This window comes from Phaseolus vulgaris, chromosome 9 (genome assembly GCF_051622355.1).
Source record: "Phaseolus vulgaris cultivar YP4 chromosome 9, ASM5162235v1, whole genome shotgun sequence".
Lineage (NCBI taxonomy): Eukaryota > Viridiplantae > Streptophyta > Magnoliopsida > Fabales > Fabaceae > Phaseolus > Phaseolus vulgaris.
The window spans coordinates 31,482,027-31,626,205 of record NC_143506.1 but is presented as its reverse complement, the minus strand read 5'-3'; the positions used below and the strand labels follow the sequence as shown (position 1 = coordinate 31,626,205).

Sequence of the window (144,179 nt, the reverse complement as noted above, 5' to 3'; positions counted from 1 at the left end):
CCGTTACTGCGTCTTTCTCTCACGTCACCACCACTGCGCAACCTCATGGCTTGCGCCAGCCTTGGCCTCACTCGCCCATCCAACACCGAAACCCCCAAGGTTGAATTTCGTTTCTCTCCATTCCTTAATTTCATTTCAATTTCAATTTCAATTAATGCTGACTTGACATAGAGTGTGCAAATGGAAGGTTTCTTTCGCGTCGAAGGAGGTTGACGTGGTGCAATGGAAAGGGGACCTGCTTGCGATTGGCGTCACGGAGAAGGACTTGGCGCCAAACGCCGAGGCGAAGTTCCAAAACGCGATTCTGAATGCATTGGATTCCAAGTTGGGCGGGTTGTTGGGCCAGGCTTCCTCCGAAGAGGACTTCACCGGGAAACCGGGCCAGTCCGTAGTTCTCAGAATCGCTGATGGACTCGGATCCAAGCGCGTGGCCCTGCTCGGCCTCGGCGCTTCCGCGTCCTCCTTCGCCGCGTTTAAGTCCCTCGGTGAGGCTGTTGCCGCTGCCGCCAAGTCCGCCCAGGCTGGCCACGTCGCCGTCGCGCTTGCCTCTTCAGACGCATTTTCCGTGGAGTCTAAACTTAACGCAGCTTCTGCGATAGCATCTGGTATTTGTTTCTCTTAAGATCTGCGTGCAGCATTAAATGGCCGTGTTCTCAAGAAACTCTCTTAGAGGAAAACAAGAAGTAGAAAAAAATAAAAACCAAAACAGAAAGTTAGCTGGATTTCAGTTAGGAAATTAGGTTGCGTTGGTGAAAAAGAGTAACTCATTGATGCTTTTAGGTTTACTAGAGTTTGAGGTGAACTTTGCTTCTTAATGAATCTGAAAAAAAACCCGTCAAACATACCGATACAGTGTTCCATGGAAACTGAGATTGGTTTGGATGTTCCAACTGAAATCCAAACACATCCAAGGAATTGAGTTTTGTCGAGTTTAAATTAACTTAAGATAACATTTTTACAGCAACTTCTGCTGAAGTGTATAAATGATAGGAAACGTGTTTTTTTAGTTCTCGTTCTTTCAAATACTTTGGATTTTTCATGTAGTTATAAGCTATGCGGAGAGAATACATTCACAATATTTTTTAAGATTTTAGACCAGGATCGTCATTATGAAAGTACAATCTATGAGTACCATAGAAACACATTCTTTCCTTGAATCTTCTAGTTAACAGAAGAAGCTTTGTTTATTTTACTTTTTTATTTTTTTTCTTCTTGTAAGTACAAGTTTATCTAAATAGAGGCTATACATTAATAGAAAGGTTGTGATTTTGAAATAAGATTGAGTTGTGTTGTGTGGCAGGGACTGTGCTGGGAACTTTTGAAGATAACAGGTACAGGTCGGAGTCTAAGAAATCGGCACTTAAATCGGTGGATATTATTGGGCTTGGATCTGGGCCTGAATTAGAGAAGAAACTTAAGTTTGCAACAGATGTTTCTTCTGGAATCATTTTTGGAAGGGAGCTTGTGAATTCCCCGGCTAATGTGCTCACGCCAGGTTCATATTAAACGAATGTTTATACGTTGCAGATAGGTCAATTTCACTAATTTATTAACAAGCTCTATAAAGAAAGTAAAACAAAACAAACTTTTGACAAGATTTGAAATTAATTTATACATCTGAACTTTAGTCTTCGCTGTGGAATTTTTGCAATTAAAAAGATCTTGCAGATTGAAAGCTAATACAAGCTGGGCCTTGCACACACACACACACACACACACACACAAGGTTGCTAAATTCTACTGTTAACAGCTTACGTTTTTTATGTTCCAACTCTAACAGAGTTAATGAAATAACAATATAAGTCAATACCAGATGCAATGGCTGTGATATGTGCATTATTATGTAATTTAATAAAACATGACAAAGATATCAATGAAATTGTAAACTGAATTTCATAAAATTATTCAAGTACTCCAACAAAGTTGGAAAAATTAAGAATTTTGGGGCTAAAACCATGTGAAGATTTAGTCTTTTAAATTCAGTAGCAGAATCAAGAATTCACTCCATGTTAGTTTAGTTGAACTTGTATGAAAAATAAACTGAGTTAACTTGTTCTTATATCCTATGGTTGTAAGAATTTAAAAGTAGATTCTAGAGGTTCAACAACCATGTGTGTGGATCATATCATGTAAAAGTGTGAGAAGTTTTAACTTGACCACTTAATTTTATGTAGACAGTAAATATTTATGCTCTCATTCGACACCGTCATATGTATGCATTTTTCCTCTGTTTGAAGTAGTGAATTTGCCTTAGAGGGAGAAGCCACGAGTTGTAGCCGTTGATTTGAAAATCAGTGGTTGAGATTGTGACAAAATGCAAGAAGTGCACATGTATACAAGTTATGAGCCTATGTTTAAATATATTATCCTGATTTTCTCGTTGATGGATATGATATGACTTCTTTCTCTCTAAAGTGAATTTCTCTCTTCTAGGAACTAGAATATAGGCTAGAATATAGATGCACGCTTCCTTGGCTTTGAAGTAACAGGGCAGTTAGTTGAACATTGCACTGTTCCATTTCTACATGTGTGAGATACTTTTGCATTTCAAGGAATTGATGTGTCCTCGATGAATTATTTGGCTCAGGGGTATTGGCTGAAGAGGCTTCAAAGATTGCTGCAACATATAGTGATGTTTTTACTGCCAAAATTTTAGATGCTGAGCAGTGCAAGGAATTGAAAATGGGGTCCTATCTTGGTGTTGCTGCAGCCTCGGCAAATCCTCCTCATTTTATCCATTTGTGTTATAAACCACCAACTGGACCTGTAAATGTCAAGTTAGCATTGGTTGGAAAAGGTTTGACTTTTGATAGGTACTTGATTTAACCCATGTCTCTTTTTATTTTAGCTGCAACACAACATGAAATGAGATTTTCTTCGATGTTATCCTTTGTGTTGATTTTGGGATTATAACTCTTGTTTTTCTCTTAGCTATGAAGCCTATAATTGTAATAGAGAGAAAAAGAAAGGAAGAAAATAAAATAAAATAATAAAGCCTATAATAGTTACAAAGATAAAGAGAAAGAAAACCTAAGTGAAAAGCAAATAAAGCATGGCATCTGTATGATGCAAAATATAAAATATTATTATTATATTCAAAGAGGCAAAAAGTACTGTCCTCTTCTCCTCTGAGGAGCATCGTTCCAATCGAAGAGGCAACTGACACTTCCTTTCATTTTTTTTGGTGTGTGATGCTTTGTTTGTTGAGCAGACTTGCACACCTTATGAATCATGTGCGACAGTTGTAGAATCGTGAATTACATAATTTAGTTTTGATTCAAACTACAATTCATTGTACGATATGTATTGGGAGGAAGATTTTCTTGAATCGAACTTCAAATCATACGGCTCTTGCTATTCTAACTACAATGATTAGGACTGATAAACATGCATTTACTTTTTTTCCCCTTATTTTAGAAGTTTGATTGCTACAAATAGAGGTGATGAAAATATAATTTGTGTGTTTATGATTAATAAAATAATTCTTTATTTTCGTACCCAGTTCAAGTGCTCCCATTACAATTTGTGGATAACTTGATGATTAGAGGGCTATAACTAACCTATGAATGTGGTATATGCTGAACTTGGTAGTTTAGTGGAGGTGTTATTGGATAGACAGATAAGGGTGGACAAATGCAATTTCTCCTTTAATTTCTTATTTTGATTTAACACTATAGTAGTTACAGTTTTTCTTTGTTCTTTTCTTTTTTTGTTTTATTAGTGGTGGTTACAACATCAAGACAGGACCTGGCTGTTTGATTGAACTCATGAAATTTGATATGGGCGGTTCTGCTGCAGTTTTAGGAGCAGCAAAAGCTCTTGGTCAAATCAAACCCCTTGGAGTGGAGGTCTGACGTTTATATCATTGTTCACTTCTTTTCCTTTTCGTATGACACATTGTTTTTTATCCTGCTGACTTTCAAAGTAATGGTTAATGCCTGTGCTTGGTAACTAGTTGGTGGTGACTTCTTGTAAGAATTGAAGGAATTTTTTTTATCTCGTTTTAGATGTTCTGCAGTTAAGTAATAAATATGAATTGAGTGGCTACTTTGCTTTATGATAATGTATGCTGTTGAATCCTTTTAAAGGTTTTAGTTACAATATGGATGCGAAAATCTTGTAGGACTAGTATTGATCACTAGTAGTTTATGCAGTTGGTTTTGGTAGAATGCTTGTGTTTCTAGTGCATATCTTTAGCCCTTGCATATGTTTTTGGAATAGGATAGTGCTTATAGCTTCTTTGTATCCTTTTACACAAAAAGTACATTTTACATGTGTTTAAAAATCCTGAATGTGCAGGTTCATTTTATAGTTGCAGCTTGTGAGAATATGATAAGTGGAACAGGTATGAGGCCTGGAGACATTCTCACAGCTTCAAATGGAAAGACTATAGAGGTCAGGATTTCATATTGTTGTTTTCGATTGTACATGTTGAGAGAGAGAAAACTTGATGGAAGGTGTGGTGGAAAACTGTTATGGGCTACACAATGTCCGATTTATATAAGATGATGTGACATGCCTATAAATCATATTCTACTAAATTTGATTCTAATTAGATATTCTTATAATCATAAAAATCCTCATTAAATAAGGAAACAAAAAAAAATCATCATATAAAAGAAGAATAAATATTAAGATACTCCAAAATATTGTAAGATAATATCTCTCAAATATTAGGGTAGAATAAAATGATTTTATTGCTAAGAGTACATCAAATATATATACAAGATTGGAAAACTAATTTTGGAAATAAAATAACAACACTTAATGTAATCATATTCCTATGACTCAGGGATATAATCAGATCCCTGTTATTCAAGGATATAATTAGATCCCTATTATTTAGGAATGTAATTAGATTCCTATTTTCAGGGATATTTAAGTTATACGCTTTAATTATAATATACTAAATATGGAATAATAAAATATGATTGCTGATACTCCCCCCTAGCTGGTAAATATTCATTTTCCATGCTTGGAAACAATCCTTTCAAAGTTATTGCTATTCAGCCCTTTTGTTAGAAGGTTGCAATGTTGTCTTGAGAGGAGACCTAATTTGATCATTGTTTAATTTTTCTTTGATTGAATGCAGATCAATTTCAATGTGTTTGGTTCTATCATGTTGCACCAGATTATGGGCTAGGCTAATAGCAAATTTATTATCACAATAAAGTCTCATTGGTTCATCCCACTTTATTCTCATGTATTCCGAGATTATTTTCCGCCATAGTAGTTCAATGATCCCTTGTGCCATTGCCCTGAACTTTGCTTCAACACTGGATCATGCTAGCAAATTTTTTTTTTACTCTTCCAAGTTACAAGATTCCCACCAAGGAAAGTACGATATCCAGTAGTTGATCTCATATCCACAATTGGCTCGACATAGTCAACATCTGTATGTACTTTGAGATTTACATTCCCATTTCGTTTAAACAAAGTTCCCTTGCCTGGAGTCCCTTTCAGATATTGCACAACTCTTAGTGCAGCCCATAAGTGAATCTCCTTTGGTTGGTGCATGAACTAGCTGACTAGACTCACTGCAAAAGTAACATCAGGTCTAGTGTGGGACAAATATGAGTGTGCCAACTAATCTCTGGTATATTTCCTTGTCAACAACAATATCTTCTGCATTTCCCAACTTCATATTTGGATCAATTGGTGTACTTGCAGGCTTACATGCTATCTTACCAGTTTCCTTTAGCAAATTAGGAATGTATTTCTGCTGGGATATAAAAGTATCCCTTTTAGAATGGACTACTTCAATTCCAAAAAAAGTACTTTAATTTTCCCAAGGTCTCGATTTCAAACTTCTTGGCTAGATGTTGGCTAAATAGTTGTTGACCCTCTTCATCATCATCATGTGTCACTATAATATCATCTACATACACAGTAACATTGTTAATCCCCCCGACTCAATGTGTTTAGCAAATAGTGTGTCTCCTTGGCTTTATTTGAAGCCCAAACTTGTCATAACTTTAGTAAACCTTCCAAACCATCTATTTTTCTTAGTAAGTGTGTTTGTGCCTAACTCAACCTCACAAAAGCGGCTTTTAAGGTGAAAATTGCACCCTACTTATATATTATAATTTGACCTTATTCCTATTCGATGTGGGATCTCTAACACATTCTCTCACGCCGAAGAATGAACATCTTGAGCATGAGATGAAATATTTATGGGTGGTCTAACAGGAGTCTAATAACGGAGACATAATAGCCCCAAAGAACTTGACTATAATATGTTCTGAATGACTATGATATCATCTTAGTAAATAAGTTTATGTTTAACTCAATCTCACAAAATCGGTTTGTAAGGCGAGAATTGCATTCCACTTATATATTATAATTTGATCTTATTATTAGTCAATGTGGAATCTCCATCAATGTTATTTTCTTTTGAAATACTTAATTAATTGTTCTTAATGAATTTTTGTATATTTGTGCTGCTACTACCCATATTCACCGCAATAAATAAATACATTTAGCAAATACATCTATGAAAATCTATACTTTCAAGTTTGACAAATGAGATCTATATAATTGCACGAGAGTATGGCATTGGTTTAATTAACCTCTTTTATAGGTTAATAACACAGATGCAGAGGGTAGGCTTACCCTTGCAGATGCTCTGGTGTATGCTTGTAACCAGGGTGCTGAAAAGGTATGCTGCTGAGAATCTGAATCTACATTTACGTAAATCATAATGTATTGGCTTAAAGTTTAATATTTCCCGAGTGTTAGATTTGGCCGATAATCATTTTATTTCTAATTCAAGTTCTAGAAAATGTTGTAACTTTTCCAATTTATCCTGTTGAACTAAAGTTCAATTATTTGAATAATGCTATTTTTCATTGTTAAAATACCTGTGGCGTTCCTGTTCAGTCTGAAAAAACATTTATACAGAAAGTACTATGGAAATTGTGTTTAGAAATGGCTAGTCGGTTGTCATTGTGTTTTTGAATTTTGATTATGTAGTTTGAAACAAGCTTACCACTTGTTAGTTATATAGTCTGGTTTTAGAATTCTAACTGGTTGGTTAACTGTTCTTCAGATAGTTGACTTGGCAACATTAACTGGGGCCTGTATAATTGCTCTTGGATCCTCAATTGCAGGTAATTATAATATGATCATTTTACGAATATTTGTTAGTACAAAAGATGACCAAATATACAGCTGGCAACTTACACTTGTAATATTGTGGGAAAGAGGAGAGCTTGGCACTTAGGGTGGCAGAACCTGAAAGTGACATCTGTGACTTGTGAAAGTTGCCACACGATGTTATCTTTTCCTTCCGTTAACTACTGAACCCATGCAAGGAATTATTTATTATCAGCTGGTTATTGATGCGAACTATTGTTTTCGAAGGTGTGTTTACACCAAGTGATGACCTGGCAAAAGAAGTTTTTGAAGCTTCAGAAGCGAGTGGGGAGAAACTATGGAGGTTGCCATTAGAAGAAAGCTACTGGGAGTCAATGAAATCAGGAGTAGCTGATATGGTGAACACTGGTAGTCGTCCAGGCAGTGCTATTACTGCGGCTCTTTTCTTAAAGCAGGTATGTGCTAATGAAACATTTTATGTTTTCATTTCTCATTAAAAGTATGCTTCATTGCTACTATGGGGTAGTTATAATATTTAAAACAATCAGAATTTTTGGTATAAATGCTTGTGATTCTTATTTTGGATCATGGAGCGTTGCACTTAAAGTGAGTAGGATGATACGAGAACAGACTGGACTCTTGTTGGAGAAAAAGTTTATGTAGATAGAGACTATTTATGAAGGAACATAATGGGAAGAAAAGCAGCTGCTTATCTTAATTGGCTAGGTTTTATCTGCAATCTTCATGGAAATTTTTGTCACTGTTTTTATAGAACAATTGTGCTTTTTACAGTTCGTTGATGAGAAGGTTCAATGGATGCATATTGACATGGCTGGTCCAGTTTGGAATGAAAAGCAGCGATGTGCAACAGGATTTGGTGTTGCTACTTTAGTACAATGGGTTTTGAGGAACGCATCTTAAATTCCATCTGAATTGTTGAAATCTTGTCCAATTGTAGTTTGTTATTAATTATTAATGAGTTATCTGAAGGGATATAAAAGGTGTGGCAGTTTTTAGGTGTATTGCAGTGTATTTAAACATCTATGAATAACTGGTTAAATCGACTTTAGTCTGTTTGTTAATATTGTTTGCTTCGGTGATCCTTGTTCATGTATGTATATGGCATGAAATTCTAGCATTAAATACAAAACAATCGTGATGTAGTCTAGCCTTTATGTTTTCTCAATCTGCTTCAGGTGGTGTGGTGAACAGGGCCTGACCTAGTATGAACACCTATCTAGTGTTACGGTTTTACACCCTCTTATTTAAAAAAAAAAAAACAGTTTGCCCTTTCTATTTTTTAACAATACACTGGTTTTGGTATGATTTTTTGTGTATGATTTCTTTGTAAATAGTTTAGGCCTTCCTGAGTGTAGTTTTTATTAGTATGGTTTGGAGTTATTTTTTTAGTTTTGGTTTGGTTTTATTATGTTTTTTGTATTTTTACTTGTTTTATGTGGTGACATGTGATTAATGAAATTTTAAGGTGCTAACCTAGTTGGATGATAAAATTTCATTGTGATATTTAATATGATTATGTAAGATATTTTTTTCTAGAATTATACAATTTGAAAGTTTTTTATACTGAACAATTTAAAATAGTAATTTGAGTTCTAGTACTGTTACACGTAAAATATTCTAAAAGAGAATGTAATTTTCTAGATATTAGTTAGAACAAGATAAATTTATACAATGTGAAAAAACATTTCGTTAGAAGAATTCAGAATGATATATTTTTGTTATTTTGAAACACTTAATCTGGAATAATATTTACAAATCTTAGATATGACTTATTTATATATTTTTTTCGTTTCTTGATTGTCGAGAAAGTTTGTTTTTTAATTCTTGAATAGTATTTACCAATTCTTGCAGCTTTGCTTTATGTGCTTGTCTCTTGCATTACAGGCTTCAAAATTGGAAGACCGATTGTGAAATGGAATGAGAAACATGTATGTGAAGCCCTGAAAATCAAAACACTCTGGTCGGTAGCTTCTCGTGAAATGTGAATAGAAATTTAGCAGAGAGCAGAGACAAACGCAAATACCATCATTATGCTGCCAGAAAAAAACTAGCGACGGCTCCGATTTAAGGGAGAACACTTAAAAGGCTAATAATAATTGCACACACAAGTAAAAAGTATATATTAAAATATTCTTCGGCCATCTATGATTTCATTCTCCATTTTTTTAATCTTTCATTTATTAGTTTGTTTGAATTTGTTTAGAGGAGCCGCTATTCTTTTTCAGTCTTGCGATATGTTTATAAATGAAGATAAAGAAAATGAGTAAGATTATACAATTATAAAAAATTAATAAGAAGTATAGAAGAGAAGTATAACATGGTAGATAGGAGGAGTATGCTTATTGCCACATGACAACTTTATGGGGTCTTTCAATTGATTTTTGATGTACACACGTACTTTAACAGATTTTCTTATCAGACAAACTAAAACTTGTAAATGCGTTGCTTGTATCTTGTAAAATTTATTTGAAAAACTTTTGTCTTATAGATGAAACTTTTATTGTTATTATTGCTTCTGTGTTTCGAAAGTTAACACAAAAAATATCTTTTTAGGATGAAATTTGTTGTTTTTTATGGTTAGCATAATTTTAATTGGTTACAAATATTTTATTTCAAGTAAAATCTAAGAATTTTTAAGAATTTATAACTAAGCAAAGAGAAAAAGTCGTTTTTCCTTTTTAAATTTATCGATATTTTAACCCACTATTGTGAATAAGGAGAAGGAAAAACTTGTTAATAATAGAGAATAAGAAAAAAAAAACAAAAATCATGACAGAGAAAAGTAAAGAAGAAATTAAAAAAAGATTGCAAGGGAGATTCACAAAAGGCCAAATTGATAAAGTTCTTAATTTTTTTATAAACTCTTAGATCATAAAATATTTCTTGATTCTCTTGAAATATTCTACAATTAAGAGTCACCAAAGGACATATGTTGGAAGGTTCATATATTTGGAAAACTCACCTAAAGAGTTTCTAACCAACATGTCACTTTTCTTCATCTAATGCGCCACATGTGCCTCTTGCATATCTCTTACATATGTAATAATGACACCTTCCTTAATTTTAGGAACTACCGTGTGTTTCTCCCTAATGTCAAGGAGTTACCCATGTACAAGGATTAATTAAGAGTTAACTAAGTGTTAAACATATGATTAATTGAGTTATCTTTAGCTTAAATCGTCATATGTTATATCTTATATATGAGTTTTCTAATTTTTTTAAATACTTTATGCTTATTCTTCTTTTAGGTCGTGACATCTCTTATATAAAGGAGTCTAAGTCCTCTTATAAAATCACTTTTAAAGATAAATGAGAATACTTCTTTTTGTGAGCTATCTTTTGAAGTCTTGAGAATTCTTCTCTTTCTTATGTTCTATCTTGAATTTTTTTTTTTGAGTGATGAATCCTCATGACAATTATACTTTGAGAGTTCTCTTAAAGGTGACATGTCCTTATTTTCCTTTTCTTCGTCACTCCATTTTATATTTTCTTTTACAACTTGTTAGTGTTCTTGCTTTTTCTTTATTTTCTTATTATCAAATTGATTCTTCGTCATGGAGCATGCTTCCTCAACCAAAACTTTTTCTTCCATGGGGTTATTCTTCTCCAACGCCTTTTAAGTTGACCAAGATCTTATCATCCTTACAAAGATTACATCAAGTAGTTTCAGAGCCTAGTCGATCAACCCAAAATAAGAAGGTGTTTATTGTTGTAGGTGATGTTAATTGTAATGCTTTGCCTACTACGCTTTTAAATAAAAAGAGTTGCGACTTTATAATTAGTTATAACTTTTGGTCTAATGGTAAGCGCTTGATCCATCAATTGCTAATAGAGCAAACAAATGTTACGAGTTTGATTTCCAAAAAGAGAATTATTGAGGGAGAAATTGTTGCAAGTAATATCTCGGTAGTGGATGCTAAGTGAGTGAGGTTACAATCAAATTGTGACACTTTATTTGGTACATTTTTAAATAGAAAGACTTGTATTTTGGGTAACATCTATAACTTTTAGCCTATTAAAGCACTTAATCCAACATTTATCACATCCAAGTAAGTGTTCTTCCAAAAATGGGTCTCAAACTCATCTATCTATAGTGTTTTCCTTCTTTATTTGTTTGGCCTAAATTATATTAGTGTTGTTTATAATATGTTTTAGTTTGTTTCATTCTTTTCTCCATTAATCAAGCAACTGTATCCCTGTCTTCCACTGTTGGTTGAATTCTATCTTAAGAAATTAGAATGATTTTTTTATGTTTGGTTGATCAGTACTATTTTATTTTTGTTTGTTTTGAGTTTATGTTTTGTTTTTTAAGTTTTATAAAGTTTAAAAGGGTTAAAACTCCTTTTGAAATGAACATGTTTTGGGTAGAATTGAGACTTACCAATCTTGTGATACAAGTGTTCATTTAATATTTATAAATCGTTGGCATTTTACATCCAATAGCTAACTTTAAGTTTTTTTTTCGGTTTATAAAGCTGCACATAGGTCAAAACTAAGATAATGTTTGCACGAAATTAAGTGTAAACTAATTCCAAAATAGTAAAATTAAAAAAAATAAAATTAGTTTAAATGAATTTAGATATAAGTAAATTTGTAAAAAAAAATAATTAGCTTTTTAATTTTTATTTTTAGTTTATTCATAAGTTAATATTAATCTATATAAAAGTTATTTTTTTTTTCTTACAAACTCACCTAAATCCAAAGAGTACTTGGCGCGAAAAATAACTGGCTCAGCCAGTGCTCCCTCCATTCCTAACTAACTGAATATTTTATTATATTTTTATTAGTTGTCATTTCATAACTTTTGTGTATCACCAAAACTTTCTCTCTCTCAATTTTCACCATTTGCCGTTTTCTTCTTCCAACAGAATTTCAAAAACATCTCGCCGGGAAACTCATCTCCGACACCGACCGTTCTCCCTCCGTCCAACTCCGGTGACTGCTTTTCTCCTTCGACTTCGGCAGAAAGTAAGGTATGTATTCTCCTTCGGTCGAGTTCTTTAGATGCCGAAATTTCTTGTAGTTGAGATTTTTTTTTCTGCTTAATTTCGGTTTTCTGCTTTTACCGTCACATGATGCAAAAATTACTGAGTGTTTTGCTCTGATAATTTTTTTCCATGGTTAATTTTTTTTGTCTCAATCGGTTCGAGGTTTAGTTCTTAAATTTTAGAATCCAAGGAAACTCTGTATGCTGAATATTATTAAATGAACTAGCATTTTGTATTGTTTCTGCCAGATTCATAGCAATGAAACATTCAACGTGTTCTCTGAAATAGAGACAGGAACATGTCCGTCCATCCAGATTAAACAAAGAAATATTTAATTATTTATTTTTATTAAATAAATAAATTATTCTTTATTTATTAAACGGTAAAATGATTCAATAAAAAAATATACAAAATTGGTGTAGAGTGTAGATGTGCAAACTATAGCAATGGTGAAAAAGGAAATTACCATTTCTATTTTAGAGTAATATTATTATTTCTTTCTTGAAGGCATGCCATGCCATCTCCCATGTTTATCTGCATTTATCCACATTTATATAGGGAAAAAGAAATTTAATTTTAAAAAGTAGAATATAAATAATTTGAAAGAATGAATGGAAGAATTGCGCAGTAATTTTGAATTATTTTTTATTAGAAAGATCGTATAATTATATATTTTACGAAATACTGAAATTCTTTTAATTTAATATAAATAAAACTGTCTAGTTAAATATGATGTAAAAGATATTTTTATTTTATTGTACACAATTTTTATTATTATTAGCGAGGAAGAGGGAGGTAGTACTTCAATAAATAATATTAATAGTACAAATAATACTAAATAGTTATATTATAATTATAGAAAGATACGATAATTTGTAATATGTTGTTTGATTGAGGTGTGTATCTAGTTAACTTTATCATTTTAATAGTTTATTTTTATTTTTTAATTTTAAAGTGTCTACATATATATATATATATATATATATATATATATACTATTATACGTTATATATATGTAAATACGAAAAGCACGATATGGTAATAACGGGATTTGCATACTAATGGTGCAACTTAGCGTATAATTTAATAGATATATTTGGAAGAAATTATGTAAATGAGTAAGTGGTGCTCAAGTAGTAGGGTTTCATTTTTAAGAAGTTATCATGATCCAATACGACTTAAATTTAGTGTAAAAATTTCTACCAATGTTATTAGGATACACTACAATTTTGGTTTAGTGAAAAAAATTGAAGATGTGCTCATTAAACACAACTTTATTTGTTAAGATTTTTTTCAAAAGGTGAAGTTGTTAGGAGTTGACGACTTCAATGTAAACGAAAGCAACAGAAAATAAGGTATAAGCGGAACATAATATCGAAATTGAAAATAACTATAATTAAGTGAAAGGATTGAACTAAAACGTAAAAAATTGGAATTAAAAACTAATGACAATAAAAAACTCGAATTAAAATGACAAAAAAACAAAATTACAATAATGAAATAAAAAGCATAGCATGTTTTAGAAGTGGAAAATAAAACTATACTAAGTGAAAACAATGCAGGAATATAAAAGCGAATTGAAACTACAATTAAGATTTTAAAAGAACACATAAAACACATGAATTTATGAATCAAAAAGACTAAGTGCAACCATTAGACGGTTTAATGGATAATTGTCAAGAATTTTAGGCCTTAAATAAGGGGGAGATGAATTGTTTATAAAAGATTTTCGCAAATATTGAAGGTATAGAGAAAGCCAATGAAGAATCAAAGAGAAATAAATCAAGTTAGCCAAGAAACAAATCTGTTTTATTATGTTTCCAGAAAATCAACCAGTTGTTTATGTGATTCAACCGGTTGTTTTTATCAGTAGTTAATAAAAACAAACCAAAACAGATATAAATGAGATTAAGGATAGAAGGAACCATATAACAAATTTATACTGGTTCACTCTTATCCAAGAGTTACATTTAGTCCTCAGAAACCATTGGGTATTCCATTAAGCAATCAATAACTTTGATTACAAACCACACACCAAAGAGGTGATCTTGAACCCTTCAAGAATACACCTGATGTGAATGCAATAACAAGAATACATGATTCTTTGACATTCTTAGGAGCAACTTGGGTTGGTCATGAAATGACACTTTACTTAGAATTGGATCAATGTTCTAATTCAAGAACTCACCAAGACTTTGCACCAAACCAAAGCTCATATGGAAGTCCATATATTGTCAAATGGAATCAAAACAACAAGAATTGAAGAACAACAAATGGAAACCGAACAAAATTTGAAAAGAATGCTACTGTACCGAACAGAATTGGAAACTAAGCTAGAAAACACAAATTTAATCGGTGAAAAATGAAAGGAAACACTAAGCATTAAGCAACTACCGAATGAAATTGACAAGGAATGAAAGAAAGAACACTTATGGAGTGAAGCTTGCTGGATTTGAGACTTGGAAAAAGCAATCACGCCACTTGGAGCCTTGTTCCAAGATAAGTGAAGAAATGCCGCCACTTGAAGCTCACCATTGGCACACAAGATAAGGCAAAGGAAGAAGAAGACAACCAGACTCACAATTTCTCTCTAAATTTGAGTATAGTCTCTCTACTTCTAATTTCCAAATCTGAATTTTACAAAGGCTAAGAGGTGCTGAAAAATAGGTGGGAAAATTCAAATGAAACTCATTTGAAATTCCCACAAAAAACAAGTCACATGGGAGGTGTGACCTTTTTCTACTATGACACCTCCTAAAAACTACACCTACACCCCCCTACTAAGTCACATGGACAATGTGACTCTCTCTAATACATTCATACCTATTTATTTAATATCTACACTTCCTACAAGAGTCATTCAAATGATGCTCTTTTATTTAATGCTTGGCCTTGCCCCTCATGGTTTGGACTTGGGTTTCTTGGGCTTGGGCCTTATTGGGCTTGGGCCTCATCTTTTGCAAAGACTAATAAGAAGAACTTTAAATGCTTTGGCCCTTGTCCATTTCTTCTATTAATAACATCTTTTTGATTCTCATCAACACCTCCTGTAACAAACAACACACCACAAATCACAGAACACCATCTAGATCTGCATAGAACATGTTTACACAAAATTACAATATTCAAGAGAGAAAAGGAATGATCACACATGATACAATCACAAATTGAATTCAGAAGTTACAAAGCAATCCTATTCCACTCTTAGAAAAATCCAAAGCTTGAAGCAAATCTTGAAGAAAATTGATTTGAAAGATTTAATCTGATATCATAACTATCAGGAGCGTAAAACAAATTATTTAAACTCCAAAAGGCTGTTAAAAACATTTAATGCAAGAGTCAAATCAGTTTTGAATAAATTAAAACAGATTTACCAAAGTTAACAAATTCTATTAAGGATTTTCAAAAAACAATCGGTTGAAATGTCGAAATAACCGACTGAATTGGTTTGACAGCAAGGTCAACCAATTTCAAGCTTTGTCAAAACCTGTTTCAAAAACACTAAGTGTAAAACAATCGGTTGAAACGATGTTTTTCCACTTCTTTGGAAAACACTTTTTTTCAAAAGAATTTGATTTAAACCAACTTTGGATTGTAACTATGAGTGGATTTACAAATTCAAACTACCCAGAACTCACACACACAAGCAATAGCAAGGCCTTTAACCAATCTTCATGGATTTGGAGACATCAAAAACTATCTTCAACAATCTCCCCCTATTTGATGAAGACAAATCCCTGGTTTGCTTGTGTTGTCTTGTTTGAATTTGAAAGCACCTGCAAAAGAGCAATTGTGCATGTACTAGATAGCAATAAAATCCAGGTTTAAACAACACCAATGAACCAATTTTCATCATGTGGTTTCCAGCAAGAAAACCAACAAAATCAGTGTGAAAACCAATGAGATAGGTGTAGAATTAGAGTAAAACAACAACAAATATGCACTGAATTTAAACCAGATAATTTACAGTAGTTCAAAACATAAAACCAGATAAGTCTCCCCCTATTTGTCTTCTCAAATAGAGTGAGACAAGTTGATAAGAACAGAATTAACTAAGAATATGAGAATCAAGAATACCCAACTCATTTCTTATGAAGAAAAACCTGTCCTTAGGCAGTGGCTTGGTGAAGATATCTGCAAGTTGTCTTCCAGTTCAATAAACTGAACTTCACAATCCCCGTTGCTTACATGATCTCTTATTAAATGATGGCGAATGTCAATGTGCTTTTTCCTTGAATGCTGAATCCGATTTTTGGTGAGATTAATAGCACTTGTGTTATCACAAGCAAAGGCACCTTGTTAACCTTCAATCCAAAGTCCTCTAGTTGATGTTTAATCCAGAGAATTTGAGCACAACAGCTACTAACAACTATATATTCAGCTTCTGTAGAAAGTGCCACACAAGCTTGCTTCTTGCTATGCCAAGATATAAGACTTGAACCAAGAAGTTGGCAAGTTCCACTTGTGCTTTTGTATCTAGCTTACATCATGCAAAATCAGAATTAGAATAGCTAACCAAACGAATAGAAGAGTGAGAGGGATACCATAAGCCAATAGTGGTTGCCCTTGAGATATTTCAGAATTCGTTTTGCAGCTTTGAAGTGAGATTCTTTTGGATTAGATTGAAATCTAGCACAAAGACAAACTGCAAACATGATGTCTGACCTACTAGCAATGAGATAAGGCAGAAAACCAATAAATCCTCTGAATTTGGTTTGATCTACTGTTGTTCTAGCCAAGTCAGCATCCATATCACAACTTGTGGACATTTGTGTGAATGCTTCTTTGTAGTTTTCTATTTCAAACTTCTTGAGAATCTCTTTGCAATACTTGGTTTGACTAAGAAAGATGTCATCCTTTGATTGCTTAACCTACAACCTTAAGAAGAAGGATAATTATCCCATCATATACATTTCAAACTCCCCTTGCATTGCTGCCACAAATTCTTCACATAAACTATCATTAGTAGCGCCAAATATGATATCATCAACATAAATTTGAACTAAAATGATAGCAGATTTGAACTTTTTAATGAAAAAAGTCTTATCAATTTTTCTTCTCTGATAATGAGACAAGAGGAAATTGCTAAGTATCTCACACAACTGTCTTGGATCTTGTTTGAGCCCATACAAAGCCTTCTTCAGCTTGTAAACATGATTGGGATGTTGATGATCCTCAAAACCGGGTGGTTGTGAGACATAAACCTCCTCATTGATGAACCCATTTAAAAAGACACTTTTCACATCCATTTGGAACAGTTTGAAACCACTCATGCAGGCAAAGGCAAACAACAATCTCACAGCTTCCAATCTGGCCACAGGTGCTTGAAGTATGCGTGACTAATTCTACCATTTGGAATTGAGAGTAATCTGGTCGAACTCTTATGTATTGAGGTGATATCTTATATTAATATATTCAGTTCTTGATTGATTATTGGTATTTTTGTTTTACTTCTAAATTTCTTTAACAAATTGAGAATCTTAAATCTGACCGAGAGGTATTTTTAGGGTTCATACCTAAACAACAATACTTAACATATTTAAGTACTAAAGATAGACTTAAAATGTTAATTGTTGTTAACGTTTGAGTGTGATTCTAAGTTGTTTTTATGAGTATGCGAGAGATCGATATAGGAAACATTCTTAAGGAATTTATATTCGAGAGATCGATATAAATGAATTTTCTACGGGGATCAATTTCAATAAAAAAACTTAATATTGACATGCATATCAAAATACATGAGAGTGAGAGAGATGAAACTCAATCCCTATTTTTCCAACTTGAAGCAACTAATTAATTCTTTGTTTGTTTTCTTATTGATCAGTGCCCATACAATCACTTCAACGCTTTTTTTATTGTTCTGTTTTCTATTTAGCAATTATTGTACTTAATAATTCATTGTTCCTTGTGGGATCGATATCCGTCCTTAGGAACAATTATTACTTCTGACAAACATGGTGCACTTGCTGTAAAAAGTCATCAATGCTTCATAAGCAAAGACGTCACATTTGATGAGACTCAAATAATGCGTAGAGATCTAGAGGATGATAAGGAGAAAGCTTGAGGTGAAATATTATTTTTTAAATAAAAGAAAATAATGCAAATACTATTCCATGATTTAGAGTCAAGATGGAGAATTATAATGTATATTGTCTCTAGATCATGATTGTCTTATAAAGAACACATGAAATCGCCTACTAAAATGTGTATAATATTATTAAATTTAGTTAAATCCTCTCATGTCCCTCATCTGATTAAGTGATTTTCTGTTTATATATATATATATATATATATATATATATATATATATAAATAAAGGAGATTTTCTATTATAACCGTTTTTTGTGTACATAAATTTTTTACTATTCCATAATTTTCCTATTTTTTGTGTACATAAATTTGAAAGAAACTGTTTGAGAGACGTGCACTATATTTATTATTCCTATATTATCTAAACTAAATTATATTATCATTTCCTCATATTTTACAAAAAAGTTACTTTTAATTTGATTTTTTGGTTTTCTGTCGTTACCATTTCTCAATATTTGCTCTTCCTCTATATTTTTTTTCTTTTAGGTTTTGATTTTCGATATTACAATCATCTTAACTTTTCATAAATTTATGATTCTAAGACCACCTTCAAATTAGGTTTGCTTACTAGAGAGCATTATGTAGAGAAGGTATGTTATAATGTTCTTAACTCTACTTTTTACATGTTATACTGATATTTTGTTTGTTCTTTATTTGTTAATTTGTTAATTGTGGATAGTTAATATTCATAGCAAAATAAAGGAATAGGAGAAGGAAAAGATTCAGAACAACAAGAGTTTATCTTCTCCCCATTTTTTTCTTAGCTTATTATTACTTATTCACAAGTTTAAAACAGGGATAAACTTAAGTTAGCAAAGTGTAAAAAGAGGAAGACACTAAACTTCAAGGCCCTGTTTCGTGTCACGTCCACTTCCCCAATCGCAAGGTTCTAAAGCGAAGGAACATTGTTAAGAGCAGTGTAACCTATATTTGGTACGAAAGATAGGAACAATTTAAATGAGTCTCTATACTGTCAAAGGCGAAGAAAAGATAAACAAATTTCATTGCATTTTTTTCTTTTGTATATAATATTTTTCATAATTAAAGTTGATTCAACAATTGATGATGAATTTTTGGTTTATTGTTTAATGGTGTCACATGTGTTGTCATGCTTGTCATATATTATTGGTTGCGCATAGACCTAATGAAAAAATATTGGCTTAATTTCGATAATTGATTAAATATTAAAAATTATTAAAAAAATATGAAACTCGAATTTTATTTAATTATTTTATCGGTTGAGTTTGTAGTTTTAAATAAATTTTAACTATTACCAAATATATATTTTTACCCATAATTCATAAAATATTAAAAATTATAAAAAAAACATGAAACTCAAATTTTATTTAATTATTTTCTATCTTGAGTTTGTAGTTTTAAATAAATTTAAACCATTACATAAAGGTGTTTTTAGAAGAGGGTTATCAACATTTTTCAAATTTCATTCTTATTTAAAATTTAATCACAGTGGTTTTATTATAATCAACAAATGAAACATAAAAAAAATGTAAGTTTATCTTCTACTTAAGAAAATTTTTAGAAGTTTCTTCATACTATATGATTTTAATAATAACTACTGGAATAATGTAATTATGGTTGTTATATGGATATACAGTAGAATTTAAATAGGATTTTTAAAAAAAAAAAAAATAGTGTACATTTATTTCTATGATATACATAATATTTTTTATTTATTTTAGTCTTATTATAATTTCAAAGTAAAAAATAAACTATAAACACTAAAATTAACTTTTGAATACATCTTAAAAATATAATACATTATAAATAATATATATATATATGAGATTACTTATAAGATGTAAAAAAATAAATTTAATACTTATTTTGACAATCCTATAATCAAAATAATTTAATAAAGATATATTTTTGGAATAAAAAATTGTTGTGAATATAAATAAAGATTGTAAGAAAATTGATAACATAAGTGATGCATTGTTTGGATGATAATTAACTATTGTTTTGATGATAATTAACTAATGTAAAATTTTGTAACAACATATTGATTTTGTGGGTAACTGATATATTACCAAAAATAAAATTAATAAGAAAAAAAAACAATTGGAGAGAGGAATAAAGATTAGAAATAAATTGATAGTATGTTTTTCATGTTTTATTAATAGTTATAAATTTTTAGTTTTTATTGTGTTGTAATATGTGAGTTTTTTTTATGGACAAAAAAAATCTTATGAAATTTGTTAAAGAAAGTCTTTTATAAGGTTATTATTTGCATTTAAAATGGATGCATTTCATATTTCGGTGTTTTATCTTAATATTGTTAACAAATATGAAATTTACTTGAAATTAACGTATCAATATCCTTCTAGGTTTATCTTATTCTCTATTAACTTAGTTTCTTCATTGTAGTTTTATCAAAAAGTAGTATTAAAAAATTATATAATCTTATTTAAAAAAATTATTTAGAATTTTAAAATTGTTTAATTAAAAGTAACTTTAAAGATTTAATTTTTATAATTTTTTAAATATTTTCTTAAAATTTATTATTTTTTCATATTTTAATAGATTACATAACAAAATGAAAAATATAAGTGATAAAATATCAACATTAGAACAACAAACACAAATTTAAAAACTGGATGATGGAAATAGAAAGGAAAAATGAATGCACGAAGATGAAATGACAAACAATACTATTCATATGACAAATATTGTTTCAGAAATGTGATTGACATCTATTTGACATTTAGCTCAATCAATAAAAAATGTAAGTAACAAAAATGTTATTTGTGCTCCATACTATATTTTTATTCTTATTGATGATAATCTGCATTGTAAAATTTATTTAATTAAAATAAAACTAAATTAAATAATCAGCAAATTTATTATATATTACGAATATGTTAATTATATTTTAATAAAATTTATACGTCGTTTTCATACATGTATTTCGTCTTCTTACATGTATTCGTATTTGTAATCGTATTTTTAAAATGTTATGTTTCTACTTATATATATAAATAAGAGATGAAACTCTAAATATGTAATATTGTCTTAATGCACATATTTTCTTTATATTATTTTCTTTGGTTATAATTGAAATTATATAATTAAAATTTATACTGAAAGGAGTTACAAATATAGAAGGGTAGACATGGATGAGTTTATTTGTACAAGGGAATCTAGTTAGTTTTATAGGGATGGACAACGATCCCACTTGCACGTGGACATGCATGTCTTTACCCATCTCCCGCGAACGTTAACACCTGCGATTCCTGCCTTCTATTAAATTAAGAAAATTATAATAATTGCGCGCAACCTACAAACAAACAAAGAGCTGTAATTTATAGGAAAATCATGGATGAAACAGTTAGTATTTTTGTTTGTTTTTCAGGGAAAGTGTGTTAACGGAAACGCAGTGGTTTGTTGAAGGAGCAGAGAATGGTGCGTTTTTATGTGGAGTGAACCCATTTGCCAGCACACACAACACCATGCCACTCTCGTGAGATAAACCAAAGGGGAAATTTTTTTATAGCCTGTACCTTACCCTATGCACTTCTTCTCTCGTATCCATTATCTTAGTCCACCCACCACTATCCCCAATCTCCAAGGGGACCCCCTTCCATTGCAGTTTCAATCCTCCTTTAGTGCAGTTTAACTATAACAAACCTCTAATGATAATAATAAGCGTTAAATGCACGTCCACGCAGTTTCTGCAACTTTCTCTCACCCATTACCCCAAATGTTGTTTTCCTTCTCTGTGTTTTACTTGCCGTGTCCCGATCTGCCTGGATTTGGGCTTCATCTGATGAGAAAAGCATACCCACTTCCGTTTCTTGGGCGTGATTCTCAAATTGCTTCTCCAACAGATCTGGGTTTCTGTAAAGATGTGCGCTTTGTGCATTTCTCTTTTCCTTTTTTGACGGTTAAATTATTCTCCTTTTGTGTCTGACTTTCAAGCTGTGTGCATTTGTGGCAGATTTACAGCACCGCAAAGGATCTCCTTTGATTGGCAAGGCTGTTGAATCTGGTTAGCTTGATGAAATTTTCGATCAATGTGGTCCAATAGGGAAAGTTAGTTAGGGTGAATGGATGAATGTGAATCAGGGCAAGCATCAAGGAAGAGCAAAGCCGCGGAGAGCCCAAGAGTAAGAACACCGTTGGTTCTGGCAGAAAAGAACAATGCAGCCACCACCAGGCGCTCAACAACAAGGGAAGTTAGTTCTAGATATAAGTCACCTACCCCTGTTAGTCCATCTAGTACTCGTAGATGCCCATCACCAAACCTTACAAGAACCACACCTGCATCAACCTCCCAGTTGTTTCCAAAGAGGTCTCTCTCCGCAGAAAGGAAGAGGCCTTCAACTCCTCCCTCCCCAACGGCACGAAGACCTTCTACACCTACCAATGACTCATCTGTTGATGGGAAATTGTTGTCCAGAAGGCTCCCAGGTAGCCGTTTGCCCGACAGTCTATGGCCTTCCACAATGCGAAGTCTGAGTGTTTCTTTCCAGTCAGATAGCATTTCCATACCTGTTAGCAAGAGAGAGAAGCCGGTTGCTAGTGCTTCTGACCGCACTCTGCGTCCCTCTTCAAATGTGGCGCACAAGCAGGCTGAAACTCCAACCACAAGAAAGCCTACGCCAGAGAGAAAGAGGAGTCCTCTTAGAGGGAGGGACGCTTCTGATCAGTCTGAGAATTCAAAGCCAGCTGATAGCTTGTCTTCTCGGTTGTTAGATCATCATCGTTGGCCCAGTAGGATAGGTGGGAAGGTACTCTCTAATTCATTAAACACAACTTTGGATTGTGCTGCATTGAACACTTCAGTTCCGGGAACTGGTGTTTCTTCGCTGAGAAGATTGTCTACATCAGATAAATCATGTAAACCCTTGCAAAGGTCTTCTAGTGATGCTGTAAGGCTGTTATCACTTGTTGGAAGTGGTAGAATAGGAAGCGGGATGAGATCAGTTGATGACTGCTCTCCACGGGAATTAAGACCTCACAAATCTGCTACATCACCTACACTTGCATTTGCTGGAGTCAGATCTCAGTCCTTGTCAACTCCAGGATCACGAGTGTCTTCACCCAGTAAGACTTCAGTGCTATCCTCTTCTAGTTCAAGAGGTGTCAGTCCATCTAGGTCAAGACCGTCAACTCCTCCTTCTAGAGGAGGGGTCAGTCCATCTCGAATTAGGCCAACCAATTCATCCATTGGATCAAACAATTCAATTTCAGTGCTCAGCTTTATTGCTGATTTTAAAATGGGGAAAAAGGGTACATCCTACATAGAAGATGCTCACCAGTTACGTCTTCTCTACAATAGATACTCGCAATGGAGGTTTGCCAATGCTAGAGCTGAGGCTGTACTTTATCTCCAGAATGCAATTGTGGAGGTATTTATAACTATCTTCGGCTTTGCATATGATGGCTTATATCCTATGATTTACAAAAATCCTTATTTAATGGTGCAGAAAACTCTATATAATGTATGGATAACTACTTTGTCCCTGTGGGAGTCTGTGCTCAGGAAGAGGATCAATCTTCAGCAGCTGAAGCTTGACCTTAAGCTGAATTCTGTTTTGAATGATCAAGTAATTATTTTCCTGAAATATATTAATTTTATGCCAACTTTTATCGTTGATTCTACATTGTAGATGATTTAATTCGAGACAATTATTAGTGAAAATATAAGTAATGCAAATATACAGAGCAGAAGAAAGGTCATTGTATTTAGAAGTTATATTTCTTATACTTTCGAATTTAAGGTTATTCATATTATTGTTTGTTTCTTAAATGAGTTTTAATTTTTATGAACTAAAACTTTTGATTCTGTTGAACTTTGAGTTTTGGAAGGAGTATGAATAGAAATATCTGAAACAGAAGATATATCTTTGTGATTAGATATTGGTATTGTACGATAATGAGATTCCAATTTCACTTGCTAGAGTGTATGCTGCTATTTTTCCCCGTCTTTAATTATTTCCAATTTCAAGACTTAGCTATGCATTTTTAAATGTGGGCCTTTTGACAATGACTGAAGCTGATGACCTATCTTGATGATTGGGCTGTACTTGAAAGAGACCATATTGATGCTCTGTCTGGAGCTGTGGAAGACTTGGAGGCCAGCACTCTTCGTCTTCCTGTAACTGGGGGAGAAATTGTATGTATGCTGCCAGGATGTTTTTTATTGTTTGGTACCTGAAGATGAAACAATGACTTCATTGGTTTATACTTTTACAGGCAGATATTGAGCATTTGAAGGTTGCTATCTGTCAAGCTGTTGATGTCATGCAAGCAATGGGATCTGGTATCTGTTCTTTGCTCTCACGGGTGAGTTAGCTGTTTTCTACAGGATTTATATGGTATATATTAACAGCAATGGGGATTAATATAGCAAATTAACTTCTTCAATATTTTCCATCACTGCCTAGCACGTGTGTATCAACTATTGTTCTAGCAAATATGTTTTTTTACATTTAAACCTCTGTTTCTTAGTGATTGAAATTTGCATATTTAACTTTTTCTTCCTTTGATCTCCAAATTTGTAAAATTAAGCAATTGAATATTGTTAAAGGCCCAACTGTAATTTTTTTTATCATTATCAGATCACAAGGTCTATTCTTGGTTCTCACACCATTACATTTTTGTCTGTGCTAGGTTGAGGGAATGAATAGTTTAATTTCTGAAGTTGCTGTCATAGCAGTTCTGGAAAAGACCATGCTCGATGAATGTGAAATGCTAATGGCTTCAGTAGCAGCAATGCAGGTGAGTCATGGTATATGTTTTCTAGAACATGAGTTATGCTCGTAAATATCTCAACCTTATATTACATATGACCATAAATTAGTTGCAAATAACTTTCAAGTTTAAGCATCAGTTATCACTGTGTACATTAAATGATTTAAATTTGAAGTTATTTACTCAGTGTAGGGATTTAACTTTAAATTATGCTGGATTTAAGAATCGTATTAATGTACTGATAGGAGGTACCAGTAAATTAAGTAAAAACAAAACCTAAGCTTGTATTAAATATTTGAAGGTGTAGGCCTGAATCAGTTTGATATCAGATCCTGAAATCCTTATTAGAGATAAATTGCATAAAGAAAGTTAAGTACTAGTACTAGACAATTTGAGATGGTTTGGTCTCTCCCACCTGTCTAGGGATGTCAAAAAATTCTGCACCTATGGATATCCGCAAACATGAAACAAGTACCTTTAATGGATACCCTGAGTAATGGAGTACGGGTAATTTAATTATCCACTTTTTAACGGGGTGGGTATGAGTATTATGGTATCTAACCCACGTATATTTGCAAAAAACCTAACATTGATGTTTAATGGCTTTACTACTTGAACATGTTTCCTCCCTTTCCATCCCTCTTAGCCTCCCTCTTAACCTTTTTCCCCCTCCCCCTCCCCATTCACCTCCTCGGTGGCATATGATAGCTATCATTTAGCAATCAAATTAAAATGATTTCAGTGAAAACCGTCTAACGCAGTGCTAGACCGTCTAACACCAAAGAGATTATAATATAGACAAGGTGACATGAACCTATGTCATCTTCCAAGTTCCAACAAATCCAATAGTAAATCCAGTTAACCAGTGTTCATAACGTATCTGCAAGTAAGATTATATGAGTTAGGTTTAACTCTGATTTTTACTAAGATTGATCTATGTTCCAACTACCACCAAATTCACTTTCACACTACCAATGTTTGGCACCAAAGATGGTCACTATGAATTCTTAGTCATGCCTTTTATCCTTTCTAAATCCTCATCTTAAGACCTTATCTATGCTCGTTAACTTTTTTTCTTTAATGATATATAGTCTACAGTCCTACTTTTTTTGGTCATTTAAATTATGTGCACTTGATTTTTCAATTATTATCTACTCGTAAAAATTTTACCAAACTGTCCAAGTGCACATTTTTTCGCTTATATCATGAACTACTTGGTCCATGCCATTTCCCATATGGGTTTGACAAGATTAGCGCAATCACCGATAGGTTAGAACCAGGTTATCTGGGTTTTTGGGTCTCAACTAGATTCTAAAGTCATTTTGTTTGCTACTAGGCTACTCACTGCACTCATTTACTTCGTTCAAGTCAATTTCAATGGAATATATAAGGAGACACAACATTCAAAAAATTAAAGCTACACATGACTACGCTTCTAGTTCTCACTTTGCCAGATTTTGCCCTGCCTTTTGTTTTGGAAACTGACGCCTACATTGTTGCCATCGATTGTTGTTCTCAACCAACGCGATTACCCACTCTCCTTATTCCACAAGTATCAAAAAGTAGATGTGCCCTTGGTCACAAATAGCCTTCGTGTATGTCTCAGAGATGTATGCAACCACAAAAGTAGTTATAAAGTGGCATAAATATTTTTTTAGGGCACCCTTTCAAAATATACGCTGATCAACAAAGCCTCAACACTTTCCTTTCCAAAATATATAGAAGTTGACAACTAAATTAGAAGGTTCCCAATTTGGAATACTATACTAAACTTCAAAATTCAACGTGGTAGCAAGTAAATTCTTTCTAACACTATCATTGCTCCACGTCCTCTCTTCCATTGTTCCTCGCCTTTCCCAAGAACTTCGAGCGTACTACGTAACACCAAATGGTCAACAAGTCATCCAAGTATGCATGACTAACCCCCTTCCCCAACAATTTTTGTTGTTAGACAGTGAATATTGTTTTTCAACAATCGCATTTTGGAACCTGTATATTGGGATTTTCATCCTAGCATTATCCACAAGTTTCATTTCGTCCCAACCGCTGGCCACTCCAATGTTAAGCGCTTCCTTTTATTGGTTAGGTTGGACCAAGGATATCAAAACCTTCCTCCAATAGTGCATGATTTGTCAACCAACCAAGTACCTGCCCATAAAACAAACTTGCTTACTTCAGCCTATTCCCACCCCAGCTTAGATTTGGGAAGATTTAGCTTTGGATTTTGATACAAACACTCCCTATTCAGTCGACCACATTGTTATTTGGGTCATTTGCAACCATTTGATCAAGTACGTTCACTTGGTGGAAATTTGATGCCTCCATGGGACCCCCAAATTAATTGTTTTGGATGTGACCTAATCTTCATCAGCTCCTTCTGTTCTGCCTTGCTCAAAGCTCAAGAAACAACTCTCAAGTTCTATTCCTCCTATGACTCGTAAGCAAATTGCCAAATCGAAGTCCACACACAACCACGATCTCGAAGCTTATTTGTGTTGCTGTTTCAAAGACTAACCTTGTCAATTGTATTGGTTTCTCCACCCACTAAACTTCGACATAATATTTCTTACCACTCTCCCATTGACATCTCACTATTCCAAGCACTATATGGATGCCCTGCCCCAACCACATTTGATCTCCTCTTCCACCATCCTCCTATGTCCACCCCGTCTTCCATGTATCCCTCCTTCGCCATTTCAAAGGACCAAACCCATAAATTACCTCTCTCCCCCCTTGAGAACCACAAGTCTCTCAAATGCTTCAAATCACCACAACCCTAGCTCACCTACCTCTTTAAGTTCCCTAACGCCTCTATTATGGCATCGCCTAGTGCAACCTTTCACTACACACCGTATACCCCCACACTAGTTGTAGTCCACCTTACACATCCATTCTCTCACTTCGCAGTTGTCTACCTACTTCATGTGCTGCTCCACTAACTTGATAACGCATGCCCTCTTTTTCTTCCTTGCCCTAGACTCCCTCTTTTCCACCGACCCATTCTTCCCACTTTGAGGATGAAATGCTTGCTCTATTACAAGGTCCAAATGCTAGCCCCACACGTCCAATTAGATGAAGGATTTCATTTAAAACAAGAGAGAATCTAATGGTGTTTATTTTATTTTCACTCCTTGCAATGTTTTTAATTGTAACAAGGGTCCGTCATTCTGACCCAAGAACTGCTGTAATTTATTGTTCATGAATAATGAATAAAGGAAGTTTTCTATAGTCTTTATAGCTTGATCTTTTCCCTTACACCGCAACATAGCTTTCGCCTAGGTTATCGTATGAAAAAACTAACAAAATCAGTGTCATTTCTGATTTCCTTACTATTGCTAATGTTTTGAATTTGTTCTGTCTTTCTTTGATGGTGTCAACATATTTTAAGAATAGTGAAAATTTGATTATGGAGTTTTCTTGCTTTGACTACACTACCTACCTCATTCTTCACAAAAACATGCCCTGGAATAATATGCATATTAATTAATGGTGGGGCACGGGTGTGCTGAAGATGCCTTTTGGAAGGATATATATGTCCAGGGATTTGATGACCTGGCTGGAGCCTATCCCTCCGTTACCTCTCATTTTTATATCAATGAGAACCATACAGTTTGTCATTGCTTCTTAAATTACCAAGAGAATGCTTGGTAGAGAGGAGAGAAATAAGTAGGTAGAGTGGAAATAGAAAAATAGGATGAAAATTAAAGGTTTAAAATTATTGTCTTTTTCATTCCCACTAAACATCCAATTTAATTTCATCTTCACCCATTGTCTCAACTCAACCAGTAAACGTTTTAACTTTGTGTGCCTTCGTGGATAATCTTCACGTAGCATTCTCTTTTAGCTAACGACGTGACCATTTTCATTTTGTTCCACCGTTAATTGGAGATCACACATCGATTAGAGACAAGAGATAAGGTTAATTTATAGTACAGGTGGATCAATCCTCATCTTTCAATGTCAATTTTGTGAAATTAAGTTAAACATAAACTCACTTATTAAAATGGTGTCAAAGTCGTTCAAAATCTTTAAGTTCTTTGGATAAACCCACTTAGGAACATATGTTGTGAGGTAGCTGAAAGTTTTTGAAAGGATACTTAGGGAAAGCTGGATATTTCATTTTTATTTCTGTCTGGCGATATTGTATATGTTTTATCATGCATTTGATGCATAAATAGAATAGAATGCATTTCTTGATCACTATCATTATCACCCTGGTATTACTTTCTCATGAATTTTGTCAAAACCAGGTTGAGGAAAGTAGCCTTTTGACACATCTTATGCAAATCAAGCAAGCTTTGGGGACAAGCAAGTAACCAATTTGGGAATTTAAACAAGCACGAACCTGACCTGCTGCCAAGCTAACAAGTTATAACTTATCTCTTATGACTTCTGCAATAGTATCCATAGCTAAAATCCTTCAGGTTCTTTACCTTTGTAAATTTTCGAATAGGTTTTTCTTTTTCCGGTTAAATATGCTGGAACGATAGTTTTATTGCCCCTTTTTTTTCTTCTTTTTCCCCAATACTAGAGGCCATAGGTTTCAACTTGTAATTTTTTTTAGCAGGCTAAGGAAAAGAAAATGAAAAGCAATGGAGCAAAATATCATCCAAATTTACGTTTTGCTGTTATTATCATATTTATCAATAGCTTTGTAATTTTATAGCACAAGTTTCTCAGCATGGCTGGGAAGTTATAAATTTCACAGATTGGCTTTTACATATTAAACTGTAAAATGCCAGTTAATAAGAACAATTGGTTGTAGATAATGAATACAAAAATTGTGAAAGTGCAATGTTTAATATTATTAATATCATTCATGTATACGATGAATATATTAAGTATGTGAGAGTAAATCTGTACCATTTTTTTATTCAAAATAAATTGTACTTCTAATATATTTAAGCAGCATAAATATTGATTTAAAAATGATTTAAATATGTTTATTATACATTTTGATAAATTTATAATTTTGTAATGGGATAATTTAAAAAATGGTTAACTATAAGTTTTCTTGTCTTTATATATTATTTTGACTAAAACTTTACTAAAAGTTTGTGAAATATGAAAATTAAAATTGTAAAATATAAGATTAAAGAATTTGTTAACAATTTTTTAATACATAATAATTGAACAAAATTATATGGTTAACAAAAACAATTATATTGGCACTCAATTATATATAATCTTAAAAGTATAAACATTGTATTTTTTAGCATATTTCTTTAATATAAAAATAAATAGTTATAAAATATATGATGAAATTAATTAATTAATTAATTATTATATTTACTTTTAATACAAGTAGAAACATTATAAATACAAATAGAATAAGCACGTTATGCATAACTTGAATTAAATTCTAATCCAAATTCCAATTAAAGTCAGTATCTATCATATATTATTTTTCTTTTGAAATTTTTGAATTAAAATTATTTCTATTAAAAAAGGATTTTAAATGTAACTCAATTTTACAAAAATTTACTTATAAGTTTACACCCAATTATATATTATAAAAAAAATTTAATCTATAATTCACAATCCACGTGGAATTTCCTTATTTTTTTTTTAAAAAAAAGATCGTAACTAGTTATCCAAAATATAAAAGATAAATTTCTGTCGATTCTTATAATAAACAAACGAAATTGTATTTTTTTAGTGTCAAAATTCATTTGGAAAAAATAGCAAGAAAAGACAATAAATACAAAATCAGAACTAGTGTACAAACCTTAATATTACTACTTATGTATATTTTTCTTGGTAGAGTTTTCACCTGACCCATAGAAGAAGTCCATAGAAGAAGATAAAGACAGAGATTTTGTAACGGACTCTTTCTTCCTACACCTCCATACCTTCTTCTGCCACCCCCATACTAAATGTAAAAATACCGTTTTCTCCTTTTTTGTGCCACCTTCATACATAATCCGGAAGCTGTTTTTGAATCCGGAAGTGTTCTTGAGATTTATGAAATCTGGAACTTTTTTTTGCATTTGAAATAAGTCTATGGATTATATATTCCGGATATATTCTGGATTACATAATTCGGAAGTCAATCTCATATTTAGAAAAGACTTTCGGATTATGTAATCCAGAAGTTAGTCACTCCTCCGAAAAAGAAGTTTCTGGATTACATAATCTGAAAACTAATTTTATGTGTAGAAAAGACTTCCGGATTATGTAATCCGGAAGCTAATCACAAAAGGCTTCCGGATTACATAATCCAGAAGCTAATTCTGAATCTAGAAAAAGACTTCCAAATTATGTAATCAGAATATTAATAAAGGGTATTTTTGAAATATAAAAAATATATGGGAGTGGGAAGAAGGTACGGAGGTGCAGGAAGAAGCAGCCTTTGTAACGTGAGTTGGGTCACATTTCATTTTAATCTTTTATGATTTTTAATTTATCCGTTAGAATTTATTTTTGGTGAATAACTGGGAAGGGGAAGTACATAATTGCATGGGGATTAGAGGGACACATGAATAAGCTTCTTATTCAGGAGATGCTTTTTACAGGAATCCATTTGATGTATCTAACGGTTCACAATGCTGGTGGAAAAGTCAGCTCTGTAGAACATTCCAAAAATCATTCGCCGCTCAGTGAAGTTTTATATTTTCTATAATGGAAGAGTGATTCCGACATTAGGCACACGTGTGCCCCCTGTTTTTTAGGAGTTCCGAGGGTCGGCGCCGTTATGTCTGTGCCACTGCTTCGACCTGGTTTGTCTCTAAGTTCTCTGTTAATTTCACTTTTTTTATGTCCCTCGTAACACTGAGTTGGTAAGTTCTTTTCTTTCTTTTGTAACAACAAGAAAATTGTTTTATTTTTCATATTTTGCCTTTATTTTCTGCATAATTTTGAGGAAGTTGCAATTTTACCGCAGACCCTGGTACTGGTATTGAAGGGTTTTATTTTCTCCGGAATTCTTTTTGTCTGAAATTTAGTATTTTCTTGAGAGCAATGATAATTAGGTTTCATATCATCTTTAACTTTGACGGGATTAGTGAAATTCCTGGTTTGTTAGCCCATCCATCACTTGAACTGAGGGGATTGTGGAAAATTGGAAATAATATGCAGGTATAGAAATGAGATCCTGTTGTTGCACTGTTTGTGAGACTTAGTTTTCAGACTTTTGGTTCTTCTCTTTAGCCATTGTGGGGGTTGTTGCACATTCTCTTACTACCCTATCCCCACTTTCCCCAGAAAACAGTATGCATACTTCATTAGTTATAACTATGGACAAAGTACGAGGAAAAAAACATTATGGTTTCCCAAATCTATACTTGAATCATTAATTATCTCAGTTAGTTATTCTGCTGATTGTTTTATGGATGAACTTCTGTGTCTATCCGCAATTACAAATTTCTGGAGTATGAAAACTTTAAGCCACTGGTGATAGAGTTAGGTTATCACCATTACAGCAAAAGAAAAAAAGTATCTCAGATGATGTTCTGAGAGCAATTTGTCTATGTTTGATTTTTTGTTAGGCCCAATTGCAAACTGAGTTTTGCTTCAGTTATGTGATGAAACTTAATTTGAAATGTGAGTAAAATGATAATTGTTTTTGCATACTCAATTTGAAAAATGAAGTTAACTTTGCAAATATCAATCCAAACTTCAATCTCTGAGTTATTTTGTATGATGTATTAGAAAGTATGGAGGCTGAAGCATCGATTCCCTCAGATTCACTCCGGGGTCAGATTTCCAAATTTACAACCTTCACCACTGAAGTGTACAAAAGAAAGCCAATCCAGTATTGGATTGTTCTTGTTCTCAGCATCTTGGCAATGCTTGTTGCATTTCCTGCTTCCAGCATTCTGTCTCGTGTTTATTATGATAATGGTGGTCAGAGCAAGTGGATCATATCTTGGGTGGCTGTTGCTGGATGGCCCCTAACTGCTATGATACTGTTTCCTGCATACTTCATTAGTAAAACCATTCCTACCCCTTTGAACCTTAAACTCATTCTCTCTTATGTCATTTTGGGTTTCCTGAGTGCTGCTGACAACCTCATGTATGCTTATGCCTATGCTTACCTCCCTGCATCTACTGCCTCACTCGTGGCATCATCATCCGTTGTGTTTTCTGCACTATTTGGATACTTTCTTGTGAAGAACAAAGTGAATGCTTCAATAATAAATGCTGTTTTCATCATAACTGCTGCATTGACCATCATTGCCTTGGACTCAAGTTCTGACAGATATGCCAATATTACTGACAGTGAATACATCATGGGATTTGTATGGGATGTTTTGGGATCTGCTCTTCATGGGCTTATATTTGCACTCTCAGAGCTGGTCTTTGTGAGGTTGTTGGGAAGAAGATCCTTCATTGTGGTCTTGGAACAGCAAGTCATGGTTTCTCTATTTGCATTTCTGTTTACCACTGTAGGGTTAATTGTGAGTGGTGATTTTCAGGGAATGGCTCATGAGGCTACCACTTTCAAAGGTGGTAGAGCTGCTTATTTTCTTGTTGTCATTTGGGGTGCAATCACTTTTCAGTTGGGGGTTTTAGGGGGCACTGCTGTAATTTTCTTGGGTTCTACTGTCCTAGCAGGTGTCCTTAACGCAGTAAGAACACCCATAACAAGCATTGCAGCTGTTATACTGCTGAATGACCCAATGAGTGGTTTCAAGATCCTCTCTCTAGTGATCACCATTTGGGGATTTGGCTCATATATCTATGGCAGTTCTATGAGTGAAAAAGCTCATGAGAATCTAGCAGTATATTCCAGTCCATAAGGTTCTCCTTAGATATTAAAGGACGTGATTGTTGTAAGGTACACATCCTTAGATATTGTAATACTCTTGATGTGCTTGATTGACTTTGAAAATAACTTTCACTTTTTAAGATTCTCTTTTCAAATATTCAAAGGACATGATTGTTGTAAAGTACACTTCATAATAAATCACGAATTTTCTTCTCACAACCTATTAATACCAAATTCTGAAAGTCTCATGCTTGAGTTCTATCAAGGGAAACTATTCTTCGATTTTCGAGTTTGATTATAATGAGCACCAATTCGACAGGAATTTGACATATATGTGCTTTAGATGAACAAGTCAATAACAATACAAAAGAAAATATGTGAGAAAATGTATAAGATGGTATGAGTTTTCATGAGTTTGTCTATTGTGGTTATGTTATTGTTATTTTCTTTGTTCATTGTTGTTTGTGATATATATTAAATCAAAATCCAAAACAAGTTCTAATTCAAGTAAAACGCAAGTTCAACCTTATCATTTGGTCATCAAAGCATAGTTAATTCACAATTAGTAAGATAAATGACTTCAATTTTGAAGTAAGATTAAGTTAGTAATTTCATTATAGAAATCCATCGTTAGGCGAATTTCGGTCTTTAAAATTGTGACAAAATTTTGTTGCTAATCTTTTATTCATATTTCTTTCATAATGTTATTGTCCTATTGGTAATTTCTGTTGTTATTCCTTAGAAAATTAGGTTCACTAATTCTAAGTGAATTTTGGTCAACAAAAAATATTGTTATGCTTTAAATCTTTTGAAACTTGTATTAACAATGTTGATCATTGATGGTGATTATTTGTAATGCTTGTCTAATTTGTTTCTTTAGTCAATGTTTAGTTGTGTTTTCTTTTTTTTTATTGGTAAATCTTCTACTTAAACATTAGTAGTACATTTTGATTAAAAATTAAGTTTAAACTTACTCTTGGATAAATTGACTTATTGACACCAAACAATAGAACTAACTCATCAAATTTAGTATAAAATTATCTTTCAAAACAAAGTACTAGAAAAAGCAATAATAACCACGACTTATTCAATTGTAAAAATGAAAAATAAAAATGTTGATGGAATGTGCAAAATATATGTTCCAAAATTTAGATGTAACATTAATTGATGAGTATTTTGGTTTGACAAATTAACCCATATATTTATGATTATCTTAATCTCTAGTTGAGTGTATTTTTCTTGTATTTTTTAATCCTACTATACATAAGATTCTAGTCTTTAAATTGTACTTTATCTATGTCATAATCTAGTTTTGTCACAATTCTAATTTCTATCGGTTTAACTCATTTTTACTCAATACTTTTTAGTATATCTTAAATTTTTTGGTATAATTACATTTTTGGTCCCTACATTTGAGGTCAATATTCAATTTAATATAGTGGTTTTTAAAAATATCAATTAGGTCTCAAGGTTTCTTAAAAATGTTCAATTTGGTCTCTTCAGTTAAGTTTCCACCAATGACGTTAATTGTTGATGACGTGATGCACACAGTGACATTGGTCTGCACACGTGGACTGAACAAAATTTTAGGATTTTGAAATTGGAGAAAAAAGATTGAGAGAGGGAGGCGGAGGCGACTGTGGCGGTTTCGCTAGCGTTTCACTCTTCATTGTCGCACTCTCATCACAGTAGCCGCCCTTCGCCGCTAGCATCCATCATCCCTCTCTCTTGCGGTTGTTCCTTCCTCTCTTATGTTTTTATTTTGTTAAGTATTGTTGTGGGTCTGGTTCTCTTCCTCTCTTGTTTTAATTTTTTTTAGTACTTTGGAGTGACTGTTATTTGAACACTAAACAACAGAACAAAAATAATCATAGCATTTTAAACAATTTACATGATCATTTGCTAGTGCATTGGTTGATGATGAGTTTCTATACAAAAATAATCATATCTTTTTCATCCATCATTTTCATACAATTCTGCCTTTCCCTCCATTGCCGCCTCTGACTCCGTCTCCGCCTTCCTTTCCCTCAATCTTCTTCCTTCAGTTTCGTCCAGTCCAAACCCTAAAATTTCGTTCAGTCCACGTGTGCAAACAAATGGCATTGTGTGCACCACGTCATCAACAATTAACATTGTTGGTGAAAACTTAAAAGAAGGGACCAAATTGAACATTTTTAAGAAATCTTGGGACCAATTTTTTTTTAAATCACTATAGGGATAAAAAGGTAATTTTATCATTTTGTTTTAAAATTTGTCTTGCAAAGTTTTGTATTTCTTGAGTTTCCAAGTCCTTGGAAGAGTTGTTCCTATCTCACTTATAAATTTGAGATGAGAATTAGATTCTAAGTTCTTAATTATTTTATTCAAGTGCTTAAGTGAATTTTGGAGCATCTGACCTACGACTTTAAAAAGCTAAGCAAAAATTTAAATAAATAATGAGTGTTTATGCATTTCACGTGAAATGATTCAACTTTTCAATAACGTCACACTTTAGAATAACATGTCACACTGTCCAAATGTTATGATGTTTTGAAGGCTTCAAAACTCTTCACTAATAAAGCATTAAAAATTCTCCTAAAAATAAAGTAATGATTACACATAAATGTTAATGGTCACAAAAGGTAAACCTTACTTAACTCTTAAACCTCACTAAAACAATTGTAAAAGTTCAAACTTTATTAAATCAATTATAATAAATATATTATCGAACTTATTTATTTTTAAAATAACAACTCAAATTTTTAACTATGCACCAGTGAGATATTCAATAAACCATCAAAATTAAAATTGAACATAATTATATGACAATTGCTATTTCAAACAATTAAGTAGTGAACTCAAAAATTAATAGTCAATATTCAATACCTTATTTATAAAGAATATTTTTTTTTATTATTTAAAACTATTATTAGAAGTTAGAGAAATATTAGTTTTATATTTAATTATTTACCATATTTAAAAATAATATATTTATAAAGAATATATTATGCACATTCCTTCCATTTTCAGCTCTAAACATTAAAAAAGTAATTAATTTTTTTAATAATAGAGAACCAAATTCAATAAATTATATATAATTTGATTAAATTTAATAAAGTAGTTTGATACACTAAAAAAACTTAATAAATTATTTTTGTATCTTAATTTTCTCACATCCTTGTAGTAGAACGCGTTTCTTCAAGCTCGGAGAAACAGGTACCTTCCTCTCACGGCCATGTTTTTTCTTTGTTTTTTCAATCGAATTTCTGTTTTCTCGATTTGTCCAACGTAATAATCATCAGCGCGACAACGAAAGCGAACACGGCATGTGTTACCCGTGATTGTGTTTCGCGGGTCGTAGATTTTAGGTTTTTCAGGACCTGAAAAAATCCTATTTTTTTTCCTGTTATTCATTCTTTGTTACACTTGATTGATGAACAGGAAAATTGAAAGTCATCAAGGATGTTAGAGCAGTTACTGATATTTACAAGAGGAGGGTTAATCCTCTGGACATGTAAAGAACTTGGAAACGCTCTGAAAGGTTCCCCCATAGATACCTTGATTCGTTCCTGTCTTTTGGAGGAGCGATCCGGTGCGGCATCATACAATTATGATGCTCCTGGGGCTTCCTACACCCTCAAATGGACCTTCCACAATGAACTTGGCCTTGTTTTTGTGGCTGTGTACCAACGGATTCTTCACCTCTTGTATGTGGAAGATCTGCTTGCTATGGTGAAGCGTGAGTTTTCGCAGATCTATGATCCCAAAAGGACTGTTTACCCTGATTTTGATGAGACCTTTAGGCAGCTAAAGATGGAGGCTCTGGCCCGTGCTGAAGATTTGAAGCGGTCGAATCCAAATGCTGTTGCTGGGAATGCTAAGAAGCAGGCGCAGGGGAACAATAAGTTGGGATTCGAGGGAGGGAATAAGAAGAAGAGTGGTGGTGCGGCGAAGGATGGTGGTGGGGTAGACGGTGGTGACGATGGCAATGGACGGAGGTCTGAGAATGGGCACTCCAATGGAAATTTTGTTGTTGCTAAAGATTCTAACCATAGTAGTGATGTGAATGGTAGACAGAATGGAAGTCCCAATGTTGGGGCTTTTGATGTACATAAGCTTCAGAAGCTTAGGACCAAAGGTGGGAAGAAGGTAGTAGTAGATACGGCTGCAAAGGCCTCAAAGGCTGAGCCAAACAAAAAAGTCATAAAGAAAAATAGGGTGTGGAATGAAGCTGCTACTAAGGAAACAAAATTGGACTTTACTGATCATTCTGCTGAGGATGGGAACAGGAACATAGATTATGTGGTTGCAGATCAAGGTGAAAGTATGATGGATAAAGAAGAGATGATTAGCTCGGAAAGCGAGGAGGAAGAGGAGGAGGAGGAGAATGTGGGAAATAAGAGAAAGCCTGACTCCAAAAACAAGGGTTGGTTTTCATCCATGTTCCAGAGGTAAGGCAATCGTGTGTATTCTTTATGTATTTTCTACTTCCCTAGGGTCATTGTTTATCTTTTGTTAAGGTGTCTGAGTATCTTGCTTGAATGATCTGTAGTTTAACGTGTGTGCTATATTTCTATTGATCTATGGATATGTTCTCGCATGCTGAAGTCCTCAAAATTGATTTGTGACTATATATTACTATGGGTTTGTGCAGTATTACTAGTTTGCTGCAATATTGCATTGCAAATAGAATTATCTTCTGTAAATTTTCTTTAGTTGGAACCTTATTGGTGAAAAATCAGCTGAGTATCATGGAAGATTTAGCATTTTTATATACATGTATTGTCAAGAAATCCTCTTAGTTCACTTTGTAAATTGTAATGCGATTAGGTGTTTTATCACTTTACCAAAAAAATTAGGAATGGAGGTAAAAGAGGGGAACAAAATAAATAGTTTGAAAGTTGCTGTTGTTCAGACCACATGATTCATTGTAGCTCAATAAATTTGTCATTTCTAAAGAATAGGGAGTGGAGCACATATTAAGATGAAAGGTTAGGAACAATTGCAATTAAATGTCATCTAGGTCTCAAATTAATTTCTGTCTTATATGTTCTTGAGATTAATAAAAATTTGTTAAGTGTCTTTTGAATACAATTTGTGTGATTAAAGAAGCAAACAACTTAGCAGTGTTCAAAGTTCATATGAAAGGCAAAAGTTTTGCTTTAGAATCAATGAAAGAGGAATTTACGACTAATGAAGAAGATATAAAATCAAAGGAAGAGCATGAAGATGCATATACCTTGAAGAAGATAATGAAAAGATGTAGATGAAGAACCACCTTTCATCATCAATCAAAGGTTCAATGTTACTATCATGGAGTCCACATGAAACAATGAAGATAAAAGAAGGAATGCTCTAAAGAAGGTCAAATTGAATGAAGATGTGGTCTCATTCAAGAAAGAGAATGATAAGAATAGCCAACAAAAGAAATGAAGAAAACTAAAAAGAGGAGAATCAAATTTTTAAGTTGAAATTCAAATTCCCTTATATATTAAGGAAAGGAAAATATATGCTTAAATATCTGTAATTTGAATTTAAACAAGTTAGTTTTTAGGAGTTTAATTTTTATGTTTCAACTTTTAAAATATTGATAGATAAAGGGAAAGATATTAGGTTATTGCCTAGATTTAGGAAGTTAAGATTGTGATAGTTAGAATTTGCTTTTTTGTTACATGTTTGTTCTCTATATATAGAGCCCATTAATAAAATATTGTTGTAGCTCCTCCACATAATACATCTCTTATCCCCTTCTAAAGTATATTTTAAAACATAAAAGCCAACACAGCTTCTGTCCTTGACGGACTAAAGTAAAAACTTCTTGTTTACTTTTTACACTTTTATCTTGTATTTCCATCATTTCTCTAAAATGACTAATTAGAATATTTTCACATATCCCCGTGTGCAGTATTGCAGGGAAGGCAAATTTGGAGAAATCGGACTTAGAACCAGCTTTGAAAGCTCTAAAGGATAGGCTCATGACCAAGAATGTGGCACGTATTTCTACTCAACATTCAACAGAATTATTTTTCTTTTCTTTTTCCTCTGTATATCTTAATGGTTATCTGTTGGGTTCTTTACTTAGCCAAGACTGTTTGCATTCTATGTCTCTTGTAGGCTGAGGAGATAGCTGAGAAACTCTGTGAATCAGTTGCAGCAAGCCTTGAAGGCAAAAAGCTGGCTTCATTTACAAGGATATCTTCAACAGTGCATGTTGGTTTCTATGGTCTTTCATATATGCATGTGTTGCTGCCTTTACTTAACATTCATACTAATTATATACTCAAAAATACTTCTGTAGGCGGCAATGGAAGAAGCTCTTGTTCGAATTTTAACTCCTAGACGTTCTATTGATATACTGAGGGATGTGCATGCTGCCAAAGAGCAAAGGAAACCATATGTTGTTGTATTTGTTGGTGTTAATGGTGTTGGAAAATCTACTAATCTAGCTAAGGTGGAGTGAATCATATTGTTTCTCAATATGATTGAGTTTCCATATATAGGGCATTCCTTTTTTTACTGGAATTACGGTGATTTATTGTGTGTCGCGTTGTAGGTTGCTTATTGGCTTCTGCAGCACAAGGTCAGTGTCATGATGGCTGCCTGTGACACATTTCGATCAGGGGCTGTTGAACAGCTGCGGACCCATGCTCGGAGACTTCAGGTTCATGTCAATTTTACTGCTTAAAGATTGATGTAGTTCTATAACCTTCATATTCTTAATTTTCCTAGTTCATGGCAAAGTTCTTTAGTAGAGGCATGCATATCTTCTTACAAGTTCCTTGTTTCAGATACCTATATATGAGAAGGGGTACGAGAAAGATCCTGCCGTTGTTGCAAAAGAAGCAATTCAAGAAGCTTCGCAAAATGGTTCAGATGTGGTTCTTGTTGATACGGCTGGTCGTATGCAGGTACTGATGTAGTTATTATTTTGGTCACGAATCTGATTTATCAGATTTTTGGGTCATGTATATGAAGATCGCTGGCATACAAATGCTACGAAACTCCAAAACCGACATGCCTGTTTTTGTTCTTTTCTTTTAGTGAGATGGATGATGGAACCATAAACATTATATAGGATGGTGTTTATTTATTTGAATGTTTTTTCTGTTCATCTGACCGTGGCAGCTGGTTTCAGGATAATGAACCACTTATGAGAGCACTGTCAAAACTCATCTACCTTAACAATCCAGATCTAGTTCTATTTGTTGGAGAAGCACTGGTTGGTAATGACGCAGTTGATCAGCTTTCAAAGTTCAATCAGGTTTAGTTCTATATTTGCTCTTACCCAGCTAAAGCTTTTTCTTCTCTTACCTTTATGATTTAACTAGACTATAATGACAGTGCAAAGATATTTTACACTGTCAACCCAATCGAACTACACAATTGAAAATTTAAAGTATTGTCTTATATAATAACCAAATTTAAGATGATTTATAATTGTTTAACTGTGTAAAGATATATTGACAATATATTAAAATTAAATTCTATTTTGTTTCTATATTTAACCCCAACTGTTTCATGTCACCTCAGAAATTAGCGGACCTCGCAACATCACCTAACCCAAGATTGATTGATGGAATCTTGCTCACCAAGTTTGACACCATTGATGACAAGGTACATGAATTCAAGTTTTTTTTGAAGAAAGTATGAATTTTTGATTGACATGACATGGTAGTAATAATATTGTTTACCATGGTTTCCTTTTTCAGGTAGGAGCTGCACTTTCAATGGTTTACATTTCTGGAGCTCCTGTTATGTTTGTGGGCTGTGGACAGTCTTACACTGACCTCAAGAAACTCAATGTCAAATCAATTGTGAAGACTCTTCTTAAATGAGGGGGCACAAAGTTGTTTATTTTCCCTTGAAATCATGTATACCTGTAGTGTGTTTCTGTTTGTTGAGGAACTCGTTAATCTCGTTGATCCTGTTACTTTGTGAGGAAAAAACTAAGTGGCTTTGACTTTTGATGTGTCGTTTGTTTAGATTAAGGTTATATTTGGTCAGTAATTGCCCTTGCTTTTGGGTAGGGGTGAGAAAAAACCCGAGAATAGACCGAACCATGAACAATCCGAAAAAACGGCTAATTATGGGTTCAAACGAATTAAAATTTGAGGGCTTTTTCTTCTTGTGCCCTCATAATTTAAAAAAAAACTATATTAAATTTAATAAAAGCAATTTCTGGATTTCCTGGCTTGGAAAGTTTTTAGAATAAGTTTTCTGAAATTTATATAACATGATTTCTGAAATAGAATGTTTTATACAAGTTTTTTAGGACATGTGAAATAGATGAAAAAATAGATTCTAGAATGAACTTTCTGAAACAGAATTTTCGTACAAACTTTTCAGAAGACAGAACTGAATGTCTGGAATGTAAATGATAGTTCTCTTAATGAGGTGTAATTAGTAATTAAAGGATGAAAAAAGCAAAGGTCAATTTGAGTTTAAACGGGGTAACATTTGAGGGTTTCGGTTATGGGGTTTTTAGACAGCTTCTTCCTGCACCTCCATGATTTCTTCGGGCACCTCCATAAAGTTTAAAAATACCAAAATTATCCTTCAGTAAAAAGATAAAAATGAAAATATTGTTTGTCTGCTAGTGAGAAAAAGGAAGTTACTTCGTGTGTTGGGGTGCATCTGGAGCTTGAGTGGTGGTGGTCCTTGAAGTGGTGTTGGAGGTGGTGCTTGAGAAGGTGGTTGAGGTGGTGCACGGTGGTAGGTGGTATTGGCATTGGCACCGTTGGTGAGGTACATTCTCATTCTTCTGCCTTAAATAAATATTTCCGCATTAGTTAATCCGGTGGATCCACGGATCACATAATCCGCTGCTTAAGTAAAGCGTTTCAGATTAGATAACTTTTGTGCATACCGGATCTAGAATTTGCCAAAGTCATATTTCTAGATTGTGTAATCCGGTACCAAATGAACTATGGATTACACAATCTGGAAGTGATTTTAGAACTTTCAATATGTCTTGCGTATTACGTAGTCCGGTACTCATTTTGCTATATGAATTTCAATTACGCATTACACAATTCGGAAGACATTTGGAACATCAAACATGACTTACGAATTACATAATCCGGTAGTCATTTTGCTGTGAAAATTTTGACTTATGGATTATACAATTCGGAAGTCACCTGAAATGACTTATGGATTACGTAATCCAGAATTCATTATGCTGTTAAAATTTGACTTATGGATTATACAATCCGGAAGTCAAGTTGTCAATTACAAAATCTTATGATATTTTTGTTTTGCATATGAGAATTTATGGAAATTATAATAAAATAAAAATTTATGTTTTATGAATAAAGGTGTAAGTATGGAAGAATTAATGAATTTTGTGCATCAACATGGATTGTTTGAAGGGGACTATGGTATCCATTTTACAACATATGAGGTGAATAAAATTTCATTTCATTTATGTTTATTGCATTATAATTTGAAGAAGTGATTTTGTAATATTGTTAGAATAACTTTGTGTAGGTGTTTCCTTTGCGAGAAGACTTACTTGAATGAGTCCGTAGGGTTGGTTATGGACTTGGTTTTGTTATTGTCATTATTAGGTCTGACATAGCAAATGGTAAGCAAGGGAGAAAGACATATGTCTTGTTAGGCTGTGAAAGGGGGGGTAGTTACAGAAAGTATAAAGATGGTTTGGAGGTTAGTGTAACCGGTACTCGAAAATGTGAATGTCCTTTTAAATTGCGAGGTAAACCTATTGGAAATGGTCAAGGTTGGGTACTTAAGGTAATATGTGGTACTCATAATCATGATTTGTATGATACCTTAGTTGGTCATCCATATGCAGGCAGATTAAAAACGAATGAACATTCAATGCTTGTTGATATGACTAAAAGCATGGTTAAGCCAGGTAACATTCTACGTACTTTGAAGGAGAATAATGAGGATAATATGACAACAATAAAGCAAATATACAATGCAAGATACTCGTAGAAGAGATCAGTTAGAGGACCAAGAACTGAATTACAACAGTTAATGATGTTGTTAGACCGTGACAACTATCTTCACTAGAGTACGTGTCATGAGTCTTCAAATATTGATAGTGATATTTTTTGGACTCATCCTGATGCTGTGAAACTCTTGAATGCATTTAACATTGTATTCTTAATGGATACAACTTACAAAACAAACAAATATCGACTGCCTTTGCTTGAGATTGTTGGTGTAACTTGTACAGGTTTGTCCTTTCTGCTGGTTTTGCATTCTTATCTAGCGAGAAAGAAAAGAACTTCATATGGGCATTACAAAAATTTAGAGGGTCACTTTTGACATCACATGTGGGGCCTGAAGTCATTGTTTGTGATAAAGATCTTGCTTTGATGAATGCCATCAATATTGTGTTTCCTAAAACAAGAAATCTTCTTTGTCGGTTTCACATCAATAAGAATATTAAAGCAAAGTGTAAAATGTTGGTAAATTCTGTCGAGGCTTGGGAAGTTGTGATGGATTCATGGAAGACTATCATTGACTGTACAGAGATTGGTAAATTTGATGAGTTTGTGAAAAATTTTGAAACTATTTGTTCACCGTGGCCATTACTTTTTGAATATGTGAAGAACACTTGGATTATTCCGCACAAAGAAAAGTTTGTCAAGTGTTGGACAAATTTGTTAATGCACCACTTAATGTAGTTAAGACAAAAGGATCTCAAAAGAGTCAAGGAAATAAATTTCAGAGGACTACAAAATGCACCCCTTCATATTTAGAGCATGTAGATCGCATCCATTTTGTAAATGATAGTTCATCATCTTTGAAGACTTGTAAGGGAAAGGTTAAGGTTCATGCTATTGAGATCAATTCAATTCCCATGCTTGATCAATTTCATCCGAAATGTCACCCTTATATTTTGGATGTAATAGATGTTAAAGCTGATGGACATTGTGGGTTTCGTGCTATTGCCTCATTGTGAGTCATGGCCACTCATCATAATGGATTTATTCAAAGAAATATCTCAGTGGCGTGAAGAATACGCAACATTGTTAAGTGGTCATCAACTAGTAGAAGATATCAAGAGGTCCTTACTAGTGGATGAGTTGTCAGTGGTAAGTCCATATTCATAATTAATTGAACTTGTATGCAATCTAATTTCATTATTGCATTTTGCAGGCTAGTGTTGAAAAATGGATGACAATACCGAATATGGGATACTTAATAGCAAGCATATACAATATTATCTTAGTTTGTTTGTCATTGAAACAAAATATTACTATTTTTCCATTGCGTACTGCACCCCCTGCCGATGCTAGTCTACACCGATTACTATGTATTGGTCATGTGTATGATTCACACTTTGTACAAGTAAGGTTATTACTCAACACATTATATATATAAATATATATATATATATATATATTCCTTTGTTTGCTAATTTCCATTTGTGGTGCAGGTAAAATTGCTTGATGATTGTCCCATACCTATCGCTGACATTTTATGGTGTACACATTGTTACCCAGAGGCAAGGTTATGGTCATCATATTACATTGCTCGGATGCAATCTTTTACCCAATTAATCAGTATTAGCCCGACATATGTGAACCTTGGAGACGATTGATGTAAACATAATTTATTATGTCGGTTTCTGATGCATAATTTATTACTTAAGTTCTGATTCATAATTTATTACTTCAATTTCGATTCATAATTTATTCGCATTTATGTCAGATAAAAAATAAAATAACAAACACTATAACATAAATTAATTAAACCATATTGTACACATACAAAGTTACTATCATTACAATCATGTAATAAAAAAAATATCAACGACGTCCACGAACATTACGTGATCGTCTCGTGTAGACTGCCCCGTCATCTGTCACACTCCGGGCTAACTGCAGCGCTGCCTCCGTACTCTCATATGCGTCAGTACCTTCAGTGACCTGACGACAATCTATCATGCGCTGGAGGATACTGACAATGCGCCTAAATATACCATGCACCAATTTCAAAATAAATTAAACTTGTTAAATATATTGTTTAATCACATAACAATAAAAAGAACTTACCGCATGTGCACGCTCATCTTGAGACGAATGACCTGCCTGCTCAGCATTTGGACTACGAAGGCGACGACGTGGTACAACACTGGGTCGATCTCCAAGTTCACCTCTACGAATGTATGGGTGTGATACCGTCTTAAACCAAGACATGTACTTAGGAACACATGCAGATGGACTAGAAGCAACTCTCAAACCTATCACCACGTGGTGATCAAACTGCAACCACCTTTGATCAAAGACATGTGCACCGGGAGCCTCAGCCGCCATCGGTGATGATGGAGTGCTCTGCTCGTACCCAAATTGGCGCAAAACACGCTCGGGCATATGTCTATGTGATAAGCTGCCCAATCGCAAGTGACCCGAGAATAAATAAATGGTCTCAAATGGTCTGCTCAATCTATGGTCCTCATACGGAGTCCAGATGATGTCATCGTGTGTGACGACATCCAACTGCACCCGCACATCACCAACTGCGCAAATCTGATGGGCAACAATATACCGTGCTGCCCGCGGGTGTACATCGTCATATGAGGGATTAATATCCCTTCTTTCCATGCCCGAGAAGTGCTCATAAGTCCATGCCTACGTAATTCAATCATATTAATTATAAAATATTTAATACAAAACATTATGGAATGTAACATGTGATTGCTAATTATTTGTATGGTTTCATACCTGAACCAGTGTCGCATAACTGGCCAACTGCTTCGTGTTAAAATAAGATGCATCCCCCAACTGCTCATATAGATATGTAAGTGTTGCTGCTCCCCATGCATATCCATGACACATATGTAGATTGCTGAATAACAATAAGTACGATATAGATACAGAGGTGGCACTTTTATCTGCAAAAATAGTGCATCCAAGCAGATGCAACAAGTAAGCCTTGGCAGCACACTCTCAAGCCTCTTGAGCGCAACATTCCTCATATATATCTCGAAGTCAACTCAATCGTACGTGGACGCCTCGACACTGCCTCATCTTAGCCTTCCCCCGAGTCTCATCCACCCCTAGTAACTCAACTAAAATTGTTGCAGCTCCGTTGTACTCTAAGGGCACATATGTTGGGAATTGACCCAAAATGGGGAGGTGTAAAAGAGATGACACATCATCAAGTGTGATGGTCATCTCACCTACGGGAAGGTGGAAGGAGTTTGTCTCCCGATGCCACCTTTCGACAAAGGCTGAAATCAATCCCTTGTCACCCACTTTATAACTTATATTGCACAAACTAAACAATCCGAAATTTTGTACAAGTAGCTCAATATTAGCATGAGACATCCCAAATTTACGTAATTTCCTACCGTGAGATACCAATTTAAGTTCTTCCCGATCCTAATATAAATTTTGTATATATTAAATATAATTAAATAAAATTAAACAATAATTAATAAAGATAATTTAATTGAAGGTTTTTTTGTTCTTACCTCACCCTCCCAAAGCTTAACAACAACATGGTCAGCAAAATTTACCAGTAAAGACATATCAGAAGGTCCTCTAGGAAACCCTTCTTCCTGGTCTACTTGGTCATCATTCTGTAATCCTTGTTCATTGTCATTATCAATATGAACATCATTATCAATCCTTTCCTCGACACCACCTCGGTTTCTTCTACGGACGAATGTCGTCGGTCTTCTGCGATCATGATCCTGAGATCCACCACCTCTAGTTTTAGCCATGTCTATCCACAAAACAATTTAAACTTCAATTATTTACAAATAATAAATAATATAATCATGAATTTGTGTACATAATATAAAATTTTAAAAAAAAATTTAACAAGTGGGTTGGAAACTAAATACATAACAAAAACGCAAAATCACAAAAATGCAAACTTTGTAAGAACACTACAGGATTACATAATCCGAAACACACACACAATGTAAACCTAAACCGGATTACGTAATCCAGAATTACTAAAATACCTAAACCGGATTACCTAATTCAGAATTACTAAAATAACCTAAACCGGATTAAGTAATCCGGTATTACTTTACATTCACAACTATACCGGATTACGTAATCCGGTGCCTATTATGAAAAAATGCAGAGTACCAGATTACACAACAAACGGATTACAATACCGGATTATACAGCAACAGGTTTCAAAAGCAATGCAAAATCTGGAAAATTCAACTTACTAACTTGTGAAGAGGGCACTTTGGATGTGTTAGTGATAGAGAATGTGGGTTTTAGAGAGATTTGAGTAAGAGAAAAAAACCTTCGAATGGGGGTGTGGAGCGGCGTCGCTGGAAGGAACAAAAAGAAAAGGCACGAAAGTGAAAGTGGAAGTGAAGGTTAGGTAGGTCAAAGGTATATTAAACTATTATTTTAATTTTTTAATATTTTTATTGAAGGGTATATTAGTAAATGTACTTTTAGTATGGGGTGGGAGAAGAAGTCATGGAGGTGCAGGAAGAAGCTATCGGTTTTTATCCCATATAAAACTGTCCAACCAATAACCATTTAAGGGTGTTTCTTCCTGCACCTCTACACTTTTCTTCCTGCACCCCTACATTATTCAAAAATACTGAAATTATCCTTTACAGTTTTAGGTGTTTTGGAATAGTGGTTCCGTAAACAAAAGATATTTTCGAAACAGAAAATTTGGAAGACAAAAAATAATTCCAGAACATTTTTTCAGAATGCATTTTTATTTATTTCTGGATTTAAAAATCCAGAATTCATAAAACATATTCCAAAGACATTTTGGAAATATTTCGAAAAGAACTAACTATAAGTCATTTTTAAAGGGAGCAAAACAGTCTTTTCCTAAAGTGAGGGGGTGTAGGAAGAAATTTGTGGAGGTGCGGGAAGAAGTTGCCACCATTTAAGCATGATGGTGTGTTCCTGGTAGTGATGACTTCACACTAAGAGAGCACCATTCAGGAATTTTAGCATCAAGATTTAGAACAAGTCTCAGTCTGTTCATAAGTAGGGATGTACCTCTTCATAAGAGTCAAATCCGAAACTCTTAATCTTCAAAATGTACCATATAAAATACAATTTCTGTTTTTCAGATCATTCAATAAGTTTCACTCAATGCTTCTTGAAAGTCTAATATGAAAACTAAAAGGAAAAAATAAGAAAAATTGTGATTTGTTTGTTTTTACATTATAAGAGTGTCATAGAAAAATATGGAAGTACAAGAAAAACCCCAATATTACATGTTGGAGGGTGATTGTGGGACTGTTCCCAAATTTTTAGTAATTGAAATGATAGATAATTGTTAAGGAATAACTTACTGGGTCATCTACAGACGAATATCAAACAATAATAAAGAAATCGAAAGAACAATTAAGACAACTAGACATTAATGAATACTAAATAAAACATATAGAGAAATTTAACGTGGTTTAATTGAAGCGTTAAGTAATTGTAATTTACATAACAATCAAAAATTCATTATAACAGATATTACAACTCAAAGTTTCTCTCAATGAACCATAAATGGTTAGTACAATTTATACAAGATCCTATTTATATATAGAAAATAATTGTAACTTACGTAAATCACACCAAAACGTTGGAGAAGACATGTGAACATTGCTTCATCAACTAAGCTCGAAACGTCTTGTCAGGTGGATTCTGAAGAAAAAATGATTCCTTTTTAGAAATACACCAAGAAGCACTTCGAGTTATGACTATAATATTAAGATTTCGAAATAAAATAATGTCCCATCTTTAAAAATGGAAATATCTTTTTGAAATAAATCAATTTAATAATATATATAGAGAGAATATTAGATCAAAAGAGATTATATTCATATTAATTATTATCTTGCACTTTATAAGTTATGGACTAACATAACATATAAATAATAGAAACAAAGGAAGTTACAATTGATACCCTCTAACGCTTTAAAGACCGACGCATAAAGAAGACATATGAACTGGTCAAGACAAACGGTCTTGTACCATCAGACGTTCTTAAACTATTAAACAATCTACTACACTATACATCCTAAGACACTTATCCAATATTTTATTGCGCCAATCTTCATAAACCTCCACCTTAGTTCAATAAAAAATTTCTGAATGATAAAACACTTAATGCCTTTAAGCTCATCAAAGGCTTACTCACTAATATAAGTTGGATTAAATTCAAATAATGAAAGAACTTACTACTAGGAAAAAAATTTGTGATCATATAAGAGGGATTATGATCCATTGAGACTTCACCACCTTCACAAATCCTCTAACAATCTCTCATCTTATATAATATAGTTTGACATCAATGTGTTTAGTTCTTTCATGGAAGACTTGGTTCTTATATAATTGTATAGTGTTGATGTTGTCACAGTAGATAGTGACAATTTGGTATTACATTTTTAGCTCTTTGGCTAGCCGAAGGATCATAGGGCTTCCATCACTGCCTTTGTCATGGAAATATACTTTGTCTAAATGGTTGACAAAGTCATTACGTTTTATAAACTACCCTTCTAGCTGATAGGAATATCACAAACATTAAAAAAATAGTTCGTGATAGATTTCCTTGTGTCCAAACACCCAATAAAGTTCAAGTCAACAAATCCTTCTACATTTGTTTCTCTAGTAGTTCATGTAGCTCTACCATACATCAAGACTCTTCCAAGTGATCCTTCAAATAAAGAACAATCCACTTAAGAGCTTGCAATGAACTCGTCGAGGATTATACATGAACCTGCTAACAACACTCACAACGTAAGTTATGTTAGGGTGAGTCTAGTCCATCACATACATAATAGAATCAACTATATTAGCATATGGAATACTATCCATATAGTTATGCTCCTCCACCTTTTTCGGAGATTGTTCATGACTTAGCTTATAATGAGATTCAAAAGGTGTGGATACAAGTTCAGGTTTGTCAACCCAAACTTATTAAAGAATTTCCTTCCTGAGAGGTATATTGAGGCAAGTATAAACCCAAACTTAGCATAACTAACCTTACATATTTCTTCTATTACATCATAGTACAACATTGATGAGCTACAAGATTTTCATCTTTTGAAGTGGAGAATTGCATCAATTCGATTTTAAAGAGTCACTCCACTATTTTGTATTGTACTTTTTTTCATCCAACAATTTTATATAAAATGAACAATTGTTGATATCATGATCGATACAACAAAAGACATCAAATTTCATTCCATTTGCCAACCATATCAATGTTTCAGATGCTATTGAATCTTTCAAGACCTTTACTTTAAATCATGGCATGAAAGTTGTATTATACTTTATCAACACTGATTTCTCTAGTTGTCTTAGGTTCCTTTCCTTCAAAAATTACTTTATAAATAAATAAGATATAACATCATTTGTGTTATTTAATATATACATAAATGCTTGCAACATAATAAAAAAATGGTATATAAAATTTACGATATAATATTTTTTTATTGTAAACCATAACAAATTACTTATAAGATTAATTATCTTAGAAAAAAAGTTGAAATCCAATAATTCACAACTCCTAATAATTTTATTTTTGATTATTGAGTCTACACTTAAAATAAAAAAAATTTAAATATAAACAAAGAATAATTTTGGTTGAGTCCTTTTCCCTTTATTTGTTTGGTTGGAATAATTGTGTTTCATCAAAAGAATTATTCTAAAAATAGTATTTCATCTTTAAAAGTCATAAAAATAATTTCACAAATGTTTTAAAAAAAATTGGTGAATTCTTGCAATTGTGATTTTCATGTATGATTTTTTTTATCTAATACCAAATGTACTTGTTAGGGGTTTATACAGTACTTGCTACTGGTTGGACAATTGATTCTTCTCTCTCGGTCTTGTTTTTTTGTTTCTCTCCTTCTTATCGTGTTTAGGTTTCAACTCTCGGTCAGGAGTGCATCTACAAAAGGTTCTTTGACGTTCAAATGGGTATTTGATATCTAAGTGTAGCTAATATAGTAATAAAGACGTACCTTACTTTTGTATAACATAATTATTTATATATTTTGTATGGGCTCTATCATTGATGATTCATATTTAATATGTATAATCATAAAATTAGAATTACCTGATTTGTCGTATATCCAATTTTTTACCTTGATGTATTTACGCTACCTGGTGGGGCGACCTCCAATACCGGGTGTTATCAGATTGTTCAGCTCCGACTGGTACACTAGCCCCTAGGCTCAAGGGAAATTCTTTTAGAAAAGGCTAGATGTAACTAATTAGTGTTTCAAGGTTGGAGGACATGGGATTGAGCATTGATTACTTCAAATTTGGCGTTCATGGGACATGTTTCATGATGTTTATGTAAAGTTAACATAATTGCCCAATAAGAACAAATCTAACGATTACACTGGTTGTGTCATTTCAAGTTAAAATTGTTAGATGTGAACAGATGTAATGGTTCAGAGGGGGCACGACGTTTCGCGTTCTCGTGGTAGGACCTCTATAAATAGTGGTTCCTTTCAAATGTTATCCTTTGTTTATTTTCTCCGATTCTGAATACCAAGTGATATTCTGATACCGAATTTTGGCTAGGTGTTTTTCACTCTGTTCAAAAGGTTAGTAATGTTGTTGGAGATCCCACATCGATTAAAGATGAGAATATTTCATTGTATATAAGTTGGTGCAAACTTCACCCTATGAGTCAGTTTTATGAGGTTGAGTTAGGCTTAAAGTTCACTTCGTAATAAATGTCTTCCTTTGAGTCTTCGTCCTCTTCTTCTACATCTTTTGGGGGAGTCTTGGTCATATCAGGTAATGAGTCTCGGTCGATGACTTTGTGTCAAGAATGACCACGTTAAAGTCAGACTCACCATAGCTTCGACCCAACTCCATCCTAATTCTTGGGCCACGTTACAAGCCTTTCGACTTATTTCAGATTTGTTTAGTCATTTCTTTTTTATTATAATTATCTAAAAGTATTTCATACTTTATATCGAACCAAATTATAATTTTAAAAATATATAAATAAATAAATAATTAAATATATTTTTCGTCTCTAAACAATAAAATTAATTTTTGTTTATGTCTAAATATTAAAGTTCCTGAATATTTATATTAAGAAAATTATTAGAATACGTAGTTATCAGAATTTTTCTAATGTAAAAAATGAATTTTCAGTGCTATATTATAATATTAAATACATTTTACACTCAAAATTTGTTTGTCACTAAAAAAAACTATTAACAATCTATTTTAATAATTTTTTATTACAAATATTTTAAAAAATTGAAATCTAAAATAGAAAGAAAACACCAATTTCATATAAAAGTGTAGAGAAATTAAAAATATATTTAATCCATAAATAAAATGATTTTGCGACAGTAAGAAACTAAAAAGTTAAATGAAGAAAATATGTATTGTAAAAAAATATCTTGTGCGGGTCCAGAGTACATAGGATTGCAAGGTTTAAGAGAGGTTTGAACCTCATCTTGTGATTTCTTTACTTCTGCTTCCGGCGTCGTTGGTGTCCTTGGTAACGACGAACAACGCAACACTCACTCTTTTCTTTTCATCGGTTCTACGCGCAATACCCAAAACAAACCCAATGATATTGGCATATTCATTCCCCACTCCACAGGTTCACGCTTATCACAACCCCAACAGAAGAACCCACCTTCAGATAAAACGGAAACCCAACCGAACACACCAATTTCTGTTAATACCAACTTCTTCGTCATCATCGTTCCTCTTCTCTTGTTCCTCCTTTCCCCTCACGTACTCCGATGCAACCCTGCAGTTTCGCCACCAGCACCTCCTCTCCACGGATGGCAATTTTGTGGTCGAAGACCTTGGTGCCGCCGTCGAGGAGGACGCCGGCCCTACGCCGCCCAGGATCTTCATCCAGGAGCCGCCGTGGCTGTTCCTGAAGGGGTTGCTAATGCAGGAGGAGGAGATGAGGCGGGAGGAGGACGAGGTGAGGCGGAAGGAGAAAGAGAGGGAAAAGTACAATTTGCTGCGGCGGAGGCAGATTGAGGCGGAGACGGAGGCGTGGGAGAGGATGGTGGAGGAGTACAGGGAATTGGAGAGGGAGATGCGACAGAAGATGTTGGCGCCCAATTTGCCGCACGTCAAGGCGCTCCTCTTGGGCTGGTTCGAGCCTTTCAGGAGTGTTGTGGAGGCTGAGCAGAAAGCCCACCGCGCGCGCCCCAGGAAGCAGCAGGATTCTATTGCACCCCATGTCGACGACTTGCCGTCAGAAAAGGTGGCGGTCATTGTGATGCATAAGATGATGGCCATGGTGATGGAGAATGAGGAAGGTTGCGTTCAGCTTGTTCATGCCGCAGTTCATATTGGCATGGCGGTAGAACAGGAGGTAATTCAGTGTTTTCTTTTGAAATTTCAAGAATGGGTTAGTTTTAGGCTGCACCTTTAGAAATATTAGTCATTTTGTAGGCGCAGTCCACTTGGAGTTAGACTTTACTTCGATGTGGCCAGCCACTCGTGTAAGACAGAGTTAGTTGATTGTATCATGACACTGTCGAGGACAATGCAGAAGAACAGAACTGATAAGCCTCTAACGCATAAGTGGTTTAGTAATGGATTGGATTTCGGAGTCAATTTGGATTAAGTTCTTAGCAAACACTTGTGAGAAAAAGAAATAAGATGAATCAAAGATTTTGCATAATTTTAACTTACACACTTCAATTTCTACCAAAAGAAGAACTTATGCTCTGAAGTATTTTAGAAATCTTTCTTAAGTAACTAAAACACCAATTCTTGGTTTAGAAAAGTCTTAACACAAGGGTTTACGATCGACCCAAACTGGACCTTGTTCCAAGTCTGTATAAAATCCCTCTGTATTTGTGGCTTGACTGTAACAAAATTGCTGCAGGTTTTGTATAGACGTTGTAATTAACTTATTGTATTTCAGGTTAGGATTCATAAGTTCATTGAAGGAAGAAAGAGTAGCCGGAGTAACAAGAGAGAGGCTGATGCTGATGACAGTTTGGATAATGATAAAAAAAAGCAAAGGAATCATTTGAACAGTTTGATTAAAAAAAGTAGACTGAAAGAAGTGCAGATGATATTGAAAAAAGAAGAATGTAGTCCTTGGAGCCGGGACACGCAGGCCAAGGTTTTTCTTTTAGTAGTACATGTGTTGTCTCTCTTTTGGTCATAAATCTGGAATTTAACAAGTTAACTCTATTATGCAGCTGGGAAGTCGATTAATAGAATTGTTAGTTGATACAGCATATGTACACTCTCCCGTTAACCAGTTTGCTGATACTCCACCTGATATCAGACCAGCTTTCAGGCACTGTTTTAAAGTCGCACCATGGCATCCAGGGTGAGGTTTCACTTTTTCCTTTCTGGGTGGGGGTGGTAGGCAGGCAGAACTTGATAATTAAGATCTAGGGCCTCGAACCCAACTAAGTGACACTATTTTTCTTTAGGAAGTTAAGATTGGCTATTTCTGTGATCAGAGAATTTTGACTGTTATATGTAATGTGTCTTTAGAAACTGAAAATACTTTACATTAAGTAAGAGATTACAAGATAACAATATAGTTGCAGCCTACCTAATGGCTTGAGAGTCTAATGTGTAACACTCCACAAGCTGGAGCATATAAATTAAATGGTTGATATGCTCCAAGCTTGTTACAAATAAACACAATTTGAGATCTCTAAGAGATTTAGTATATTTTCAGAAACTGAAAATACTTTACATTAAGTAAGAAAGAGATTACAAGATAACAATATAGTTGCAGCCTACCTAATGGCTCGAGAGTCTAATACTTACAAAGGTAAAGCAACACTCCACAAGCTGGAGCATATAAGTTAAATGGTTGATATGCTCCAAGCTTGTTACAAATAAACACAATTCAAGATCTCTAAGAGAATTAGTATATTTTTAGAAACTGAAAATACTTTACTTTAAGTAAGAAAGAGATTACAAGATAACAATATAGTTGCAGCCTACCTAATGGCTGAGAGTCTAATGCTTACAAAGGTAAAGCAACACTCCACAAGCTGGAGCATATAAGTTAAATGGTTGATATGCTCCAAGCTTGTTACAAATAAGCACAATTCAAGATCTCTAAGAGACTTGGTATATTTTCAGAACATTCTTAAAAAGATAGTTAATGACAACATTTTACAAGAGAACAATTAAGATACCACTACTTCCTATGGTGCATTAAACAAAACTATAACTCATATCTAGGGAACTGGGTAATATAAGCATTGCTGTTCTTACTCCTCAACTATTCATATTTAAGAAAAGGTAGATATTCTTTACACTCTGACCAACCATATATCTTGAAAGAGTAGGTAAGGGATTAATGGAAGTTCCTTTATCGCACTTGTTTATCAACTGCAATTTCAAATAATTGTTTTGTGCTTGTAGGCAAAAGTTTTCGAAGAAGTATGGTGTTATACAATGTGATCCCTTGGTCCTAGTTGGGCTTGAACAATGTGTAAGTTGAGACATTGTCTTCCTTTTCTTAAACAATATTATGTCATAGATGAAGTTATTTTGTTCATAGGATAACTACTTAAGTGATAGCTTCATGATTGTTAAGTAAATCCAGTGTTATCTCTTACATGTGTGATATTCTTGTAAGTTACAACTATTTTTTAACCTCATTCCCCTCTTCCCACAAGAACTAGCATTTGGATGCAGGTGAAGAAGGATGCTCAGTCCTTGGTTTTATCAATCTCTGTAAATTCTATCTAAAATCATAGTTTTTGTTGAAATAGTGAAATCTGGACTTCTTCATAAATGTTGTTCCTTTGTTCTGTTATTCTAATGTTTTTGCTATTAAGAATGGAATTAGGCATAAGTTAAACATCAGATACTAATTCATTTAAGTTAGTAAGCATGCACTACAAAAAAGCATGTAACATAAGGTTTTGACTTACTTTTAAGTGTCTGTTTCTGCAGGCCAAACATATGTTCATACCTTACATGCCTATGTTAGTACCTCCGAAAAAATGGAAAGGGTATGACAAATGAAGTGAATGTCTCTCTTGTATTGTATTTTGGAAATGCCCGAGTTTTCTTTGATTTTGTATCATTATAACATGATTTATTGTGTGGAGTTTGAACACTTTCAAGACCCAGGAGAAAGAAATGTAACTAAATGAACTTTTAGAAAACTAGAAAATGAACCTGAATTTGCAAAAAAACAAAATATGAGAATAGTGAAGGATGCAAGTAACTTTTAACTCTTAAAAAAATTATAATTCTTCATAGTTTAGCTGCTTATGCATTTATTTGTCTAACATTTCATGACACTCTTTGTAGATATGACAAGGGTGGACACTTTTTCTTACCATCTTATATTATGCGTACTCATGGATCTAGAAAGCAACAAGATGTAATGAAGAGTGTAAAGACAGCACAAATGCAAAACGTTTTTGAGGTAGTGTATGTAAATTCAAGTTCCTTTTTTGGGTTCCAATGAAAGTGCATGACAGAATTGTGTAAACATATGATCTGTTAAAAGATTTGATGCATTGCAGGCATTACCAAACGAGTGTTTATGAACAGTTTCAATTTTTGTAGTCTTCTATATTTTCAGATTCACTTAATTGTATCTATATATAACTGCTAAGGGTGTAATTTTTTTCATACCAAAAAGCATAATTGTTTTGTGCAGGCCTTAGATATTCTTGGAAACACCAAATGGCGAGTAAATAAAAGAGTGCTTGGAGTTGTAGAGTCAATTTGGGCTGGAGGAGGTAACATTGCAGGACTGGTTAATTGTTCAGATGTAAGCACAAATAAAAAATTATACTTAGTTACTTATGAAATTCTTCTATCTATCCAAATGAATATATTTTATCTTTGCAAAAATGGATAAACACTATTTAAAATATAAAAGGGGAACGGGGTAGATGTTGAAGTCTTCATAAAGTTTGATTGTATTCTCTATATTTTCCCCCATTTCCCTATTGCATTTGCTGGCTAGACTACAAAGATATGTAATAGGGGCTTTACAAACAAACAACTTGGTAGGAACCCAAGCTCGATGGGTCTTAATTAGTGACCCAATATGGAGAAGCACATTAGGTGTACACTTAAAGGCCCAAACACATAGGGCCTTTATCCTCATCTAAGAAGGAGAAGTTAATTTTAGGAGTGAGAAGATAGTGGAATATATTATATAAGGGAATAATGGGGACAAGGGTTTTATTTGAATAGTGATTGACTAATATATTGAATTGGGGTCCTAGCCCAATTCAATAGGTTTGGAAGATTTGTCCTTGCTCTTTGCTTCCTTGTCTTCTAATGTTCACACATCCTAGCCTTATTGAGCTTAATAGACCCAAATACAAAAAAAACTATTTGTAAAATTTTTCACTTGAAAGAAAACTCTAATTACAATAAAAGTAAACTCTATTCTACAATTTTTTATTATTTAAAGTTAATAAAGATTTTCCCCATCTATGCACTTATTACTAGTGTGTCACCTTCTATCGGACCACTCATAAATATCTATTCTCATGTTTGAGATGTGCAGTCCTTAGTGTTAGGGGTTGTGGTGGAAATCTCATATTGACTAAATATTATAGAATATAAGTGGATGCAAGACTCACCGTACAAATTGGTTTTGTAAGGTTGTGTTAGACTTAATGTCCACTTTCTAAGACTAGCTAATTAGGTACATAGGGAAACAAAATAAATATAAAATCTAACTTAATTACAAACTTACTTTCAGTGAATCAAATAGAGATTTAATCCTTTCTTGACACCTTGTCACCAAAGTGGATTGTTGGCCCTTCCATACATAGTTGGGCAAAGCTTACTTGTATTTTCGGGCTCGTCTCCTACTATTCTTGCAACTAGAGAGGTAAGGCTCAATTGTAAGACTGTTTTAGAGTGGCACATATCCTTTTGGAAACCATAGCCAGTAGAAGAGGTGAGGCTACAATATCAATATTCCTGCCTTGAGGACAAGGCAGATTCCAGAGGCAGTGGTAAAATGATGGGAATCTGAGTCCTATGGGTTTCAATTAGTGATCCAATTGGAGAATCCTCTTAAGGTGTACACTCGAAGGCCCAAACATCTATTGCCTTAATTCTCCCTTTAGTTAAGAAGTGGAACAGAAGGGATAAGTTGAGAAGATAGTGGAATCTATTATATAGGGAAATAATGGAATATTGGGGACATATATTTTTATTTGAAATATAATAGTATCTTTGGCTTGGGTATATATATATATATATATATATATATATATATATATATATATCCGTGTCATCATGTCCTATTTTTTGAAGATTATACTTGTAGTAATGTCTGTGTCAGTATCCGTGTTACATAGTTGCAAATTGTTTATTCAACCTTGTCATCAATTCTCAACTTTAACTATATTCTTGTTTGACTTGTAGGTTCCTTTACCAGATAAGCCACCTGTAGAGGATTTAAACCTAATTCAGGAGTGGAAATGTGCTGTGAGGAAGGCGAAAAAAATTAATACGGAAAGGCATTCTCTAAGATGTGACACTGAACTTAAGCTTTCTGTAAGATCTTCCCTCATTGTAGAATAACTTTCATGTGATACATTCAATTCTATCCCCTGTTTCACTAGACCAGTGATAATTAAAACCAAATAAATTCTTAAAACAGGTGGCAAGAAAAATGAAGGACGAGGAAGGCTTTTATTATCCACACAATCTTGACTTCCGTGGCAGAGCATATCCTATGCATCCTCACTTGAATCATTTAGGTTCTGATCTGTGTCGAGGACTACTTGAATTTGCAGAAGGGAAGCCACTGGGAAAGTCAGGACTAAGGTGGTTGAAGATACATGTAGCAAATTTGTATGCTGGTGGTATTGAGAAGCTGTCTTATGATGGCCGGTTAGGATTTATAGAGAATCATATTAATGATATAATTGATTCTGCTGATAACCCTATTAATGGAAATCGTTGGTGGTTAACTGCTGAGGATCCTTTCCAGTGCCTTACTGCTTGTATTAATCTATCAGAGGCATTAAAAAGCTCTTCACCAAATTCTTTTATCTCACATATTCCAGTTCATCAGGTAAATGCTTCATTGTAAGCTTTTAAAAACAATGTAAAAAGGAAACTGTGATAGCTGTTGCCTTTCGGGTGTTCTTTTCATATTAATCAAATCAACTCCAAGTGTAGACCCTCAAGATGAAATTAAATTTTCGTTAAAGTTTTACTATCTGAAAGCTAGCATGCAGTCAAAGAGAAAGCCAAAAACAAGAAAATAGAAAATAGAAATTCGTACCAAAACTCTATTAGTGAACACATTGTGGGCTTTTTTGTGTTGCAAAACTCTATGGTATGAGATCACTTTTCTATTTATAATTTTTGCTGTATGAATAAAAATATTTGTCAGTAATGCTGCTCTATTAAATTTTTAGGATGGTTCGTGTAATGGCTTACAACACTATGCAGCGCTGGGAAGAAATGAAGTAGGTTTACTTGTCTTATTTTTGTTTTGTGTTGCAATCACTCTTATTATAATCTATTTTTTCTAAATTTCTATACTTTGTTGATTTGTTTATGATTTTTCTGTTGTATAATGTTTTTATATAGCTTTCTTCAACATTTGTATTTTGATTATTTTTCAACATTTTTTTCTTTTACTATGTAAAATCTTATTTTTTGTTGTATCAAAACAAAATTAATCTTTAGATCGCTTTTTTACTGAACATAACCTTAAAAATTGATTTTATAATTGTTGAAATTTGGGTGTAAATATTGCACATGTATTGTATAACAAATATAGATTGATTTGTTTGTATGAAATCCCAATAGGAGTTTATTTGGTAAATTTGCTCCTGGTTTAGAGTCTTTATTTCTGGAGATTTATTTCCTTTATTTCAAGAGATTTATTTCCTTTATTAGGATTTCGTTTTTCTTTTAAATACCCATGTATTGTATCATTTAAGATAATTAAAGTAAATCTATAATTATTGCTTACTACCTACACAAATTTTCACTTGGTATAAGAGCTCTAGGTTTTTGCTAGAGCCTTGGTCTCTATTTTTAACACCTACAACCTTCATTGCCATTTATCTTTAAGAGGGTGTAGCCTTAACTTAATTGCTGCAACTTCATTGTAACACCCTTTATTGTTGTTTTCTCTTTGTAAAATTATCTATTAGACTGTCGATTGCTAATTTGCATCTCCATGATGTTTGATCCAAAATAAACAAAAAGAAGATTTTAATTTTTCACAGAAGACTAGTGAACTCCAAGGTATTATATAGTTTACACGAGAAACCCTTTGAATCTTACTCTGATGCTTTCTCAGGTAATGTTTCTTGTATGAGTGTCTCTTATAGGGCTAACACTTGGATTGTGGATTTCGGAGCTACGGATCCTATGAAATACTGGTCTCTACTCTTTCATTCTTATACCCCATCTCCAAGCAATACGAAAATTAGTATTGCCAATGACTCTTTAGCTACAGTTGCATGATATGGAGATATCCATTTACCCTCCAAATCTATTCTTACAAATGTTCTGCATGCTCCAAAACTCTTGACAAGTCTTATCTCCATCAATAAACAAACATATGACCTCAATTGCTTTGAAATGTTTTGGCATCTTTGTGTTTTTCAAGAGCAGGATTTGGGGAGGAGGATGGACTTTTCTAAGGGAAGAAATGGGCTCTACTACCTAGAACCATCTCAAGAATCCAAAGCTAACCAGCCCATTTCTCTTTTCAGTGTATCAAATAAAGACACTCTTTGGTTGTACCACTGTTGCTTAGGACATCCATCTTTTTCTGTTTTGAAAATTATCTTTCCCCATTTATTTGAAATCTAGATACCTCAAAATTGCATTGTGAGGCTTGTGAATTAGCTAAACACACTTGCGTGTTTTTTCCCATTAGTAATAATAGAAGTTCACAACTTTTCCAATTAATCCATAGTATATGGGGATCATCTAGTATACCTAGTATTTCTGGGCCCGTTGGTTTTTTAACCTTTATGGATGATTGTACTAGAGTTAATTGACTCTATTTTCTTAAAGAAAAATCTGACATGAGCATTGCTATTCCCAATTTTCATTTAATGATTCAAAATCAATTTGGGGTCAACATAAAAGGACTTAGGTTTCACAATGCTATGGACTATTTCAACCAAACTATGTCTACTTTTCTTCATGTGTCTATACTCCCGAAAATAATTGAGTGCCAGAGAGGAAAAATAGGCACTTGCTTAACACCACCTGAACACTTCTCTTTCAAGGGAAAGTTCCAAAACACTATTGGAGAGAAACTGCCCTAACTGCTGCATATATGATAAATAGACTTCCCTCACACAGTCTAGAGAACAAAAGTCCACTTGATACCCTAAACAATTTCCCCCCTCACTTCAATATCTCAAATGGCCTCATTCCTAGAAAATTTGGATGCACAACTTTTGTACATATCCACAACCAAAATAGAGACAAACTCGATTCTTGGGATGTTAGATGTGTCTTTCTTGGTCTTATATATATACATACATTAATTGGATAAATTTGGAAACAAACTGCCTATTCTAGGAAATAAATCCCTGAGATTGTGGGATTGATATTCTAGTAATAAAAACAAGATACAAGACCAATATACAGAATTAAAAAACAGTAGGAATCAAATTTTAAACTTCCTAAAATATCTCGACACCAGTCATATTGCTAATTGATTTACCATTTTTTAAATGATTGGCTTTGAATTTATATGCATCAGCATAGTTTTAGCCAAATGTTGTGATTGATTTTTCTTTTCCCTCTGTTCAGGTCTAATTAAAATTGACCTTGTTCTATTTTCCTGACCTGGGTCATTGATCTGTAATTCTTGAAAATGTTCTTGATTGCAATGATTGATAATTACGTGTGTATGACAAGGTGTTTGTCTCATTCTAAAATTGCTACCATGATCATAGTCAGTGCAGAGTTCATTAATCTTCCCCACATACATATATGTTTCCTTCCATTACTTGGGTGGTGACAAATTATTTGATTTTATTTTCTAATCTCGGATTTACCACTCTCTTTACTGGAATAAATGTACTTTCTCAGCTGGAGGCTGCGGCAGTCAACTTAGTTGCAAAGGAGAAACCTGCTGATGTTTACACAGAGATTGCTGTTAGGTATATTAAACTTATTTTAGCCACATTTCCCTTTTTTTCTGATAGTACAATATATTGTCCTCCGAGCATTTCTCGTTACTTCTCTACTCCCTCACCTTATAAAAATGTTTACATATTTTTGTTTTTTTCATTGAGAAGTTGCATTTTTTTGAAATCTTACTTCATGACCAACTGTGCTTTAGAGTAAATTATCCAACCTCAGAAATTTTGTGGTCCGTCATCCCATGTGTGTCCAATTAATTCTTGTCATAATTGATTTAGACAATTAATATTTTAGTCACATAATTACGATATGAGTAGGGTTCATGATATAATGAGACGAGACAGCAACAAGGACCCAGATACTTTTCCAAATGCTTTGTTAGCAAAGGTGTTGATTGATCAGGTCAGTCTTTATTTAAATTTTCAAAGTTGTGCTAATTGCTAAATGATAAATACTGTAGCCCATTCATTTTGGTCTTTTTTCTGTTCCTATGCTAAACTTTTGGAAGTATTCAGATTGATAGGAAACTGGTCAAGCAGACAGTAATGACTTCTGTTTATGGTGTTACTTTTATTGGGGCAAGAGAGCAAATTAAAAGAAGATTAGAGGAGAAAGGTCTCATTAATGATGATAGACTTTTATATGCTGCAGCTTGCTATGCAGCTAAGGTGGGTATCAGCTACATTATATTCTAGAATTTTAACTTATCGAGATTGCAATAGCTTCCTTGATGTGTCATTATTAATCCATGATCATTGTTGTTAAACTATAGGAAAGAGAGAGATATTGAGTTCAAACAATATGAATGCTTTATTTCTATTGAGAAAAAGGAAGTCGATGCAATAAAAAAGGAGATTTGATACCCTTTAATAATAAAGATATGCTATGAAAATAAATTAAAGTGTTCCTAATAACATATAATCTACATATTCTTGATTTTATAGGATTGTGCCATGCCAATTATCCAAACGCCAATTCAAACCAGTCGTCCACGCACCCTCTGCCGTGACTTTGCTCCCACTCTCCGTTGGCTATATTTTTATTTTTCTTTCCAAATTTCAAGAAAGAAAATTTCTTCCAAGACCACACAAACTCCATAACAGATTCTCTTATATTTGCAAACCATATTGTTAGTATTGAGAAGATGTATTGGTCTAACTATTCCATTTCGACTTCTGAAATCTGGTTATGGTTAAGTGGGTGTGGCTACAAATCTCATTTCATTACAATTGCTGAATCCGTTGATGCCCAACTATGTAGAGTTCTTAAATCCGTATTCACACCTCACTCAAACCTATTTTTCATCCCCATGAGATGTGTCCATCAGTTTGGAGTGAGGCTTGTGCCCTTTATATCAATGACATAATTTCTGTATAGTGTTTGCCAAGATCTCTTAACACTTCTTGTTCCTCAACAATATGAAGGTGCTATGTCTACTTATCTTTGGTGGCGTTTTGCTACCTTATATGATTTTAATGAGTTCCTTCCACCATCTCTAGATGTGAAGAAGGAACTTGAGAACCATAATATGTTGTTTATGACCTTTGGCTTGTATGCCTTGCCACAGTGGTAATTCATCTTCTTGTCTCTCTCAATCTCCTTCCTTTGGTCCTTGGGTCATTGACTTTGTTGCAACTGCTCATGTATCTGGTAATTATTCTCTTTCCTATAGTTTAACAATTTCATTCTTAGGTCATTTCCTCCTGGAATGGTCAATACTTGATAGAATAAAACAGTGAAGTTTGCTTTCACTAAAATTTCAGCATTTATGCAAAAGAAAAGAAAGAAAGAAAAATCTTTGTACACATTTTCTTGATGTATTTAAACACCCTTTGTCATTCTGATTTATGTTAGGAAGTTTGATCAAAATTCTCAAACTTATTTTCAATAGGTGACATTGGCTGCCCTTGGAGAAGTTTTTGAGGCTGCACGTGGCATCATGAGTTGGCTCGGAGATTGTGCAAAGGTTAGCTCTCTTTTCACAGTATGTTGGATTCCAAATGATGCTGTTAGTTCTACCGGATACTTTTTGCACTTTGCTTGTGGGCGGTCTCTTCTCTTGTAAATGGTGGCTTTGAAACATTCTACAGGTTAGGGTTGTCCAGAAATAACTATTCTGAATTAAAAAATTTAATAACTGAACTAAATTAACTTCAAAATAACTAAACTGTCTTCCAAAATCAGTTTTAGTACTGATTTGTTATATAAAAAATGCACCGAACCTAAAATATTTTCTATAGAAAAACAACTTATGTTGTTGGCTTCATAAAATTTTTACTGATTTTTATAACGCACAAATTGTTGGAGGCGACATCTAGAATAGGAAAGTTAATATGTTCATGAAAAGTTTTTTCTACTTGTGTCTTCATTTACATTATTGGAGTCACAATACAGGTTTTTTTAAACTCTCAATTTTTCTACTTATTTCTCCAGGCTCAACGTATGAGCACTTCTACAATGGACAATGGAATATTAATAACCACCATATGTGTACATGGTATTTTGCACGATTATTGTGAAAAATAACGAATACTAAGAAAACATTTGTACAATATTAATCTATGTTTAAACTTTTTTTCAAAATCAGTTTGTTGTAGTCCAAATAGTTCAGTCCAAAGCTGTTAAATAGAAGAAAAATTAGTTCAATTTAGTCTCTATGGTCCATTTTTCAGTTCTATTCAATTTGGATAAATTATTTTTAACAATTTAATTCAATTTTTAAGAATTCGATTCAGTTTAGTTATTTTTGAACAACTTTACTACAGGTGATTGCTTGTGAAAACCAGGCTGTTTGCTGGACGACTCCTCTTGGTCTTCCTGTTGTACAACCATACTGTAAAACTGAACGTTATCAGGTGAGCCTTCTGCATATCAATATTTTTTCATCGTTTTGGTATTTGTTGAATTGAAGAGAAAACAAGAGACATGGGTTATAAAAAGAAGAGACAATTGAATCCATATTTTCTAAAAATGAAGTAACTACTTTATCTAATATATTAATATGTCAAAAACTAACTAAATTTAAGATTGCATTTGACTCAAACTTAATTTCTAATTTCTTCAAGTTACAAAATCATCTTAAAACTTCCATGCTTATATAATGACCTCACCAGAAGAAATGACAGTCATGTAGCCACTGGCAGAAAAACTATAATCTTGAATTAGTTCAACTTAACAAAAAAATAATTTCCACCTTTTGATGTGATAGAGCACTACAATATGGATCAAATCAAACACTTTTCCTTCTGTGCTAAATGCAGACTTAGAAATAGGCACATCTAATAACTCTCACGCTATGTTTGAAAGGATTGAAAATCTAGATGAATTAATTTTCCGCCAATCTAGAATATACAAATTTGCACTTGTATCAAGTTCTTCCTCTAAATACTTTTGAAGCTCAAATTTGTTTGAACAGTTTAGCCTTGTTGTTTGCAAAAAATTATTCCAACCATATGATCATTCTTATAACTAGGTATGTCTACATGTGCTTGTTGTGTGTCATTTAGTTTCCCCTTTATGACTTTTATATTCACCAAACAACAATTTTAAAGAAATATCCAAGTTTTACTTTAACACACCTTTTTTTATGTCTTTTTTGGATCAAAAGTTGATCAATTGTCCTATTCATTTATCTTATTTTATATCTTGGATCTATGACAACAACAATTACCTACAATTCAACTAGTTAGAATCACCAAATTATTTCTCATTATTTTCCATTTTTTTCATTCATCTTGAATGTAGTATTGTTGAACTTAAGCAAAAAGCTGATTCCATTCGGAATTCCTACCACATCTATCATGTACATATTACTAGTAAGATAAGAGGTACCACAAATGCGAAAGTAGCATCATGAAAAATGCTCAAGAAAGGTAGAATAGAGTCAACATACTATGACTCTTCATAAGAGGGCACACCACTCCCTTTTCCTAACTCATTGACATATTTGGTTTCATGACACCCAAGCTCATCAATGCCTTTTTTATGCTTGAATGCATCATCCAACATCCAATAGGTTGAATTCAATCTTGTTTTAACATCCAAGCAAATATGATTCTTATATTCAATGTTTGTATGTTCAACATACTCTTTGAATTTCAAAATTCTAGGAGACACTTTGAGATCTTACATCGACTAGAGATATGCCCAAATTAAACTATATAAATGTTGTGCAAACCTCGTCTTACAAGCTGATTTTGTAGGATTGAGTTAGGCTTATTCTCTGCTTTCTAAGATGTAAGGGATCTCACAATGATTAGAGATATGACCAAATTATAGTATATAAGTGACTATAAATTTCATCTTGCGAGTCAGTTTGTGAGGTTTAGTTAGACTCAAAATCTATCAAAAGGTATCAGAGGCTATCCTAACGAGGTTTGTTAGACTTATCATGCCACTTGCTCCTCCTCTATTCCTACCCTCAAATTGTCCAGTCTTTTGTGTGATGGAATGTATTGAAGATCCCACATCAGTTACAGATATGACCAAATTATAGTATATAAGTGGGTGCAGGGTACAAACATCACCTTACAAGTTGGTTTATGAGGTTGAGTTAGACTTAAAGTTCAATTTATAAGACAATCTAACATATTTCACTGTAACATGGATTCTTAAAACATAGTTATCAATCTCTACTCAATTAAATTCAAAATATTTGCACAACAACACATATGAATATGACCCTCTCAAACCCAAGGTATGCAAAGACAATAGTCTTTTCTTCGAGTGTTAATCACTTATGTCATTTGATGTAGCATTGTATACTGTCAAGCTCAAAACACGACTCAACCCCCATTCATCCAAGCACGACTCAAGAAATTTAGCCATGACCTTGCCTGTATGGCTTATAACTTTAGTGAAAATTATAAATTTGTCTGTGCAACTTCCATCCAATCATTATTGTTCAAATGAGGTATCAAATACTTATAACTTTGATTTTGAGGTGAAATCCATGTATCAGTAGTGACACAAAACTCTTTTGCAATATTGAGAAATAAACATCTTCCGGTATACCTTATTCACATTTCATATTGTCACAATGTTATGTGATAATGTATGCCACGATTGAACCTTAAATCTTGGTTGTAAAGCATTTGAATACCTCCTAAAAGTAGGATGCTCTACAAATCGAAAGGAAAGATCATCTCTTAGAAACATTTTTACTAGTTTTTCATGACAAAATTCTTGGTTGAATTGGCCATAAAAAGGAAAGTTAATATTTTCATCAATCGTTGAAGATGCACCTGCCCTTTTGCCCTCTTTTTTCTTCTTTATTGGAATTTTTTGGACATCTCAACACATGATTAGGCATTGGAGTTGTGACTTTCTCATATTGAATAAACATATCACAATACTTGCATTGAGCCCTATTATCAGACATAGGTTCTAGTTGAATAACGACTCCATGCTTCTGATCAATTTTTCCACCCCTCATGGCAAAGGGATCTCACATTTGTAGAGTGAGTGCTAGCTGGGGGAATAGAAGCCACATACTAAATTAGGTTTGAGACTGGAAAGTTATCTTCATGCATTTGATGACATTGAATCAATGATATGGTAGTGTGACAGATGGTTGGCATGAAATGAAAAGTTTAAATATCTAAAAGTAAAAAAATGTAATAAATCAATCTGAATTTTTCTTCTTACTTCTTTAATCATCGTAATAGAAAACAAAAATATAAAAGTAAAAATAAAAATAAAAAGAAAACAAAAATTAGAAATAATACTTTTCCTATTAAAACTCCACCGCCTATGACTAAAGAATTATGTTTCTCTACTTAGATATTAAGTATTTTTACTCATTAAAATTAGAACCATAAATATAGCTTTGGGTAAAGAGTCACTTCAATACAACTAGTATGACATTTTGATTTTAGTACAATAAGAAAAAAAGAACAATTTTAGCATAAAAAACTTTAATTCTGTTGGTTTTGTTTGCACTCTGATAATGATTAAGGAAATTGAGCAAGTGTTTGGTCTTTAGTAATTGACTCGTGTGTTTGTTAAAGGGGAAATTAACATTAATATGCAATTAACCTTGAAGAAAGCCTTTTACCCTTTGCTTTTTGGTTTGTAAATTTAAAATCCTTTGTGATTCCTTCAAGGTTAGTTGCATATTAATGTTAATTTTTTCTTTAATAAACACACGTGACAATTACTAAAGATCAAACATGTGCTTAATTGTCGGATCATTAACGAAGTTCAAACAAAACTAACAAAATTAAAGTTTTTGTATTAATACTTCTATCTTTTTTCTTATTGTACTAAAAACGGAATATGTCAATACTTCTCATACTGAACAGAGTATTTGCCATGCAACTCTTCTTCAGATGAATGTGCATCACAATTGAAGGTTTTTGGAAAGTGGACTTTAAGTTTAACTCAATCTCTCAAAACCGACTTATAAGGTAATGTTAATATCCACTTATAAATTATAATTTGGTTACATATCTAATCGTTGAGAACTAGACATTTGGAGCGTGGGAATAAAGGGGGCTCAATAGCGAGTAGAACGATAAACTTAACATTTGTACTATAACTGTATATAGATCCTAGAATAGGCTCACGGCCTGATTCATGAGATGTTTTCACTAGCAAACCGTTCAGTTGTGAAATTAATCTCAAATTATAGCACAAATATTGAGAAATTCTAGCTTTCTGTAAAATGGAGTTCTCGTATGACATTGATAATAAATAAATAAAAATTATAGAAAATAACAATCCACATTCATGTTCCAATGATAATATATTTCAATCAATCTATATGGATTTTAAACTTTTTGGCTGATCTCCATATGTTTTACTAATGAATCTCACCATGTACTGCAGATAAGAACATCTCTTCAGCTTTTGGCTTTGCAGAGGGAGGGGAGTGCTGTAAGTATAAACAATCTTGATATTCCACTTTTATTTTCTTTCTGAACTATTTTGGTCATTAAAACTATATTCCAGGTATCTGTCAAGAAGCAGAGAAGTGCATTTCCTCCTAACTTTGTACATTCATTGGATAGTTCGCACATGATGATGACTGCTCTAGCCTGCAATGATGTTGGATTATGTTTTGCAGGTTAGAAAATCACATTTTACCAATTAAAATGATAAATATATGTGAAGTCTCCCTTTGGAGTAATAAATTAATAGTAGTCTGTACTTTGTTATACTTTTTAAGGGTATTATAATTGTATGTTTTTTCTTTGGTGTTTGTTTAATTGCATTACGAAGTACGGATGGAGTATAAACCAATTACTTTTACAATTGTGAAGAAAGCGCAGTTTGGTTGACGCTTGCATTTAGAGGAGTTTCTTTCTCATGAAATCTGTAGAGAGAAATGGTATATATTCATGTGATAGAATCCCCCTTTAGCGTGTTAGCTAAGCTGAGGAACATATATACATATATCACGCATAGCATAGGGATTGGCCCTATCCCATATACAAAATATATCTTTAATATATCTAACAAAATCCATTTTTTTTCTAGTGAAGTTCATCCTAAAATTGATATATGTATAATAAGTGATTATTTTTTTGGAAAATTGCTTATTTTCTCTCTTTTTTGTGAGATAGAAAATTCAATCTTTAAGTCCAATGGAAGTCTGTTTAAACCAGCTTCACTATAATTACTTCTGACAGAGAGAAATAAGGAACAAATGAAACAAGTGTCTCCATAAGCCAAAATTAACTTACGCACAAACTAATTTGTAGAAACTCTCATATATATGGCTTCTTAAAAAATAAATAAAAAAAATTGTGATTCTCAACAGTCTCATTAAATGTGTTCTGATATACACAGAAGTTCTTGAGTTATCGTTGTTGAATCAACTTGCATTTGAAATGCTCAAGACATCAACTCTCTAAAATACCAGAAACATAGAGAATATTTTAGGTTTATCTATTTTTATGAATAAAATACCAGTTTAGCTTTCAGGTTCTATAAGGGGCTGGAGCCAGTGTCTGCAGAAGAAAAATGTCTTTTTTTCTTATATGTAGTGCTTAATTATTGTTTGCAGGGGTTCATGATTCATTTTGGACACACCCGTGCGATGTTGAGAAAATGAATCAAATTCTGAGAGAAAAGTTTGTGGAGCTTTATAACATGCCTATACTTGAAAATGTAAGTTCTTTCTCTGGCTCAAGAATTATATGCTTATTTACTTGCACTTGGAGTAAAACTAATATTTTTTTTATCTCACTTATCAAGTATATGCTAAGTTCATATAGACCTTAATTGTGGGTGAAATTAATGTTTTTCTAAATTTAAAATATAATTTGTAAAAATGAAAATAAAACTGCAAAAGAACAGAAATTTGGTATGAGGTTAGTTTTTCTGAAACATGCAAATAGACAGACAACATAACATATGCACACGTTCATCAAGAAGGACCATTTAAATGCATATAATTGGTCGTAGTGGTATTTGCTTGAGGACACGAGCACTAGATAGAACTGGAAGGTTTCTACTGCCTGAAAATTTAAAGTAAATTTTTATTAGGGTAGAAATGATGTCAAGTCTTGGGCAACTGTAAGGTTGCTGTTTAGGGAAAAGGTCATGAATTTGAAACGTGGAAATAGACTGCCCTTATGGTTGCAAGCCTACCTGCATCTACCCTCTCCAAACCCGTCTTGGTGCGGATCTTGTTCCCTTCATCTCTTACATAATTGTTGAATTGACTGTATTTGTTTATTCACTTTGTTTTGTACAAAATACTCTCCCTGTGAATCATTAGGAACACATAAAGCTGAGCTGATCCCACTAAAAACAAATGTTGGTTGAGAGAAATGCTATGTTTCTTATGAAAGTACTGTTGGCCAATACTAAACTGGATAACATCTAAGTTGAAAGTAAACTCATGCTAAAATATATGATCTGTGTAATTCAAAACTTTTTCCATTTTATACCACCAGACTGGAGAAAACAAAACTCGTAGGCTATTTTCGTTAAGCTTTTCATGACGAATCCTTGATTTGTTGGCAGTTGCTCGAGGGTTTCCAGACTACATATCCAGGATTGGCTTTCCCATCATTGCCAAAGAGAGGCGAGTTTGACTTAGAGAAGGTTCTTGATTCTCCGTACTTCTTCAACTGAACAATTCTGCAGTCAACAATTATAAGTTGCAGTTAAAGTATTCTTACATCCAATGCAAAATATGGACGAACTTATGGGGTGCAATTCATCCTTTCTGGAAATGAGAATAATGATCCAACATTTCTTGTGGAGAAAGCCAGGAAGGAAAGAAAATAGGTTCTGATATTTTGAAAAAGTTTCTTGTTCTAGAATGCTCATAACTGGTGTCAGAGATCTATTTAACATAAGGCGACATAAGAGATAAGCTTTTATCTCCCCCCTCAAATTTATAATTAAGGTTTTGGGGAAGGAACTCACCATGGAATTTTAATGTTGGTGATGTTCAACACCTGAATTGAGTTGCTGCTGTGCAATAGACGTGGCTACTTCTAAATGCGTGCAGCAGAATCTTCTGTACAGTGCGGAACTTAGGGCTAGGGCTAACCTTGACAATGCATTTTGTTTGCTTGTAAAATATATGTTGATGTATTATAGTAGATCAGAGGAATTCTGGTTACGGTTACAATCATGCTGTTATTCTTTATTTCTAATAAAATTATTTATTTACACGAAATTCCTTTTTGAAGGTTATTATTATATTGAGAAGGTTTGTCCTTGTTATCTCTGTTTTATAGTTTGCATACAGATATCTCCCCTCGTGTTAATAGGAGACTGTTAACATCTGAACATAACATAATATGAGGACCATTTAAAAGCACGAGTGATCACATAAATTTAGCCTTGTATTGTATCATTGCTCAGAGCTTCATGATGGGGTAATGGGGTAAAAGGCTTGAGGAGTCTAGTTTTTTATAAGTTGTAGGGTTCTAGCTTTAACTTTAAGGCAATTACTTCGTCACTGCATATGAAAAGATGAAAATGCTCTTAAATAAAATGAGGTACAGATAAAAATATATTCTGGATCTTATTTTTTAGAATATGTTTTTGGATTTTTCTTTTCAGAAATTTTTTGTATTGTGAAATTATTTTTTAAGAATGAGATTTTGATTTTTGAATTTTATTCTGAATTTTTATTTCAGAAGAGAATGATCTCTTCTTGTATATGAAATGTATTATTTTCAATTCTAGATTTTCATTTATGGAAGGAAAGGCATTTTCATAAATTTAAGAGTATGTAGAGTGCCGGTTCAAAAAGTTGGGTGTAGGGAAAATTTGCCTAACTTTAAGCATAAGTGTTTCCTTCATTAAAAAAACAAACAAAAATAGTCTAATCATAATAAACTTTTATTTCAATATAAAATATTTTTAAATCATATTTTTAAATATGATTTGATTATTTTTATAGTTTTTTTTTTAAATTTAGCCATTTTGATAAAATTTTAAAAATTATCCCAATTTAATAAATAAAAAACTCCATAAATCTATTTGGTCTTGTAAAAAAATTTAATATATAAAACATTACTTGTTTTCCTTTTTAAGTATTTTATGTTTTTGATTTTCAACTTTGATCATATATCTTCAATTGTCCTTTTTTGTACACTTTAATTCAAACAAGACAAACTGAGTGAATGATTTGTATAATTTTGTTAAGGCAAATTCTCTCTGGCTGGTTGCATATAATTTTTAAATACTAAATGTATTTTTTTTATTAAAATGAATACCAAATTGGTTAATTCAGAATCTCAAATCTAATTTATGATTGTGTATCAGATTGTACAATTTAATTTGTAAATTTAAAACACAAATGAAAGAAGATGTTGTTATAGTCACTGAAAGTAAACACTTTACACCTGCAACAATATAAAATATGAATCAAAACTGTTCTAAGAAAAAATGACTCAAACTTGATTAGTTGGAATACATGCTGACAGAATTGAATTAACTACAAATGCAATAATTGAAATGGAATTATAAATCATTATTTGAGTGACAAAGAATAAAAGTAAATATGATGCAAGATCATATGCTAAATCAGAATTAAGGTGTAAACACTCTATTTCATTAGTAAAATTTTAGAATTAAAATTAAAAATAATAAAGTTTTAAAAATACAAAAAAAAATAAAAAAAATAAAGTTAAAAAACCAGAAAAAATATATAATGTTTAATTTTTTTAATAAAAAGTATTACAAAACTAAGAAAGAACAATAATTTCTTATTTAATTATTTATTTTATCTCTCTTTAATTTTCATTTTTTTATAAAAATAACAAAAAATAGCAAAAAATACTTTGGACCTATTCTCTCCTCACTCACATTTCACTCACCATACATTTTTGTCAATTTCTCTCTGCACCATATCATTTTGGATGTGCACCCAACATAACTTTTAAAATCCCATTTTGTCCTTGTCTTCTTTGTTTTGTAAAAAAAGGTGTAGTGGAGCTTGGTTTTTTTTTCAGGTGCAGAGGAGTTATTGTTGGTGCAGTGTTGGTGTGGTGGTGGAGGGAACGTTTCACTCTTAGCTCCGTTTCACATTGTTCTGAGGTAAGACAACACATTCATCTTCGTTTTTGCATTTTTTGAGCTGAGATGTTTCCGAATAACGATATCCAAAAGCTTGGATATAGGCTTACGAATGCATGTGTCCATAATGCATTGTTAGTGACTCCGCATATACAAATCTGTAAGTAAATTTGATTTCCAGTTTAGGTTTCTGAATGCACATGTCCGAAAGTGAAATTTGAGTTCTGGATACCTATATCTAGAATGAGCATTCGAGTTTCGGATATGAATATCCAGAATGGTTTTTTGGGGTCTGAATTTCTACATCTAAATGGGTTTTCTGGCCTATGGATATTAATATTCGGAAGGTAATTGATATGTTGTTTTTTCAGCATTGGCAATGGATATGACAAACTCATACATGGGAATTTCAGAAGAGATTGATGTGTGGGATGAATTAGATGATATTGATCTGGATGCAATTGAGCACGTGCACGAAAATTATTTTATCTAGGTATATCCTAAACCAAATAAAAAGTAAGTCATTTAACTTAAAAGTTATATAACTTATATTTATAACTTTTATAGATGAAGCTCAAAGATGATTGTCCAATTCCACCTATAAATATATTGTGGGTATTACATCGTTATCCTATGACTCAATTTTAGTAAATATATTACACTAGCCGGATACAAATTTATACATAAATAATGTTCATTAGACAATATTTCTAATTTTAATATTTTGTAGTAAATACTTAATGTTTATGATTTTAGGATGTTTAGCCTTTTTACATTATTTCTAATGCATATATACGCTTACAGATATCTATATATGGAATTATAGTCTATGCTTACGGATATCTGTAACTCACAATGTTGTCTATGGATATTTAAATCCAGAGCTGAATTTTTTTTTCACTTTATTAAGGGTGTTATGGTAATTTCTCACACGGACATGGTGGATCCTAGTAAAAACTGATATGTAGGAAGAATCTGCCTACATAAACCTTCTCTCAGTCACCACTTTTCCTTCTTCAATTCGATTCAAAATTTCAAGTTGCAGAGATCCTCTTCAATGGATTCCCGAAAAGCCGCAATGGTTGAAACGTCACCCTCAATATCAGTTTCCGAGGCTTTTATAGTCAATGCGTTGTGCGTCCTGGCCCTGGCCTTCGCAGTTTGGGCTTCCAACACTGTCTTCTCCATCGACCTCGTTTCTCATCCTTCTCTCACACTCTTCTTCATATCGGTACCTTCAATTCATTTTTTTTTAACTTTCACTTGATTTTTTCTTTTTTCCTTTCGCATTTCTCATTTTACGGCGTCGTTTAGATTGCAGAGCTCCCTATCGTTATCCTTCTATACAGTCGTTATCGACAAAATCGCCAACAGTGCACGGTAATTTGTGCTCCTTAATTTCTCAGAACCCTAGCAGTTAACAATTTCTGGGGATATTCTAAGTTTTTTGTTTTCTGTTTTCATATGATTTCTATTCTTTGCAGTACCTGAGAGCTGTTGCAAGAGGTGTTCTTGGAATTCCTGTAGGTGAGTACAAACTTCGTTTTTTTTTTTATATATTTCTTATTTTACTATTCTAATGATTAATGATGCATTTTTCAACTCACAGTCTCTTAAATTAAGCACACTCGAATAAGAATGTAAATGTTCAATAAATCTCTATATTTACTTCAGTCCTTACACATACAAGTGATTTGCTGATTAGACTTTTGGCGTCTTAGCCTAATCTAATTTTTTTGTAATAAATCTTCTTGATGAAAATTTGTTTTTATTCATTCTAATGTTCTTTTATTCTGCAGGGACATTATTGAATTTTTTAGGAGCTGTAGCTTTGGGGGCGCCTGTTAAATTTCAGTATGTGAAAGTTGTTATTTCAGAGTACAGTGTTTTCTTTTTTCCCCAAAATAACTCTCCACATGGAGGTCGCAGTTGATGAGAAAAAGGATTAATTGTAACTACTATGTTCCTTTAAAGCAAGACAAATTGTGTTTTCTTTAATTTTTTGCCTCTTCTGTTATGTAAATAAACATGAGTTTTCATTTTTTATTTTGAAGATAGCTACAAATAACTCGAGCATGTTTTGACTTTGCAATTTTACTTGGGATAGGTATCTTCCCAAGACTATAAATTGGGCTCTCATGATGTCAGTGTTCACGGTAAGTGACTATTTCATTTCTGTTCTCTAGCATACTATTACAACTTGTTGGAGATTGTTTTAGTGTTTCCTATTGAGCTTGTGACAAGTAACCGAACATTCATGGGACTCAGTCTTTAAAACTAGCCATTAAGGAAGAACCAAAAACTTAAATAATCAAACATATCATACTACTCAATATAAGAGTTAGACACTCCATAGTATCAAAGTTCCTATCAACTTGTCTCATATTACTCTGCCCTTTTTGATTCTTGATACTTTGCATTTTGTCTGGATATTCTTTTCTCTTTTACTATTTGAAAAAAACCACCATTTATAAAATCTTCACCTAATTAGTTATTACTACTATAAGATAATTAAAATCAGATGGTTTCCAATTCATGTCTGTTTGAGAACTTCTTACTTGTTTGCTCGTTAGGCATTAACTTAATATTTTAAGAGGTACAAAAAAACCCCATCCATTTGCCAGATGCTTCTTGTTGTCCTTGATCATGTACAACATACATTTAAGGCAACTGTAGAAGGTCCAGATTGTAGCCCTTGTTCCTTTTGTTTCTCCTAATTATAAATCATCTCACCTTAGATAAGAATGAAAGCTAGCCAGCATATGTTGAAAATAAAAGTCAGTGAGTTTTATCTCTATGACCTTCAGACTTGCAATGTAAATTCAAAGTTCAAACTGTTAGGAACCAAAAACAGAAATCCTAACACAATATCATTTCTTTTCTGTTACAAAACAGTGAGTGAAAGGAATTGTATTTCTTCACAACACTTACAGCAATCAAAACAACGGTGTATTCAAAATTACCCCCAAAAGGAACACTCTCCTTTTCACTATGGAAAAACCAGATTCAAAATTGTTAGAAAACAAAAGCTAAAAGACCAAATTACAGCTGAGAGGATTTTGTTGCCAAACCACACAACTAGCTACCTGGTTACAACTAATTACAATTTAACCCCTCTTTTCGTTCTATAATAGACCTGTAAGGTTGTTTACACTGCTTTTCGGTCCTGTCATCATTCCTAACAATACACCCTTCTTCTAAAACAAATTGTCTTCAATGTTGAATTCTGGAAACTGAATAATGAAATCTGAAAGATCTTCTCAAGTAGCTTCCTCTGCAGGTTTATTTTGCCATGCACTAACACTTGATGAATTACCTCTCCATTTTTATCTACTGTTTGATTATCTAATGTCCAAGAGGCTGAAAAATGTTGAGTTTGTTGAGAAACATGGTAAACAAGATGTATACGGGCTTGTTCTGGTAGTTGAAGCTTGAATGAGACTAATCCAATTTGTTGTAGAAACAAGTAGGGTCCATAATATTTTTCTCGTAGGGTCTTGTAATACCTTGCAATTCTATGTCTTCATCCCTCCTAGAAAGAACATCTGGCACTTTGTTAGAAGCTCCTACTTTGTACACAATTTCAAACTCATGTCAATAATTTGGCAAACCAATTCTGCTGATTCTGTGTTGTAATCCTCTGCTCCAACAAACATCTCAAACTCTTTTGATGAATAAAAACAATAAATATCTGCCCCATCAAATATGGTCTCCAATGTTGAATTGTCAAAACAAGAGCCATCAACTCTTTTTCATGGATATATTTAGAGAGAAGATTCAATAGGCCTTTTTTAAATAAGCAATTCGGCTTTTTGTCTTGAGTAAGGACAACCCCCACTTCCTTGCTTGAAGCATCGCACTGTATTGAGAAAGGTCTTGAAAAATCTGGTAATGCTAAAATTGGGACTGTAGTGACAACTTGCTGCAGCAACTTGAAAGCCCCCAAACTCTCTTTTGTCCCATTAAACTTTCCTTTTTTCAACATCAGTTAAAGGATGTGTTATGTGGTCATATTTACTTGCAAACCTTCTATAATATCTTTTCAACACTAAGAATCCACTCAGCTCTCAGATTCTTGGGAAGCTGTTGTAAAATTGCCTCAATCTTTTGTAGATCCATAGCCATGTCCTCTTTAGATATGATATGACCAAGATACCTCACCTTTGAATTACCAAAACTGCACTTCTTTTGATTTGTGAAGAAAGATTGATCTAGCAACCTAGCCAAAACCTGTCTCACATGTTGCTCCACCTATGATTTGTTGCAAATCAAAATTTCACTAAAAAAACCAACACACCATCTAAGAAAAGGTTTTAGCATAATATTCATAGCTTACTAGATATTCATAATGCCCTTGGTGTGTTTTGAATGTTGCTTTTTTGGAATATCCAGCTTATGCATCTTTATTTGGTGATAACCTGCCTTCAAATCTACTTTAGAAAAATAGGTAGCTCCATTTAACTCATCCAACAACTTTTCTTTGACAGGAACAGGGAATTTATCCAGAATATTAGTTTTTTTTTAAAAACCTGTAATCAACACAGAACCTCCAACTCTCATCCTTCTTTTTAATTGAAATAACTGGACTAAAATAGAGACTGTTACTTCGTCTAATAAACCAAGCCTCTACCATTGTCTCTAGATCTCTTCACCAAAGCCTCTGAAAAACCCTTCCAAGGGAGATTCTTGTTTTTCAGTGTCAATACTGAAACCAGCATACATCATTGCCTTCCATGCCGATCAAGACCAACTTTAACCATTTTGTAAGTCTGATTTTTGCATATAGAAAACAAAATTGTACTCGTGCTAGCCATTCTAAGGGAGCTCCATCCTCAAAAGTAGGTAATTTTACAAACATTGATGAATAGTACTTGTGTAAGAATCCTCCTTAGAATTGTTCTTAATCAACTCTAGAGATTAAACGACATGGCATTGTAAAGATGCAAGGTACTTGAGATGTGCATCTATTCTTCTTGACTTGTGAGAGATTGTTTGTTGCTTTGAGCTTTTAATAGCTTCATCTATTCTTTACTTTAGTGTCTAGCATATCATGCATCTACTTTTGCTAGATACGTCTATTTTTTCAACAATGTTTGGTGCTTTCGTTCTTCTAAGCTTCGTCAAAGGCAATTGCTTCAATAAGACATTTCATGTCTTTTGTATACTTGTCCTGTAATACTTGCTTCTGTTGGTTATATCCTCTATTGGAGCAGTATGTCTGCCGATGACATGGTCGTCTAGTCTAGATGTAGGCGTTTAGCGCTTCTTAGTTTGACGCATTAGTGTAACTTTTTTGTCCTCCTCTTCTGATTTGCTTGAAGCTTGACTTGCATCTTGTCAACAACTTGTGTTTTGTTCATGATCTAATATTGTCTTTTGCTTTCGTCTAATACTTGTTTCATATTATTTAGCATATATTTGAAGAGCCAAAAGTATCTTGCTTGTTATGATCAAACTTGGGTGCCAATGCAAAACTATGAGATTAAGACATGTGTCGTACAATAACCCAACTTGTCTTTGCCTTAACAGTTACAACTAACTTCCATTCAACCCCTATTTTCCATTTTCCTTTTATAATAGAGCTATAAGGTCTTCCCCACTTCTTTTTGGTTACCATTCCTAACACAAACCATTTTCAATTATTATGACCCACTAGATTTATATTTTCAAGTTTTGATATTAGTTTTCAATGGTTACTTATTAGTCCTCTTCCTTTTCCTTGAATGAATTGCAAGTTTACAACTTTTGTTGAGATGAACATTTTTTAAATCATGGTCCCATGTTTATGTGCACTTTTATAAATTTACATATGATTCTATTGCAGACAGTTCCAGCATCATGTGTTCTTGGTTCATCATGGGCTGACTGGAGACGTATATTTGCTCAAACAAAGTAGGTTTCTTCTAGCTTATCATTTCTTATTCATAACATGTTTGTTCATATGAAGTTTCTTTATTGGGATTTTGAATATAGTTAATGTTGTATGTTGAACTACTTTTTTGATAATGTTTGGTCTATTTATTTGGGTCGTTCAATTAGTTACTTTTAGTTACATTATTGTTATTCTTGTAATATCTTTAGGCCTAAAGGATCTATAGAGTACTTGATTTGTTTACCGGCTCATGGAGCACTTATTGGGGCTTGGTTTGGGGCTTGGCCAATGCCACTTGATTGGGAGAGGCCATGGCAGGTAATTAATTTCCTTTTCGTAGTCTTTTGTCTTTAAATTCATTGATCATTTTGTTGAGCAAATAAGAAAACCAATTTTGACCAAATTCATGTTATTTCACAAGCCTTTGTACAATTTCACCACTTATTATTATTATTAGCATAAGTATTTTATCTAGTGTGTATTTTTTTATTTTACATTGACTAAATATATGATTCAATTATAATATATAAGTTAGTGTAAACCTCACATTGTAAGTCAGTTCGTGAGGTTGAGTTGAATTTAAAGTCCATTTTCTAAGATGGTATCAGAGTCTATACTAGTAGAGTGTCTATCCATGGGAGAACTTGCTTAATCAGCATCATAATATCTAGAGATTTGGGTATTATCTTTATCTTCATAAAGTAGACCTTGTCTTGGAGCTTTGAGGTACCTAGAATAGGGATGATAACATTAATGATCAATACAAGGATTTTGCGTGAACTAACTTACAACATGTACTACATACAAAATACAAATCTGGTTTAGGTAAATTATTTTTCCAACTAGTCTTCTATATCTTTCTAGATAAGAGAAAGCTTCTCCCTGTTTTGCGATTAATTTCTGATTTGGATCCGTAGTTTACAATTAATCACACATGTCTCTTTTAAGATGTCCAGAGCATATTTTCTTTGAGAAATTACAACACCTTTCTTTGATTAGGCTACTTCAATGCCTAAAAATTATTTGATACTTCCAAGATCCTTAGTCTAAAAATGCTTGCATAGGTGTTCCTTTAACTAAGATATTATAGCAGCATTATTCCTTGTAATGACTATATCATCAACATACACTATTAAGTACCCACATTTATTAGGGGAGGTATGACAATAGAAAACATAATGATCTGCCTCACTGTGTTTCAACACAAAGGTTTGAGCAATGTGGCCGAACTTTACAAACCAGACTAGAATTCCCTAAGCAACAAACCCAAGAGGTTGCTCCATGTAGACCTTGTTTTTTAGATTACCATGCAGAAAAACATTCTTAGTATCTAATTGTTGAAAAGGCCAATGATGAATGACTGTTATGGCAAAGAAAAGTTTAATAGTAGTGATTTTAGCCACCGCAAAAAAAGTATCACTGTAGTTGAGTCCATAAATATAGGTATATCTTTTGGCCACCAATGGAGCTTTAAGGCAATCAACTTCACCATTAGGTCCAACTTTAATGGTATAGACCCAATGATAGCCTTCTTCTCGGATGGAAGAGGAACTAACTCCCATATACCATTATGTTGCTGCATTTCAACAAGGCTTGTCGCCATTTAGGATGCAGTGGACAACGGTGGACGACAGTAAAACATAGTGGAGTGACTGGACCCAATGAGACGAACCAATCTAGGTGTTCATTGTACAACAAGAGCGGAGAATGATGGAGGATGACAATGGACAATCACAAAACAAGCAGAGTGGAATCAACCTTCTCTGATACCAACTTGAGATGAATACTTAATAGAAAATGAATTAGAGAGCTTCATTCCCCTCTCTAAGGTTCTCATTTTTATAATGACACTGGTAGTTCAATACAATGAATGAAAAAAAACGAAAAAGATAAGAAAGGTCATATCCAGAAACTAGGTACAACACAAAACACAACAACTTTTCAAATTTAAGATGACCTATTCTAACATTGTTGTAGTGTGAAAGTCATTGAGATGCTGACTCTTGTGAACGATGTTATGGTAGGAATTTGGGTATTATGGAATGTCTATGTTCCATGCAAGTAATATGATATGTTCATCACAATATTTAAGTTTTTGGTTTATTCCCATAATAGTTAGCTTTTGAAGGTGATTCTCTGAGTGCTTAGTTCTTATCATTTATCTTTTTTAAGGATACCATGATTATTCACCAAACCAAAACCTGTAAGATTGTTATCGTTGTATAAATTATTGAATACTGGTCTAATTGATTTTCAAATGATATAGTTAATTTGGTTTGTTGTTGTTTTGTAGCATTAAGTTATATATTTCATCTTACTTTGTAGGAATGGCCAATTTCTGTTAGCTATGGAACCATAGTCGGGTACCTGGTGGCATTGGTTGCGTCATTGGGCTTTATTCTTGCTTGTTTTAGGTCACAACATATCAAAAGTGAATAAAATGCTGAGTATCTGATTATTGTAATTGGTAAGTTACTGTACTAACGTATAATTTTTATTTGTTTTACTTTGTTGAAATCATAGGCATAAGGTAGAAAAGAAGGAAAGAAAAAATAAGACTGCTAATAATATTTTGGGAATGTGATTGATATCATATGGAACATTGATACTTTGAGAATTAACATACTATGAGTATCCTATGTTAATACTCATGGATATTTCATAGTGAATATCGAATATGTTATGCATAAACGTATTATGTCAAATCTTAATAGTGTTTTTATGTTTTGCTGCCAGTGATAGAGATGTCAAAGCATAATCTCTTGATGGCCTAGACCCGAAAGTTGACATCTTTAGGATGAAATGAGATCCATATTATTCCTCTTTGGGCATTTTTTTGTACCCCCATAAATTTTAAAATTCCAAGTTTGCCCTTGTGGTATTAAATGACAACAGATACGGATTATGGGTTTTGCTGTTGTATTGTTGTGGTTCTTGAGTATTTTTACACACAATTGTTTGTGGTGGTGATGCTTGAGGTGTAGAGTGGATATTGGCACAAGATTGTGGTGAAGTGAAGATAGTGAAGCAAGCGAACTTCGGATAGGTAAGTTACTTTTTTCGTTTTGAAGTTTTTCTCTGGTTTACGATTTTGAATTTGACTCCCAGATTGTGTAATATAGAGATTTTTTTGATTGTACAGTCTCGAATGTTATATACAAAAGAATTTTGACTTTCGGATTATACATTCCTAAAGTCCAAATGTACCTTTATGAAACTTGTGTAGGTAAAAAAGCAGCATGGTTGTTCCATACCGACTGACATTTTGTGGTCTACTTATTGGTATTTAGAGGCTAAATTATGGTTATTATTTTATATTAGTCCAATACAAGTATTTGCTCAACTTTAGGAGTTACACATACAGATAGTTTTGCAGATGATTGACTTGTATATTATATATTGTTTGGATTGTGTTAATTATTTGACTTGGGCAAATTTGCATTAATAACTGATTGTGATTTGAGCCATATTTCTTTTCAATAAGTTTGTACAAAGTGAAAAAATAAGTAAATTGACAAAATAATGAACAATTGCATGAAGTAATCAAAGGATGATTGTCAAATTAATTGAAATAATTTAATTAAAAAGTATTCAAAGTTCAGTAACAAGTTTCCTAAACTTAATACCGCAAAAATGTGAGTACATAAATATAACAAACTAGTTACTCAGTCCATATCGCCCTCCTCTGTACAACAAGTGGTCTACTATGAACTAGCCCATTTTACCGTCCACGCGTTGTGCGTCCTCCACCTGGCATTAGTAGTTTAGGTTGCCAATATTGTCTTCTCCATTGATCTCGTTTCTGATCATTCTGACCCTCTCATGTCAGTACCTTCAATTCATTTTTTAAATTTTTTTGTTGATTTTTCTTTTTTTCTTTCCCATTTTCTCATTTTTAAGGTGTTGTTTAGTTTGCACGGTAATTTGTGCTCCTTAATTTCTTAGAACCCGAGCACTTCTACCTTTTCTGGGGATATTCTAAGTTTGTCTTCTGTTTTCGTGTGACTTCTATTCTTTACTGTACCTGAGAGCTGTTAGAAGAGGTATTCTAGGAGTTCCTATAGGTGAGTCCTAACTTCAATTTTTTTTCTTTTTTATACTTTTTTTATTTTACTACCTTAATGATTAATGATGCATTTTTCCATTAGGTTTAGTGTAGTAAGTTGTTAAATATCAGGATCAAGATTTATCAATTCTAACAACCAACTTACAAACATTACTAAGTCTCTGAGAGGATCTAGAATTCATTTATATGTTCTAAGTTTGGTATATATGCTTTAACTGGAGGGGTAGTGTTAAAATTATGGTTGTTATTGTATTTACAACTTTCATAAAGCTACTTTTTGGGTGTATGTACTCAGTGTAAGGGTGAGTGTTATATGATACCATTTTTTCTTTGTAATGCGTTCTTCCTTTTTTTTCATATAAATAAAATATACATCATCGAGGTTTGGACTCACTGATTTTTCATTAGATTCAAGTATCCATTCCTCTCAAATTTTTTCATCAAAGCCTTTGAAAAACTCTTCTGGAGTTTTTAGCGCCAATACTGAAACCAGCCTACAACATTGCCTTCCATGCCGATCAAGACCAACTTTAACCATTTTGTATGTCTGGTTTGTTGCATATAAAAATAATTCTACTCTTGCACTGCATCTTCCCGCACCTCCATCACTTCTTTAGTCACTCCTATACTAAAACTGATTTTACTACTGTACCCTTCAATAAATAATATTAACAAATAAAAACTAAACCTAAACTTTACTTTAACTTATCCTTTCACTTTCCACACTTTTCACTTTTTGAAACATTGCCTCGGCGTCCACCTCCACCTCCAAAGCTCTCCTCAATAACTCTCTTCCAAACACTCTCCCCCAAGCATTCACCACACTTATCCTTTTCATTCACCTCAGAGGTTAGTTTTTTTTTTATCAACAAAGAATATCAAAGGTTAGTAATTTTATTTGTTTGAATTTGTAATTCTTTTTAATTTGAATTTGGTGGTATTGCTTTAAATCGAATCACCTAATCCGTATTTTTCTTTGTTTAATTAGGTTTTTGATTACGTAATCCGGTGGGTGTCTAATTAGGTTTGGGATTACGTAATCCGATATGTTGTTTTCTTAAATACGTTTTGAATTACATAATCCACTATTGTTAGTTTGTTAAATAGGTTATGGATTACATAATTTGGTAGTTTTGTTGTTTAATTAGGTTTCGAATTACGTAATCTGATATTTTTGTTATTTTAAATAGGTTTTGGATTAGGTAATTTGGAAGAACCTTTTTTATATTATGTGGCATAGTTCAACTTGATTATTATGTTATCCTCTATCTTATATGTAAATAATTGAAATTCACATGGTGTTGTGAATAAATATGGCTAAAACAAAAGGTGTTGAATCTCAGGGTCATCATCGCACAAGGTCGACGACATCATTTCATTAGAAGAGACCGAGATGATGTTGACGAAAAGATTGGTGTTGATGCTCATATTGATAATGAGCTACAATTAGGATTATGTGATGATGAGCAAGTGGACTAGGGAGAAGGGTTTCCTGGAGGACCTTCTAATATGTTGTTGCTGTTAAGCTTTGGGATGGTGAGGTAAGAACGAAAAAACCTTCAATTAAATTGTCTTTGTTAATTGTTCTTTAAATTGATTTAGTTATATTGAATATATACAAATTTTATATTAGGATGCGGAGAAAACTTAAATTGGTATCACATTAGAAAATTATGTAAATTTAGGATGCCTCATGTTCATATTGAGCTTCTTGTACAAAATTATGGATTGTTTAGTTTGTGTAATCTAAGTTATAAGGTGGAGAACAAGGGGTTAATTTTAGCCTTTGTCGAGAGGTGGCATGGGGAGACGAACTCCTTCCACCTTCCCAGAGGTGAGATAATCATCAAACTTGATGATATTCATCTCTTTAAAACCTCCCCATTTTGGGTCAATTTTCTACATATGTGTCCTTAGAGTACCACAGAGCTGCGGCAATTTTAATTAAGTTACTAGGGATGGAAGAAGGTTATGGGAAGGTTGAGATGAGGCAGTGCCGAGGTGCCCACGTACGATTGAGTTAGCTTCGAGATATATGAGGATTGTTGCGCTCATGAGGCTTGAGAGTGTGTTGTCAGAGCTTACTTGTTACATTTCGTTGGATGTCCTATTTTTGCAGTAAAAGTGCCACTTTTGTATCGGTTTCGTACTTGCTGCTATTCAACAATCTACGTATGTGCGATGGATACGCATGAGGAGTAACAACACTAACACATCTATATGAGCAGTTGGAGGATGCATGTTATTTTAAGACGAAGAAGTTGGACAGTTATGCGACATTGGTTTATGTACGAAACCATACAAATAATTAACAATCACATGTTAGATTCCATAATCTTGTATTAAATATTTTATATTTTATAATTAATATTATTGAATTACGCAAGCATGAATTTATGAGTACTTTTGTGACATTGGAAGAAGGGATATTAATCCCTCATATGACAAGGTACACTTGCGGGCAGCACGATACATCGTTGTCATCATATTTGTGTTGTTAGTGATGTGCGGTGCAATTTGATGAACTAACCGATGATGACGTTATGAATTAATCAATGCCCATGATTGTTATGAATATTCACTTACCACTCACAACCTATCCACCGGTAGGGACCTCTAAATATCTTCTACCCGTTGATGATCACCTAATAATGTCGCATATTCTTCACATCACTGAGATATTTCTTTGTATAAATCCATTCGGACAAAGTGACCATGACTCTTCACCCATCCCCAACAATGAACAATAGCACAAAACCCACAATGTTCATCAACTTTGATATCTATTACGTCCAAAATATAAGGGTGACATTCGGATGAAATTGATCAAGCATAAGAACTACATTCGTGTTGTTGTCACCTTAACCTTTCCCTTAGGGGTCTTCAAAGATGATGAGCTATCGTGTACAAAATAGATGCGATCTACATGCTCAAAATATAAAGGGGTGTGTTTTGTAGATCGCTGAAATTTGTTTGCTCGACTCTTTTGAGATCCTTTTGTCTTAATTGCACTAAGTAACACATTGTAGTCATGTCCGGGTAGATAATTTCACGCAACTTGTCTTTAATTGTCGCTTTGCCACAAATATAAACTTCTTTGAACCAGAATAGAATGACATCCCATTCTTGTTGAATTGACAATTCAGATGTTAAATCACATTTAGATAAATCTGAAAAACTCAGGTTGATCCACATAACATTAACTTTATTAAGTGGAATGACACCCATAGCATATTTGACTAACTCACAAGTACATGGTAATCTGTGAGTTCGTCTAAGTACACATCCACAATGTTCACTATCAAAACCCACAACATTGACCTGAACAAACTCTTGAGCAATGCGAATCTATGCATGTTTCGATACAAAGTCAACAAACATTTTATACAACTTCACATTGAATGTGTATCCTATGACACGTAGACTCATATGAAAAGATGTCTTGATTTCGTTATGTTGAAGTATAATGTGTTTTATAGCATCCTGACACGAGCACATGTCTCATGTTATTATGAAATACTCATTTCAAAGGTCAATGAGTCGATTCAACCATATATAAGTATAAAACATAAAACAATTAACATTATACACATTTTAAACAAAGTAAAAACATATTTTGATATATTTGTTTGATGTTGTATTTCCCAAATGCATTAACGAATTTGTCCAACACTTCACAAACTTTTCTTTGTGTGGAATAATTCATGTTCTCTTCACATATTCAACAAGTAATGACCACGGTAACAAATAGTTTCAAAAAATTTAACATACCCATCAAATTTAGCAATCTTTGTACAATCAATGACAATCCTCCACGAATTCATCACAACTTCTCAAGCCTTGATAGAATCTATCAACATTTTACACTTTGTTTTGACATTCTTATTGATGTGAAACCGACAAAAAAGATTTGTTGGTTTAGGAAACACAATATTGATGACATTCATCAAAGCAAGATCTCTATCACAAACAATGACTTATAACTTAAAATATGACTTATGGATTATCCACTCCGGCATTCATCAAAGCAAGATTTCTATCACAAACGTTGACTTATAACTTAAAATATGACTTATGGATTATCCAATTCGACATTCACTTTTTCTCTTAAAATATGCCTTACAGATTACTCAATCCGGAAGCCATTTTTTACTTGACAAATGCTTTACGGATTACCTAATCCGGAAGGTATTTTGTAGTTATCAAATGAGTTATGAATTACACAATCCAAAACATAAATTGAATGTTGTTTTTAATTTGTATAATTGTGTGAATTTATGAAAATTAAAATAAAATGAAAATTTATGTTTTTATTTATGAATGTGAAAGTATGGACATGGAAGTTGGATTTATTACAAAAAGATCTAATGAAGTAGAAATGATGTGTGGTATGGAAGAATTAATGAATTTTGTGCATTAACATGAATTGGTTGAAGGAGACTATGGTACCCATTTTACAGCAGATGAGGTGAATAACATTTCATTTCATTTCATTCATGTTTATTACATTATAATTTGAAGAACTGATTTTGTAATATTGTTAGAATAATTTTGTGTAAGTGTTTCCTTTGCGAGAAGACTTACTTGAATGGGTTTGTAAAGTTGGTTATGGACTTAGTTTTTGTTATTGTCATTATTAAGTATGACACAACAAATGGAAAGCAAGATAGAAATACATATTTCTTGTTAGGTTGTGAAAGGGGGGGAGGTAGGTACAAAAAGTACACTAGAGTACGTGTCATGAGTATTCCAAAAAGTACACTATAATTGTTTGGAGGTTACCATAACTGGTACTCGAAAATGTCATTGTCCCTTCAAATTGAGGTAAACCTATTGGAAAGGGTCAAGAGTAGGTACTTACGGTAATATGTGGTACTCATAATCATGATTTGTATGATACATTAATTGGTCATCTATATGCATACACATTAAAAGCGAATGAACATTCTATATTTGTTGATATGACTAAAAGCATGGTTAAGCCGAATAATATACTATGTACTGCGAAGAAGAATAACGAGGATAATATAACAACAATAACATAGGTATACAATGCGAGATACTTGTTGAACTGAATTACAACAATTAATGATGTTCTTAGATCATGACAACTATCTTCACTAGAGTACGTGTCATGAGTCTTCCAATGTTGTTAGTGATATTTTTTGAACACATCCTGATGTTGTGAAACTTTTGAATAAATTTAACTTTGTATTCTTAATGGATATGACTTACAAAATGAACAAACGTTGACTACCTTTGCTTGAAATTGTTGGTGTGACTTGAACATGTTTGTCCTTCACAGTTGGTTTTGCATTCTTATCTAGCGAGAAAGAAAAGAACTTCATATGGGCACTACAAAAATTTAGATGGTCACTTTTGACATTGCATGTGCGACCTAAAGTGATTGTTTGTGATAGAGATCTTGCTTTGATAAAGGTCATAAATATTGTGTTTCCTAAACCAACAAATATTCGGTTGGTTTCACATCAATAAGAATATCAAAGCAAAGTGTAAAATGTTAGTAGATTCTATAGAGGCTTGACAAGTTGTGATGGTTTCGTGGAGTATTGTCATTGACTGTATAGAGATTGCTACATTTAATGAGTTTTGTTAAAATTTTTGAAACTATTTGTTCACCGTGGCCATTATTTGTTGAATATGTGAATAACACATGGATTATTCTGCATAAAGAAAAGTTTGAGAAGTGTTGGACAAATTCGTTAATGTATTTGAGAAATACAACATCAAATAAGTATATCAAAATTTGTTTTTACTTTGTTTAAAACATGCATAACGTCTAATTGTTTTATATTTTATACTTATACAAAGTTCAATAAGCTCATTGGTCTTTGAAACGAGTATTACAAAATATTATGAGAGACATGTGATCGTGTCAGGATGCTATAAAATACGTTATTATACTTCAACATAACGAAATTAAGACATCATTTCATATGAGTATGCATGTCATAGGACACACATTTTATGTGAAGTTATATAAAATGTTGGTTGACTTCGTATCGAAACATACTTTGATTCACATTGTTCAAGAGTTTGATCGGGTCAATGTTGTGAGTTTTGATACGGAACGTTTTGGATGTGTACTTAGACAAACTCACAGATTACCATGTGCTTGTGAGTTAACTATATATGTTATGAGTGTCATTCCATTTAATGAAGTTCATGTTATGTGAACCAGATTGGGTTTTTCAGATTTATCTGAATGTGATTCATCATCTGAGTTGTCAATTCAACAAGAATGTGATGTCATTCTATCCCAGTTCAAACATGTTGATATTTGTAGCAAAGTGAAAATTAAAAATGTTGCGTGAAATTGCCTACCCCGACATGACAACAATAAGTGCACCACTTAGTGTAGTTAAGACAAAAGGATCCTAAAAGAGTTAAACAAATAAATTTCAAAGGTCTACAAAACACATTTTCATATTTTGAGCATGTAGATCGCATTCATTTGGTACATACTAGCTCATCATATTTGGTACACCAATGCAGTTTCCATGCTTAATCAATTTCATCTGAAATGTCATCCTTATATTTTGAATATAATAGATGTCAAAGATGATAGACATTGTGGGTTTCATGCTATTGCCTCATTGTTGGGGATGGGTAAAGAGTCATGGTCACTCGTCAAAATAGATTCATTCAAATAAATATTTCAGTAGCGTGAATAATACGTGACAATGTTAGGTGGTCATCAACTGGTAAAAGAGGTCCCTACTGGTGCATGGGATGTCAGTGTTAAGTGAATAATCATAAGAGTCATTTGCATTGATTAATTCATAATGTCATCATGTGTTACTTCATCCAATTGAACCCGCACATCACTAACAACACAAATCTGATGGGCAATGATGTATCATGCTCCTCGCGGGTGTATCTCGTCATTTGAGGGATTAATATCCCTTCTTCCCATGCCCGAGAAGTGCTCATAAATCCATGCCTGCATAATTCGTTCATATTAATTATAAAATATTTAATACATCATTATGATATGTAACATGTGATTGCTAATTATTTGTATGGTTTCGTACCTGAACCAGTGTCACATAACTGTCTAATTGCTTCATGTTAAAATAACATGCATCCCACAACTGCTTATATAGATGTGTCAGTGCCGCTGTTCTCCATGCGTATCCATCGCACATATGTAGATTGTTGAATAACAACAAGTACAAAACAAATACAGAAGTGACACTTTTATATGCAAAAATAGTGCATCCAACCAGATGAAACAAGAAAGCCCTAATAGCACACTTCCAAGCCTTATGAGCACGACAATCCTCATATATATCTCAAAGTCGGCTCAATCATACGTGGGTGCCTCGACATAGTCTCATCTCAGCCTTCCCACAACCCTCCCCCACCCTTAGTAACTCATTTAAAATTGTCGTAGTTCCGTTGTATTCTAAGGGCATGTATGTAGGGAATTGACCCAAAATGAGGAGGTGTAAAAGAGATGACACATGATCAAGTGTGATGATCATCTCACTTGTGGGAAGGTGGAAGGAGTTCGTCTCCCCATGCCATCTCTCGACAAAGGCTGAAATCAACCCCTTATCCCCCACCTCATAACTTATATTGCACAAACTAAACTATCCAGAATTTTGTACAAGAAGCTCAATATCGGCACAAGGCATCCTAAATTTACGTAATTTTCTACCGTGGGATACCAATTTAAGTACTCCTCGATCCTAATACAAAATTTGTATATACTCAATATAATTAAATCAATTTAAACAACAATTAACAAAGACAATTTAATTGAAGGTTTTTCCGTTCTTACCTCACCATCCTAGAGTTTAATAGCAACATGGTCAACAAAATTTACTAGCAATGACATATTACAAGGTCCTCCAGGAAACCCTTTTCCCTGGTCCACTTCCTCATAATCACGTAATCCTTGTTGTAGCTCATTATCAATATGAGCATCAACATCAATCCTTTCATCGACATCACCTCGGTCTCTTCTACGGACTGATGTCGTCAGCCTTATGTGATCATGACCCAAAGATCCAACACCTTTTATTTTAGCCATATATGTCCATAACACCACATGAATTTTAATTATTTACAAATAAGAGAAGAGATAACACCATGCCACATAATATAAAAAAGATTATTTCGGATTACCTAATCCAAAACCCCAAAAAAAAAACCACTTCCGAATTACGTAATCTGATATTTTTGTTTTTTTAAATAGGTTATGAATTACGTAATTCAGAACCTAATTAAACAACAAAACTAACATATTACGTAATCGAGAACCTATTTAACAAACTAACAATATCGAATTACGTAATCGAGAACCTATTTAAAAAAATAAATCTATTGGATTACTTAATTTGAAACTTAATTAAACATTCACCGAATTATGTAATCCAGAACCTATTTAACAAACTAACACTGTCAGATTACGTAATCTGAAGCTTAATTAAACAAGAAAAATATCGGATTAGGGGATCTGGTTTAAAACAATACCACCAAATTCAAATTAAAAAGTGTTACAAATAAAACTACTAACCTATGTGGTGGATGAAGAGGGCAAGTGTGGTGTATGATGCTTCATGGGAGAGTGTTTGGAACAAAGCTTTGAAGGTGGGTGTCATTGCTGCTGGGAGGCAATGTTTCATAAATTGAAAAGTGAAAAGTTAGGTTAAAGTAAAAATTAGATTTACTTTTTTTTATTGTTTTAATATTATTTACTAAAAAGTATAGTAGTAAAATTAATTTTAGTGTGGTAAAATTAATTTTAGTACGGGGAGGCTGAAGAAGTGATGGAGGTGATGGAGGTGCAAGAAGAAGCAGTCATTCCCCTCCTCCATTTTCTATTTTTATGGCGGTGGATATATTTTCTAAGATGACACATTTTATTTCATGTCATAAAGTAGATCATGCATGTTTAATTGCTAATTTTTTTTTTTTTAAGTAGTAAGACTTTATGGGCACCTAAAGAGCATTGTTTCAGATAAAGATGCAAAGTTTTTCGGTCACTTTTGGACGACTTTGTATGGTAAGCTTGGTATTAAACCCTTATTTTCTATTATTTGTCACCCATAACCTCTTCCTCGTATTTCCTATAATTGGGTGGTAAATTTGACGCCTACAGAATTACCTCTTCATAACTTCATGATATTTAATTATGCTTTGAAAAGAAAGCACAAATTAAAAATAGGGTTGAAAAATATGCTAAGTTAGCTAATAACAGAAGAAGGAAAATGACTTTTGAACATGGTGGTTGAGTTTGGATTTATTTGAGAAAAAAAATAAGATTTTCATATAGTTGTAGAAAATGTTTTTTTTTTCTTTCAAATAATTAGTTTGAATACAAAACTAGCTCTTAAAAACAAAGGCCTTGATTGGCAAATGATATGCACCAACCAAACAAGTATTAGACTCTTTATTCTGTGCAAGGGCCTTTTGTTCAGAGGTTCATGCACCAACCAAACAAGTCTTTATTCATTAGCTAGTCTATATATAAGCATGAGTCTTTTTCATTTGTAACATAACTTATGAGTGAATTCTCCCCACTGTTTTGAGCTCGTATGATTCCTCTTTTCATGAAACTTATCATGAGTTTTCAAAATTTACAAAATTTAAGTGGTGATTTTTCTTTTCCACTTATCTTTCTCTTAGACGGCGGTCTTCATCTCTTCTTTTCCATCTTTTGTATTTTGTTGTTCTTGAGTTGTTCTAATTGTACTTACATTATTATATCATAGATTGGACCATATAAATCATGAATCAATTATTTCTATTCACTTTTATTGATTGAATTGGTTGTTCTTGGATTCTATTGTATAAACTTGATTGAATCTGATAAATGAAGAATATGTTGAGTTGCTAAGAGATTATAACCGATATTTGAATAAAGGGTGTCAAAAGTACTCAAAGTTGTCTTTCTTATTTTGGTTGTATTATATAAAATGTATGTGGTATGAGTAGCAAGTTTATGATGATTTTAAAGTTATTAACTAAGATAATCTTTAAAAGGATGATAGGATCTTGATAAAATCAAGAGATGTTGGAAAAGAAATCCATAGAAGAATAAGCTGAAATGAATTAAGGAAATAGCATGAAGAACATTTCACCTTCGAAAGGGACTTCCAAAAGATAAGTGCAAATAGATTAGTCACTTGAAAAAGTTTTCTAAGATAAGAACTAAAGCAAGAGTAAAACACTCTCAAAGTTGTATCACAAAAGTGAAATCTTTAAAAATGATTTACAAGAGGTGCTTAACTCTTATTTAAAGACATATGCCACAACCAAGGAACGAAAAAGGAATTATCTAAAGCGTTTAAAAGAAAGAAAAATTATGTGTAATCATAATACTACTTAAGTTTTACTAATTATATGTTTAACATTTAATTAACTCGGAATCTAGTTTAATATATAAGTTATTTTTTGAAATCATGTAAAGACATAGGTAAATCTTAACTTTAAGGAGAAGCACACTGGTAGAGCTTATGTGGTGCCTAGAGGCAGTACAAACACATGAGTTTCCTAAAAACAAGGATAACGGACATGAGGAAGTTCCAACCACCATAAGACACTTGAAAGTGACATGTGAAATTTAGAAGCTCTTTATATGCCTACTCTGTTACCTAAATTCGTTCAACTATTCTTATGTATGTTTTGAATTGTAGAATATTTAAAGAGAATAAAGGAATTATATATTTTATAAAACTAAGTGTTTCTTTATTTTTTTTTCATACTTCTTGCATTTATTTCTCCTCCTTCTTTTACCCATACTCAACAAGCTCATTTTTCTACTCATACTTCATTTTATGAGGCAAATAACGGAATTTACAAGCTTGGTCTTAATTATGACAAGATAGATATTTACATTACATCTTCTGCTAAGTAAAAGATTAAAAATTGGAGAATTTCAAATATTGTAAAAGCATATAAAAAGTAGTATTTTTAATCTTGTATCCCTCTTAGGACATTACTCTCTTTTAATTATAAAACTTGTGATCATTTTGATCACACCTTTTGTATAGAAAAAGGGTTTAGCCGGTTGTATTCAAAGAATATTTAGTGTTTAGTGATGACACATATATGTGTACACATTTATAATTTTAGTTTCCATTAAAAATACTTCTAATATGATTTATTTTTAATTTTGAAATCACTTTCATTTAGTAGTAATAAATTGGATTCAATGCACATAATTATTTTAATTTTATATTTTCAGCTAATTTAATTTGTGAATTCTAAATTTTTAGGGCATCAATATAAACATAACATATGGTTTGTTGGATTTGGATTCTTATGATATTGTCTACAATTTTTGTAATTTTAGACAATATTTGTTGAATTTCTGTAAAATAAAAATTTTATATTTCTTATATTAACTTAAACTTTTATAATCAGACTTTAGTAAAGTTACTTACGGATAAATTCACATATATTACCTACATATATTAATATTATTATTTCTCTTCCTATTCTTATTCTTAATCTTATTCTTACTATTAACATTTTGTGGAAGGAGGATATTATGTCTAGGTCTCATGAATATATATAGAACCTTTAACCACCTGTACTAGCTTCTTTACCTAATGGAAGTCAATTAAGTGTTAATCAGTCTGATACAATTCAAATATTTCTCTTACTCATTAAGAAGTAGATTTTAAGCCTAACTCAATCTTATCAAACCGACTTATAAAGTGAGATTTGCACCCACATATATATTATGAAATGTTTTAATCACTAATCAAGGTGGGATTTCAACAAATATCATGAAAATTCCTATTTTTGTTAGTTAATGTTTTTGAGACTTCGATAAGGACCTACCAAAATTAAAGTTGATGAGCACTACGAAAGCAAAAAGAATGAACAAAGCCAATTCAGGCAAGAGCATGCTTCACTAGATTCAAGGTGCATGTGTAACATGGTGAAGTTTTAAATATGGCAAGGTGATTACTTTGTATCAGGAAGTTAACTTGGCAAATTTCTGATCCATCAGGTACTTGATGGTTGTTCTAGTTTAGTTCAATGTCACTATATTACCCAACATTCTCAAAATTGGTTATCACCCACATGCCATCACCTTCACTACACTCATATGAGGTATCTATCTTAAGGGTGAGCTAAAGAAAACACTCAGCTAAAGCTTTCATCCAGTTACATATTCATTATTTATTCAAAGCAAAACTTGCAACCAAAACTTATGATTTGTATTATCAAATGCTTCGCAAGGGAATTTCTCCTAACCATTTAACTTATATCTTAACAATATTAAACCAATGTTAGACACATAAATACTAGATATAAACACATCATATTCCAAAAAATTGTTAAAAATGTAGAGAACTAAAACAAAACAGTAAAAAAGATTTATATCATTCATATGTGTCGCAAAGTACAAGTTGATTCCAATCACAAAAGTGCATCAAAATCAAATATGCATTTGAATAATGTACTAAATCATAAAAGTCACCTTTAGACTAAAGGTTTTAGCTCCACCAAAGAACCTTTACCTCAACCAAGACACCACTTTTATTTTTTCATCAACACGTTCTCAATTACCTTTCACTTCAACATTGGAGACCCCATTCCTAAACAAGTTGTGATTCTCATTCGATATCACCAATGTAAACAAGGAGGGTTTCATTAATATGATAATTATTATTATGATTATTATCATTTTTCAAAATAATTTTAAATAAAATAAATAATTTAATTATTGATTACAAATTATTGAAAAATAATTAATAAGTATTTTTTGGAATTTTGAATTTTTTGTTGAAATAATTGTTTTAGGATATCTTAAACCTTAATAACTGTTAAATGATGATAAAATATGATATATTTTGTGGTGGCTTTTAATTATCAAAATTAATAAATAATTATAAAATATAAAATAAATTTGTTACAGTTTTAGTAAATAATTTTTTTTCTAGTGCTCGAAATATTTTTGCTATAAACTTCTTTTACATAAATGTGAATCTGATGATTATTTTAACAGTAAAAAAACTCATTTGCGGTAGTTTTTAACGGTTAAAAATTCAAATATCGTATTAATTTTTTAGTGCTTAGTCAATAATCTTCTCCCTTAATATTGTTTCCTCTAGTATCTAACTTTTAATTATGGAGTATGTATAATTTCTCTAGAAAGTATGAGTTAAAAAAAAAGTGACTTCGTTGGAGTAATTACTGTTTTTCATCTTCTTTTTCCCATAATATTTCTCATTCCGAAGTCACAAAAATTGTTGTATATGAAAGATTAATTGAAGTTAAAGGGTGGTTTAGCATCATATCTTATTCAACTTTCCATCATAGACACGTCAGGTTTCCAAATACTATTAAAAAATAATTAAATAAAAACTATTTTTTAAAATAAAATAATTAAATATTATATTTATATCGGTAGAGTCCGTAGATCGAGACTATGTCTCGATAAGCCGACCAATATCACAAAGATCATAACATTTAAAGTAGGATTAATTAGGCTAATTAGCAGTTAAACATTAGGTAATGTATTCCTAAACATGATCCAACTCCATAATCTGGTCCAATGAGAAAAGGCCCATAATTACCACATATATATATATATATATATATATATATATATATATATATATATAGGCACAAAACCAAGAATCAAGTACATCTCATATACTGTGCTCAGGATACCGAGTGTCGAATACTCAATTTTGACTTGAGCGTCGAAGTGCCTTTGGAAGCTGAAGGACGAATAAGAAGAAGCCCACTTTGAGGAGAAGAAAGAAAAACCTGACGACCGACCGATAAGTGCTACGATCATTCTCTTGGTTCCAATCCCTTTCAAAAACAATATTTATTAAATTAAATATTATTTTATAAATTAAAAAAATTATCATATGTAAAGTAATTTTATTATTAATAAAAAATTATAAATATTTTAATTAATATTTAATTAGCTATAAAGTTTTATTCGTAACTAATTATATATCGATTTAGGAATTAATTTAATTTTTTTATTAATAATAAAAATTACTTTAAACATCAATCATTACAAGATGTAAGATTCAGTTGATTATCATCTCTAAAGATCCACATTTAACGAGATTTATGAAAACTTATTAATATTTTTTAAATTCTCATTAATTGCCTTAAACATGTTTGTCTTTTTATATAATTATCTTGATTTTATTTATACTTACCTACATTTAAAGTCAAATGCATCTAGATCAATAAACACTCATTTAATATAATTTTTAAACATTTAATCGAATTACGGGATATTGTTATAAAATTCTTTTATGACTTACTCTTACAACTAATTTGTATATTCTTAGTGCTGACTTGAGCGTCAAAGAATCTTCTATAGGTGGAGTCCCTTTTGTTCCAAATCATTATCAACTGAGTAGTCATTTAACCACCACCTCGAAAATCACCTGATCTCATCTTGACAAGAACCCAATAAATTTATTTATATTTTTTTGTATATTTAATTTTTTTATTTAATGTAAAACTTAAATTTCTAACAATTTTTTTCTAATTGTGTAACTATTATATATATATATATATGATAATATTTTGTGTTAAAAGAAAATACATATATAGTTTCATATAGAATGCAAAAGTGGTATCAAACTCCAGATGATGAAAATAATCCAATAAAATTTAATTTGTAAAAACACATGTAAATATCTTATTATAAGTTTAAGAATTAAATTAATAATTGTTGTTAAGATGAGTTATTGGTACCAATAACATACTCACCCGTAAATTTTTTTAAATTCTTTTCAAAGTACTATCACTTATTTATACTTATAAAAACATTTAAGCCAAAATGTTATCAATAAATATTTAATCCTTTTTTTTCAAAAAAATATATTCCTATACCTCTCATGACAATGACTAGTCTATGGAATTAGAAGATAAATAACTTTTATTTACTAGTCATAACGAATTTAATTATTTGTTATTGTCATTAGAGATTTTTGTAATTAAAAAAGATAACTAGATATATAAGATATATTATACTGAAATTTTACATTAAATCATTTTCAATAGTTAATTATATAATAAATTAAAAACGATTAATTTTAATTCTAATTTATTGTATATATTATTTTTAACTCTTATTCTTTTAAAACTAGCACAACGCTGCATGTGTATTTACATTTTTACTAGATTAAAATATATATAATCTTATTATTTTATATTTTTATAGTTTTATTATTTTAATGAATAATTTATTAAAAATAATATAATTTAATATATATATATATATATACAATTTTGTAAAATAATATTAAAAAATTATATAACCATTATTTTTAAAAGACAAATTAGTTTATTATTTTAAAATAAAATAAAATTATTTTATTAAATAAATAATAAATTAGTTATTATTTATTAAAAAAGAAAATTATCCAACTAAAAGATCACATAAAAAGAAATTAACATACAATGGTATAAATTTATGATAATCCATGAAGATGAGAATGAAGTTCGTTAGATTTAGGAGGAAAGAGAAGCGGTTAGTTCGGATGAATTTCCCATAACTCTTAGCTTATTTCCTTCATTCCTCTCATTTCCACCATTCTCCTCTTCCCCAAAATACACCAACTAAAAACAGACGCAAACATCTTTTCCGTTCAAATTCTTTTCCACACGCAAATCTAACAAAAACGAAGAAGATCCAGGAGCGCAAGATCCTTGGAAATGCTGCGTTCTTGAATGGGCAATGTTACGGCACCGGTGGCGGCGAGATTGGCGTTTTTCCCGCCGGAGCCAGCGACCTATGAGATTTCGCGGGAGCCGGGCGGGAAGGTGGTGGTTTCCGGCGTGAGCGGGGACAAGAACTTGGAGGCGCACGTGCTGGAGACGAAGGGTGGGAACAAGATCGTTGCGACGTTCTGGAAGCATCCTTTCGCGAGGTTCACCTTGCTCTATTCCCATGGCAATGCCGCTGACTTAGGTCAGATGCATGATCTCTTCCTCGAACTCAGGGCACACCTCCGCGTCAATATCATGAGGTTTCTTTTCTACCTAACTTTCTCTCTCAAACCATAACTGCTTCTACTTTACCCTCTCTTTTTTTTTTTCACTCTAAACTTTATAATGGAATCAGTTCAATTGGAGTTAAATCAAAATCAATGTTTAGTGCTTTGTTTGGATTAATTTTGGAGATTTTTAAACTTTACTCAAATTCTACTTCTTTTCTATATTTTTAAAGTATTTTATAATAAAAGGAATTTACTACTTGGAAGTTAGAAAATTCGTCCTTTAATATGTTGACTAATATTTAATTCTACTTTTTTATTATTATAAAAATTCATTCTTATAATAATTATTAAAGTAAGAAAATATAATTAGATTTGAGAAATATGTTCATAAAAATTAGTTATAAAATAAATTATTTTTATAATTTTATCATAAACAGATAGTTTTTTTTTATTACAAGTAGTTAGTTGAGTTTAAATAAATAGTTATAAAAATAAAATAAGATATGTTGAGTAAGAAAAAATTGATAAAACAAAAGTTAAACTATTCGGTTTAGGAAGAAAAAAATCTAAATTAATTTTAAAAAGTTTATTTTGATAAATTTTTCTACAGTTATTATTTTACATTGGTTGGATTTTGAATATAATTTATCAGTTTATTTTAAATGTTGTACTAGACATGTTGTGAAATTATAATATAACAAATTATTCAAGTCTTATTATATGATTAACATTTATTCAATCACATTATTGATAAAAGATTAGTCTTTAATGTAAGAAGAATGTTATTTAAGGTGAGATTTTTAACGAGAAAACCTGAGATTGTTGAGTCATAATAATTTATTCATTCCGATAACTTATATTTTGGAACTCAACTAATGTGATTCTTGATTTATCAATTTTTATCCTACTTTTATTGTCAATCCACTTATACTTGAAATTAAAACAAAAAACTTAGTATAATCAACCTCTCATATCTATTCTATGACACCATAGTACAACATTGATCCAAGTGGAAAATTGCATCGCCTTGGCCTCAAGAGTGACACCACAATTTTGAATTGTATTTTTTTCATCCAAAGATGTAAAATGTACAATTGTTGATTTCGTAACCTGTACAAGAAATGACATTAAACTTCAATCAAGATTTTCGATGTCGTTGAATCCTATAACACCTCATCTTTAAACCAAGCCATGAAAGTGCTATTATATTCCATCAAGACCCATTTCTCTGGTTGTCTTTGGTTATTTTCCTTCACAATGACTTTATGAGCAAATAAGTAAGGTATAACCTCATCAGTGTCATTCAGTATATACAAATGTGCATGGAAGACTTCCAATTGAGATTTTCTTAACGTATGTACACCACCTAAACACTTATAAAACGTCTGTTGTGCCATGAGTTGGCTGAAAGACCTATTGAATTGTCTTTTCACATGTACTCTGAACAAAACTCTATACTTTCTTTTGCTATGTACCTTTCAATCATTGAAGCTTGTGGACGATAATGATTTTTACCATACCCTTTCAAAATTTTCATATATTGTTCAACAGGATACATCCATCATAAGTACATTGGTCTGCACAATCTAGCATCTCTTACCAGATGCAAAACTAGATGAATCATGATGTACCAGATCCACAACTAGATGAATCATGATGTCAAAAAAGACGGAGGAAAATACATCTCCAATTCACACAAGATAACAAAAATTTCATCTTCAAGTTTATCTAACTTTACCGAATCAATGACTTTATAATAAATGGAAGAGAGGAATGAACACAAACGGATTATGGTATGTTTAACATTTTTTTGGTAAGATCCCACTAATAGCTACCAACAACAACTATTGCATTAAGATGTGACAATCATGAGAATTCAATCCAATTAGCTTCAAATCTTGCATAAATAATAGTCTTTTCACATTTGATGAATGTCCTTGAGGCACTTTCACACCCTTTAGACATTCGCAACAACTTATTTTTTCTTTCGACATAGTGTAACAGGCTAGGGGCAAATATATATGTTTACCCACCTGTATTGGTGTCAACTCACCTCGTATATTCATCTCAATCAAATCCAAATGAGCATTTACACCATCATTCGTCTTTCCGTTAATGTTAAGAAGTATACCAATTAAACTATCACACATTCTTCTCCACATACATTACGTCAATACAATGTCTGACTTCTAACTTCGACCAATACAGAAGATCAAAGACTTCATGATTCATTTAGTTGTGCATCTTCCACATGTTTGTCGCAAATGACTTCTTTTTCGACTTTTCAAAGGTGTGGTCTATGTTATTTATCTTTTCATAAATCTCAACACCAGTCAATGGAGTTGGTGCAATGTCAGTCTCTTGATGTCCATTAAAGGCTTTTTTCAATTTCCGGTAAGGATGATGACTTCTAAGAAATCTCTTATGCGGAAGATATATTATCTTTATTCCATGTTTCAATTGTTGAGAAGTAGTGTCTTCTTGACATATTAGACATGCTTTATGACTCTTGACATTATGCCCTGATAAGTTCCTATATAACGGAAAATCCTTGATGGTGCAAAATAACATGACATGCATCTTGAAATTTTCATCAGCAAACCCATCAAAGGCTTCAACACCTTAATCCCACAACAACTTTAAATCTTCAATTAGGGGACTTAAATAAACTTCTATGTCATTTCTTGACTATCTTGGACCGGATATAATCATAGACAACATCATGTATTTTTGCTCCATGCATTATCCAGGAGGAAAGTTGTAAATAACTAGTAAAACAAGCCATGAACTGTGATTCGTACTTAAATTACCAAGTGGATTCATTCCATTTGTAGCTAAACCAAGTCAGATATTTCTTGACTATTTACAAAACTCGGGAAACTCATTATCAAATTTCTTTGATTGAATAAAATCAGCTGGATGACAGTGCATGCCATCACATTTCCTCTCATCTGCTTGTCATATGAGATTTTTAGCATCATTTGGGTTTGCAAACAAATATTTCGTCTTTGGAATGATTGGAAGATACCACACAACATTTAATGGGGGTCCATGCTTTTCCATATCTTCAATATTATCATTGTTTTTTTGTTTCAACTTGTAACGTGATAACCCACACCTCAGACAGTTTTTCAAGAATTCAAATTCTTTCTTAATAATATACAATCATTAGGACATGCATGTATATTTTTATACTCCATACCCATCAGACAAAGAATTTTTTTGGCGTCATAATTACAATTAGATTGAATATTTCCCTTGGGAAGTCTTTCCTTCAACAACTGAAGCAATTTTGTGAAGCTTTTATCGATCCATCCATTTATTACATTCAAATTCATCAATCTTAACATCACCAACAACCGTATGAAGTTAGTTGATCTAGGATACAATGGAGTTTTCGCATCACTTGACATACTTTTGTATCCATGTGCTTTTGTAAAAGACTCAACTACAACATCACAAATCATGTCATCCAATCAATCATCATATAATGCATCATCCATGGTGAATTAAACATATTCTTGGGATACAAACACTTGGTAAATGTAATAATTCACAATGTTATGTCCAAGTGGTTTAAGATCGTAGAAACTCATCACATAGAAGGTGCTCCCTGATTTTGTTAACATTCAATCTCCTCCTGTTCAAACAATTAACACAGAACATACCAAAACTTTACTCCATCACCACTATTGTTGGCATTATGTTGCGCAAATTGTATAAATTCTTCTACTTCTCTTTCGTACTCATCACTTATGTGGGATAAATTAATCCAATTTCGATCCATGTGTATGTTCTGTAATGGTCTCTCAATGAAAGTTTATTGATTTTGGATCTCTCAACCCAAAATGTAACAATTTTCTGAGGGTTGAACACCCACAGACTCAATACCAACACGTATTAAAGAATTATAAATATACATGCAATTCAATAAATAAACAATTTTAGTTATTCATCCTAAAATTATTTATAAAATTTTATTACTGTAATTATAAACCCTAATATTAATTATTAAATTTTAATAGTCTTAATTATATAACTAAAATAATATTAATTAAAATAATATTAACTAAAATAATATTAATTATAAATCCTAAAATTACTTATTAAATTTTATTACTTTAATTATCAACTCTATCAAATCTTATTCACAATATAGCCTTATCTTTCAAATCTTGTTACCATAACTGGGAATATGAAAATTACTTAGAAAAACTCAATTCAATTTTCTTTTGATTGTGTATGTAATTCTTAAAATCACTAAGTGAAATACTTTATTTATAGAGTTCATAAGATTAAAAATTGATAAGACATGTTTAATCGATTATCTAAGGTGTTAATAAATTATTTTTAGTTAAATTTTGAAAAATATTTACAACACTTTCTATTTTAATCCATTTGGCACGTGTTAATCGACTGTTTCCGCTTTGTACTAAATACTTAAAACATACTCCATTGATTACAAAAGATGTTAAACCATTAAAATCTTGAGACAGTGACTTGCTTCCCAACTCATGGTTTAATCGAGTAAAAACTCATGGTTTAATCGAGTAAAAAGGAGATAATCGATTATTCTGTTGTGAACCTCATCAAAATCAATTTAACTTATTATTAAAAAGTGTAATTTATTAAGAAGGCCATAAAACCTTTTAAAAGATTTTTTTTTTTACTTTTTAAAACTCATTTTGTTTTTTACTCATTTTAATAAGATTGTGTGTTGATTATAAATGATTGAACAACATACAATGAAATCTAAACTCTCTATAACATATTCAATATCTCCATCTTTAATCCTCATCATCAAAACATCTTCACATGAGGCTTGAGGCACTTTTCAAGTCCAACAATCTCTCCCATTTTGATGATGATCCACACTGCATGGTCCAGACTTGTATGTTGGAGATGATATCCAACAAATTTTATTGGAATCTTCACATTCAATGAAAACTATATCACATAATAAATCTTCAACATCTTCATCAAAACAACTTCTCTTGAGGCTTGACTTTATTTTTCAAGTCCAACACATTACAATGATTGTAGGAACAACTAGCTCCAAAAGGGGGTAGGGGTTGAATGGAGCTTGAACTCAAATCATGAATTTAAAGACAATATAAAAGTAACGTCTAACAGGCAATGAGAAGAGAGAAAAGACATAGACTTATATTGGTTCACCCTACTACTTGTGCTACGTTCAGTCCCCTTAAGCAAACTACTTAAGAGCTTTCACTAACCAAAACACTTGGTTATAATGAGTTTTAACACCTCTCCAGGAACGATTTTTCACACTTATCTAGGAACGAGTTTTCACACCTTTCCATAAACGAGTTCTAGCACCTCTCCAAGAACAATTTTTAACATCTTTCAAAGAACACCAATCTTAATCTCTCGCAGAAAATAAGACATCTCAAAGAAATGAGATAAACACTCTCAAAGAAAGAATAATGTAAGCTCACAAGGTATACTTCACAATGTGAAGGATTTACAAAGGTTAAGCACACATCCCAATTGACTAGTTGCTCTATCTACAACAAATATGAACTGTTGAAACTCTTTTGAAATATTCTTTATTGGTTCTTGTCTTCTTCTTCAACTTGTAAGCCTTTATATATATTTAGAAATGATGATCGTTGAAGCTTGTAACTTGTACTTCACCTTAAGCATTTGTATGTTAACATTGGACTTTGTATACATTTTGTACTTGTATAAATTCGAATGTTGAAGCTTGAATCTGCTACACTTGAAGTTTTCACAAAACTCGCACTATAGCACCTTTATTTTTCAATTATAAACTCTATAAGGAAACTATATATACAATATTTTTTGTGCGTCTTGAGTGATGTTTAACACAATGAGACCATTTAGCACGTTTAGCATTGAGACTGTCTAATTGGTTACTCAATGTGCGATCGTTTAGCATGTTAAAACTGTAGATTTTATCTTAACTCCTTTGAACACATTGGACATCTAACAAGTTTAACTCTGAGAGACCCTCTAACAGGTGTAACATTGTAACATTGCAGGATTGTCTAATAGGTTTAATTGTATATGAAGTAGCTTTGTTATAAACTTAACACACTTTATAGTATTTGTTATCATGAAAATCATAGACTCTCTTATCATGAGAGTGTATAATGAGGTATTAGATCATCTAGAGGTGACTAGATCGTCTTGCGTCTTAACAATGATTTGGCCACACAAAGAAGAAAGGAAAAATCAAGAATGATATCCACATCAAAAAGGCTTTGGGGCCTATTTTTTTGAAGAACACTTACTTTAATGTGATGAACACCTTCTTGTTTTTGGTTGATCTTCTAGTTCTAATGGCCACTTGATGGAATCCTTGAGTGGAGATGATCTTGATCAACTCAAAAAGTGTTAGAGAAGAGAAACTCCATGGAAGAACATTGAAAGGTTGCGGAAGCATGGATTCCATGGTGATTCATTTTTGCAACAATGGAAGAGAAAGATAAAAACAAGTACAAGTTGCAAAAGGAAATAGAATAAGGATTGCGAAAAGAAATGAAAAAGAACACACCACTTTCGAGATGATTCTCAAAGGGTAAGTGCAAGAAGATTCATCACTTGAAAAAACTTTTCAAGACAAGAACCAAAACAAGAGAAAAAATTTCTCAAGACTCACAATGATTTACAAGAGCATAATAGGCTTCTTTAGATAGAAAATGTCATGGTCTAGAAGAGGAAAAGACACCAAATAAGTGTTTAGAAAAATAAGAAAATCCAAATGTAAACAAAAGACTATACTTGAACTAAAATTAACTGAACTAGTCATAATGTTTAACAATTAATTAACTTCTAGTTAATCCTTTAACATGGGTGGTTCCTTGAAATTAGGGAACGACACATGGTAGTTCCTCAAATTTAAAAAAACTCATAACTACACTTCAAAAAAGTACACGTGACACATGAAAAACCTAAAAGTCATGTGAAATAGTTACAATCATAATTACACTTATAAAAAGTGACATGTGTTAGCTTAAAAACTTTTCGTCACTTATAAACTTATAATTTCAGCGTCCGTGTATATTTGCGTATATTTGGATTGTATTATATTATAAAAGAGTGGTATATTTGCGTATATTTGGATTGTATTATATTATAAAAGAGTCAAGGACCATCTACAAATTTCACAAAATTGAAAGTTTCTTTATTTATTCTTCTAGTTCTTTTAGTCTTTCATTCGTGAAACTTCCTGAAAATATTTCTTAGAATATCCTTTTTTATTAATTTTTTGTCATGCTTCTTATTTGTTCTTGAAGTTATTTTTCTCCATCTTCATTTTATTTCTCTCCAATCCTAGCTCTAGTCAGTACAATATCATAATAACCTACAATTCCTTCCGTGCTAATGAAGCTTAATTAGTAGTTTTTTTTAACCTTTTGCGTTCTGTATTTCAAAGAATTTTTGTGCCCTATGGACCACTCCCTTCAAACACGGGCAACTCTACAGTTTTGACTCAAAGGTGAAGTGGTACTACCTCCTCCTTATTAGATTCCTTATTAGTGTTGTCCTTCTCTTTCCTTTTCTCGTCACCATTGACCAAATTTTCTCCTCTATCCGACAAATTTCTACCTTTTTTTATTTCTAGAAGTAGTAGTTCCTTTATTTCTCTCATGTCTGATATTCTTTCTTTCACAAGATTCATGTCTGCTCACAAGTTTGCAATCTCCTTCTTCTATTCGTAGGCCCATTTCTCCGAGACACTCACCATCATGACACTCGTAGATCGCACAGGTTGGACCAAAATTGTTAGGAATCCACTATTTTTCTATGAAGAACAGTGAAAAGAAAATTATAACTTCTTTATTTCACCAAGTATACAAAGTATTACCAAGGAGCAGTCACCTTTTCATTGGATTATTCACTTACTATTCTCTCTAATCTAAAATATATATTCTTCCTTTTTCCTTTAAGCTTCTTATTAATAGCCTTATTTATACCTCTTAACTATAGTAACTACCATTGAACTGTAATTTTAATTTTTCATCTTGAACTCCTCTTGTGACCAATCTGCTATCCTACCTTATTATTAAATTGTTGTGCTTGCTCCTGCCTAAGAGGTGGTGTTTATTTCCAAACCAGTTGTTTGTGTGGTGAATTATCTATTTATTTGTTCATGCATTCATAAATGTTATTGTACATACTTTGAAGTAAAATAAGTAATATTCCTTTTGGCTTATAATTGTGAAACTTTATGCTACTATGCAGCTATGATTATTCAGGATATGGAGCATCTACAGGTAAGGTAAGTAGCCCTTGATTCCCTTGCACCAACTTCCACTTCTCTTTTTGTTATTTTATTGGGTTGTCCTTAGGTTTGGGATTGTGTATATACCATGAAACATGAAATAAAGAAGCAAGATTATTAGATTAGATAATCCATTCCATTTGAACTCTACATTTTCTCCAACCATTCTATCCACCAATCTAACTGGATGTGTTATGTGTGATTATCTCTGAAACCTTGATAGCCATCTGAGTTCAACACATATTATGACATAGAGGCTGTGTATGATTGTTTGAAGAAAGATTATGGAATTGAGCAAGAAGATTTAATTTTGTATGGCCAATCAGTTGGTAGTGGGCCCACAATACACTTGGCTACTAAGTTACGGAATGTGAGAGGTGTTGTTATTCACAGTGGAATCCTTTCAGGGATAAGGGTCTTGTACCCTGTCAAGGTCACATTTTGGTTTGACATATTCAAAGTAAGTTTTGTCCGAGTGATCTTCGTAATTCTCAATCACTACCTAACTTGCAATATTTATCAAAGTTTTGTAATAACATACGTCTCTTTACTAATTTCAGAATATAGACAAAATAAGGCATGTTGACTGTCCAGTCTTAGTTATACATGTACGGTTATCTTTCTATCTATTTTTCTCATTATAGTTTCTGCATTATGTTCTTGCAATGTTCAAAACAGCTCACTGGTTTCTTTCTTCAGGTTTCCCTTCTTAAGAGATTGTTTCTTTTACTTTTTGGGTATATGATAAAATTGCTCTATTTAGAATTTCATATTTGCATGCTATCTTTATCGACAAGGTACATGTGGAAACTTAATAAGGAGTTATTTCACCAGTGTGCAGAAAGTCTTCAGATGTTATTACAAAAAAATTAGTGAATCGGTTCATATTGTTAACAACAATTGTTTAGCTGAATATCTCTACAAAGTACAAACAATAGATTTTAGTTTTGGAATTGAAACTAAAATGGCTAGCGATGGAGACACAAGTTGGTATCATATTTTAAGTTCTGTTTTCAGGGTATCACTCAAGTTTTCCATTCTAACCTGAACTTAAAAAGCAGTCTATGATTCAGATAAAATTTGAAACATATGCTGAATGTTGAATATGAAATGTTACATTTGAAACACTTGTCTAATTATGCTTTTATTTGTCACTTGAGTTCTGCTGCTATTGGAAGAGGATGGATCCTTACAGGACTGTTTGTCCTAATTATTTTTTTGAAGAACTTTACCATGGTTGTTAACAAAGAATAAGATGTACATAGGTAGAACATGTTCATCAAGTTTTTGTATATGTATCTTTTTCTGCTTATGTTAGGCTATTTTTTTGGCTGTCTTCAATACTAATTTACATTAGAAGGAAAACAATTAACAGAATTTTAATTACAATAGTATTCTATTATGCTCTTGCTTTTGTTTCTTCATCTTGAAGCCTATTCATAATTTAATCAATGCATATATTTTGGAATATCAACCAATTTTTGTTTTCTTAGGTTGTTGTGAAACAATGCCCCAAGATAAGACCCTGCTGTACATAAGTTCTTATCAGATAAGGCCACAGGGCACAGTAGCCATCACACTATCATTGTAACAAAACATGAGTCAGAAAATTTAAAACTTAGATGTTAGGGTCTGGATTATGTGTCACTGTTGATGATTTGAGTAGGCTGTACAAAGACCTTATCTTTTATCAAATAATAAACTTTCCCTTCTAATAGTAGTTTTGTTTGTCTGGTTGTGTTTTATTGGCAGGGAACCAATGATGAAATCGTTGACTGGTCCCATGGAAAACGATTGTGGGAACTTTCCAAGGAAAAATATGACCCTTTGTGGGTGAAGGGCGGGGGTCATTGCAACCTTGAGGCTTTCCCTGAGTACATCAAGCACTTGCGCAAGTTTCTAAATGCCATGGAGAAAATCTCAATCACAGGAGAGACAAACAAACAACAACCAACCCAAAATCCTAGTAATACTGAATCTAAACAAAACAAATGTTTAAGATTTGGTCTAATAAGATAGTTGGATCCGTTTGAGGTTTTAAACATAGGAAATCAGAACCATGGTTTTTTACCAACACTACTTTCACTCAGGTCCAAGATTTGGAAGATATTATGTTTCTTAAAAATTGAAGGATGTCTTTGATCCAAATCCTGTTGAAATGACCTTTTTTTGATGGAGAAAGTAACAAGTGGTGTTTGCCTGGGTTAATTATAATGTAAATATCTAGCAAAGTTCTTTATAGCGAGGGCACTTAGGACCATTGAGAGTGGATAAACATGTTCTATGTATTCTCAGCATGCAATTATTATAAGGATACTCTTTGCACTCTAATATCTCTCTCGTAATCAGATTTTAATGATTCATAAATTTTAACTAGTGCTGATTAAAGTTTATTTACAAAAAATAATTTTCTTTTTAAAAATAATATATATATACATATATAATTTATATTTTAATCAGTATAAAATTACGTATTTTTTATGCCGTACAAATCAAGCTAGTAAGGGTTGCCTACAATTTAAGGGATAACAGAACAGCCCTTTTGATGTGAAATCATTAATGATTTCAAAATATACAACTGAATTTTTAAAGTTATACATTATTCGATGTTGACTTCCAAAAGTAACATTTATTTTGAAAAATCTTAAGTGGTAATACTAGTGGTCATAATTTATATATACCTCTTTCTAGATAAATTATAGATGAATGAGTGGTGAATGATTTATATATACCTCTTTTTATATGAATAAAGGTATATATAAATAAGTTATCAATAAAATAATTTGCCAAAAAATTAAAAAAAACTAATTAGTAACTCTAATTTTTAGCTTTTACTTACAGAAAAAAATTAATACTAGAGAATAATAATAATAACAATAATAATAGTATAGTAATAATTGTAGTAATATAGTACTGATATAATAGTAGTTCTAATAGTAATATAATAGTAGCAATAAAAATAATAGTAATAAATAGTAGCACTATCCAAAGAGAAACAATACAACTTTTTGGGAAAGTAATATGTTAATAGGGTGATGATTACTATATATTCAACCATATACAAATATCATTTCAACGAATAACTCAATTATAGTGGTTTTTCTACCTTAAGGAAACATGTTTATTATGGATTATTTAAGCAAGTTAACACTTGGCACTATAACACTAGAACAAAATGAAAGAGTTTTCTAGACCTAATATCCAATTGATTAGGGATAACAATCATAAAAAATTACCGATGTTGCACCTCAATGAGAGAGAAGTAATATAATAAAGAACATAAAAACATAATTTATACAAGTTCAATATAGTTGTGACTAGTCAACCTTTTCTAGATGAACTTATTCAAAAAGTCAAAGTCATCTATTAATATAATGTGATATGATGAAATCTAAAGCATAACTTAACTTTAATATCAGTATTACCACAAGCGAATTGCAGTCACATAATATAAAACGACCATGTAAAATTGAATTGCTCAATTCATAATTATATAAATTAATTGTGTGTTGATGAGGTTTAGTACAAGAAAGTAAAAAGTAATGAAATAGAAATCAATAATAGAAAAAAAAAATCAATTGTTATATTGACTAAATTAAATACTATTTTAAAAATTAAAAAAAAAATTTAAATTAGTTTCTATTATTATTAAATAGTTTCTAAATTGATATCTAATTAGCTACTAAGATTTTAACTACCAATTATTTAAATTCTAAATTTGGTAGTAAAAATCTTGGTAACTAGCTAATTAGATACCAATTTAGAATTCATTTAACAATAATAGAAACTAATTTAGAAACCAAATAATTTTATAATTTTTAAAATGGTTTCTAATTTAGTCACTATAGCAACTAATTATTTTTAGTCTCTAAAATTGGTTTTTATTTCATGATTTTCTTGTAATGTTTATACCTTCAAAAATATTTTACTAGGTTGTGTATGAGTTCATGTTTTATGAGAAGAATAGCAAAAGGCTTAAAAAATAAAGTTATGCTTCTGCCAAGTGAAAAGTCTCCATCACAATATAAAAAAGTGTTAGAATTTTAGGAGAATATAAATAATTATGTTGGTTTTGATTCGTGAGGAACTTTATAAGGAGACTATGGTTGGAAATTTTGAAAGACAACTAGTACATGATTTAGTGTATAACATAGCACAATTGCAAAGAAGTTTATATTGATTATTGATTTTTATATATACACTTTAAGAGACCATGTTTAACCTTTTGTTTAGCCAAATATTCATTACAAGATGGCATTATTTTATGACAGTCCTCAATCTATGTCACTATTCCATGACACATAATTCTCAATCTAGGAAAAGTGATTTTACATGTTGGTCATCATCCATATTATACACATTGAAAATTTGATCTTTAACTTCTCATCTTAGGTATACATTAGGGTCATAGTCTCTATTAAAAGAAATTAACTTTAAATCAAAATTATAGGGTTTGAATGGTGGTATTTGTGTCAGTCCTCATAGTGTTGCATTCTCCCCTATTTCTTATCTTCATCTTAACTCCCACAGTACATGGTGTTTCTTGGGTCTCTCCTTGCCCTCCCATCTACGTCCATGTTCATGTCTTCCTTGGGAGTCCTCCAATCTCTGCAACCTCTCCATAATTTTTTTTTGCATATTTTCTTTTTTTTGCCAAGTCTCTTTTTGTTTCCTCAAGCTCCAACATGAAATTTTCCTTATTGGAAGATGGGGGACTTTAGGGAATCCTTGATAAGTGCCTTGACATGTTATAAAAAATAAAACAAAATTAAATTAATACAAGAAAATACAATCACTCCCTAAGTGTATCTCTTGGTTTATTTGGTGAAGATTGGATGGCTCTTAAACATTTAAATGTAGAAGAGAGGAGTTGTTTATGTTTTCAAAGATTTCTTCTTGAGAAATAAATTCAAATGAAAGAGACGCAACTCTTCTAATCACTTAAGAGGAATGATGATGAACATAATTTTATTCACACTTTAAAGTTTTAATCATAGATTTTTGGACTATAATAAAAAATAAATCCACTATTTTAATTAAGATTCATATAATTAGATTTATTTTGACCTTAATTGTTATTTATTATAATCTTCTGTTTTAGTCGTAGTAGACGGTCTAATATTTCTCAAAGCAAACAACCTGACTAGAAGGTCTGATTGTAGCATTGATGGTCTAAATGAAGCGTCTATGCGAGTGGGCCAAGTCACATGAAAGTCACAGTTGCTTCTTTGAATCAAAACAAAAAAATGAAATCTAAGTTAAAGAATTAGATAATTAAATCTGCAATATCTCATAAATAAAATTGGAAGCAAATATTCTACAATGATATTCTATCAAATTTATGAAATTAAAAATCCCCTCTTAAACGCACCAAAAATAGAGCAAATCTCCTTCTAAGATATTGTTCAAGTAAATCTTCTGCAAATATCTCTGGCAGCACCATTGAGTTTAATTATAATGAATGTGCAAATCTGAATCGAGTTTGGAAAAAAAATATTTGGAAGAGAAGCGAGAACGAGATCTAGAATAGATAGAAAAGGAAGATAACTATTTGATAATTCGAAAGAGAGAAAATAAACATTTGATAATTGTAAAACAATATCCTGAGGTGGATTCTAATTTGTGCAAAGAAAATAATATTATTAAAGTGACTTCTAAGGAAGAACATGGCATTGCATTTCAACATTTTTCATAGTCGAATAAAACTCTTAGACCTATTTTTTTTTTTTTTTGTATTTTCTTGTTTTTGCTTTTGCATGGAAGGCCAAAACCTTTTGGGTTGACTCCCTTGTGATTTTCCATTGAGTTATGAGGTTATGATCAATAGAAGTTTTGTTTTCAATTCTGTGTAGTAGTTTGTTTTAAACTTATAATCTTTTTGAAATTTGGTTTTTGTAAAAGGTTGTTCTTGAATGCATGATGAATGTTCAATTATTTTCTCTAATTTGTATTTCTTGGTTATGTCGCATTGTTTTAATTAATCTCTTAGAAACATGATTTAAGATAAAAGAGAAGCATCCCATAAGTAGACACATGGATACAAGTGAGGTATTAAATACATCAGTAGACACATACTTTGTTGATAAGATTTGGTTGAATTGGATTAACACATGTTTGATTCAATTTAACCCTGTGTGAGAATTGAAGGATGATAAACTTTAGATAACCTATAAAGAATTCATTGGTGGAAAAACTTGGGACTCACATATTTTTCATTCATCTTACAACATCTACTCTATTTTCTTGTTAAACAACCACAAACCCCCATTTTACTTTACTGTTATTACTAATTTTCATTGCTTGTAGATACGTTTTGAATACCGATTGCTTTGATTCACTATTGGATTTGTTGGAAGATGGTTTAGGGTCATCTGACCACAATTATACTATCATCTATCTTACATTAGACGGTCTATCACTATGTTAGACAATCTACACTAGAATAATTTAAATTTGACTGATAAACGACAACTATCAAATGGTCACTCCAAAGCCAAAGCTTAAAAAATTTAAAGACAAAGAAGAAACATTTAAAGAAAAAGCTAAACCAAAAATATAAAAGAATTGTAAAGACAAAACTTGAATGAAGACAATCAAACAAAGCACATTTAAAGACTCAAAGAAAACTTACTCATACTAGACATGAAGATTTCAAATAGAAGTTTAGTAGAGTAAAGAAGATAGAAAAACAATCCTCAAGGATAAGCCCAATTTGTCACACTTCAAGAACCAAACTAATTAAGATTTAAGTTTAGAAAGTTACTTAGACTTGTACTTTGATTTTCCTTTTTCACTTGTTCAATGTTCACATTCGAATTTTAGTAACACAGTTCACTTTCAAACTTAAAAAAATGATTTAATTAGGTTCAAAGAAGTATGAAAACTTGCATTCTATGTTTAGATTTTAAATAAATTCTTTACTAAAGTAAATTCAATTTAGACACTTTCACAATTAGCTCATCAAATGTGGGATGACTCTCCTCAAACTCAGCTCATGGGTCGAGGTTAACCCTTTCTTTGACTGAGTCTAACAAATGTTGTTCAAGTTCAATGTTATGACATTGTTGTTTAACGTTGTTTTCTTCATCTTTAGTACCATTTGGAAGTTCCAACACTTCAGTCTGAGTCAACCTATGAATCAATGGCACCTTTAAATAATATACAGTGACCTTTAAAATCTAAGCATAACATTCACATGCTTCCTTGAGATCGACCTTGATTTTGATGATAACTTTGTCCTTGCTAGGGAACTTCATCGCCATGTGTTGACTAGATACTACCACTCCAAGTTGGTTGAATGTTTGCCATCTAATAAGGGCATTGTTAAAAGTATTGGCCTCCATAAGAATGTATGTGATTTAATGCTCAAGGTTCAAAATTGATCCTTGGCATGTATTCGCAAAAACGTGTTTATGCATTCACACATCAACACCTTGCCTCTAAAACTGAGGCCCCGATGGTTTTTCTCCTAGCATTCTTAGTAGATTTTTATGTCACTAGGGGCTCCTACTAGGGTTGAGATTTGATGACCCATTCTATACATTGAGCTCTTCTTTGTTGGTCCTCCTTGAAACTCTATGTGTGTTGATCCCAAACAAGTGTAACACGATGATTATGTAGAGTTTGCAACTTGGTCTTGTGAGATTCTAAATTGATCTGGTGTTGGTTGCACATGAAATCCAGGTCTTTATCAAATTTTCATGTAATCCCTCTTGTAATTGATTCTAGATCTATTGATTCTCTTTTGCTTTTTGTTGTTGCCGGTTGGTCAATGGACACCAAGTATTCTTACAAAAAAGAATATTGCACGTTACAGGTGAAAAAAGTGGTGCCTCTATGGAATTGAGTTTATCTCTTCAAGATATGGAAGTCGAGTTGTTCTTTGAAGATCGGAGTTGTTCATAGGAGACTAAGGAAAAATCCACCTACAAAAGATTATGTATCGCTCAAATTAATAAGAATTTTAATTATCATCTATTTATATATTTTTGAGTCCTTAAATAAAAGTTTAATAATTAAAGGATATATTTAGTCACACGAAAACTCCAATAATATTTCATAATTTTAAGTAGTACTAGTTACATAATATTAACTATGACTAACTAACTATATATGATTATTAACTACTTATTCTGAATTATTCAAATATAAAAAAAATATTATCAATTATATTGAGTTATGATCATATTTCTAAGCTAGTTAAACGAGAATGGTACAATTATTAATATCTAATTTTTATAAAGAAAAATATGTATGAATTTTCCCATTCAATATGTTTTTCATTATAATCCTTCAAACCTTTAAACATCTCATTTACACAATAAAAAGAAGAAAATTGGCATTCCATGTTAAATTTGTATTTATAAGAAGAAAAAAAATTAAAATCTAAAAAAAATTTATCTATTTGTAATTTTTATATTTAAAAACTCAAATTAGGTATCACCTTAAACTTTGACATTAGGATGAGATACTAAAGTTCAACTATCATATGCTTGTGAACCAATCCACTAAAAAGAAAAAACCAAGTACAAAGGTATGGGGACCAAACCAAACTATACTTGATATTTATCTATTTTAGTGTATTTCATGATATTTGGTATATAAAATATCCCAATTTGAATTAAAATTTGATATTGGAGTGCATCATCATGATCTATATATTTTATTTGAAGACATTAATGAGAAAAAAAAAGTAAAAAATATTAGCATATTAGTAATATTTAATATAGTTAAGTGATGTGATATATGAATTTAGTTGTTGGAAGTTATAAATGGAAATGGAGGAAATAGACTTTAACAGCGCAAAGGGAAAATGGTAGTTGCTGCTGCTGAGTGGTTAACTCTGCAATCACCACTTTCAATTTGGAATACTTCATAACAACCGACAAAGGTACCAGTTTAACTTTTACTTTAATAGGTAATTTCAAAAAACAGAATTATTAATAATATTAAATTGGCATAATTACACATTAATTATCATCATTTGCATTTGTTTAATAATTTGTGTAAGAGCATATGCCAAAGGAACACATTTGTGACTCACTGAGAACTTTCCACCTGGTTGCACTTCAGGAGAAAAACTCACTCTTCTAATTGAAATTAAGAATAAATTATATTCATGTTTTCTTTTTTTCTAGAAATTCATAAAAAATATCTACTTGCTTTATTAACAAAATTACACTGTTATCTCTTCTAAATTATACCAGTCTTTTAAATATTTAAAATATTACATATGTCTCTATAAAAGTTTTTCATGAAAGTAAGAAAAACAAGAAAATCATGAAATAAAAACTAATTTTTAGTGACCCAAAATAATTAGTTGCTATAGTGACTAAATTAGAAATCATTTAAGAGATTACAAATTTTTTTATTTCTAAATTAGTTTCTATTATTGTTAAATAGTTTTTAAATTGATATTTAATTAGTCACCAATGTTTTTCTACCAAATTTAGAAATTAAATAATTAGATATCAATTTAAAAACTATTTAAGAATAAAATAAATTAATTTAGAAATTTTTTTTTTAGTTTCTAAAATAGTCTCTAAATCTAAAATTGGTTTTTATTTTTTTTTAGTGATGGACAAGCTCAAAAGTAAAATTAAGATACTTTCACTGTAATTTACTGAATCACAATATTTTTTTAAAAAGAAAAAAAAATGTTTTTAGGATTTAAATTTATTAAAAAAGGAAAAAAAAAACATTTATTCCACTATTGTTTAATAGTTTCATATAACAATTTAAATACACATTTTTTTAATGTATTTTTTAAGGATAAAATTATGGTGAAATTTTGAATTCAAGAACAGAAAATTTTACAAATATAATGATTCATCTGTTATCTCAATAAACTTAAATTCATAATATTAAATAAAGTAAAAAATTAAAGATGAATCACGGTTTCCTATATAGAAAAAGAAAATGAAAGAGTAATTTCCCTTCAAAATAGAAACTGTGTTAGACTCTTGAATTTCAAAACAAAGAATAATTGTCAATTCAATAGATTAAATGGGAAATCGGTCCAAAATTTAGTTTAAATTTTCTTAAAACTAATTTTTTATATATAGAATGAGATCAGGGGTTCAAAAATATATATTTTTCTATTATAGTTTATCGTTTTAAGAGATGTTTTATTAGTAATGAATTTTATTTGTTGTTGAATTTAAATAAATAAGTTATATTTTTTTAATTACTTACTTTTGTCAAGTGTTACGATTTATGAGGTTTTTAAATAAAATATAAATTTTACAAATGTATGTTTACAATTAAATTTAATATTGGTTAATATACTATGCTATAGTATGAAAAGACAAAGTAATAATACCTTATTAAAACCAGTTTAATTCTGATTAAATTTTAACCTGTGTATTCACCATTTTGATAAAAAAGCATGGAATTAAAAGAAAATGATTTTAAAGGAAAATATTCTCCTGAAAAGTTTTTGACCATATTCCGTGTACAGAAACCTTAAAATGGTATATACATTTAAAAAGAAACAGTTATAGGAGATTACCATAAAACCAAGAAGATTCTTGTTGAGATTTTTCTTAATTTCAAGACAGGGTAGTTTACTGGGTTGACCACAACACCTACTTTGGGTAATCAATATTTAGTAGTAAATTAAAAAGCCATTAAACCTCAATAACCACGAAGAAGTTGTGACATTTATGTTTTGGATAATCATAGGAAGCATTGATAGTAGGCATGATTGAAATCATTTGGGAAAATGATGTCGTTAGTTTTTGGTTGACTAGGGCATAGGGGGGGCATTTGCATGGATGAGTTGGGCACATGAGGATTTCTCTATGAGTCCCCAAAAGGGTTTAATTGGGAACATGTCACACTGGCATTGGCGTGAAGAGGAGAGAGAAATTTGGGAATGTCATGTATTAAAAACTAGAGAGGGTGGAAGCAAGCTGCATTATTGTATTGTTTTTTGCATTTGCATCAGCGATTAACTAATAATTAAAGTCAAAGCCTTTTTTTTCCTGTTTCTTTGGTGGAAAAAGTGAAGGACAAATAACAGAGGAGACAGAGAGAGAGAGGGAGAGAGAGAGAGAGAAAGAGAGAGATTTCACTAAAATACTAAATGATTTATGTTTTTGTTTTGCTGGCTTCAAATCCATCACTGTCCATTTTGTACAGGTTTCGTAACCTTGTTCTCATTTCCCCCTTTCTCTCTTGCCCTTTTGATTCTTGGTGAAAGAGAGGCCTTGAGAGCAAAGTTCCCGTTTTCAAAATTGAAGCTTTTGGGTCTCTGAGTTCTGATCTCTGCATAAGAGTCCTGTTATTTCATCTGGGTCCCGACATGGCTGTGGAAAATCAAAGGGATCATTTGGGGGATGAAGATGGGTGTGTTGACCGTTTTCCTGTGGGTATGCGTGTTCTTGCTGTGGATGACAACCCAACTTGTCTCAAAGTGTTGGAGAATCTGCTTCGCAAATGCCAGTATCAGGGTTCGTTGCTTTTAATCATTTTTGTTAAGCAAAAAATTGTGTGTCCTCTGCTTAGGCCCCTGTAGGCTTGCCTTGTAAAAATTGGCATTGCGTATGAATACAGTGTTTGGTGGTTTGTATGTATTTACCTTACCTTTTGGGTTTTTTTTTTTTTGCAAGATACACAAATTCTTACTTCTCAAAAAGTTGAAGGCTTTGGTTCAAATTGGAATATTTTCTTAATGAAGTTATTGGATTGTAACATTTAGAACTATTAGTGATCAATCTGTGTAGGCCTTGGTTATGGGGGAAATTGATCTGCTTTGATAGTTTACGATGTCTTTGACTTTGCCAAATCTCATATTTGATTTGTGGTTGTTGTTGCAGTTACTACAACTAATCAGGCAGTTGAGGCTCTGAAAATGTTGAGGGAGAACAGACATAAGTTTGACCTTGTTATCAGCGATGTGGATATGCCTGACATGGATGGATTTAAGCTTCTTGAGTTGGTGGGACTTGAAATGGACCTTCCTGTGATCAGTAAGTTTTCACTCCTTTTATCTTATCTTGCATTTGACATGAGCTTTTCCTAATCATATTATGAGAGTTTGGTGTATAATTGATGAAGGTTATCCCAATTACAACTCAACTTGTGTAAATAGTGTTTCTTTTTGTTTTCCCCAAAATTAGGGAGTTGATTTATCCTAAGGAAATAACTTTTATCATCCAAATCTATCGATAATGGGTTGAATGTATTCACTGACATAAGCTATTATTGTTTATGATGTTCCAGTGTTGTCAGCACACAGTGATACAAAGCTGGTGATGCAGGGTGTTACACATGGGGCTTGTGACTATTTACTGAAACCTGTTCGAATTGAAGAGCTGAAGAACATATGGCAACATGTAGTCCGAAGAAAGAATTTTGATGGCAGGGATCAGAGCAAGGCATCCAATGACGAAAAGGCTCTGAATATTGCTGGGGAAGGTAGCCCAAGCCTGAGATCAGAAAACAGTGGTGACCAGAATAGAAGGCTTGGTAAAAAAAGAAAGGACCAAAGTGAGGAAGAAGAAGATGATGGGGAAGGGAATGGAGATGATGATGACCCCTCAGCACAGAAGAAACCTCGTGTTGTTTGGTCTGTCGAGCTGCATAGAAAATTTGTTGCTGCTGTTAATCAACTCGGCCTAGAAAGTAAGTTAGTGAAAGCAAATAAACAACGTTCCCAATTTGTTTGACTTCGGTACATTGTAACTTCATATCACAAAATGAGTACTATGATCCCTAATGCCATGTTTATTCACCTTTTACTGCAGAGGCTGTTCCCAAGAAAATTCTTGACCTGATGAATGTTGAAGGGCTTACAAGGGAAAATGTGGCAAGCCATCTACAGGTATAAATTCTTGGTTTTGTAGTTACTATAATTGTTTGATTCAGTTGTTGACAGTTCAAGGGATGAAAATCTTCTAGATCAGATAATTCCTTAAATTTTTTGTGATGGAAGTATTATGAAAACAACGAATTAATAGCAATGCCAACTATGAAAGTGTTAAGACTTTTACTTCTTAAGTAGCATGTGGATGGCACCTATGTGTGTTTGGCTTACTTGACAAGTTCTGTGCCATATTTATCTTGCTGTTCTTTTTGTATTGCAGAAGTATAGACTCTATCTGAAAAAGGCAAACCATCAGGCTAACATGGTTGCTGCATTGGGTGGTAGTGATTCTTACCTACGAATGGGTTCAATAGATGGATTTGGAGATTTTTGCACTGCTTCTGGTTCTGGAAGAATCTCAAACACTACATTACCATCATATGCATCTTCTGGAATTTTCAGTAGGCTGAATTCCCCAGCTGGCTTGAACATGCGAGGAATTAGTTCTTCGGCACTTATCCGTCCTGTTCAGACTCAAAGCATCAACAGCTCCTTAAACACACTTGGAAACATTCAGCCATCCATTTTTTCTGCAAATCAGAACTCAAGTTTGTTGCAGGGCATTCCAACATCAATTGAGCTTAACCAATCTAAGCAAAACAACTGTTCAACTGGTTTATCGCAGCGAAGTCAAGTTGATTCAAGTGGATTTGCAGTTGCCTCTGGCTTCCCAGACAGTAGGGCTGCAGTTAATGGTCCAAACAATTCTATATCATGTGGTTCAAATAATCATATAATTTTACAAGGAAATCCACAGCAAACACATAGCCCAGGAGCATTTAGAAATCAGTCTTCTGTTAGAGCAGCTTCCTTGAGTGCAGAATCTTTTGGCATATGTGGTTCTTCCAATATGTTGGATTATAATCGGTGTAATGAAGACTGGCAGAATGCAGCACAGTTGTCCAAATTTCCGGCCAATTCCTTGCCATTGTGTGAGGCTTTCAGCAATGACCAACTGCCTCCCCCTGGCATCAATGTTTCCAACTCAGGTACTCATATTGGGAACAGTCCGGTTGGTTTTTCTCCCAGAATGGCAATGACTGTTCCTTTGGAAGATATACAGCCTTTAAGCTATACACCACAACAAAGGTGGGAAGAACATAAATTGGATTATGACCAAAACATGAGTCGTCCCTTCAATCCTGTAAATTCATATGCTTCTTCTAGTGCAGCAACAAGTTCTATGGGGCGTGGCTTAAATCAAAATAATACAATTTGTAGCAATAGAATTGATGCATCTTTGGTTGGCCCATGCACTGAAGTTGATAAATTCTCTTCTGACATTCCACTGAAGTCGAATGAAGCCTACATTTTGGAGCAACTAAAGTCCCAAGAAGGATTTATGCATAATACTTTTGGTACCTTGGATGACATAATGGGTGCAATGGTCAAAAGGGTATGATTAAATAGCCTACTCTTGTTTGTTCCATTCTTTAAAGGAAAGCTCATGTTTCTTCCCCGTCTTTCAAATGATTTTCCTGTTGCATTTGATCCTAAAAGATCGGTTTTTAGATAATCATAATAAAAGCACAATTTTACTATTTTCACAAACCAGGAACTAAGAGATCGTCCCTTTCATTCTGGCATGGCAGCAAGATAGTATTATTCGAGTCTTTATTTCTTGCTTTTCCCGGGCTCTGACTGTTTCTTGTTGATGTTTGTGTAGCTGTAGTTTTGTCAACTTGATCTAGATAATCATCAACTTTAACTTTATTAGTTAAATCCACATTTCAGAAATAAATAAAAAATTCAATATAACTAGTAAATGTTTGTTACCTTTCAGTTTGTCACCTTGATCTAGATATATATGAAGTTTAGATAGACTGTGTACGAAAAATATGTTTGTTAGCTGCAGTTTATCACTTTGCCTAGTTTTTATTTCATCTGGTCTGGCGATGCCATTTGGTAGTTACTATCAACACATCAGGTGATTTTTCATATGCAATGGAAAATATGAAGGTTTATGCAGTTTATATGTGTAGTAAACAAGATTTTAGGTTGAGCCTTCTGTCACTCGTTACATATTTCTGATCTAGTTCGTTTTAGAAAAAAATAAATTTTATGTTTTTAACTGTGCAACTTTTTTCTGTACTTTTGCTGTTTTGGAATGAATTAGCAAATGCAAATCTTGTTGAAAATCCAGCATCAATATTTTTAGTATATAAGTAGGTCCAAACATCATCTTTTCAACCGGTTTTATAAGATTGAATTAGGCTTAATGTACACTTTTTAATAAATCTTGTTATGCCAACACAAACTAATGCCAATTCAGTTAACAGTACATGAGAAATTAAGTGATTGATTATTATATAAAATGTTACCAAATGTAGTCACATAATCTGCAGTTATAGATGCCGTGTGATTTGAAAAAGGGTCATTTACATTCCTCTCCTCAAACTTTGTCTAAACCTTGACATGTTATGGAGAACTTTATTGTCTTCTTACAATCCTCTCAAACTTTGCTGCATCATACAATCATCCATTCATTTGTTGAGGTTGAGGTAGGTTCTAAGTACATATTTAAGCAGTTACATCCTTTGGTTTCTTTAAGAATTGATCTCCCTAAGAATTTATATAATTTATATCATGTTAATGCAAGAGTACTATGATGCAGGAACAAAATGAGTTGACATTGTTGGATGGAGAAATTGGATTTGATGCCTCCTACCCTGTTGGATCATGCAACTGATTTCTTATTCAGGATCATTTATCTGTCTCTGGAGCTGATTGATTGTGTAGTTTCTTTGATGTACTTATTTTTATGTTCTGCCACTAAATTTATCTTTGTGGTCAACATTGTTTCTTTACTTGAGGACATGTGTGGCCATCTTCTTCTATCTTGTTTTCAATCTTGTAGTCCATACAAATTTTCTGTATTGGTTTAGATAAAATAATTGTAATATGAATGTGTTTCTTGGTGCTCTCCCACTTTTGTTTGTATAACTTTTAATATACACGTTATTTTGAAGATGCTTTGATATAAAAGTGTGTGAATACTGAAAGTGGAAAGAAAATATTGACACTGCTGACAATTTCAATTGCATGAAAATGTGATTAAACATTAGTGTTTTTTTTGGACTTTTAAGGTAAAGCTATTTTTGTGGTGCATTTATCAATAGTCATTTATTAATTAATGAGAAGTTTTAAACTTTTTTAAGAAAATATTTACTTATTGTAGATTTTTTAGACATTTCAAATTAAAAAAGACTAATTTTTTTTGTCGGTGTATTTTTTACAGTTTTGAATTTAGTTTTGGTACACATACTATTCATTTTTTTATCAACGATTTTGACAATAGTCCTTTGTGTGATCTTATTTATTATATTTAGTTTGTTTGTTCTTTTTTTTTTAATTGGTTATAATAAGGGTGTTAGATTTTTTTGGGAAGGGATCACAAATAAATTCATATTCGTAACTATTATCTAAATCTTTATGGATGTTGATGAAAAATATTTAAAATTAAATAAGTATGAATTCATATTCTGTTATCTAAATCTTTAAAGAAAAATATCATTTTTAAAGAAAAAAAAAAAAAAGATAAGACACACCTCTTGCATATTTGGATTCATTCAAAAAAATATTTTTTTAAACATAAATTTTATTATATTTTTCAATTAAGTGGATAACGTGATTTGTTTATTGTTTTTACATGTTAAAAAATGTGAAATTTTATAGATATAAAATAACATTATTTTTTATTATTTTTATTGAAAATGTCTTAAATAATAAAGTTGCTATATTAATAACAGTTTTTTATTATCCAACACATTTATAATAAAATAATAAAATTCATTTATTATATTATTTAATCATAACATTAATTATATTAATCACAAAATCTTATATTTATTAACATGAAGATAACAATCATAAGTTAACGAAAAATTTAGAAACAGAAATCAGAAAAATAAAAGTTTTAAATACTCAATAAAAATAATAATATAAATTGAATTAAAAATAACCAAATTTACGCTTAAAATTTTATTTATGAAAGAAGTATTTCGAATTTCCTTTTTTATTTTATTTTCATCATGGTTTTGGAATAAACTATAAAAGTAAAAGCTTGTTTTTAGTATTAATTTTTTCGAATTTCCTTTTTTATTTTATTTTCATCATGGTTTTGGAATAAACTATAAAAGTAAAAGCTTGTTTTTAGTATTAATTTTAATTTTAGCTTAATTTAATTTTATGATTTTCCACTTTTTTCTTTAGTGCACGATTTAAGAGGATTTGTTATATAAAAAAATATTTACATAATTGTCATATCTAACATTATGCACGTTAGATAAATGTTATAATATAATAATGTTAAAGAAAACATATAAAATTAACTGAGAAAAATAATATCTATAAAGATGTTCGTTTTTATACCTAATATTTTCAACTTTATTATATTTTTATTCACATAATTTTTATAAATGATTTTTTTTATCATAGTTATACTTACTTTTTAAAATTTTCTATTAAATAATTAAAATTAATAAAGTTATAATGAATTCCTGCATATAAAAAAAGATAGTATCGTGCGCACCGAGTGCCAATTATAGTTATTTGGGACAAATACATTGTGTTAGGATGTTTCTTGTCATAAAAATAAATTCTCTAAAAATATTTCTTTCATGAATAAAAAAAAACATTATAGTGTTTAAATTAATTCTCATTAATGTTATTATTAAATGTCTAAGGTATATTAAACACAAACTTTAAAGACTTGCTTATTTGGCCAAATTTATTGCAATTTATTTTCAATTTATTACTTTACATGATATGATAATAATTTACATTAATTATAATAAAAAATAACTACAAATACATGTGTGCATATGTGGGCAAAATATTGCTAAATTTTGAGGAACAAAAAATGAAATTTTTTTCATTTTGTAGCGTGTCTTTAGCTCCAAGCATCCACTTGAAATGGATGGATTGGTCTAAAGCAATTTCTTGTTCCTTAAGCTTTATCTCTTGCCCTTCAAGCTATTACAATTGGTTAAGTTTGGCATTTTCCAAACAATCCAAATGTTGTATAAAAACTATATGATTTGAAAAAATTAAGAAGGTCTCTTTACAGCTACAAATATTTTTGTTTAGTATAATATAAGTTGCAAATATTATATAAATTTAATTATAGGAGATTTTTTAGAATTATTAAAAGTTCTCATAATTTTTTTATTAGAATAAAGATTAGGAATGATAAACTAGGATGAATTCGGTGACCTTGATAATCCATCATTTATTTTGGATGGGTCAATTTTTGTTGGTTTCATCCGTTTAATTCATCAACTCACGAGACAAAACGAACTAATTTTTCCTTTATTATTTCTAAATCTTTTAAAGAAAAATATCATATTTTTATAATTAAAATGATAATAAAAAATACACTAAAAAATAATATTAAATCCAATCAACTTTACAAAATTAATTTATAAAGATAATACTTTTACCAGTTATATAGTATAAGTTTATTATATCTCTAGTCGTTTCCAAAATATTATAAATTTAATAAATTAATAATTATTATTCATAAAAAAAAGTTTTGATTTATTTAATTCAAAATTAAAAATAACCATATGAGAATTGAGGAAACTGTAATAAAACAAAAATAAAGTAAAAATTAATAGCCCATTGGGTTTCATGGTAACTTCTACTTCAATGTAAAGTAACATTCTAATCTTTTATTATAAGAATAAAACCCTAATTTCATAATAAGCTTGATAAAATATTTTTTTCAAAAAAATATGAAAATATTTGTATTATTTTTTTTTACTTAGAAGAACTAATCACATAGAAACACACTCTTGATCCCTTTTTAGAATTAAAATACAAAAGGAAACAATTAAAGAATTTATAATTAATAAAGAGAACAAATAATGAAAAGAGAAAAGAAAGGGTTTTAGAATACTAGAAAGTTCTATCTTAGATGGAGTAGGTGGTCCAAACACATCCACAACTTTCTTAGCCAAATGTTTTGATATTCTAAAAGATTCTGGTCTACATGAGAACAAAATATCTACTTTAGGTGTTGAGAAATCATTATTTGATAAACTATATTCTTATAAATAAATTTCATCAAAACTATTCTTTTATATTTGAAAAAAAGAAAACATATAACCTTTTCACCTCTTATTTTGTTTGCTTATACATACCAATATAATTTCAAAACCCAATTTATGATGTTAAGATATCATTTAATCAAATGAAAAATATTTTAAAGTGAACATAAATATTTCAAAATAAAAGTTATGCTTACACATGCATACTTTTGAAAATTACTAGAAGATTTGAAACCAACAATTACACACTTTAAATAAGATAAGAGTGATAAATATTATTATTTAAACCAATTTAATATCTATCATGCCAACTTTTAATGGTATACTGTTATAGATAAGCTTCTATGTGACATAAAAAAATTTAAATTGAAACATAATTCATAAAATTTAAATAAATAAATAAAAACAAATATTAATTTTCATAAACAACATCAACTATTATTTAAAGTTATTATGATTAAGTTCTTACTTTTACTTATAAAAAAATGCTCCAATCCTACCCTTTACAATAATAATTATATATATATAGGCTAATTCTAGAATTGGTGAACAAGTTTCCTATGTTCTATATATAGAGATATACACTGATCAGAAACCTTAAAAAAGGAACAGAAATATTGTGTTGTTTGTGTTTGGGTGTTGTTTAAGGTAGCAATGGCGAAGAAAGAGATGGATGTTGTGAAGGGTTTGGACTTGCAAAGGTACATGGGTCGATGGTACGAGATTGCTTCATTCCCTTCGTTTTTTCAGCCAAGGAATGGTGAGAACACCAGAGCCACATATACCCTTAACAGCAGTGAGGGCACTGTTCATGTGCTGAACGAGACATGGAGTGATGGAAAGAGAAGCTTCATAGAGGGTAGTGCTTTCAAGGCTGACCCTAAAAGTGATGAAGCCAAGTTGAAGGTGAAGTTTTATGTTCCACCCTTCTTGCCCATCATCCCTGTCACTGGCAACTACTGGGTCCTCTTTGTTGATGATGATTATCAGTATGCTTTGGTTGGCGAACCAACCAGGAAAAACCTTTGGGTAACTAACCTTTTCCACTCTTTTCTATTGCTTCCTAACTACTTATATATCCATATCAAAATAAATGATCATCGGACTATTCTAAATATTACCAGTATTTATTATTAAGAAATGCAATTTGATATTTATAGCCTAATTATGATTAATAGCTCACTTTTAGGTAATGGGTCTCAAATAATTAACAAATATTTGAATAATTAACAATTTTTTTTTAATAGTATATTTTAAACAAATATTTGAATAATTAATAATTTTTTTAATAGTATATTTTAACATATATGAGTGTGTGATTATTTGATACTCAAAATTTTCTTAACACCTATACTAAAAATACGTACTAAAAATACGTGTCGAATACATATTGAATATATAAACAATAAAAACACACGGAATACGTGTCGAATCATAAATAGTATGTCTGTTTTATGTGTGTTCGTCATAAAACGGACATACTATTTACGTGTCACTGACGTTAACATGATATCAATGTTTCACATAGATACTGATACATGTATCTGACACCTATGCGTGTTCAAGCCTCATGTATTGAGTTCAACTAAGTTGAAGCTTTAATTACACCTATCCCTAAATTTAGCACGGCTATAGATTTATTATCATTCAATCTTTTCTGAACTCTCAAAGTAACCTTTTGTCTCACCTAAACCGTGACTAGAGAATCACCACACAGTGATATGCCAATTGTGGGTAGAAGATCTGTAACTGATATAACTAATTTATACTTCCAATCCCATATGATCAAGAATCAGTTGGAACTGGTGATAATGCGTCTTAGATAATTAGCACATGATAAGTTTAATTATTGGTTTAACTTACAAAATATTGTTGCAAAATGATAGTGATGAGTTCAAACTTATTTGGTGTTAATTTGATTTTGCTGTATGAATCATAGATTCTAAGCAGGAATACCCAAATAGATGAGGAGATCTACAAGCAGCTTGTTGAGAGAGCCAAGGAGGAAGGTTATGATGTGAGCAAACTGCACAAGACTCCACAGAGTGATCCTCCTCCACTAGGGGAAGAAGGACCCAAAGACACCAAAGGCATTTGGTGGATCAAATCCATTTTTGGGAAATAGACTTCAACTTTTATATATATATGTAACTTATTTCTGTTCAAATGTATTTCAATCTCATGTAATGTGTATGTTGACTGATTAAGAATGTTCAAATCTCTATAAGGCATGGATGTGTGTGTGTATGCTTGCTCTGTCATCTGTACATAAACTTTGGCCTGTGAATATTTTGATGATCTTATTTTAGTTATAAGATTGAAGTTATGTTAGAGAGAATTGAGCACATATTAAAGAATTTAGAACATATCAAATACCTTATTCACATGGAATTTAATGAGAAGATGAATTCATTAAAGAGATAAGAATCAATTGAAAAAAATTTCATATAAAATTTGTAGTTTGTACAAAGAGGAATTCCTTCCTTATAAATACGGATTTTGATCCTTTTCAAAATAAGTAAAAAAGACAACTGACGCAGATGTTAAGATTAAATATGAATACAAAATTAATAAGAGAAGCAATATGAACACATAAGTGAACCAATTATTTATTTATAGATGATGTTGTCCACTTTTCAAGATTCCTCATTTAGTCCTATTGAGAAAAAAAATTGGAAAATTTGGCAAATTAAAAAAAACAAACACTTATTATATTAATTAAATTAATAAAAAAATTAAATAATATAATCATTGGTGTTTTAATGAAAAATTTAATCACTAAAAAATGGTCATTATCAATGGTTACATTTTTATTATTATTAAATTCAATGACTATTTATTATTTTTCTAGCATTAAAGAAATATAAGTTTTGTACTTAATTTTAAACTTTATTCATAACTTGATTCCAATTAATTCTACATAACAATTACTTTGGATTTAATGGATTGTAGGAGAGTAGCCACCTAGTGGAAGAAAGCAATTAAAGACAGTGAAAACATGACTTGAGACAAGAAATGGAGAAGAAACACAGTTGAGAAAAGGACAAGTGCAAAGTGAATAATTGCCACTTGAATATGAAAATGCTCAAAGAGCTCCTACAACAAACTAATATGCATTAAACCAATCTAATGTTATCACAAATGAGGTGACTATACTTAGTAAGGCTTTCTGTAAGCTTCTTTATAACCAAACATATCTCTTATTGTTCACATAACCAAATTAAAAAGCTTACTTTTAAAATATACCAAAACTAAAAACAACTCTATATTTACAAGGAGAACCAAAGCTTCTAGGAAAGGGTGACCATACTCATCCAGAACAGGTTTTCCAACACACTTCATGTATTGGTGGCATAATATTATTCCTTTATGGACAGGTGTTTATGTCAGATGTTTGGATAGATGTAGCTTGAGCTAAAGATGATATCATTATGCATTTATGCAAAGTGTGTGGAAATTCCTTCTCTTTGTCAGCTTCTTCCACCTCTTATTATTGTTGAGGGTCAAGAATAGGGCTTCTTTTACACTGTAATAGTAAAAAAAATAAAAACCTACAACCATTTTTTAAAATAAAATAATGTTTATAAATGTCAAGTGGTATTAAGGTATCATGATTAACAAACTTGCAACCGAGCTTCATCACCACAAGATTTTTTTACTGAAGGGCCTTTATTTATATTTGTGAATGATAGCATTCATTTCTTATTTTGTAGAGTACTCTAGAAAACTTGATAAGCTTCCTAGTTCCAAACAGGATATTTTGGACTTAATGGTCAAAATTTCATTTTTAACATTTTTTCACTTATTTCATGCCACACCATCTTATTAGGATTCCAATTTGCATAATTTCCCACGTCATTTTTCAACATCAAATTAACAAAACCACAAGATTATTGCACTTAAAAGACTCAATCAATTCACTGTGTTGAAACTGTGAAAGATCAATTTCATACAAGCACAATACTTGAAGAACCAAATGTGCATTCAAGTAAAAGACAATATATACGCTTTTACTTCTTTCTTTACCTGTTGAAATTCATAACCTCTAAACTACATGTCATTTGATCTCTAGATACAACAAAGGCTCATGGCTAATATTCAAGGATTCCTGCGTAAAATTTGTAAAGATAGAAGAGAAAGAGTAATCCACACTTGCTTACAGTCTACAACAAAGAAAATAATTCATGCCATCTGTTTAATTCAATTAGAAAAAAGAACATGTTCGAGAAGCAGACAGCATACATCTCTTCGGGTAAGCCCCTGACCAAGAAGTTTTCCAAATGCTTTGAGCCGCCAGACCTGAAGTGGAAGGTGCCAGTATGAGTCTCAGTGCCCCACCAGCCATGCCAATGGTTTCTGAATGTCATTGCATCCAGCCTTGGTCATGTTCACCAATAATAATTGTTACCCAGATGATCATCTGGGTAAGAGCCATATTTGAACACTGAAAATATGTCCCACCTGTAATGGCAGTTCATGTTTTACAATTTACTTGTATATATACAGTGTACGTTGAATGTTATAGGTAGTAAGGTTACAAGATGACATTACTGAAGTACAAATTGTCACAAAATCCTATATATGCCCTTTTTCAACATTCAATAGATATGCTAAGCATGGCTGGGCTTGCAGGGTTTTAGAATTATAAAAAAAATAGGCCATGCTGAAAATTTCCCAGTGCCAAACTAGATTAGTAGACTTTCACCAAATAATAATGCCCTCATAGTTCTTATTCAGTTAGTGACCCATCTTCTTTTCCGGGCAGGTCGTTCTTGTTTGACTTCTGAATCTACTACTGGATTTTCACTTTTGGCAGAAGGCAGAGGTTCACTTTCTAACTTCTTGATGACGAGGGCCTCTTTATCACTTGGCATAGGGAGCTTGAACCTTTCGCTACGCTTTTTCAACCTCTCAACTGTATCAAGGTGCCGATCCCCCATTTCTTTTGTATCAGCATCCTTGTTCTCCGTATCTGCCGAATCCCTTGCTTCAGCCGACAAGAGATGTTGGTTATTAACATCAACAGTTTTAGCAGGATCATCCACAGGTTTTGCAGCTTCAGAAGACCCGCCGTTATTATTTTCCTTATCGATGTCTTTAAACTTCAACGAAGAAGAGGATTTGTTGACACTGAAATCTCTTTCTTTATGGCTTGTCCAGCGTTCTAATTTAGAACGTCCTCGGCGAGAATCTTGCTGTTCATCATCTGAGGAAATGTCTTCCCGCTGTTTTCTGGGTAAGTGATGCCCTAGAATTTCATGCTCAGCACGCTCTTCATCACCGGATCCTTTCAAGCCCTTCACAAATAGAAACTAACAATTATAGAAAACAAGAGCATACATCTAATGAATGATGATAGTTTTCCAACATCAGCAACAGGCAGAACAAGACATTGAAGAGCACTCCACAATCACTTTATTGTTCAGGAGACAGGGACAGTCTACGTCAAAATTTAGTTAAAATAAGAATCAACTTTCCCTAGTAAGCAAAGTCTCAAAAGATCCCTGCTACCCAGGCTTGCTAAGATCACAATATTCCTCATAGGATTGCATGGTTTTACAATTTTGTATGCGAGCTTCAACTCCTACTATAAAACCAATTTGATATAATAAATAAGAGATAACTGGGTTAGAATATAACTTTCTATACTTTTCCCACCAATTCTCATGAGAATAAAAATGAAGTGTGATTAGAAGGATATTTCGTCTAATTTCATTAATATTACTATTTGTTTTATGAATAAAAGACTATAATTTTGTATTTTAGATACAATCTCAATTCTGTTGAGCTTACTACTAACAATATTAACATCCACATCCACTACGTGCAATTAATTATGAACTCAATTTAAAAGTGAGTCTTAGATTTAATTGCTGGCAAATAAACAAAACAACAACCCTTGTTAGGCAAAATCATCTACATTGATAAAAAGATACTGAAATTTCATATAAAATCGAATGCTCCATTATCAATTTCAAGCAACGGCATTTTATGGTAACTCCTGAGTAGCAAATTATTTCCAGGTAACAACCAAGAATTAACGTTTGATTTGTTAATACATGCCACAAGTTTCAGCACGGCTTATTCCACTTATCAATTGGCTAACAGTCCTCTTTAATCAACTCTAGTTACTTACGAAAAGAAATAAAAAAGGATTTTATATAGTAATAATACTGTTCTGAGAAATCAAGACAAAAATATATATCATAATAACAAGGTTTCTTCCAATCACCAGTCACAAAGATGATATTTTTACTGCAGTCGAATAGGATCACAACAGCAATCTCTCAGCCAAACATCAAGATAAACAACAGGATAATACACAATAATTTTAAGAAAAAAGCTTGTCATAAACTGTCAAGATACTTAAGAATGGATCCCATAATAGAGTATGTCATAAATTTCAATTAACACTGGGTGGATTTATTAAACCTCAGCATACATTATGTTTAAAAGCCACCTAACTACTTTGCAGAAGTTGAATCTTCAAAGTTGGCAATCCTAGTCAGACAAAAAGAAAGAAATCATGCCTTGAAAGGACATATCTCTTTAATTTCTACCTCCTCCCAACATATGAAAATGGGGAGGAACAATGAAAATGAAAAAGCTAGTTAGTTATTCATGGTCAAGAGTGTCATTGCATACATTATGTGGCTCGAACCAACACTTCTAATATTACTGGTCAGTAAATTGCAAACTCAACATGGTTCTAGACCTTTGTGATTCTAAGAGTCACATAGAGAATACTTAATTTCATGTAAAAAGATTGTTTTACTCTCCTTATAGTTTCACGTTCTACATGCAAGTGTGCATACCTTCTCATTGGTTGGACCACTTTGATTTTCTTGATTTCTCTTGGACACGCCTAAACTATTAAGGTCACTAACATCACGTTCTTTGCTTTTCCTCGAGCCTTCTCTATGCCTAACTTTTTGGTTATCTGAAGCATTAGCAACACGATCACTACGACTACTTGATCTTTCCTGCCTAGATCGCCTTTCCTCAGTAGGATATTGATTTCCACGTGCAGAAGCATCATCTCGCCCCTTATGATGTGGACTTTCATCCTGAATTCGGTCCCTTCTCTTCAATTGATCATTGTGACGCATTGCTTCTCTGGATTGGTATTCCTTCTCAGAAATTTTATGTTCATCTTTAGCCCTAACATGACCAACCCATGATTTTTCTTCAGCTCCTCGTCCACTTCTTACAGAACTCCGTCCATCTTCTCTTTCACGCTTAGGTAGGAGTTCTTCATGTGACTGTTTCATCCGATGCCATTCTTCCCTATCTCTCTGCCTATCACCCCTCTCCCTCAGTACCCATGCCTCATCTTTCTGCCTAGCCGCATATTGATCATCAGGGTTATCTCTAGTTCTTTGCAGGTCATCCCTCTTTCGTGGATCCAATACTTCATCTCTTTCTCTCCTCCGCCGACTAGCATTTTCCCTATAGCCATGCAGAATTTCTTCTTTATCAATATGCTCCCTCCTAAGATATTCCTCATCCTTCCTCCTCTTGCCATGGTAATCCTCCACTGCTTCATACCTCATCCTCAAGCCGTCATCTCTTTCCCTATGTCTTGAGTCTCTAGACCCAACATCCTTATCATATGAAACCCTGTAGCTACTACCATTATCCATTAGTTTTCTAGAATGAAGGTTGTCTTCTTTGTCATTTCTCTCATTTTCTCGAACCTTAGCCCTATCCCTCTTTCTTGGTTCATCATTTCTAACCCTTCTGTTATAGAGATCATCATCTCTCCGTGCCCAATCCATGTCAGAATTGTCCCTTTCTTTTTGTCCATCAAATCCATCAGTATTTGTGTGCAACTGAGGAGCTAAGCTAAGATGCCGGTCCTTGTAAGTGTATGGTCTCTCTCTACCTTTAATTATCGTGCGATTTCGTTCAGGTTCTTGCTTGGCATCATGCTCTCTTCTATAAAATCCCTGCTCAATTTCATCAGGGTGCTGTCTGATGCTACTCAGATGTGCTGATCGTGGATCCTGAACTACCTCTTCTTCAAAACCTTCCCGCCGCTTATGGTTATCCCTGCTGCTTGCTGATCTTGCTTTGCTGTTATCACTACTTTTTGCAGCTTTCGAGTCCTCAAAATCATCAAGTTCGTCAAGCAAATGTTGCTCAACTCGGGATGTTAATTTCTGTCTCTTTGCTACCCCGTCGTCAAGAATATCTACTTTATCTACTGTGTCCTCCTTTTCCAATTTGGAACTTCCATCAGCTGTCCCAGTGTCCTCAAGTTCAGTATCTTTGTCCTCTACTACACTGGACTCCCTTACATCTTTAATGACAGGGGATGAAACAGGTGTATCATGTCTACCTTCCATGCTTTCGACTGACTCTTCTTTTTTATTGTTATCAGCTGCTAATTCTTGAATAGGAGTAATAGGAGGAGACTGACCACGCACTCTTCTTTGCATCTTCCTGTAAATACAAAAGTAAAATATTCATGAATTTCAAATAGTCTCTAAAATCTAATGAGAAATTTTTACCGATTTATGGATGCCTATCAAATGAATAAGATATGATAACAAAGTAAAGCAGAGGAGAAAATATAAGCATACAAAAAAAGGTTGACATTTTAAATTATTGTTAAGGAATCTTCACACTCGAGTACCTTTCATCTTGAGAGGAGCTAAAATTGCCACCATAGGACCTATGGTTTTGGCCCCTAGAGCCAGAGTACTCAATTGATTCTTCCTGTGGGAATAACAATTTTTCATCCCCGTTAGCCGTGTTCGCAGGACTGGAATTTATAAATGGCTTTCTTCTTCCTGGAAGCACTTTCTTTCGACCACTATAATCCTGTGAGAAACCATCAAAATACTCGGGCTCCAGCCTTGGAATTTCATCTCCAGCTACATGGTCTTCTCTAAAATCCTCTCTATGGGGTTCTCCACCCTCAGGTGGATCTTGGGCAAATCCAGCAGAGGAATGGTCATCTTCTGTATCCTGTAAAACAATCTGCAGACAAAAATATTTAGCAATTTAGCAATGTGTACACTGCACATTAGAGCTGTCAAAACGTGAACAACCATGTGGCCAAATTTGAGATAAATTGTATAATAGGTCACAGAATTGGACCAAGCCCACCTCAGTGGTGGGCCGAACTGGCCAACCAACCCACTTGAAAAGAGAAAAAAACACCTAATTGCAAAAATAATGTTAAATTAAAAATTTAATTCTTTAATTCATTATGTATTATGTGAAAAATTGGAGCTGATGGACAAAAATAATGTATTATGGGAAATCTTTAATTCTTAGTTGTGGAGTCTTAATTTTCATGCATTGTTTTTGTTAAATATATAAAAAAATGGAATTTTTTATTCTTAGTTTAGAAATAATTAATTTACATTTAGGTTGGTCGATCATTTTAACTTATCAAACCGTGGTTTGTTTACTCATACCAATAATTTTTAGATTAAAAGTCAAGTGAATAGAGTACGACCAGGCCATTTACAAAGAGGACGAGGCCTAATGTGGGGCTATACTGCACATGCAATAAAAAAGAGTAATAATAACACATATGGTGTACATGAAAATCATCAAATACCTCAATGATTGCATCTGAATCACGGATTCGGGGAGGACGGGTATCAATGGAAGGAAGCCTGTCCCCATAACCACCTTCCACCTGTATTGCTCTACCAGTTGGCTGTACGAAAGAAATATGTGCAAGCCAAGAGACAGAATTAGATCAATAAAAGGGAAAACTATCCACCACATACATGATATGCTACATCAACCAACAAAAAGAAGCCCGATAAGCATACAAAAACCAAGTATATTGATGAGAGAAATTGCAACAAACACAAGTATCTTGTCAATAGTTTTTTTACAAAACAAATACATACCAGTGGTGGTCGCACACGTCCAGTCCCAGAACCTTTCATAACATCTTGTCTGATATCAGACTTGTGAGAATTTGCATTTTCAACAGGAACATCATGTATGCCAGTAGCGGCAGCTAATTCAGGGGGTAAGTCTGGATCATACTCCTGGAATGAAATCAAATAGATTATTAACTTCATAAAATAATCAGTACAAAAACACTTTGGGAAATTGACAGGGAAAACTAAATCTAAAATACAAGAGCTCCTCTACCTGCTCTGTTCGACCACTCTCATAAACACGGATCTTGCTTTGCATTGTAGACTCCAAGCGTAGTTGCTCCTAAAAGGCAAAATAAAAAGGTTTTTCAATCTACACTAATTTGTGGAGAACGTCAGAAGTATGTTAATTTTACCAGCTGCTTGCAATAATCTTTCCAGCTCTCCTCATTCAAACCAAAGTTGAAAAAATCTGATGTATCAACACTTGGATATTTCCATGGTTTCTCCTCAAAATTCTCAATATCAACATCAAATATAGTCCTGAAAACAATTGGCAGGTTTAAATATAAGCACTGAAAATTACAAAGAAACACAGTGGAGAAGAAGCTTAGAAGAGAAAAAGTTCAGCAAATCAGCATAGAAGACGAACAGTGGTAAATAGGAACAACGAAGAAGAGGAATAGTGAGCAGAGTCTGGAGAAGACAAACAGTGAGAAGAGAGTTCGTGATAGCTTTTGCACTTAAGGATAATATTTTACAATGTGAATATGCTTTTTCATCTTTTGCACTGACAGCATTAATAATGCTGTCCTGCTTTTATATTCTGCACTGGCAGTAATATTTTATATTCTATTCTTTGTTTTTTTTCTCTATAAAAAATTAATATTATTTAAGGTTCTGTTTATTTTATCTCTTGGTAAAGAAAAATTAATTATTGTTTAACTTAGTACATGAGTGTTATTATATTTTATTGATATGAAATTAGTTGTTTATTAATATTTTTTATTTCATTTCTTTTGTAAAAATTGCAGTTATTACTTAAATTACTATATAATTATTCTTATATTTGTTTATTTTCAATATACTTTTAATGCAAAATTAGTTATTTTTAAAGGATTCTTTTTATTTATATTTTTAAAAGAAAATCAATTTGAATTAGTATATAATTTTTATTGTAATACCTCATTTCCATCTTTTCATCCTCTCACCCAAATGCACACCTTGTCTTTCCTTCTCTAAGTTTTTCCTCTACCTTCGTCCCTTCGAATCTCATCTTTTTTTCAAAATTTGATCGCATTTTGCAATAATTGGAGTACTAAGGATCATATCTGCTGAATAATCTTATCACAAAGCTTCTAGTGCTAGAGTTTTCATAGTAAAGCTAGGAGCTTCTCAAGAGCTTGAGAGTTTTAGGTAAAGGAAGCTACCTTAGATAATCTTAGTAGAACAATCTTGTGTTGCATGTTGAGTTTGAGGTTCATTGGTGCATACATGTCTGAAACTCTTATGCATGAGTGTTTAATGCATGCTTTATGTGAAGCCCAAGTGAGATAGATTCGTTTCTATAAATTGTCTAAATTCTGGAGCAGGAGGTTTCATCTAAGTCACTTAAGTGAGAGTATCGTATGATACCCTCACTAAAGCGAAATCAAAAGCACTTAAGTAGAGGTATCGTCTAAGTCACTCTAGTGAATGCTTCATCTAATGCCCTCACTTGATAGAACTATCTTCGCTCAATTGGAGATATCGCCTAACACCCATTTTCAAGTGGTTTTTCCTAGTTTTTTTTTTAATATTTTTGTTATGTTTATGCGTAGAAATTTTGAATTGTGTGCTTGAATAAGTTATGACTTTATATAAGGTGAATTGTAATGTATACATAAGGTGAATGACATGTTTATGTATGATAAAAAACTTATATGATGAAGGAAGAAATATGAAATACATATATATGAATAAGAATATATGTTGAGTATGTCGTGATATATATGAATGAAATGTCTGAAAGTTGAGGTCACAAATCAAAGATGACATATGAATCATGGCTAAATGTATGTACTATGCAAAGATCTATGTTGTAAGAGAGATCTAACTTCACTAATGGTCTACATGAGTTCACTAATGGTCTAACTCATGTAGACTAAGACATCAACTGGTGAGAAGTTGAAGGGGAGTTTATTGTATCATCAGAACACATATTGAGGTCTGGATATGGTTTGCATACTTGAGGGTACTAAAATGGATCAGATTTTAGTCTCTAATAGAGAATGCTTAATATGGGTCGTTCAGAAGACGTCAATAGATATCTTGTTTCTGAAAGGCATCAATAGAGAATGCTTAATATGGGTCTTTTGGAAGGAATTAGACACTTCATATTGTTTTCATAAAGCATGTATATAAATGCTTTATGTGAATACTAGAGTCTATTTCGTACATTTGAGTTTTGTACATACCTCTCTTTCTTTTAGGGTGTTACATTTATTATATTCTTTATCTTTTATTTTTCTATAAAAATGAGTGGTTGTTTAAGGATTAAGTTTATTTTATGTCATAGGTTACACAAGTTTATTTATCATGTATCTTATGATTCATAATAAGATTCTACAATTTAAAATACATGAAAAACAATTCACAGTTTGAATCTCGATTCGATAACTAAGGTCTAAGATTCTAGACACTACTCTACTAAATTACAATACTACTTATCCACTCAAAAATTTTGTAATGCTTATGTCATAGGAAATAATTAATTTAATTAAAAAAGCTTTCTCAAAAAGTTCACAGCAACAAAAGAAAAGTGATTATTCCCCCAAAATAAGCTACTCTAAATCACTTTTGTGGTAGGTGGCATCAATTGTCTCGTGCAGAGGTCAGGTGGACCAAGTCACAATCAAATCATAATGTCTGGGGTGTTACACTCTTAAGTAGAAAGAGTTGCATCCTAACTATCCTTTTAGTCTAATGGCAAATGCTCGATCCAACTGTTGGTATTAGAGCTAAGGTCAAAAGTTCAATTTTCAACAAGACAATTGCTAAGAGAGAGATTAATTGTCCCGTGATAGAAGTTAGGTAGGCTAAGTCACAATCAAATCATGGTGTTTGGGGCGTTATGCTCTTAAATAGAAAGATTTGCACTTTGGCTGACAACTGTATCAATCCAACAACTTCAAATCTAGGGGCTAATACAACTAAACAAAATGAAATTTAGTTCAAGAAAATTTAAAATTACTTGTGAGAAGGAAGTGTGAATTCCAATCCACCACCAAAACCGCGCCCTGCAGTAGCACTGCCCCAACTAGGTAATCCAGGACCTCCATGAAAACCCTTTTGCATAGCAGTAGGCCCTTTTAGTCCGGGTGGTCTCCAATCCCCTCTACCTCGACCAGCCATGTTAACGAGTGGACGAATCTGACCAGGAGGCCCTCCTGGAGTAGAAGAAGTAGCTCCAGGCATTAGTGCTGCACCAGGCCTAACATACTGATACTGTGCAACGACAAAATAAAAATAATTAGATTTTCCATTTCAATAAGCCACAATTTATCATATGTAAGAAAACCAAGAACTATCATGAAATCAACAGATGAAATACTAAAATGTCTTGAAAAAATACAGCTAGATTCTTCCCTTCTTTAAAAATTGCAAAGAAAAACCAATACCACTTGTTAAGGTCAAAAACTTCACTTGAAAGACCCAGTTCAATTCAAGCTGTCAACAATCCCCCTTTATGGACAATTTGTAAAGCCACAAATTCCACCCGCCCTGGCCTTTGATTTCAATAGCCGCACTTCTATTAATTGTGCCAATGATTTACCAAAAAACAGCATCTAGCCAAAACTAGTTTCTCTTATTACAGATATTCAAAGACTAAGATGGACACAAAAGTCAATTTTTGTTCAAAAGATCTAAAGATGAAAGAAATACGTACAAGCATGAAATTTTTAACATGGCCCCACCAGAATAGTTCACAACAAAAAAGGTGGTCAAATATATTTTACCCACACAACAAATAATATATCATTGCATTAACATTAGACTAAGCTTGTCCCGTCTTTGAGCCCAAGCTTCAGATAATATACAACAACAGACTGAGTACAACAACATGCACAAACTAGTAAAAAACATATACACAAATACCCATGATGAACCGCTGCTTAATAATTTAACGACATAAAGAAGCAGAAAATATCTTCCTAAACAAAAGACAATTAAATTAAAGCTAACTGGAATCACGCTCACACCTAGTGATACAGGAAATCAGTACAAATTTCAACACACAGTCATCCAGATTTCCATGACCATATCATTTTTAAAGTAGTTAAATACTATTTGTCATAGTTCAGAGTTTTCCCTTTCTTTCGTCCTTTTCAAGTTTTCGTAAAAAAAAAGTGTATTTTTTAAGCTGTACAATTACAACTACAGTTCTACCAACTGCAAACATGCAATTTTGCACTTCGATTCACACTACAATGTACCTGAACAAACAGTTCATTCTGCACTTCAAATCATCAAAGTTCATTTGACAAAATAAAATAATCTCCTACAGCAAGTTGTACAATTACAACTACCATTCTACCAACTGCAAACACACAATTTGGCACTTCTATTCACACTACAATGTACATGACCACCAGTAATGCTCTTTTAATCAACACTGACCTTAAACTGGGAATGAAAGGGGTGATATCCATGATTGCTATACCCAATCTTCGGCGCCACAGCACCCCCAGCCTTGGCCATTTCGCCGGCGGCATCCTTCCTCTCACCCTCCCCAGCAGCCACGGCAGCATTCTCCCCCCACTCCTGCTCCTCCACACCCTGATTCGGATCACCACCAGCCACAATCACAAGCTCTTCATCCCCGTCTTCCTCTCCCTCGTCACCCTCCACCATCCCTCCCCGTTCCATGGCCATGTGGTTGTTCTCGTTCAACACTATCTTCAAATCATCCTCGCTATCCGTGTCCCAATCATCCCCCTCACCGCCTTCTTCAGCCGGTGCCTCGCCGGCCAGGCCCGGAATAACCGGAGAGCCATCGCCACCGTCGTCCTCCTCCTCGATGTCGAATTTCACCTCCCTGTCGATCGGATCAATTCCCGCGTCGGCGCCGGCGAGGTTGGAATCCGTCTGCGGTTCCCCCTCGGGAATTTTTGCCGGCTCCTCGGCAGCCGAGGGCTGCGGTTCTTGCGCGTCGGAGAGAGGAAGCTGGTTGCGCGCAGGCGAAACATCGAGAGATGCATCGCCGGGGATCTGTGCGGCGTTTAGATTGAGGTTGAGATCGATGGAAGGAGGCGCAGGAGAAGATTGCTGTGGCTGCGACGCAGAGGATGAAGGTGAAGCAAAGGGACGGAGAACGTCAGTGTATAAATCTCCGAACTCATCGTCGTCTTCCATTGGATGAAGAAGAGAGTTTGAACGAGAAAAAGAGAGAGAGAAAGTGCGTGCGTCTGTGTTGAAGAGAGGGTTTTGTAGGTTTGGCAACTGATGCCACAGCTTCGGTGTTTGTTCTATGGACTCAGCTTCATATTTGCCTAGGTTAAACCACCATTTTAGTTCTTTTATAAATTACCACTAACTGCATTTTCACTTCAAAAATAAAATCTCAAATAATTAACATACATTAATTTCATTTCATTCTTAATTTTTAATAATTATAAACTTAGGTTACAAGAATAAATAAAAATTTAGGTTACAAGAATAAATAAAAAATTTATATAAAAAAGTATGTGAAGTTATAACTTCGATATTTATTTAATATTTTTTGTTTATCTAATTTTCTATATTTTATTATTATGTCGAAATTTATACGTACATGACATCACTTGACTAATAAAAACACAAGTAGTATCACCTCGGGCTTCGTATTTCAATATGATATTTTATTTAAATAAACTAAAAAATAATAATTTAACTATCTTGTATTGTATGATAAGAAGATAATTGAACCACATATATATAGTTGTATTATAATAAAAATATTGATTGCATGACACCAACATTAAAACTATACAAATATTAGATTATATTAAAAACTACATAAATTTGTTAAAAGAATACATTATTCATGTAGAGTGTGTTAAGTAGAGAGTTTGAAAAGTATCTGAGTGGTTATGTAAGTAAAATAATATAATTTTTCGTAAGAAAATGTGATTGTAACGATAATAAAATGTGTGAATAACAAAATTTATGATCAAGAGAGATTGTATAATATAATATTTGATGTTTTGTTAAATATTAATTATATTAAAAAATGTCATATAATTGTTTTGTTGTAAGCATATAAATTTATATAACAACTTAATTAAACTAAACAACTTAATAATGTAGCTTTATTTTGAAAAATCTCTTCAAATTTTTTATCTCTATTGAAGTAATATTGAACTTAAATATTTTAGAGAGACAATTCTTATTTTTATGTCAAGAATTTTTTATTTTTATATTAGAGAATTTGAATTCATGGGACATTCATATCATCTTAAAATCATTCAATGGCAAAAACTTGAATAATCTTTTAAGTGATATGTTTTCAATAAACATACTTTACAATTTCTTTCTCAATTAACTCATGAACCATATATTATACTTAAAAATTTAGTTTGTTAGAAGCAACATTACAAAACAAACAATATATTTCAATAGTTCACATAAAATTTCATAAAACGTAAGCATATATTAAAAAAATTCTCTATATACCAAGAACTATCTCAAAAGAAAAACAATAATTTTAAAAATAGTTCATAGGGGAAGTTCAAAGACAACATCTTGTTGAATCAATGATCATATTATTAGATGAATCAAATTGTTCCACGTACTCTCTTAAATATATTTGAAGATCTTATGAAAAGTCAATATTTATGAAGACATGGAGTGTGCTAATAAGGTTTATGTGGTGTAAGATGATTATTGTAAATTTTCTACATTTGATTAGATCTTGTATTGCATTTAAAAAGCTCCCCAAAATCACAAAGAACCATTATTGGTAATAGGTAGAATTTTAGCCCATTGAAATGTGATTTTAATCCATTAAAATGTGTTTGATTATCTAGATAAGGCTACAATAAATATTTTAATCGATTAAAACACCCAGTTAATCTATTCAAATCAATAGTTATGTTTGAACTTGTAATGTTTAATCA

General features: G+C 32.4%; 10 protein-coding genes and 1 pseudogene across 22 annotated transcripts in view; 10 read left to right on the top strand and 1 right to left on the bottom strand.

Moving 5' to 3' along the window:
* LOC137822570 (leucine aminopeptidase 1) overlaps nucleotides 1-8,177 on the top strand; it is an 8,454-nt gene extending 277 nt beyond the window's left edge. The window contains exons 1-10 of the mRNA XM_068627480.2: nucleotides 1-99; nucleotides 188-605; nucleotides 1,301-1,495; nucleotides 2,588-2,813; nucleotides 3,722-3,848; nucleotides 4,300-4,395; nucleotides 6,581-6,658; nucleotides 7,049-7,109; nucleotides 7,363-7,550; nucleotides 7,888-8,177. The exon at nucleotides 1-99 is cut by the window's left edge and continues 277 nt beyond it. Of these exons, the coding sequence (XP_068483581.1) occupies nucleotides 1-99; nucleotides 188-605; nucleotides 1,301-1,495; nucleotides 2,588-2,813; nucleotides 3,722-3,848; nucleotides 4,300-4,395; nucleotides 6,581-6,658; nucleotides 7,049-7,109; nucleotides 7,363-7,550; nucleotides 7,888-8,016 (1,617 nt within the window). The 3' untranslated portion in view covers nucleotides 8,017-8,177. The remainder of the gene's footprint in view (nucleotides 100-187; nucleotides 606-1,300; nucleotides 1,496-2,587; nucleotides 2,814-3,721; nucleotides 3,849-4,299; nucleotides 4,396-6,580; nucleotides 6,659-7,048; nucleotides 7,110-7,362; nucleotides 7,551-7,887) is intronic.
* A 13,309-nt stretch (nucleotides 8,178-21,486) lies between these two features.
* LOC137821237 (AUGMIN subunit 8) lies at nucleotides 21,487-29,745 on the top strand. Its single transcript, XM_068625737.2, has 7 exons — nucleotides 21,487-22,059; nucleotides 22,150-23,563; nucleotides 23,642-23,761; nucleotides 24,211-24,330; nucleotides 24,411-24,500; nucleotides 24,828-24,935; nucleotides 29,159-29,745. The coding sequence occupies exons 2-7, from the start codon at nucleotides 22,259-22,261 to the stop codon at nucleotides 29,222-29,224; spliced, it is 1,809 nt and encodes a 602-aa protein (XP_068481838.1). The 5' UTR covers nucleotides 21,487-22,059; nucleotides 22,150-22,258; the 3' UTR covers nucleotides 29,225-29,745.
* Nucleotides 29,746-31,349: 1,604 nt separating this feature from the next.
* PUP5 (purine permease 5) lies at nucleotides 31,350-33,837 on the top strand. 2 transcript variants are annotated; one of them, XM_068626010.2, is made up of 2 exons: nucleotides 31,350-31,627; nucleotides 32,559-33,837. In XM_068626010.2, the coding sequence occupies exons 1-2, from the start codon at nucleotides 31,603-31,605 to the stop codon at nucleotides 33,647-33,649; spliced, it is 1,116 nt and encodes a 371-aa protein (XP_068482111.1). In that variant the 5' UTR covers nucleotides 31,350-31,602; the 3' UTR covers nucleotides 33,650-33,837. The 2 variants fall into 2 exon arrangements, with proteins under 2 accessions (XP_068482111.1, XP_090150967.1); XM_090294841.1 differs by having other exon boundaries at nucleotides 31,551-31,687.
* Nucleotides 33,838-36,631: 2,794 nt separating this feature from the next.
* LOC137820280 (uncharacterized) lies at nucleotides 36,632-41,564 on the top strand. Its single transcript, XM_068624265.2, has 10 exons — nucleotides 36,632-36,813; nucleotides 37,039-38,048; nucleotides 39,503-39,587; nucleotides 39,712-39,807; nucleotides 39,896-40,048; nucleotides 40,151-40,258; nucleotides 40,386-40,505; nucleotides 40,733-40,858; nucleotides 41,128-41,211; nucleotides 41,307-41,564. The coding sequence occupies exons 2-10, from the start codon at nucleotides 37,060-37,062 to the stop codon at nucleotides 41,430-41,432; spliced, it is 1,887 nt and encodes a 628-aa protein (XP_068480366.1). The 5' UTR covers nucleotides 36,632-36,813; nucleotides 37,039-37,059; the 3' UTR covers nucleotides 41,433-41,564.
* A 952-nt stretch (nucleotides 41,565-42,516) lies between these two features.
* On the top strand, nucleotides 42,517-45,172 carry LOC137822380 (uncharacterized; annotated as a pseudogene).
* A 7,764-nt stretch (nucleotides 45,173-52,936) lies between these two features.
* LOC137820493 (DNA-directed RNA polymerase 3B, chloroplastic) lies at nucleotides 52,937-72,252 on the top strand. Of its 5 annotated transcripts, none has more exons than XR_011082639.2 (20): nucleotides 52,985-53,880; nucleotides 54,439-54,642; nucleotides 54,722-54,855; nucleotides 55,914-55,983; nucleotides 56,451-56,509; nucleotides 56,814-56,931; nucleotides 57,169-57,282; nucleotides 58,905-59,036; nucleotides 59,143-59,559; nucleotides 59,909-59,959; nucleotides 62,562-62,632; nucleotides 62,933-63,017; nucleotides 63,131-63,283; nucleotides 64,507-64,581; nucleotides 65,381-65,470; nucleotides 68,945-69,022; nucleotides 69,444-69,491; nucleotides 69,567-69,681; nucleotides 70,624-70,727; nucleotides 71,589-72,252. XR_011082639.2 is itself a non-coding variant. In XM_068624613.1 (19 exons), exons 1-19 carry the CDS (start codon nucleotides 53,113-53,115, stop codon nucleotides 71,697-71,699), a joined length of 2,919 nt encoding a protein of 972 aa, XP_068480714.1. In that variant the 5' UTR covers nucleotides 52,937-53,112; the 3' UTR covers nucleotides 71,700-72,252. The 5 variants fall into 5 exon arrangements, 2 of the variants coding, with proteins under 2 accessions (XP_068480714.1, XP_090151407.1); XR_016515560.1 differs by having other exon boundaries at nucleotides 68,918-69,022; XM_068624613.1 differs by lacking the exon at nucleotides 68,945-69,022 and having other exon boundaries at nucleotides 52,937-53,880.
* Nucleotides 72,253-74,924: 2,672 nt separating this feature from the next.
* Nucleotides 74,925-83,441, top strand: LOC137820606 (phosphatidylinositol-glycan biosynthesis class F-like protein). Of its 6 annotated transcripts, none has more exons than XR_011082660.1 (10): nucleotides 74,925-75,333; nucleotides 75,417-75,482; nucleotides 75,587-75,629; nucleotides 75,902-75,956; nucleotides 76,210-76,258; nucleotides 79,927-79,994; nucleotides 80,184-80,292; nucleotides 82,300-82,441; nucleotides 82,959-83,020; nucleotides 83,201-83,441. XR_011082660.1 is itself a non-coding variant. In XM_068624768.2 (9 exons), exons 1-8 carry the CDS (start codon nucleotides 75,160-75,162, stop codon nucleotides 82,411-82,413), a joined length of 678 nt encoding a protein of 225 aa, XP_068480869.1. In that variant the 5' UTR covers nucleotides 75,002-75,159; the 3' UTR covers nucleotides 82,414-82,441; nucleotides 82,959-83,169. The 6 variants fall into 6 exon arrangements, 2 of the variants coding, with proteins under 2 accessions (XP_068480869.1, XP_090151336.1); XR_011082659.1 differs by having other exon boundaries at nucleotides 82,711-83,020; XR_011082657.2 differs by having other exon boundaries at nucleotides 75,002-75,333; nucleotides 83,117-83,441.
* A 16,062-nt stretch (nucleotides 83,442-99,503) lies between these two features.
* LOC137822812 (uncharacterized) lies at nucleotides 99,504-110,605 on the top strand. 3 transcript variants are annotated; one of them, XM_068627814.2, is made up of 5 exons: nucleotides 99,545-100,035; nucleotides 108,235-108,271; nucleotides 108,498-108,734; nucleotides 108,835-108,882; nucleotides 110,027-110,605. In XM_068627814.2, the coding sequence occupies exons 1-5, from the start codon at nucleotides 99,737-99,739 to the stop codon at nucleotides 110,291-110,293; spliced, it is 888 nt and encodes a 295-aa protein (XP_068483915.1). In that variant the 5' UTR covers nucleotides 99,545-99,736; the 3' UTR covers nucleotides 110,294-110,605. The 3 variants fall into 3 exon arrangements, with proteins under 3 accessions (XP_068483916.1, XP_090152021.1, XP_068483915.1); XM_068627815.2 differs by lacking the exon at nucleotides 108,835-108,882 and having other exon boundaries at nucleotides 99,504-100,035; XM_090295895.1 differs by lacking the exons at nucleotides 108,498-108,734; nucleotides 108,835-108,882 and having other exon boundaries at nucleotides 99,504-100,035.
* Nucleotides 110,606-118,844: 8,239 nt separating this feature from the next.
* On the top strand, nucleotides 118,845-124,070 carry LOC137820788 (two-component response regulator ARR12). The gene is made up of 6 exons (XM_068625032.1): nucleotides 118,845-119,727; nucleotides 120,094-120,246; nucleotides 120,500-120,901; nucleotides 121,024-121,100; nucleotides 121,363-122,538; nucleotides 123,757-124,070. The coding sequence occupies exons 1-6, from the start codon at nucleotides 119,580-119,582 to the stop codon at nucleotides 123,829-123,831; spliced, it is 2,031 nt and encodes a 676-aa protein (XP_068481133.1). The 5' UTR covers nucleotides 118,845-119,579; the 3' UTR covers nucleotides 123,832-124,070.
* A 3,567-nt stretch (nucleotides 124,071-127,637) lies between these two features.
* LOC137821670 (temperature-induced lipocalin-1) lies at nucleotides 127,638-129,507 on the top strand. Its single transcript, XM_068626379.2, has 2 exons — nucleotides 127,638-128,221; nucleotides 129,132-129,507. Exons 1-2 carry the CDS (start codon nucleotides 127,847-127,849, stop codon nucleotides 129,315-129,317), a joined length of 561 nt encoding a protein of 186 aa, XP_068482480.1. The 5' UTR covers nucleotides 127,638-127,846; the 3' UTR covers nucleotides 129,318-129,507.
* Nucleotides 129,508-131,156: 1,649 nt separating this feature from the next.
* Nucleotides 131,157-142,571, bottom strand: LOC137823167 (FIP1[V]-like protein). Its single transcript, XM_068628319.2, has 9 exons — nucleotides 141,703-142,571; nucleotides 140,276-140,529; nucleotides 137,460-137,586; nucleotides 137,318-137,386; nucleotides 137,068-137,211; nucleotides 136,767-136,868; nucleotides 135,831-136,177; nucleotides 134,008-135,637; nucleotides 131,157-132,489 (listed from the first exon to the last, which is right to left on the bottom strand). The coding sequence occupies exons 1-9, from the start codon at nucleotides 142,435-142,437 to the stop codon at nucleotides 131,926-131,928; spliced, it is 3,972 nt and encodes a 1,323-aa protein (XP_068484420.2). The 5' UTR covers nucleotides 142,438-142,571; the 3' UTR covers nucleotides 131,157-131,925.
* Nucleotides 142,572-144,179: the final 1,608 nt, after the last annotated feature.

What these genes read in the sequence shown, in the direction of transcription:
- LOC137821237 (XM_068625737.2), top strand. Translation starts at nt 22,259, where the DNA reads ATGGATGAATGTGAATCAGGGCAAGCATCAAGGAAGAGCAAAGCCGCG. An exon ending in ATTCTGTTTTGAATGATCAA is followed by an intron (nt 23,762 to 24,210) that starts GTAATTATTTTC and finishes CAATGACTGAAG; the next exon opens with CTGATGACCTATCTTGATGA. An exon ending in CTGTAACTGGGGGAGAAATT is followed by an intron (nt 24,331 to 24,410) that starts GTATGTATGCTG and finishes ATACTTTTACAG; the next exon opens with GCAGATATTGAGCATTTGAA.
- PUP5 (XM_068626010.2), top strand. Translation starts at nt 31,603, where the DNA reads ATGTCTGTGCCACTGCTTCGACCTG. An exon ending in TGTGCCACTGCTTCGACCTG is followed by an intron (nt 31,628 to 32,558) that starts GTTTGTCTCTAA and finishes ATGATGTATTAG; the next exon opens with AAAGTATGGAGGCTGAAGCA.
- LOC137820280 (XM_068624265.2), top strand. Translation starts at nt 37,060, where the DNA reads ATGTTAGAGCAGTTACTGATATTTACAAGAGGAGGGTTAATCCTCTGG. An exon ending in TTTTCATCCATGTTCCAGAG is followed by an intron (nt 38,049 to 39,502) that starts GTAAGGCAATCG and finishes CCCCGTGTGCAG; the next exon opens with TATTGCAGGGAAGGCAAATT. An exon ending in AGCTTTCAAAGTTCAATCAG is followed by an intron (nt 40,859 to 41,127) that starts GTTTAGTTCTAT and finishes ATGTCACCTCAG; the next exon opens with AAATTAGCGGACCTCGCAAC.
- LOC137820493 (XM_068624613.1), top strand. Translation starts at nt 53,113, where the DNA reads ATGATATTGGCATATTCATTCCCCACTCCACAGGTTCACGCTTATCAC. An exon ending in TACACAGAGATTGCTGTTAG is followed by an intron (nt 62,633 to 62,932) that starts GTATATTAAACT and finishes CGATATGAGTAG; the next exon opens with GGTTCATGATATAATGAGAC. An exon ending in CAGCTTGCTATGCAGCTAAG is followed by an intron (nt 63,284 to 64,506) that starts GTGGGTATCAGC and finishes TATTTTCAATAG; the next exon opens with GTGACATTGGCTGCCCTTGG.
- LOC137820606 (XM_068624768.2), top strand. Translation starts at nt 75,160, where the DNA reads ATGGATTCCCGAAAAGCCGCAATGGTTGAAACGTCACCCTCAATATCA. An exon ending in TCATGATGTCAGTGTTCACG is followed by an intron (nt 76,259 to 79,926) that starts GTAAGTGACTAT and finishes ATTCTATTGCAG; the next exon opens with ACAGTTCCAGCATCATGTGT. An exon ending in ATTGGGAGAGGCCATGGCAG is followed by an intron (nt 80,293 to 82,299) that starts GTAATTAATTTC and finishes CTTACTTTGTAG; the next exon opens with GAATGGCCAATTTCTGTTAG.
- LOC137822812 (XM_068627814.2), top strand. Translation starts at nt 99,737, where the DNA reads ATGGGCAATGTTACGGCACCGGTGGCGGCGAGATTGGCGTTTTTCCCG. An exon ending in TTTGGTTTGACATATTCAAA is followed by an intron (nt 108,735 to 108,834) that starts GTAAGTTTTGTC and finishes TACTAATTTCAG; the next exon opens with AATATAGACAAAATAAGGCA. An exon ending in GTCCAGTCTTAGTTATACAT is followed by an intron (nt 108,883 to 110,026) that starts GTACGGTTATCT and finishes TTTTATTGGCAG; the next exon opens with GGAACCAATGATGAAATCGT.
- LOC137820788 (XM_068625032.1), top strand. Translation starts at nt 119,580, where the DNA reads ATGGCTGTGGAAAATCAAAGGGATCATTTGGGGGATGAAGATGGGTGT. An exon ending in TCGCAAATGCCAGTATCAGG is followed by an intron (nt 119,728 to 120,093) that starts GTTCGTTGCTTT and finishes TTGTTGTTGCAG; the next exon opens with TTACTACAACTAATCAGGCA. An exon ending in AATGGACCTTCCTGTGATCA is followed by an intron (nt 120,247 to 120,499) that starts GTAAGTTTTCAC and finishes ATGATGTTCCAG; the next exon opens with TGTTGTCAGCACACAGTGAT.
- LOC137821670 (XM_068626379.2), top strand. Translation starts at nt 127,847, where the DNA reads ATGGCGAAGAAAGAGATGGATGTTGTGAAGGGTTTGGACTTGCAAAGG. An exon ending in CAACCAGGAAAAACCTTTGG is followed by an intron (nt 128,222 to 129,131) that starts GTAACTAACCTT and finishes TATGAATCATAG; the next exon opens with ATTCTAAGCAGGAATACCCA.
- LOC137823167 (XM_068628319.2), bottom strand. Translation starts at nt 142,437, where the DNA reads ATGGAAGACGACGATGAGTTCGGAGATTTATACACTGACGTTCTCCGT. An exon ending in TTCACACTTCCTTCTCACAA is followed by an intron (nt 137,587 to 140,275) that starts GTAATTTTAAAT and finishes AATTGTTTTCAG; the next exon opens with GACTATATTTGATGTTGATA. An exon ending in GACGTGTGCGACCACCACTG is followed by an intron (nt 136,869 to 137,067) that starts GTATGTATTTGT and finishes TCTTTCGTACAG; the next exon opens with CCAACTGGTAGAGCAATACA.